Genomic DNA, 140,689 nt, shown 5'->3' with positions numbered 1-140,689 from the left:
TAAGTCTGCCTAGCTCCCTTGTCGCTGGAGTATCGTCAGAATTGGCCCTCTCTCACCCCTGCCTCTGTAAAAATCCTTTGCCAAGTGTGTGATTCTTCCTGAAGATCATTCTTTCCGCATGACCAAATGCCGTAATGCATAACCAGTCCAGATCGTTTCTTTCTGCCTAAATCCATGCTTGGGACACAGCGCTCAGGGTCACTCAGAAATGATTTCCCCTAATGAACAGGCAACTGATGGTTCCTGGAAGTTTCACCAGCCAATCAGGGATCATCAGTTATCCCGGGCTGTTCTTCCCCCACTACTTCTCTGGTTTCTGAATAAGTGCTTTTCCTGAAGTCCAATGACCTTAGAAGGAAAGAGTTCAAATAAAATGCAGCCCCTAGCACGCATCTCTGTCTTTGCAGCGGATCAATAAGGCCTCTGAAATGAGGCAAAGCTCTGGGCAGCGTGAGCTCCCACTCCATGGTCACAGCGTCTCAGACCTCTCAACCCCTGAGCACCTGTGAGAAAATCAGCCCAAGAGGTGTTAAAAGGGCTCACCCATCCAGCAGCATTTCCTGAGCTAGGCCTCAACATAACTGCAGCAAGGTCTGGATGTTCTGCTCCCCTTTTACAAGATGCAATAGGTAATGAACTGGAATTCCCCCAACTGTGCATCACGGAGCCTGCCCTCCCTCCAGAGGGTTGTGTCCACATGAGCCAAATGGGTAATTAACCAGAGCATTTAATACATGCAGCCTGTGTGGTTAATTCAAACCAAAACCCCATGTTTTTCACATACATGTAAATTGTTTTTCAAGAAGGCAAACTCTCACCTAATCTCTTCACTGTCAAAAAGTTTGCTCCCAGATGCAAAACATTTCATAATAAAGGTAGCCCTGGGAATTCCCTGGCAGTCCAGTGTTAGGGATCCGTGCTTCCACTGCAGGGGGCACGGGTTCAATCCCTGGTGGAGGAACTAAGATCCTGCATGCCTCACAGCGTTTCCAAAAAAAAAAAGGTAGCCCTATTTCATGCAGACCCGCTATAAACCATAGGTTGGGGCAAGTTGAGGTTCATCAGATTTTTTTAAGTAATTAGCTGCTTTAAAAAGAAAGGTCAGAATTTGCAAACCCAAGCATTTGCAGGCATAATTTTTAAAGTTTTGATCTACACCCTGTCCCTAGTCTTTTGCATTCAGTAAAAAAACAACTATTTTGCTTCTGTTGGGTCCTTGAAGGACACATATGGAAGATATAGAAACTTACCTTTTAAAAGTAGCTGTACCAAGTTGCCCAAGACCAACAGAAACTTAATTCCAAGCTTTAAAAAAACAAAATCGTGTCATTTAAGCTGAACGTCTTTATTGGATACAGAAACAATCTCAAAAATAAGTTAATGTAAATTTCATATTTTCTTGAACCCTGAAGGTTTTTTTGTCAATTTTATTATTTTTAAAATGCCTTTTAAATTAATTCAGCAATATTCTTAAACCGTGGAAAATCAAAAAATATCAGTTGAGGGTTTGTTCTGTGCAAATCAGTCTGTAACAGCTTGCTGGTTATACATTCTCAAGGGCTCTCTGCCTCCAGAGCACTGGTTTTTTAAGCCCTAAGCCCATCTCTTCTCTGCACATTGATGGGTAGGAGCTGCTTCTGCAAAGGGGTCTTGAGCATCACCCTAACATTCTAGAGCAGCGGTCCCCAACCTTTTTGGCACCAGGGTCCGTTTTCATGGAAGACAATTTTTCCAAGGACGGGGGCGGGGTGGGGGGGAAGGTTTCGGGATGATTCAAGCGCATTACATTTATCGTGCACTTTATTTCTATCGTTATTACATCAGCTCCACCTCAGATCATCAGGCATTAGATCCCCGGGGGCTGGGGACCCCTGTTTTAGAGAATAAGCACAAAGCACAGTAGTGATTCTCAAACTCCCCTGGGTGTCTGCTAAAAATGCAGATTTCTGGGCCCCATTCCAGAGATCAGTTTTGTCGGTCTGGATTGGTGCCTGGGAACCTGAATTATTAACCAGCCCCACTCCTCCCCCGCAGTGGTTCCGCTGCTGGAGGTCCACAGCTTTGCAGTTTTAAGGTGACAGACCAGACCACAGAGAGAAATTCTCTCTGGTCCCTTCCTGACACCCCATCCCTTGAGCCTTTGAAGAGGACATCTCTTCTCTGGGGTCCCCACTGAAATGGCAATATCAAGATCTCCCTGTCAGTTCCCCTAAAATTAAGTCTCAGACGACCGCGTGGCCCAGCAGCTATTCTGCCAAGTCATTCATGTGATGTGCTGGCCCACAGGGAGAGGGCAAGGCTCTTCTCCCTCTCGCTCTCCCGCTATCTGCGAGGATCTCTCAGGGCTGAGGCCCAGGGTCATATCCCTCGCAGCTGCTGATCCATCCCTCTCCAAAAGATGCAGCAGCTCCACCTGCGGTTACGTCTAAACGGGGGTTCCTGCTCACCGGGTACACCTTCTTCATTACCTCTGCAACCCTCATCGAAAGCGACAGTGTGTAACATTGAGTCGTCTCCATAGCAACCGACAGGGTGTCACACCGCCATGGGATTACGACTCCACGGCGTGGGGATTCCAGAGAAGGGGTTGGGGGCGGCGCCCCCCTGCGCCCCAGACCCACACCCAAACTGCAGGGAAGGACCCCCTCGTCCTTCCCGCCTCGGTCCCCGGCCCCCAGCCCGACCTCTCCCGTTCAGCCGGCACAGTAAGGAGGAGAGGGGGGATGGGTTCTACGGGAGCCCCCCCAACCTTACGGGGGAGGATGGTGGCGGGCCCGGCGCCCCCGGTACACTCTAGTCGCGGAGCTCAAGCCGGAGCCCGAGCCCGCGCGGGGCGGGCTGCGCAAGGCCGGGAGCCGGGGCGGGAGCGGGCGGGCCCAGCGAGGGGCGTAAGTCCCACCTTCGGGGGCGGTGCCTGGCGCTGGGGAGTGTCAGGAAGAGGAAGAGCGCGGCCAGAGGCGGCGCGGGCGCGCGACTAGCAGGGTCCGGGGGCGAGCGCCGCGCGGGCCACCATGGCCACGGACGAGCTGGCCAACAAGCTGAGCCGGCGGCTGCAGATGGAGGGCGAGGGCGGCGTCGAGGCCCCGGAGCAGCCCGGGCTGAACGGGGCGGCGGCAGCGGCGGGGGCACCCGACGAGGCGGCCGAGGCGCTGGGCAGCGCGGACGAAGAGCTGAGCGCCAAGCTGCTGCGGCGCGCCGACCTCAACCAGGGCATCGGCGAGCCCCAGTCGCCCAGCCGCCGCATCTTCAACCCCTACACCGAGTTCAAGGAGTTCTCCAGGAAGCAGATCAAGGACATGGAGAAGATGTTCAAGCAGTGAGTGCCCGCCCGATACGGTTCCCCACCCACCCCGAGAGCCGGCCTCGGCTCCCGAGCCCCCGAACCCTGGACCCCGCGCCGTCCCGGGACCCATGCGGCCAGCCGAGCTCCCCGATCCCTGACACACCAGGGGCGGAGACCCCTGGCCCCTTCCAGATAATCACGAGGCTTCGGGACCTCCTCCCTACCACGCATATGGGTCTGGGGACCCGCGGCCCCTGGCACGCGACCCCTCCTCACCGTGACGCTGCCCCCGACACACCGCACGCGCGCACGCGGAGTGGGGGACCCCGCGGCTCCTTCTAGATAAGCACAGGGGTCTGGAGGGTCCGGTTCTCTGGCCTTGTTAGTGATGCTTCTCCACACGCGCGCACACCGAGATTGAGGACCCCGTGGCCCCCTCTCCCCCTCCTCAGCTACTTGAATTCCCAACCACCCCCCCCCCCACCAAACGCGGGTCTAAAACACACACCCCACCCTCCAGCGCCTCAACAAAGGTGACCATTCCTTTTACTGGGGTCCTTTCATTTACTCTGCTTATCTCAGATCCCTCTCAACGTGGGTTCTGGGCCGAGACCCCTCCCCCGCGTCCCCTCCACTTATTCAGCATCTGCCAGCAAACTGTGTCAAAGACCCTTCGGCCCCTCCCACCTCTGCCCTCATCCACTCCGTTAGCCAGGACCCCAGCCCTTGACCCTCAGGTGATCTCCCCAGGGAGGGACCGCTTCCTCCCTGCCCCTGACTCGGCAGGTATGTACACACACACACACCCGCAGCCACGTCCCTGCAGGGCCGAGTCCCCGCCTCCCTCCGCAGACCGTCCCTCCCTCCTCTTACCCTCGTCACCCCGCGACACCCAGCAGCTTTGCAGTCACTGCCCCCTGTTTTCTGTCAGAAAGGCCCCATCTCTCCTTGCCTCCCTTCCTCCACCGCGTGCCCCCTTCCCTCCCCACACAGGGTCCCTGACACCCCACACCTTCCCATCTGACTTGGCTGGTAGCTCTCACCTCTACCTTTACTCCATCCTTAAATTCCATACCCCATGCCCTCAGCAGGTTGGGCAGGTCCTTCCAGGCCTCTGGGCTTCCCCCTCCCCCAACAAAAAAAACTTTAAATCTCTGTGAAATGACTAGAGAGAAAGGCTTCCAGGTCCCCTTCCGGTCCATCACTGCATTCACCCAGTTGGGATTGAGATGGTCAGCCACGCTGCCCCACCCCGAGCAGTGAGGGGGGCCTGGGGCGGGGGTGAAGGTACTCAGCCCCCCTCCCTTTGGTATTCTTCCCTGCCCACCTCCTGTTGACCATCGCCCCTGCCCCTGGCTGGAGGGGAAAACAGCCCAGGGGTGTGATCTGGAGTAGATCTGGAAGTGGATCCAAAAGGTAGAACCGTCCTGAGGCCAAGTCTCAGGTGAGGGAGTCAGGAGGTCTGGCAGCCCAAGGTCGAGAGGAAGGGGCGCTGACCCCACCTTGGCTGGGGCAGTGTGCTCGGACTGTAAGCAGGAAGCCCGGGGTGGCGGGGGGAGGGTTTTGCAACCCCCCAGCTTGAGAAAGGCTCTTTCCCACTCCTTACTGCTTGCTGTGGCCCTGCTTCTGCATTTGGCCCCAATGCAGAAGAGGTTTTTGGTTCTCAGACCTGGATGGCTGGGAGCCCCATGTTTTTCCGAGGGTCAGCCTGGGGTGGAACTGAGTCCTTAACCCCACTCCAGGCCTCTGCATGGAGACCCCTGGGCCTTGAGGAGCCTGCTTCTTTGGCTCCAGGGTCTTGTCTGGGAGTTCTTCTCAAGTTTCTTCCTGATAAAAGACTGGCCCTATCAGGAGAGCAGGAGTTCCAGGATCGCAGCCTCAATAGAAGGCAGTCAGAACTTCCTTATAGACTCTGCCCCGCCCCCCGCCCCCCCCCCCCCCCCCCCCCCCCCCCCCGCCGCCCATGAAGTACGAGGGAGATTATTCAAATGCAGCCACCATCAGTGCCGCAGGACTAAGGAGCTTCTCCGTTCCTCCCAGCAGCCCCATGACATAGAACTGTCGTCACCAACCATGCCGCAGTTGGACAGTCTGGGCACAGAGCGGTTAGGTAACTTGCCAAGAATACACAGCTCAAAAAATGATGGAGTCATAATCTAAACCCAGGTCTGTGACTCCAAAACCCATGTTCTTCCCTCCTGGGTTTCCCGTCACAGACGTCTGCCTCCACGCGGGGAAACACACCCCTCCAACACCCGCTTCCGTGTGCATGGCTGAGTTTCTCCCACGTGGACCCACCACCAGAGTCATTCTCTTAGGCTTCATCCCCTCTACGCCCGCCAAAAACAAGAAGGAGCTGTTTGGAGAACCCAGACACGCTGAATGAGCAGGGACCTGGGAGGCTGCAGCTTGGGTGGAAGGGGCGCGTGACTAGGGGAATGGTCGTGAAGCTGCATTTGCAGCGCGAGCTCACTTTTTACAGAGGCTGTTTGGCTGTTAGTTTGACGAGGGGTACTTTGTTGAAAATTGAGGGGAGCTGAACCCCTGGAAGCCCCCTCTTGGCACCACTACTGCCTGATGAGGTATTGGCAGGGGTGAGGGGGGCAGGAAGGGGTCAGGGAGATTCTAGGGAAGGAAGTACCACCCGCCGGGGGCCCTGGCGTGGATGGAAGGCTGCAGATTTTGTATTCAAGGAAACAAGGCTTCACTGTGCCAGCCGAGCCCAGCCCAGCCGAGTCCCGCCTGTGAACAGTCAACAGACGGGCTCTCATGGAAGACAAAACTCGCGTTCTGCTTCTGCTGTCCAAGAGGTGCTGCAGCCTCCTGGGTCCAAGCAGGGCCCAAGGATCACAGCCAAGGCTCTGCTGGGACACTTCCACCCTGATCTGCAGCTCCCATGGCAGAGGGGAGGGGAGCCTGGCCCCCCTGGGAAGCCATCCCCCAGAGCAGAGTGCAGGAGATGGGAGAGGGCAGAGGGAGCTGGGAGCTGGACTTGTCTTGGAGGCCAGGAGCTAGGAAGTGGGGCTTTGTCCTGGCTCTGCCACTCAGTTACCTAGTCTGCCTGCCCCCTCTGGGCCTCAGTCTTCCCATCTGTGAAAGGAGCATGATGTATCTGATGATTCCCAAAGGTGATTCACCAATGACTTCCTTAGTTCTGAGTCGTCCGGAACCCTCCCGGATGGCAGAACTGCCTTCCAGGGTCTTCCAGTTCATCCATTCAGTGATCATCAGCAGATACTTCCTAAGGATGGAGATGGAGGGAGATGAGAGGGGGCAGAGGGAAGGTAGACGGGCTTTCCGTCATCGCTGACCTCACACTGCTGGTAGTTTCCATCTGGGAGAGACCTCCGGGGTTGTCATCAATGCTTCTCCCCCATTTTACAGAAGAGGAAACTGAGGCCCAGGAAGGTGTAGTGACATTCCTGGGGAGGTTTTCAGTGGCTGAACCAGAGCATCCTTATCTATACAGTGGGAAACGTGGTCCCTGCTTCTCGAGGTGGGGTGGGGGGAGGTGATGCACGCAGAGCTCTGGCAAGGTGCCAGGCACCTGGAGGCACCTGGACTCTCAATCCTTCCTCCTCTTGCAGCCTCAGGCTGCACCCCTCACCTCTAATCCGACCCTCTGCCCTCCTCTGTCTGCCCATCCATCCTGGGCTGCTCTGGAACCCTCTAGGCAAGGGGCAGCCACCTCTGGCCTGGCAACAGCCTGCGTGGGGCTCTGCGGGGTGATGTAAGCCGAGACCTGCCAGAGAGGAAGGCAGCCATGTAATTCTGAACCCGCCGTGGAATCCGAGGAAGATGTCCTAGTTCCCTGCCCTGCCCAGCCTCGTCCCCAGCCACTTCATCTCATGACCCCTTGCGTCAGAGAAGAGGGGGGCTTTCCTCTCTCCTTCCCACCTTGCCCTCCCCTCCTCTCCACCTGCTACGCCTCCCTGGTGTCGCCCTAGGCTCCTGCAGCTCACAGCAGCACCACCCCCTCGTCCTTCCTGGAGGGCTGTCTGGTGCAGTGGTTAAGGGCAGGGCCTTTGGAGTCAGCCGCCCTGGGTTGGAATCCCAGCCTTGGGCCCTGGGGCAAGGCACGTAAACCCTTCTGAGCCCCGATTCCTCACCCTGGAACAGGGAGAATAACAGAACCCACCTCACAAGGTTGTTACGAAGTGCCCGGCACAAAATAAGTACTTTCCAGGTTCCTGTCGCCACCATCCCCAGCCCTGGTGGTGGCGCCTAGCACGGAGATTCCTCCACAGAAGCCACTGGCTGACTCTACCTACCCCCATGGAGCTGCCCGGCCTGCCAGACTGGCAAGAACCCTCTTGCTTTGGGCCGGAGTGACGGGGACCCAGCATGAGAACCCTCTTTCCCTCCTGCTGAACCGACACTTTCATTGACGGCTACATATGGCTTTGATAAATAACAAAAATGGGAAACCGAATTCATTATCACTTAACTACGTGGAAGGCAGGTGGCAGAAAAAAGGGCAGCGCAGACAGCAGCCCTGGGATGACACAAAACTAGGACTCCAGCGCCCGTCTGCCACCGCCCGGACGGGGTGCTCTGCTTCTCAGCGCCTGTTTCCCCTGGGGCTAAAGAACCTGCCTGGTAAAGTCCTGAGGATTAAGTTTTAAAAAGTCCTGGGGAATTCCCTGGAGGTCCAGTGGTTAGGACACCGCCCTTTCACTGCCAAGGGCCCACGTTCAATCCCCGGTCGGGGAACCGACACGCCTGACCGTGCGGCCAAAAAAAAAAAAGTCCTGAGCCTTTGTGAAGAGCCCACCATTGTGTCTGGTCTGTGGGCTATTAAAAACATAGACGATGATTTTGAAAAGCTTCAAGTCCATTCCTTTGATCATATTTTATTAAGTTTCTGTGTGCAAGGTCCAGAGAATTAAGGGAAAAATAGAGTTCCTGCCCTCAAGAAGCTTAAAGTCTCACGGAGAGCAGTGGCATAGAGGGGTGGGTCTTTGGGGGGATAGAGAGGATGGGCCCACCGGGCTGGAAACGGCAGGTTCCATTTCTTTATTTCTATGACGAGGACTGAAGTTCTCCTGAGGGATGCCATGCTGCCGGCCCTCCACAGCCAGCCCCCTGCCGCCACACCCTCTCCTTGTTAAATGGAGCCGCCAGGCCCAATTGAGCCTGGTGTGTTATTTCAGGAACTGAACTTCATCCTCACACCAGCCCAGGGAGGTGGGTGCTGTCATTATCCCCACTTGCCAGATGAGGAAAGCAAGGCTCAAGGTTATAATAAGTGGCAGGGCCAGGATTAGAACCAGGTCTGCCTACTGGGAGCTCCCGAGGCCAAGTGAGGGCTGCGTTTATGGGAAAGGAGGAGTCCCAGAGCCTAGGCGGGGGGTGAGGCGGTGAGGGGGGAGGTCCTCTGGGGGTTCAGAGGTTGGGTCCTTCCCCCTGCAGCAGCCAGGAGCTTGCCTTTCTGGGGAGAAGCCCCACACCCCTGGGGAGGGAGGATTTCCTGGCCTCAGGCCTGTCCTCTGCTCTCCTACTTCCCTTCTGATTCTGAGTCACCTCTCCTTTCCGTCCCCCCAGGGACTTTCGGTTCCCTTTTGGTTTGCACCTTCCTGCCTTCTCTCCTCTGTGCCTCTGGGTTCAGGGCCTGGTTTCGGCTGTAGGAGACCCAGCCCTGCTGCCTAGGGCCCTTTCTGCAGGGCCAGCCCAGCCAGGAGCAGAGTCGCCCTGTGGCCTCAGCAGGGGCAGTCCCCACATCCTCCATCAGCCGAGTTCCCTCTGACTGCCCAGCAGCCTGCTCCTCGGCAGACTTCTGCTTTTCAAGGTCTCTAGAGAAGCGAGGGTTCCGGGCCAGAAAGGTGCAGCCTGACGGAGCCGGGCCCAGGGACGCCTGAGCTGTGTGCAGACAGAGGGCCGCTGTGGCATCTCCATTGCAGGCACTTTGCCTCTTGTTTAATCCTGTCTCGGCATCCTGGAAGATGATCATCACCCCTTTCATAGATAAGAAGACCGGGTCTCAGAGAGGGTTCCATGACTTGAGGAGTGGAGACAGGATTTGAACGAGGGTCCTTCTGACTCCCACGTCCCTTTCTCCCATGGGACCCGAAGAGAGCAGCGTCAGTGTCCGCCAGGAGCTTGTTAGAAAGCTCAGAGGCTCAGGCTCCACCCCAGGCCTACTGGGTCAGAATCTGCTTCCCCCCCCCCCACCCCAGTACGCGGGCCTCTCACTGTTGTGGCCTCTCCCGTTGCGGAGCACAGGCTCCGGACGCGCAGGCTCAGCGGCCATGGCTCACGGGCCCAGCCACTCCGCGGCATGTGGGATCCTCCCGGACCGAGGCAAGAACCCGTGTCCCCTGCATCAGCAGGTGGGCTCTCAACCACTGCGCCACCAGGGAAGCCCAGAATCTGCATTTTAACAAGGCTCACCGGGTGTGCGCATTAAGGTTTAAGAAGCACTGGGCCACCATAGCTGTCTCCCTGCCACGTTACTTAGTCTGGGCAGTGAGGGGAAAACAAGAGGAAAGATTAAGTTAAATAGTAAACACTGGGTTATATTAGACATTCAGTAAATGTTCTTTGCAATCACTTTTATAATAATTATTATTATTAGGGGCAGGCAGGGAAGGAGGCGGCACAGGGGAGAGCCCGGGGGTGGGGGAGACCCACTGCTGAAACTACATGTGGAGGGAGCTGCCCTCCCAGGGTGGGCTCAGCATTAGGTGCTCGAACTTGAGGTTAGGACGCCCCCAAGTCCTGACAGCGTCCAGCAATTGCCATCAGCCTTGGGGGCCCCCACTTGATCCTTGGACTTATCGGAAAGCCGTGGAGGAGGCGTGAGCACCCCCCAGCCACACACTCACCCGTATGCACTCACACACCCTCTCCTTGGCTGACACAGGGCAACAGATCAAGTGTCAGAGTCTGCAGATAGGACTGGAGGAAGTGGTGAGAGGCTGGGCTTTCCCCCCATGAGTCAGGCAGTCTGGGGGTGGGAGAGTGCAGGAACGGATGGGCACTGCCGGCCGTCATCACCGAGCCTGTGGGCGTCCACCTGCACGGGGAGGCGGGCCAAGCCAACCTGCCTGTAACAGCTAGCAAGGCCAAAATGTCCCTGTTGTCCAGAACTTTCCTGCCCCAAGCAACCTGCCTTCCCATTTTGCAGGTCAAAGAGTAGAGGCCTAGGAGCCTCTGGGGCCTCCCCAGATAGGATGGAGGAAGACCGGGTCTGTGAATGCTGAGAACAAAGCCAGGTGGGCCTGGGGGCTCAGCGGTCCATAAACACCACTCTCTCCAGCTGTCTGTCCTCCTTGGGACCCCCATGGGCAGAGGGGCCATGAGCAAAGGCCTGGGATGGGAACTAGAAGGGAGAGAATTGGGGTCCCCTATGCTCCCAGATCAGCTGTTCCCACCCTCCCCTTGTGCAGCAGCTGTGATGACTCCTCACTCTGCTCTCAGACTGTACAGCACAGCTGGTGGGTGGGGAGGGTCGTGCGTGAGGAGAAAGTTTCTAATAGTTCCAGAGCCACAATGTGCTGCTTTAGGTAAGCAGTGAGCTTCCCGTCCTTAGAGGCATTCAAGATGCCAAGCAGGAAAACTGCACTGTGTATCTGACCCTCATGAATGGCTAAATGAAGTGGCCTCCAGTATCCTTCCCAGCCTGAGTTTCTTTGGTGCAGGGTCTGTAGGCATCAAGACGCAGCATAGTAGTTAAAAGCACATGTTTTTCATCAGGTCAGGGTTCTGATCCCAGGTGTGCCCTCGTCAGCTATGGTCTTGGCCCAGTCACTTTCTCCCTGAGCCTCAGTCTCCTCGTCTGTAGTATGGGGATATTTATGCCTGCTTCATGGGGTTCCTGTGAGGATCTGATACGAAACACTTGGCACAGTGCCTGGCACATAGTAAGTGCCCAGCCAAGAGCAGCCACTAATGATAATATTGTTATGAAATGAGGGCAAGCCCTGCACGCTGTAGGAGCCGGCCACTGCTCTCACCCCCGTATCTCCGGGTTATCAGAACCGGGGGAGGAGGAGCCATCAGCCGGATGGGACCTGCAGCCCAAAGGGGCAAAGTCTGCCTGGGTGGTGGCCGCTGCTCCACGTGCAAGGGCGGATGGGAGGGGATTTCGTCACCAGCATCCGGGGCGGCAGCTGCTGAGCCCTCCCCGTCGAGAGCTATTCAGGGGGAGGCTCAGAGGGGTGGTGGTTAGGCATGTGGGCACAGCACCAGGTGCAGCCGCCTCCCTCCAGTGCTGGAGAAAAGTGCTCAGCTCCCAGCCCAGGAGCTTTGTTGTCAGTCCTGCCAGATGGAACTGGCCCTCCCAGGCAGGGCCCAAGCCTCTCCTCTCAGCCCAGTCTCCCCCAGCCCTGCAGGCTTGAGAATCTGGGGCCCTCCATGGGACCGCCTTCCCAAGAAGAAAGCAGGCAGGCAGGGAGGAAAGCTTACAACTTTGGGAATCTTGCTTTTCTCCAGCTGTGTGACCCTGGGCTGCTTGCTACCCACTCTGGGCCCCAAGTTCCCTACATGACATGAAGGGGGTAGACCAGGCATCCCGGCGGATCTTGGGTACGGGCTCTTTTCCTGGATCCTCTGAGCCACCTGCAGCCTCAGCTGCGGCTCAGGGAGCGGGCTGAGGGAAGAGAGGTTCTCCCCAGTCAGGGATAGATGCCTGTTTCCAAGCATCTTAGAACACCATTCTCTCCTGGGTTGCCAGTCGTCCTCCTGCTGGTGGCACAGAGGCAGTCTCCCCCTTTGTCACTTCCCTCCCTGTCAGAGGAAGAACAAGAGAGTAATCCAGGACCGAGGCTTCTCTCTCTCTCTGCCCAGCGAGAGAGCAAAAGATTCTGTCCGGCTGTCTCTTCACCTCCCCAAGTGGCGGGGTCCTTGAATCAGGCCTAATGGGGGTGGGGGAGGGAAGTAGTGGGACCTTCAGAGAAGATGCTGGAGGGACCTCTGGGTCATCGTGTCCACCCGCTGCCTCCAGGCCAGTCTACAACAAGCATTTCCTCCCCGCCATGCACCATCAGGACTGGTGCCTGAGGGAGAAATTGTATTTTTTACCATTATTATTCTCACTATCAACACCATTTTTATATTATATGTGCAAAGTACTTAACTAGTATCTGGCACATAAAAAGTTCTCAACAGCCCCTATTCTAAAGAAATTGCAGGGTTTAAGGACATACTAGGTACTAGGCATTTTACATCCACAATCTCCTTTATCTCAAATCCTAGAGGTAGATGTTACCGATAATAATAATTTAGCAGTAGTAGTACTGTAGTTAGCGTGTAATGATTAAGTACTTATTGTGGGCCAGCCTCTGTGCTAAGAATCTGGGTGGATCATCTCTTAACTCTTGCCGCAAGCCTGGGATGGGTCTGATCTCCATGATGTCAATGGTTCATAGGGTCATGTGACTTGAGCAGCGTCACCAGGTGGCAGAGCTGGGGTTAGTCTCAGCAGAGCTGCTGTGAGCACAAACCTCCAGGGTTTACCCAGGAACCTGGCTGATCCAATGACCCAGAGCCCACCCACGTCACAGCCCAGGGCACATGGTAGATGTCCACTCCCCCGGGGGCCTTGTGGGAACAACCCCCTCCAGTGTGGCCAGCCCCTGCATTGTCCCCCTGGGGGCAGGAGCCCGGAAGCAGTCATTGATTGATGCTTGATTGACACAGGCAGCGGTTCACGCCGCGGTTTGAGCTGCAGCCCAGCCAGGCCTGGGAGCTGCCAGAGACCGAGATCCAGAGCCCAAGTTTCTGTCCAAGTTTGGACACTTTATCTGCACTTCCTCTGAAACTGAGCCACCCCTGGCTGCAGGAGTAACCCTTGAGCAGTAAATAAAGCTGAGGTTCAAGGGAGGCAGGTGGGGCGGTAGAGAGAGTAGAGTGTGGGCATCACAGGGAGGGGCGTCTGAACCCTTGGCCAGTGCCCAAACCTCTCCAGCCCCTGTCCCCTAATCAGTCACATGGGGACATAACTCTGACCCCCCAGGATTGCTGAGCGCAGAGAAAAATGCCTGGCACATAGTAGGAGCTTCATAAAAGTAACAAAGTCTCGTGATAGCGCTGGTAGCTGCAGTTTCTGGAGCCAGCGCTGTGTGAAGTGCTTGTCACGTGTGAACGTACCCAGTCCTCGCAGTGACCTTACGGAAGAGTCACCATCATACCGGGGGTTCTCTGCCTTGTCTCCTGGAGCCCAAGCAGTCTGCTCCAGCCCTGACATGTCATCACTGGAGCCCGAGTTCAGAAAGAGGCGGGGGCTTTGTCTTCCACAGGGACGCTGAGGAGGGGCATCCACGTGACTTGCCCCGGGAAAGACTGACTCCCTCACCTGGCCACGCTCCAGGGCTGCTCCAGTACCGGTCACTAAGGCTCATGCAGCAGCCACCCAGCCCCTTACCACTGGCAAACAGGCTCCAAGGCTGGAAGGGGGGTGGGGCTCCACCGTGTCCCCCACAGGGCCCCTCCAGCTCTAAGCGGAGCCTGGACCACGGGATCGTTGGCCTCCCTGACCCTCCCGAGTCCCACAACCCTCCACCACATCCTCTCGCATCTGCTTCCGCCTCGGCTGTGGCCACTGCTCTCACCCCGGACCCTTTCACCCCGTGGTGGGGAAAAAGGCCTCAGGACCCCGTGTTCCCTGCAGGGTTCCCAGAGACCTATCTTCCGGTGCTGCATCACTTCCAACCACTGACTCACTTGCTCGTGAACTATTTTTACCCCTTGCACAAATGCTCTGCTCAGCGCTCCAGGCAGATGTCTCTGTCCTGCTGGCAACCCCAGGACATGAGTGGTAGGGGGTGGGGGGGTGGGGCCCAGCAAATGTGCAGGTTTATGAGCCCTACTGACGTGGGGTAGAAGCCCAGCCCCTTCCTTCACTGCTGTGTGACCTTGGGCAGGCCACTTAACCTCTCTGAGCTTCCATTATAAAAGAAGGTTATTATGAAGATTAAGTAAAATAAAGTATGGAAATTTCCCAGCACAAAGATAGATTTCAAAAAGTGGTTGCTGTCAGATGTCCACAGTCATGTGAAGCTTATGTGTAATTAGAGATGGGTGAAGGGAATTGGGAAGCCCTGTAGAGGCCACAGGAATGAGATGTGTGTTTGTGTAGGAACTCCAAGTCTCCAGGAAGTTTCTGGAACTCAGCCCCTGTATGTCATATTGCTGTCACCAGCGCTGCCACCCAGCCATCTTGAGGCCTCGGGGACCGCACAAGCTTCTTTAGGCTCAGAAGGCCCATGTGGCCAGCGCTGAGATGACTCTCCCCAGCCCACCAGGAGACAGTCAGGGCGGCTGCTTGGCTCGCCTGATAAGAGGCCTGGCTGGGCGGTGGGAGCAGCACCCACTTCTGCCATGCTGTGTGCTCCCAGCACAAGCAGCACCTCCCCAGCCAGGGCACGGGCCTGGAGCCCAGCTCTGACCCAAGCTCTTACCACAAGAAAGCCAGTCGAGCGAGACGTTTAGACTCTGCCCCTCACCCTGTCCCTCTCTCTGCCAGGCTGTTGGTGGTAGAAAACAGAGACCTGAAATGTGCAGGACAGAGGCACGGTCATCACGTAATCACTGTTCCAGGTCTTTCCAGCCACCCAGCTGGATCCCTGCCGCTCACTGCAGGCACCCTGCACAACTTGTTCCCAGAACACACCCCAGGCCACCTTCCAGAAAACTAGCAGTGGCCCCTCCCTCCTGTGACCTCTGGCCCTACCCTGAGACATGTGGTACCTTCTGCTTCCTCCTGCGTGGGAACAGGGAGAGGAGGACAGATGGAGCCAAGATGTCCCTCGAGTGCCTGTGGAGGTACCTGGAGATGCTCAGTGAGTTCTAACTTCAGGGCCTCCCGTCACAATCCTCACCCCCATGGTATTGTAAATTCTCCCTCCCTGCTTGTTCACATCTCATTCAGTAGAGAGGGGCTGTGGTTTCCACTGCCTTGTGTAGCAGGTAAATTTGGCCAAAAGTTAGCACTGTTCAACATGTAGGAGGCTGCCAGGTCACATAGTGAGCTCCCCATCATCAGAGGTAACCAAGCAGTAGCTGGGCCTCGAATCGGGAGTCCACCTGGGCCGAGGTCCTCTCCAGCTGTGATAAGATGACGTGTTGGTGGGAGGTACCTTTTGAGCCCCCAGGCTCCTTGTACTCTGGCTTATGGTATGAGGTGGCAGGATGTCCTTAGGCCTCTCTCTTTGCGCTCACAGGTACGATGCCGGCCGGGATGGCTTCATCGACCTGATGGAGCTAAAGCTCATGATGGAGAAACTTGGAGCCCCCCAGACCCACCTGGGCCTGAAAAACATGATCAAGGAGGTGGATGAGGACTTCGACAGCAAGCTCAGCTTCCGAGAGGTGAGCCCCACTCCCCGTGGGGGGCAACACCGGGGAGTGGGGAGAAACTAACCCCTCTTTGTCATTGAGCGACTTTGTCCGTGAACGGCCACTGTCGAGTGGCTGATGGTTGGCTGAGTGAGGTGTCAGCGGATCCTAGAGCAGGTACCTGGGGAGATTCTGAGATGCCTAAGTGAGACAGAGGCACGTGCGTTCCTTCACGCAGTGAGCACTGCTGGAGTGACTTCTGTATACCTGACCCCGTGTGGGCTGTGGCAGTACAGAGAAAGGCCCTGTGCTCCGGGGGTCCTGGCGTGTAGAGGGGGAGATGCTCAGAGAGGAAATAACAGGATGCTGTGCTTCAGGAGAAGAGGGGACAGATGGGGGAGGGACATGCATTGCGGGTCCGAGAGGAGCCGGGCGCTGAGCTGGGTGACCTCACACTCCGAATCTCACTCAGGCCTCACTCTGAGACAGGAGCCACGAACGAGCCTGTTTGCTGGAGGAGGAAGCAGAGGCTCAAGGCCAGAGAGCAAGGGCCCTGGTCCCCGGGCAACATAGGGTTAAAGGCCAGAGGCGGCCTCTGGAGAGTCAAGGCTCAGGCCGGGCCTGGGAACTGGCAGGAAGCACAGAAGAGGCAGGGCGAGAGGAGGGGGAGGGGGGCGCCTGGGGGAGCCGAGTCCAGGGAGGAAGGTGCTGCGAGCAGCACACGATGATGGTTTGGAGTCCGGACCCAGGTTCAAATCCTGCCTCCATCGCTTTCTGGTGCTGAGATCAGGGCAGGTTTTTTCTTGCCCCTGAGCCTTCCTCGCTCTGTAAAATGGGCAGAGCCATGTACCTTTAGGACTCAGTAAATGGAAGTTAGAGCGGATTGGTTTGGGGAACAGGGGAAACAAAGGTAAGTGGTAGGTTGAGGCTTTTAACGGGAGCTGAGCATGGGCAGAGCAGCCTGCAGTAGCCCCAGTCCTGGGTGGGGGGGGCAGGAGACAGGTCACCTAGCCTCCCATCGTACAGATGGGCAAACCAAGGCCCAGAGAGGGAGGGACGCGACAGCCTGTGCAGGACACAGAGCATGGAGGACGGAGAGCTCGGACCTCCAGCTCCCAGGCCTGTGAGTACCTCCTTTCTGGGGAGGCCTGCAGCTGGCCCCGGGTGTGGGCAGGCTCTGGCCCCTTTCCCTCTCTCCCTGACAGCATCAGTGTTCTGTTCTCCCTGCTGCAGTTCCTCCTGATTTTCCGCAAGGCAGCGGCTGGGGAGCTGCAGGAAGACAGCGGGCTGCACGTGCTGGCCCGCCTCTCCGAGATCGATGTATCCACCGAGGGCGTCAAGGGGGCCAAGAGCTTCTTTGAGGCTAAGGTAAGGAATATGGGAGGAGGTGTGGAACCCAGGCTGGGGTTGCCCTGACCCCCACGTGAGGACAGGTGTGGCCGGGGTACTCCGGGGCCCTGAGTTAGCTCAAGGGTCAGCACGTCCCCTTCCTGTCCCTGCTGAGACTGCAGACAGGAGGTGGGGAGCTGACGCCCCTCCTGGGTCGGTCAGGGCCCACGGCGCTCCTGGCTTCTGTCCCCTCCCGTCCAGCCTGTGATCCTTTCCAGCTTCTCTTTCTCTCCCTGCCCCAGAGGTGGGTGAGGGAGGGGTGTGTACTCTTGAAGAGGTGACAGGGGCCCCTTTGAGCTGCCCCAGCCCTGTACCCGGAGCCACTACCCGCAAAGGACTGGACCTTAAAGAGTGGGCCCGGGAGACAGGAAGCAGGCCCAGAAACACAGCACTGGCTCCCGGGGCCTCTGGAAGACACTAGCCCCGCCAGCCCCAGCCGGGAGGGAGTATGATGGGCCCCAGAGGCCACCGCCGTGCACAGTACCCTCCCCTTTCAGCACACGCTCAGATGCAGGGGACAAGTATGGTTCCAGGATCCTGCCCTCCCCGGGCCCCGGGGCCCCTGCCTGTTCTTGTTTCTCCCCCTCCCCATGTTAGCTAAGAACATTCCTTCTGAAGGCCTCCTCCCACCTCCCTCTGGGCTTCTAGGGTTGATGGGATGTTTCCGGGTTCATCAGTGGGACCAGGTGTGCCTCTGGGCTTCCCAGGACAGGGGACAGGGTAAGAATAGCAGCTTGGGAAGCTCACATTTCTAGGACCCGTGCTCTGCAGCAGCTACTGAATATGTCTTCTCTCTTTCAATCCTCCCAACGTATCCATGAGGTCGGAGTTACTGAGCGCCAGGCTGTAAGTGGAAGCAGTGAGGCTCAGAGAGGTGACTGAAGTACCTGGCCCAGGACCAGGCTAGTGGGAGGCAGAGCTGTGTGTGCATAGGGGAGGGGGACAGCGGAACCAGAAGAGACCCCGGAGAGAGCCCCTCCGGCCCTGAGCCACTTCCCCCCCGACCCCACCCCAGGTCCAGGCCATGAACGTGTCCAGCCGCTTCGAGGAGGAGATCAAGGCAGAGCAGGAGGAGAGGAAGAAGCAGGCGGAGGAGATGAAGCAGCGGAAGGCCGCCTTCAAGGAGCTGCAGTCCACCTTCAAGTAGCGAGGCTGCGCCGCACCGCCTGGCCCCGGCCCCGGCGCCCAGTTCCGCGGGCGAGGGTGGCGAGGGCCGGCAGACCGCAGGCCAAGCCTGATCCTCGGCTCTGTCTGAAGGGACCATGCTAAAAAGCTACACGTGTCTGTGAACAAGCCGGCTGAGGGGTCTCCCAGAGCGGCCCGGCCCCTCCCCGCTCCCTTCCGCTGTCCCTGAGGCCCTGACACCAGCCGCCTCCCGGCCTGGCCCAGCCCTCCCTGGCCAGTCCTGCACCTCTCGCCTCCTGGCCGCCCACTGCCTGCTGCAGCCGCTCCTGCTTCTGGCTCTAGGGCGCTCCCTGCCGGTGGGCTGCCTGCACACACACTCCTCCCTGTGCCTCTCCCTTTCCACCTCCTCCTCTACCCCCGCAGAGACCACCTGCCCTTAACCCACAGGCTGCACTGCCCCTGGGGCCCTGAGCGCCCCCCCCTTGACTGGGGGAGCGACAGGTGGCAAGAATCGTGGCCGGCCCCATAGAGCTGATGGGTGGCACCCGGGCTCCCCATCACCAGCACCTGTTCCTCTGGCCCTGCCTCCTCTCTCTGCTGGAATCAAGGGGGGGCTTCTATCTTGGCGAAGGGACCCAGGCCCCTGGCACCCCATGCTGGCAAGGAGACCCCAGCTCTCTGGGGCCCAGCCAGGCAGGGTGAGGGGGCAGCTGTGCCAATCTACCTCAAGGGCCCACACTCTGCCGGCCATGCCACGGATTGTGGGCAGGGAAGGCTCTGAGGGCAGAAACACCAGTCCCTGGTCCCCTCCACCCCCCCGCTTTCCCTGGCCCTGAACAGCCTGAGGGTCTCTGGAGAGAAGAGGGTGGGGAGGAGGGATTGGCCCCTTCATAGGGAAGGAAACCAGCACGTCTCCATTCTCCAGGAGGCGTCCAAGAAGTGCTTTAAGTGGTTTGCACGGACCAGGTTGTGGGGAGCAGGGGGCCTGGCTCGGCTCTTTCACGCCATCCTTCCCCAAGTGACGTTCACCGCCTTGTCACCAGCAACGGGACATGTCCTGTCACACCCACTCCCTGAGGGAGCATGGGGACCCCAGCCCTCCCCGTGCCCATCCCCAGATGGGCCGTGGCCAAGCCTGTGCCACCGGCCCGGCCCTACGCGGCTCCCGATGTGCTCGCTCACGTGTGTGCGTGTCTGTGTGTACGTGCGTCTGTGTCCATTGCTATGTCGTGAAGCTGTGCCGGTCCTCCAGTCCAAACAAACGCATGGCCACCGAGGCCACAGTTATGCAACTTCCAGTGTGTGTTGTGACAGCGTCACTGCTTTTTAAACTCGGTAACTCTTTATTTTAGTAAAATGCCCCAAGAGTCCACAAAACTCCTGTTGGACTTGCAGAGTTGGACTTGCAGAGGTTTTATTTTTTTGGCCTTAGAATCTGCAGGAATTAGGAGGTACTGACCCCAGTGCAGCAGCCTTGGCCCTGGATTGCGTTTGCCTTAGCGGATATGTTTATACAGATGAATATAAAAAGGTCTTTTTCTTTTGGCCTATTGCTTTTTTTTTTCTCTCTTCCCTTCTCACCAAAAAAGAAAAAGGAAAAAAAAAAAAAAAGGCTACTTCTTCATTCGGTGGTACGATTATTTTTTTTAACTAAAATAAGATAAAATTCTATATTCTTATGTGTGTGTGGTTCTTGTTGGGGTGGGAGAGGGGAGGGGCTGGGAAAGGAGCGGACAGGATGAGGTCACCTGGGTGCTGGGGCAGCACTGGCTCAGGTGGCTCCCATGTCATTTCAGAAGCAGGGAGAAGAGGGACTCTTCCTAATGGGAGGTTGAGTTTGATGCTCACCTGCTGTCACCAGGGGCTAGTCTAAGCTCTTTATACGTAACAGCTCATTTCATCTGCACAGCCAGCCCAGGAGGGGGCTGGGGGTGCTGTGTTATTCCCAGATAAGAACAGAGACACTCAGAAAGTCTCCCAGAGGCACACAGGCAAGCGGGGCAGCTCCAGGCTGCTCGGTCCACAGCTTGTGCCCCTACCCATCCAGCCGCCCTGCCTGGCAAGTTCATTCAGAGGAGGACATGCACCAGGGGTGGCACCGAGGCCACGGGGATTCTGGATTGAGGCACCCTAGAGCCCCCCAAGACTCTCTGCCACACTCAGAGATGCACCCCAAGCCTCCCCCGCAGACGGGTGGTTGGATGAAAGGCAAAGAGCCAGGTGGTCCCTGTGTAGCTTTGGACAGATCAGGCTCCCGCTGGGTCTTAGTCACCCCACCTGTTCAATGAGAGGGTCTCAAAGTCTTCCCAACCATTCGGTTTCCAGGTAGCGTGTCCCCCGTCTGTCAAGTGCAACCTGAGTTGGGGGTGCAGGAGTTTGAGATTAGGCTGGGCATCGCTGCCCCCGGGTGGACATGGGTGGTATGACAGCAGCCAGGATGCCCTCCACCTCTGGCTTCCTTAGTCCCTGCTTGGAGAAGGCTGCGTCCTTGAAGTGTATTTCCTGAGAAAGGCCACTCCCACATGCCACCTGTGGCCTGAGATGCCACTATCATTAACACCACATGTTGGGTTAAGCGTCGCCCTTCAATTGCCTTCCCAAGGGCAGAGCATCAGAACCCCTGACATGCTAGCAAAAGGGTCTCAGAACTGAGGGACAGAGGATACTGACAGGGAAGGGCTAAAATTCAAGCCCCAGAGCCCCCGCCCAGCTGGCCCGGCGGTGGATGTGGGCCTCCAGCCCTCAGAATGTGAGGAACACAGGCCAGCGGTCCCACGCCAGGCCCTCCACCATCAGATCCAGCTGAGAGGGGCCCCAGCCTCGGCCCGCACAAGACCTCCCACTCCCAGCCCAGGCAGAGGGCACGGGAGGAATAAGGAGGCCTGGAGTGATTCAGGGACCAGGAATGGGAAGGGGAGCCGGCTCCTCAAACCCTGCCCATGTCCCGTGCTCTCAGTAAGCCCCCCACCAAGTCCCGGTCCCCATCACCAAACCCCAAACCCCTCACTCAGCCCCCAAACCCTCTCTCAACACCCAGTACTTTCATCTGACTTTGAGGAGAAACACTGCCAGCCCCCAGGCCTGCCTCCTTAGTGGGTCCCACCCAAGATGTAACATTTGCCCCCCGAAAGTCCTGTCCCAGCAACTAAAAATTATGGGCCCCGGTCAGTGGCACCTGCCCTGTTTCTCAGGCTCTCACCAACAGCCTCCCCGCTTGACTCCCAACCTTGGCATTGCTTCTCCTGGCATTCCCTTCCCCTGAGCCCAGCCTCTGCCAAGTCACCCATGGTTATTTTTCCAGCACAGTCTGGCCCTGAATGGCTGGGGGACATTAAGTGCCCAGATCCTGGGAGGCCCTGCTCCAGGCCCTGGAATACATGAGCTTCAGCGGGATAAGGATGGGGGTGTCTGGCATCGTCACAGTCTCAAGTCCTCATGTTCGTTTTGGACATGGAATCTGCAGAGAAGCCACCCTTTCCCACCTGCCCCCTATTAAGCTCCCACCCAGAACTCACGTCTTCTCGTTTGGGGCTCCCAGCTCTTGGCCCAGAACACTCCAATGAACACTTATCACCCAGCGAGGCAGGGAGGTCCAGCAGTGCTGAACAGGGTCTTATCCTCTCTGTGGCCCCAGCCCTAGCACAGCGCCTACGCACCGGAGCTGCTCAGCGAGTCTGGGAAGAATGAAGGAATGAAGGGCTTCTGTGTACCTGGTAAGTCAGTGCCTCACAGTCTGGGCAGGTAAGAGTCACAGCTTTAAGTTAACCCAAAACCAAGCCCCCTGCCCTCCAATTACAGCAATCCACTCCCCCAGGGCGCCCTTCTGCAGTTATTCCCAAGTCCCCCTGGGGCTGCTTCTTCAATCTTGGTGGCCAGAAAATCAGGTCAGCCAGCCGAGTGTCACCCCCATAACTTTAGGCATTTGGAGCCCCTGGAGGGATGGCGTCCTCTGGCCGATGGCTCCCTGCACCAGGGCCAGGTCAGGAGGGGCTGGCACTAGCCGTGCGCACGCCCAGAGGCAGCTCCCACCTCTGCCCCAGTTGCTCCCAGTGACAGCACAGTTTTCTCCCTGGCTGCCCTAAAGGCATCTCCAGGGTCCAGAACAGGCACTCATCGTGATCCAAAGAACATTCCCCAATGTCTCTCTCAGCCATTCAGTTGTGCAGAACCTGACATGCGGAGGGGCCACAGCCAGGGCCAAATCGTCCATCAGTACGGTGGGCGCAGTGCCTGGAGCCCACAATAACTTTAAGGCCCACAGAAATGTTTTAGTTTCTCTTAAAATTGGCAGGAAAAAAATGAATAGAATCCGAACTGGATTATACTAGTCTTTATACCCACGCAGTCATAAAACATAAAATTCTTAATATTTTTTGGTGGAGGAAGGGGCCCACAAAGGCAAAAGGGCCTGGTGACAGTCCAGATTCAAGCTCTCTCATGAGAACCAGACGACCAACAACAATAATAATAACAGCCAACATTTACATAGTGCTTGCCCTATGCCAGGCACTCCTCACAATAACCCTATGAGGCTGGTACCACTTTTTAATCTCCATTCTATAGATGAGGATGTGGAAGCACAGAGAGGTTGAGTCACTAACGCAAGGTCACACAGCTAGGAAGTACTGGCTCTAGGTTTTCCGTCCTTTGGGAATATGGTCCAACACTAGGCAAAGCACTCAACATCCCATCTTCAGCCTCTGAAACAGACTAAGGTGACGTCAGTTTTCTCCAAGCACAATTGCTGATGCTGTCTTACATAAAGGACCTCAACTGGTAAACGTCTCAAAACAATGAAGTTCCCCTAAAGCTGATGCTGTCTGCACCTTCCAGAGCAGCCAGCAACCTCCCTCTCCAAAAAGGTCAGTTTCTCTGTGAACATTCCAAAAGAAAAAAAATGAACGACTTTTCATCTGGTACCTTACTACCTATGTGCCTGTGCACTTGTGGCTATTTCTATATCAGAGTACATTTTGAATGTGTGGCTCGGGGCTCTGAGAATGACTGTGTTTATAACAGACTGCTTTCTATGTAGGACACTGGTGTGTGTGTGTCTGTCTGTCTGCCTGTCCCTGTATGCTTGTATATCCATGGGCTTGTACACGTGACTGAGATGGGCGCCTAGACCTTGCTGTCTCTCTGTGTGTGTAAATCAGCAAACTCCCATCCACAGGAGCCCAGCTAATCATTTTCCCAAGTTGTTCAAGAGAAACTGAGGCCGCAGAAGTTGCCCAAGGTCCAGGGTCCAGCAAGTCACTGACTGTGACAGAAACCAGGAGTCTTGTCTCCTGCCCCCAGAACCCTGGCAACCCCCAATACCTCCTAGCTCAGCCTGTCTCTCTTTACGATGTCAGTCCCCAGCCCAGGGTGACCCTTTGCAGAGTTTGGTGACCAACAGCTCTGGGTCTGAGGTGTGGTGGGCAGTAGTCACTGACCAGCCTCTAGAAGGCAACAGAATGTTCTCGCAGCGAGTCTGAGATCCCCCAGACACCCCAGTTCTGAGGCCTGAGGCCATCACCCCTACACACACTCCCTCACACTCCCTCTCTGCTGTTGCTTTTTCAGTCAAAACTTTATTGATTTTTAATATGACCGAAGTAACACACACTTGTTTTTAAAAAGGATTTAAGCTGTAAAAACGTGTGAGTTAAGAGTCCTCCTCTACCCCCAGCTCACCACCACGACTGGCAGGGTGTGTAGCGTTCTGCATTTCTTTATTAGGAAATAATTCCTAATGGGACCAGTGGGCCCAGCTCAGAAAACAACTTCCTAGGAGCACGAGAATGAGTCAAAAGAGGACAAAGGGGAGAAGTCGGGCCTCAGGACAAGTAGGTTAAACCAGATGCTCCGAGAGCCAGGCTGAGCCCAAACTGCTGGGGCTCTGGCTGGAACTTCTGGGCACACATCACAAGTCCAGATCTGCACTCGACCTTGACATCCAAGTCATGGAATTTTAGGACTGAAAGGAGCCTGAGAGTCCATCTGGTCCCACCTGCCCATTTTAGAGACGGGGAGACTGAAGACCTTGCTGGGAGACACCTGAGCTGGCTCCAGGTAGGAGCTTAGCCCACGCCTCGGCCTCCATCCAAAGCCTGGGGAGGAGGTGCTGGAGAGCAGGGGGTACCCCAAGACCAGACAGTATTCGTTGAATAAGGGAGAAAGAAAAGGACAGGAAGCAACCAAAGAGCTATAAAGACAGAGAAGGAAGCGGTGCGTCACGGGAGTTTGCGGCCCCAGACTGACGTTAGAAGCGCTGACTTCAAATCTTGGGTCTGTTGTTGCCCAGCTGTGTGACCACGGATTGCCCCCGACCCTCTGAGTCTCAGCTTCGTGAAGTTTAATGAGCGAACAAGAGTGTCTACCGCGTGGTGTTGGAAGAATTAAGTGACTGCAAGAGGTATTGGGCACGGCACCCGGCACAATAAATGACAACTAAGAAAAATGAGTCAGGCCAAGCAGCGTGGCAGGGCCCCCCAAACCTGTAAACGTCAGATTTGCTCTGTCTCAGGATATTTGGGAAACTCCTGCCTCCACGCCAGCTCCATCTCCTGCGCAAATTAAACAGTAACCAGCCAAGGTCAGGGAAAGGGCCTTGACAGAACAGGTTCCTCCCAAGGGGTGGCTCAGCCTTGACGAGGTGGGCCCACCCTCCTCCTGCCTATAAGTGGGGACCTGGTCGCTGCGACGGCCACTCGATCCCGGGCACTCACGACATGCTGGGCGTCAGCGTCTTCACAGTGCTCCTGGCCTACGGTAAGCTGTGGCTTGGGGACCAGCGGCAGCCAGCGGGCTGTGAGCTTGGGCTGGCCTCCTGGGGACAAGGCTGGGGTCAGGGACCCTCTGCTCTCCAGGGCTTCAGGAAAGGAGCTTTGGGGTCCCACGTGGGTTCAGCTACTACTGACCAGCTGTGTGTCGGATGAGCCACTTGCCTGCTTGGCGACTCTGCTTCCATATCTGCAAAATAGGATTCATGTTCCTCACCCCAGGGTGAGGATGAGCCATGAGGTATGGAAAGCACCAGGGACGCAGAAGGCGCCTCATCCCGGGTGACCCCGGGGGGCCTCAGGGCCTACCTTTCCCAGCATCAGCATCTCTCATTTGGGGATTCTTTGCTCCCCCCGCCATGCTGGTGACCTCCCAGATTGGGAATCCAGGAACTTGGCTCGAATGTCCCTCTCTCTTGGCGGGACCTGGACAAGCCACTTCCCCTCTCTAAAGCTCACTGGCTCTTCTGGCAAGTGAGAGCACTTGATTAAGAGTCCTCCAGCTAATAACAACAGTGATGATAACAATAGCTGCTCCTGTGTACCCCATGTTTGCTCTGTGTCGAGCACTGTGCTAAGCCCTTGACGATCAGGAGCCAATTTGATCCTACAACAACCTTGAGAGGCGGGGTCTGTTAATATGCCCATTTTACAGATGAGGACCCCGAGGCTCAGTGATGCTCCATATCTTGGTATCTAAGATCACATGGCTGGTTAGTGGTAGAGCCAGAATTTGAGTCTGGGTCTTCCTCACTGCACAGCACTCGCTCTTGACTGTGCCACACAGCTCCCCAGCTATGACAGTCTGGAATTCTGTAGATTCAGTGCTCACACACCCACACTGTGCTGTGGCCTGAAAAGGGACAGCAGGGTAAGGTTGAAGGACACAGGTGTACCTGGGCACTCACACACAAGCCAGCCACTTTGGGTTTCCTTCAATGATTCGACATTCACTCTATACCAGGTCTTTTGCTCAATTCTTTACCTGCGTCATCTAATTTTTCTTAGTTGTCATTTATTTATGTCATGTTTTTTAAATTCTCAGGACGAACTTACCAGGTTAGCGCTAGTCTTCCCGTTTCACAGAAAGGGAAGTTGAGGCCCAGCAAACTCGATGGCTTCCCCAAAGCCATGCAGGAAAAGTCAAACCCATGTCTGCCCAGCCCCCAAATGTGCGCTCTTTCCACCTGCCCCTTCCCCAAAGCGATGCCAGCCTGGCTCACCTGTGCTCTTCCTCTCCTGTATCCCCAGCCTCCAGCTGCGGGGTCCCCATCTTCCGGCCCAACCTATCAGCCCGGGTGGTGGGCGGAGACAACGCCGTTCCCCACAGCTGGCCCTGGCAGGTAAGCGCACTGCAGCAGGTGGGGAAGGCGAGGTGGAGGTGGGTGGGGAGCAGGTCCCTGGGGGCTGACACGTGGTCCTTCCCCATCCTCCCCCAGATCTCCCTCCAGTACCTCAAGAATGGCGTGTGGAGGCACACCTGCGGTGGCACCTTGATCACCCCCAGTCACGTCCTCACAGCTGCCCACTGCATCAGGTGAACCGGATGCTGCCCAGACACCCCACCCTCGCCCGGGGACAGGAGCCTGATAAGCTGCTTTTCTTGAGCACACACTCCAGACACTGGGCTGAATAAGCTACTCCCATCCAGTAACTCAGTTGTTAATTTATTCATTCCACAAGTATTTACTGTGCGCCTACTATACGCCAGGGAACACGGCAGTGAGGACACAGTCTGTGCTCTCAGGGAGCTTATATTCTAGTGGAAGACAGAGTGACAGACCATTCAACAAGTAAATATATAACAAAGCAAGTGGCAATGAAGAAAAATAAAGCAGAAAGAGAATAAAAAGTATGAGGAGTTCTATTTTAAATGACGTGGCCGGGGGAAGATCTCTCTTGAAAGGAGTTGTTTGAGCAAAGACCTGAAGGAAATAAGGGAAGACGTCATTGGTCTGGGGGTAAGGTGTTCCAGGTGGAGGGAACAGCTGATGCAAAGGCCCGGAGGAGGGAGCCCACTTGGTAGGTTTGAGAAATAAAGTGGAAGCCGGTGTGGCGGGGCATTTTGTGTGAGAGGAGAGGAAGAGGCGGTTAGAGAGGAATGCAGGAGAGAGAATGCAGGCCAGCAGCATGTGGACTAGCTCATCTTCACAGCAGCCCTGGCAGGTGAGTTCCAAGATTATCTCCACCTTCCAGGTGAGAGAACTGAAGCCGAGCCTACCCACCTAGCAGTCAAAGTGGACTTGACTCCAAGACCAGGGTCCTTACCCCGTGCCCTGGGAAGGGTCAATGGGATGAACACTCCCTTCCCCCGAACAAGTCCCACGGTGGCCCCAAAGCTGGGTCACTAAAGACCCAACGTGCCCCTCTACCCCACCGGCCAGTGGGGACAGGAGGCCACCCTGACCCGGTCCCCTTGCTCTGTCCAGCAATACCCTGACTTACCGCGTGGCCCTGGGGAAGAACAACCTGGAGGTGGAGAATGAGGAAGGCTCCGTGGTCATGGGCGTGGACACCATCTTTGTCCACGAGAAGTGGAGCTCCTTCCTAATTCGGTGAGTGCCCAGCTGGCCATCCCACAGCCCCCTAGGAGCAGCTCAGAAGAAGGAGGCGTCCCTGAGATGCGGCCGGAGCCTGTCCCTGGACCCCATCCTTAGCCTGAACAGCCAACAGATGATGACTTTACGCAAAATGGCAAAATGCTAAGTGGAGGTGGACACCCCTCCAATACCCATCACTGGCCAAGGGTCTCTGGAAAGTACACAGGGAATAAGGATCCTGAGGCTCCCCCAGTATAATACCTGAAGTCTCTCAGCCCGAGGAGGAGCCAGCACTCACCCTTACTGATGCATGCTCGCATTGTAATAAGCAGCTTACATGCCATCTCTTATTTAATCCTCACAACAGCCCTAGACAAGGAACCGAGGATCAGAGAGGTTAAGGAATGTGTCCCAGGTCACACAGCCCAGTACATGGCAGAACTAGAAATCAAACCAGGCTCTCTCTAGGGTTGTCCATTTTCATTCTGGCGACACGAAAACATTAAAAATTGCATCCGCAAGTGTTTTTATCGTTATAATTTCCAATTTGCTTAGCTGAATTTCAGTTGATACATAACCTTGCAGTGGTTCAGAAGGCTTCTGCTCTTGTCTCCCCTCTGTTAAGCCTTTCATGATGTGAAGACACAAGGTGGCGCGGGGTGGGGGGGAAGGGGAAGAAGCTACACCTACAGGAGGGGGTGATGGGGTTAGAAGGCAGATCATTGGTCCTCCGGCATCTCTGTCTGCCAGTAAGAAGCTGGAGGTCCAGCATATTTATGGAGGACCCCTGCTCACCCTTGGCCCGACTCCCAACTCACAGCCTGGGCCTCTTAGCATTGGCTTGGGGGAGCAGGCCCTCCTGCCATTCACCACCTCCACTTTGGATTCCAGCAATGACATTGCCCTTATCAAACTGGCGGAGCCCGTGGAACTGAGTGACACCATCCAGCCAGCCTGCCTGCCAGAGGAGGGTTCCTTGCTGCCTCAGGACTACCCCTGCTACGTCACTGGCTGGGGCCGTCTCTGGAGTGAGTATAGCCCCTGGCCAAACACGAGTGTCTTATTGGAGGAAGCAGCTCCCGTGATAAGCACACCACCCACATTTGCCCACCACTTTCCTTTTTGCCTTAACATCTTCACATCTTTTTTAATTTTGTAATAATGGTTAATATTTATTAAGCATATACCATGCGGCAGACACTCTAACAAGTGCATATAAAGGGTGTTATAAGGATTAAATGGACTAGAATTTGTCAAGGGCTTAGAACAGGGCTAGGCACATACTAAGTGTCATGTCAGTGACTAGTAAATAAATGAAACTAACCATCTTGGGGCGGGGATTAGATCTTATGACCTTATGTTATACCACACGCCCAAGTAAATTCCAGCTGAATTAAAAGGTTAAATGCAAATAAATGAAACTACAGAATACTTAGATGAAAATGCAGATCCTCTACAATTTGGAAAGTTTGGGGGTGAGAAAGACCTTTCAGTGTGTGACACCAAATGCAGAGAACTACAGGGAAACCATTGGCAATTAAAACCCCAGAACCCAAATTAAAGATAACTCAGTGGTTATTTCTTAAGGGTTTTCTATGGGTTGGTTCTGCCTTCCCTGCCCTTAGAGGGGTCTCTAACCCAAACAGTTCAGGACCATTGGCTCAGAGTCTCGCCTCTCAATTAAGGGCCTGTGTGTGGGTCCCTCAAAGTCTCTCCAGAACTCGCCCGGTCATGGCCCAGCCCCATCCAGCCCTCTGTTCCCTGAAGGCCTGGGCCTGGGCTGGCGCTGAGGCTGCCTGGGCTGACCGCCCGGTCACCACCCATTCTCTCTCCAGCCAACGGCCCCATCGCTGACGAGCTGCAGCAGGGCCTGCAGCCCGTGGTGGATCACGCCACATGCTCCCAGAAAGACTGGTGGGGCAACAATGTGAAGAACACCATGGTCTGCGCCGGGGGTGATGGTGTCATCTCAGCCTGCAACGTAAGTGTCGAGGCGCTGCCCCACGTCCCTACTGCACGTGGCCAGATGGAAGGGGGCAGTGAGGAGGGCAAAGGAGTGAGAAGTGGGGAGACGCCACCCCCTCTCCCTGGGGGGAGACTGAGCCCTGGCTGGGCCTAAGAGGCTCAGGAGAAACTTGCCACTGTCCCCCTTCCCCTCCCCCACCAGCACTGTGGCCAGAGCATGAAAGTTGAATGTGAGTCTGAGTCCGAGTCCCAGCCCCCCACTTCATAGCTGTGTAACCTTGGGCAGGCTGTTTGATTTATCTGAACCTCAGTTTTCCCATGCATAAAATGGAGCGGTAGTAAGCACAGGGCTGCTATGAGGACTAAGTGAGTCTAACACAGGTAGAAGAGACTTCGGTGAAGTCCGGGCACACGTTCCTTCATACCATCAGCTCCGTTGGTCCAGGGAGACAGAAGACTCAGGGAGTCTGACACAGAACGAAGAAACATCTAGGACAATCGGGGACTGTCCCGTTTTCAAACACATGAGCCTCTCCCCACTTGCATTTTCTTCCCTTTTCTCGGGTCTCCTACACGGCTCCCAGCATGCTCATCCCTCTGGGCAGCTCAGAGTCTTAGGTGCGGTGACCTGAACAGCTAGGGAAACCAAGGCACAGAGAGGGTTCTCAACACCTCAAGATCACACAGCAAAGCAAGACCTAGTCTGACACCCCAGGGCCCCCCAGAATAAGGCCAAGTTACCCACAAACCACATTTTCTCTGCCTCCCTCACTATGGACACGCTGAGGCCAAAACAGGGGCTAGCCATATGCCCCGCCCTGACCTTCCTGCTTCCCGAGCCTCCCTCTGACGCCCGCCCCGTCTGGCACAGGGGGACTCGGGCGGCCCACTGAACTGCCAGGCCAAGGACGGCTCTTGGGAGGTGCGGGGCATCGTCAGCTTCGGCTCCGGGCTGAGCTGCAACACCCTCAAGAAGCCCACGGTCTTCACCCGCGTGTCCGCCTACAACAACTGGATCGACGAGGTGGGTGCGCCTCCCCTGCCCCCTCCTCTCCACCCGCCCCTCACCCTCCCTCGCCCTTCCTTCACTGACTCCCCTACTCACTCTTTCACTCACTCCACTTACTCACTCACTCCTTCCAGAAGTTTTGATCTCGTGCTTATTGCAGGCAGCCTTGAGTCAGGGGCAGTGAAGCAAACGGCCATTCACTTCCCCACCCTTTCATCCATCAGCAAATACTTCTGTCCCAAGCCCAGGCTCCCCACCAGTGCCCCCAAATGTGAAGCGTGGCCCCAGCACAGGAGAGGGGGCAGCATGGATGGCCGTCTATATTTTGAGGGTGCGGGGACAGAGAGTCACCCTGGGCTGGGGGCTTCCACCCTGGGAGCAGGAGGTATCCTGAGCTCACCTGCACAGTGGTCGGAAGTGCCCGAGAGGGCCAGACCCCTCGGGCAGAGGCAAGCCTGTCTTGTCAAGGCCCGGGGCTGCCGGCCATGTTCCTACCCTCCCGGCAGAGCCTCACACCCGGCAGAGTCCCTCACTCTGTTCTCTGCTTCTCCAGAAACTACAGCTGTGATTCATCCCTGGGAGCCAAGGCCGCAAATCCCGGCAACCACAATAAACCTCCTTTCCCCTCAAGCGACCTGTGTCTTGATTTGCGCGTCCCCTGCGGGTTCCCGGGCTCTCTAGGGGCTGCCCGTTTCCATACCAGGGGTGCAATGAGAGATCCCCCTCAGCCAGCCTGGTTAGGCCTTGGAAGGAGCTGCTGGGGATGCTGGTGGAGGGGGCACCCCCAGGAAGCCACCTGGTGCCTGAGGGAATATGAGTTAAGGACACACCAGACACCTGCCCCATCCCCGCACATCTCATAAGCCGTGAACCACCGGGCCCTGATCAGACCGCAATGGCTTCCACACATAGTCACAGCAGGTCAGAGGTGGGAAAGCTTGCACTGCACTAGACAGGCAGGGCAGCTCAGGCCCAGAGAAGGAAAGAGCTGGGCCAGATCACAGGAGCAGACGTCCAGTCATGCACAGGCAAGAGGCTCAGGGCAGGGCCCTCTGGTCCTGAGGCCGACTAGAGGGCAAGGGGTCCAGAAAAGAGAGGGACTCAGTGTCCAGTGAGGTACATCCAAGCGGGACCCCCGACCCCTGACCATAGGGTCTCTGGTCCAGGGCGCTCCTGGGGATGTGCTGCTCTATGGAGGGAGGTATCCCCAACCCGGCCGCTGAAGTCCTCCTAGGAAAGCCATCAACTATGGCTGCCTCTGGTTGGTCCATGAGTTGTCCAGTTTCCCCATCAGACTTTGGTTCCTGGAGATGGGGACCGTGGCCTCCCACGATGTCCAGCTCATTCTCAAAAAATACTTTATTTTCTCAACCAGCAATGGGACCTACAAGGAGCCCAGCACCAGCTCAGCCGTAGGAATCTAGGGATGGTCCAGACAAGATTCCTGCTCTGCAGGAGACAGACCCATAAACAGATCACTGAGTTCCCTGGTGTAAGTGTGAAGGTAGGAATACAGTCCAGGAGCATGGCGAAGGGACACTTAAACCAGTGAGAGTAGGCAGGAAGAGTCCAGGACGGCTTCCTAGAGGTGGTGATGCCCAGTGGAATGTATTCTTTACATTTGAGCAGAAGGTACCAAAATACAGAAGATGCTGCTGGTTGCTTGACCCAAACTTCATTCCCAGCCTCCTCCTTTTGTAGTTGTCTCTATACTGGAGGCTAAAAATGCTAACTTCTTGCTGTCCCCAGGTCCCTTGCAGTTATAATATCAAAGTGATAGCTAACACTTACTGAACACTTACTCTGTGCCAGGCACCGTTCTACAGGTTTTACGTGTATTACCTCACTTAATCTCCAAAACAGTCCTAAGACGTAGGTTATTAACATCATCCCCATTTCACAAATGAGAAAACTGAGGCTAGAGATGGTTAGTGACTTCCCAAGGTGATTTACCTGGGAGGTGGTGGAGCTGGGATCCAGACTTTGTTAATCTGGCCCCAGAGCCCATGCTCTTGACCACCATGCTCTACTGCCCTGTGATGAATATGGATATGATGCCTGGAACTAAGGCAGCCTTCTTGTGGCGAAGAGAATTACAGAGACACGAGCTCAGACATCATCGAGCTGCAGATCTGATGCCAGCAACCGTTCTCTGAATGTCTAATTATGTAAAAACTAAATAAACCTGCATTTGTTTTAACCACTGTAGTCCAGTTTTCAGTTACTTGCAGCTCAGCACAGTCCTAAGTGATACCCTGGGGGATAACATAAGGGGTCACTTTCCTGACTGAGGGAAGGCCATAAGCAAAGTCATGGTAACTGCTTGGAAGAATCTCCAAGCAGAAGGTATTGCTAGAGCATAAGGCACAGGGCAGGGATTGGGTGACCAGTGGTCCTGGCACTGAGTAGTTTTCTAGGAAGTGGTACTTTCAGTGCTGTCCCAGGCAAACTGGGATGGTCAGTCACCCTAACGGGGAGGGGCAAGAGATGTGGCTAGAGAGTGAGAAAGGCCCTTCCTGGAAGGACTTGTAGCCATGGTAGAGGGTTGTTGGGACTTTATTCTGAGGGCAATAGGGAGCCGTAGAGTGGTTTTAGACAGAGAAGTGATCTCTGTGGTCAGATGTACACCCTAAAGCATTCATCTGACAGCTATATGGAGGGTGATTTGGAGCAGGCCAGAATGGAGGCAGGGAGGCCAGTGAGGAGGCTGCTGCAATGTTCTAGGCCAGAATTAATGGGGCCCCAACCATCAAGCTGCAGATGGAAAGGAGAGATAGGTCAGTAATTCAGTAATGATTCTGTAATTAGTTAAGAGGCATATGTATAGTGTTGGACAGCAGCATCCCCCCCAGGGCCAAATCTATATAAATTTTGGGAACGTGATTGGATGATCAAAGCTACTTTTTATTAGCTAATAAACGGTAAAACATAAGCCACAGTTCTCTCTGTTCAACAAGAGTGTAAAATTCTCAGATTCAGGGACAAGACCCACTGTTACCATACAAGGGTCAATGCCTATCTGTGGTAGACAAAATACTAGCCCTCCAAAGACGTCCATGCCATAGATCCCAGAACATATGAATGCATTACCTTACGTGGCAAAAGGGATTTTGCAGGTGTGATTAATTGAAGGACCCTGGGATGGGGTGATTAGCCTGGATTATCCAGACGGGCTCAGTGGAATCACAAGAGTCCTTTTTTTTTTTTTTACATCTTTATTGGAGTATAATTTCTTTACAATGGTGTGTTGGTTTCTGCTTTATAACAAAGTGAATCAGTTATACATATACATATGTTCCCGTATCTCTTCCCTCTTGCGTCTCCCGCCCTCCCACCCTCCCTATCCCACCCCTCCAGGCAGTCACAAAGCACCGAGCTGATCTCCCTGTGCTATGCGGCTGCTTCCCACTAGCTATCTACCTTACGTTTGGTAGTGTATACATGTCCATGCCTCTCTCTCGCTTTGTCACAGCTCACCCTTCCCCCTCCCCGTATCCTCAAGTCCGTTCTCTAGTAGGTCTGTGTCTTTATTCCCATCTTACCCCTAGGTTCTTCATGACATTTTTTTTCTTAAATTCCATATATATGTGTTAGCATACAATATTTGTCTTTCTCTTTCTGACTTACTTCACTCTGTATGAGAGACTCTAGGTCTATCCACCTCATTACAAATAGCTCAATTTCGTTTCTTTTTATGGCTGAGTAATTAGATCACTCCCTAACACCATACACAAAAATAAGCTCAAAGTGGATTAAAGACCTAAATGTAAGGCCAGAAACTGTCAAACTCTTAGAGGAAACATAGGCAGGACACTCTATGACATAAATCACAGCAAGATCCTTTTTGACCCACCTCCTAGAGAAATGGAAATAAAAACAAAAATAAACAAATGGGACCTAATGAAACTGCAAAGCTTTTGCACAACAAAGGAAACCATAAACAAGACCAAAAGACAACCCTCAGAATGGGAGAAAATATTTGCAAATGAAGCAACTGACAAAGGATTAATCTCCAAAATTTATAAGCAGCTCATACAGCTCAATAACAGAAAAACAAATAACCCAATCCAAAAATGGGCAGAAAACCTAAATAGACATTTCTCCAAAGAAGATATACAGACTGCCAACAAACACATGAAAGAATGCTCAACATCATTAATCATTAGAGAAATGCAAATCAAAACTACAATGAGATATCATCTCACACCAGTCAGAATGGCCATCATCAAAAAATCCACAAACAATAAATGCTGGAGAGGGTGTGGAGAAAAGGGAACACTCTTGCACTGCTGGTGGGAGTGTGAATTGGTACAGCCACTATGGAGAACAGTATGGAGGTTCCTTAAAAAACTACAAATAGAACTACGACATGACCCAGCAATCCCACTACTGGGCATATACCCTGAGAAAACCATAATTCAAAAAGAGTCATGTACCAAAATGTTCATTGCAGCTCTATTTACAATAGCCAGGAGGTGGAAGCAACCTAAGTGTCCATCATCAGATGAATGGATAAAGAAGATGTGGCACATATATACAATGGAATATTACTCAGCCATAAAAAGAAACAAGAGTCCTTTTAAGAGGGATTAGTCACAAGGAGATATGAGGACAGAAGCAGGGGGTCAGAGTCAGAGGGAGATCTGAAGATGCGATGCTGCTGACTTTGTAGATGGAGGGAGGGGCCACAAGCCAGGGAATGCAGGCAGCCTCTAGACGCTGGAAAAGGCAAGGGAAGGGATTCTCCCCTAGAGTCTCCAGAAGAAACCAGCCCTGCTTTAGCCCAGTGACACCGATTGTGGACTTGTGACCTCCAGAGCTGTAAAAACGTACACTTTTATGTTTTCAGCACCTTATTTGTGGTAATTTGTTAAAGCAGCATAGGAGTTAAATACACCATCACTCCTCCCTTCCAGCAAATCTAAAGTACTAGGTGGGGAGTGTAAGAGGGTGGCAAAGGAAGGGTCAGGAAGGACTCCCTGGGATCTGGCTGGGATGAGAGCAAGGATCTGTAGACTTTGTCCAAGAGGTCACAAACCAGTGGTTGGGAGCCAGGGAGAGTGGGCACTTAGGCAGTGACCCTCCACCTCCACCTTCTGCCTTGGCAGGAGTTCCCCTGGCCTGGGGGCATGAGAGCCCTCATGCCAGTGACCCACTAGAGTGCCATTGTGTGTCTAATGCAGGCACCGTGGCTAGTGTGTACTGAGCACTTGGTAATCTGTGTGCCAGGTACCATCCAAGGGCTTTATATACTCAATCTCATTTAATAATCCTGGCAACCCCGATTATCATCCCCCTTTGTAGATGAGGAACCTGAGACTCAGAGGGGTTTAAGAACTCACCCAAGGGGCTTCCCTGGTGGCGCAGTGGTTGAGAGTCCACCTGCCAATGCAGGGGACACAGGTTCGTGCCCCGGTCTGGGAAGATCCCACATGCCGCGGAGCAGCTGGGCCCGTGAGCCATGGCTGCTGAGCCTGTGCGTCTGGAGCCTGTGCTCTGCAACAGGAGAGGCCACAACAGTGAGAGGCCCATGTACCGCAAAAAAAAAAAAAAAAAAAAAAACACCCAATAACAATTTGATACCTATCTCTGAGTTCTTTTACAGGAAATAAGGCCCCCACCCAGGTGAAGGACAGTAACTTCAGGCTGAGCCCAAGCACGTGGTCAGAGCCAGAAGGCTCATGACGGAGATTCCTGGAACAGCACCCTGTCACCTGACCACCAACCAATCAGAGGAAGGTTACACACCTTGGAGCCCTCTCGGCAAATTTTGCCTATAAAAACTCTTCCCGAAAACCTTTGGAGAGTTCAGGCTTTTTGAGCATGAGCTGCCCATTCTCCTTGCTTGGCCCTGCAATAAACCATTCTCTGTTCAAAAACCAAACCAAACAAAACAAAAAGAAACCCTCACCCAAGATTGCACAGCTAGTAATGGGGCACCAGGACTTAAACCCAGGTAGTCTGACTCCAGAGCCTGTGTGACTAACAACCATGTTATTCTGCCATTAATCCCGAAATCTCAAGGCCCCCCTCACACACTGATTCCTCTAGTGGCCCTGCCAGGAAAGGGTGGAGGCTGTACATGTGCTGACAAGCTTGAGCGAAGCTGGCAATGAGCCCACGTAGACAGAAACCTAAGAGGAGAATTGTTGCTCAAAGACGTTCACAAAGGCTTTTACCCACTGTATCAGCTACTTCCAGCATAATTAATAATGTTGAGCAAAAACCAACCACAGATGCTCAGTGGAATCCAATGACAAGTATTTATTGCTCACACGCCTGGGGTCAGTTGGGGTCAGTTAGGTGGCCCTGCTGATTTTGGCTGGAATCACTCATATGTCTAGGGGTCAAGCCTGGGTCTGGCTGGGACAGCTCAGCTCCACAGGGCTCTCATCCTCCTCCCAGGAGGCCACCGCAAAGTTATATAACAAAAGGCATGGATACAGGGAGGGGTGAAGGATCAGAGCCATCCTGGCAATCTCCCACACACACACACACACACACACACACCCCGTTATCTTGGACACAAATTAATAGCATAAACTATGGCAGGGCAGAAGGGAAGGCGATCACTATGCTGGAGCTCTGAACTCTGCCACTGATAGGCAATGACAGCAGCTGAGTCACTTAACCTCTCAGAGACTCAGTTTTCTCATCTGTAAAATGGGCACCTCCCCTCCATCCCTCCCTCCTTCCCTTTGGGAGCCAACAAAATAACAGGGGCTTGTGATCGGAGGCATCATTACTGCTACTGACCTCACACCTGGACCCTTATTAGGAGATCCTCCCTCTCCCTTTTATTCCTAAGGAGAGGGAGCTTCATTCCCAGCAGCCCGTGGGGGTCAGTCCTCTGAAGCTCACTCTCATCAGGTGGGGGGCACCTATCTGCAAAGCTTCACAAGATGATGGGCTGGGGAGCAGGTAATGACAGAGAATAAACATAGAGCACCTTCCCAAAGCACTGATTTCCTATGAAGATTGTGTGGGAAGAAAAAAATGCACATTAAAATAAACCCAGCTGTGCTATGAAATAAGCTGCAAAATTCAGATCAAGCTTTCAAGATGAAGAATGAGACTCCGGAGACATTTTGCTCTTGTGGTGACTGCTACATGCTAGACCCCACATCGTTAATCTACTGAAAACCGGAGCCTGCAAACCAAATCTATTTTGTAAATAAAGCTTTATTGGAAAACAGCTATGCCTATCGGGCTACTTTTGCACTGTGACAGCAAGGTTGAGTAGTTGCAACAGAGACCGTATGGCCGGCAATTCTAAACTATTTATTATCTGGTCCTTTACAGAAACAATTTGCCAACCCCTGATCTCCTAGGATTCTTTGATGGCAAAGTTGGAAGAATTCTGTGCTATTCTGATAGCTGAGGCCTACAGGTCGAAGGCTTGAAGAGGGAACATTTTATTGAACATTTATGATTCTCAGTGTTTTAAGTGAATAAACCGTTGCTTAATTCTAACAACAATCCTAAGAGATAGATGGGATTGTTACTGTTGCATTTGGTAGGTGAAGAAATTGAGTTAAAGAGATGAAACTTGTTCTAGCCCAGGTCGCCTCAAATGTTAACGTGCAGAAGAATCACCTAGGTATCTTGTTAAACTGCAGATGCTGAATCAGTAGGCCTGGGTGGGAGAGTCTGCATTTCTTTTATACTTATATATACACACACATATATATATTTGACTGCCCCGGGTCTTAGTTGCAGCATACGGGATCTTCGTTGTGGCATGCGGGCTCTTAGTTGTGGCATGTGGGATCTAGTTCCCTGACCAGGGATGGAACCCCGGCCCCCTGCACTGGGAGCGCAGAGTCTTAACAACTGGACCACGGGGAAGTCCTGAGTCTGCATTTCTTTTTTTTTTTTTTTAAGATTTTTTTTGATGTGGACCATTTTTAAAGTCTTTATTGAATTTGTTACAATACTGCTTCTGTTTTATGTTTTTTGGTCGCAAGTTATGTGGGATCTTAGCTCCCCAACCAGGGATCAAACCCACAGCCCCTGCATTGGAAGGCGAAGTCTTAGCCACTGGACCTCCAGGGAAGTCCCCCCGAGTCTCCATTTCTAACCAGATCCTAAACTAGGCTGGTCCAGACCACTCTGTGAGTAGCGACGAACCAGACCAGAGTCCCTACCAGGAGGCACAGGGGTGCAAACCCAAGCCTCTAACCACAGAGCATATGGCGTCTCAGAGGAACCCTTATGAATGAGTCATACGCCCCGTGAGAAATTCGCATCTGCATCTCCCCGGCCCCGCTGAGACCTCAAAGACCCAGCCGAGGCTAGAACTTTACAGATTGCCTTGTTGTCCCACAACAGATCAACGGGGGACTGAGCCCCAGAGGGGGAAGTGGGCTGTAAACCCCACTCTCTCTCCCAGCCTCCGTTCCCCCTCCAGAAGCCTCCATGGTTATTTGGTGCTGTCCCTCCCCCGCACCTCCATCAGGAGCCTGGAGCCCAGATCTAGAGGTGGGACTTGTGCTCCACGCCTGGCCAATCCACCCTAGCAGCCCCTCCTCCACCACAACAATTGGTTCAGGGATGGGCACGCGACCTGAGGCGGATCCAATCAGAGAGAGTTGCAGGACTTCTGCGGGAACTACCAGGAAGCTCTCACTCATTCCCTGATGTGTTTGAGGATGAGGGATGCGAGGCTAGAACAGCAAAATGGGGGAAAGAGGAAGAGGGGATGGTTTTGCTCTCCAGGGTACCTTCGGCAATGTGTAGGGACATTTCTGGTTGTCACAACTTAAGGGAGGAGGGCAGGGACTACTGGCATCTAGTGGGCGGGGACCAGGATTGCTGCTAAGTACCCTACAATGCACAGGAGGGCTCTCATCGCAAAGAACCATCACCCAAAGGTCAACAGTGCCATGGTTGAGAAACCCTGGGTCAGGGATTCTGTAGCCCTCGTGCCCCCATAGGACCACCTGGAGCTCCTACAGGCCAGTTAATGGAGCCTGAGAGTGGACGCTCACAGTGGAAAGCAGAGCCAGAAGACGGAGAGGAGCCGAGTCCTAGGGACATCACCAGAGCCCTGGATCCAGCTGTGCCTGAAGTGAGCCCTGCTCCTGGACTTTTCCATCTTGTGTCCCAATGAATGACTCTTTGGCTTAAGCCTGTTTGATGACGTTTTCTGTCACTTTCAAACCCTCCCAGCAATATGGTGAAATAGGCCAGGCATATGTTCCTCTCACTGTTTTCATTCATGGGCAGCCCCAGGCCAGAGGACCTGTGTGATCACACAGCAAGCCCATGGCATGCACAAAACTGGTATTTGTCCAGTGACCTCATACAGGGAAAATCTTATAGTAAAACAAACGCAGATACGTGACACAGAATGGCATGGTCACATTAATTCAAGATAAAATAGGAAACTTCAGAAATAGTTTGTTGTTGTAGTGACTGCTACAGATTGTAAACAAGAGCCCACACTGTTAAAGGAGTTAGGGAATGCAGTTGGGACTAGAGCCCAGATATTCTGACGTCTAATGCAACGGGATTCTGTACCCCAGCCTCCTTCACCTTCCTCACGATCCCGGGGAGATTACAAAATTTTCTCACACCCATTTTCTCACCCATACAATGATCCTGCAATCAGGCCTGGATTGTTATTTAAGAAACTCGGGCGCAGGAGAGAAGTGACTTGTCCCTCCAAGCTATAATGCTCAGATCTGACTCAGTGAGGGCTTGAACTCAGATCTTAACAGATGGAGTCCACTTTCTGCTCTGCTTTTCTAGCTGGGCAAAAGGTAGAATCTGTGGTCACAGAGCAGGACTGTCTCACCAGAGCCTGGCCTGCCTGGCACCGTGCTCAGACCACAAGCAATAAGAGTGAAGGTTTAAGGCAGAACGAGAACATCCATCAGGAAGCCTCGCTCATTTTCTCCACCCGTCTCCCCGCCCCCCCACCCCCGCCAAAAACAAGGGGCTTATTGCAGTGCTAGGAGGACATTCGGAAGGCCACCTTCAGCAGCATCAAGTAAAAGGGCTTGGAAATCAGACCAACCTATGTTGGAATCCCCATTCTGCCGCTTAGAAGCTGTGTGTTCTTGGGCAAGTCACTTTACCTCTCTGAACCTCAGCTTCCTCCCTTGAAATATGAGACCCTTGTGCAAGGTTTTGTAATGCTTAGATTAGGTAAGACATCTGAGTGCATCTGATGTATATGTTTGGTGAGTGTCAGCCTCCCTTTCTAAGAAGTTCCTTCTCTGACCCCACTTGGCAGATGAAGTTACTGGAGAAGTACAAACTGTTGTCGTCTTAGGAGCAGATGATAGATACAGCCCTCCTCGGCCAGCACTCCCTCCTCACTGTTGCTGGGACTGCCAAACCCTACCTGTGTGGGTCTGTTTTGTGCTTCTCCTAGGTAAGCACGTTCATGTTTTTCAAATCCTCACCACATTGTTGCAAAACAGACTGGGCACACGTTTCTCTGCCTGGTTCACAGAAGGGAAGGCCCCAGGCCTAGAGACTTCCATGGCTTGTCCAGGGTCACACAGCAAGCCACAGCATGGCCTAGAACAGGCTTCCTCAACCTCAGCACCACTGACGTTCAGGGTGGGATAATTCCTTGTTATGACGGGCTGCCGGGGGCCTTATAGGATGTTTAACATCATCTCTAGACTCTCCCCACTACATACCAGTAATACCCCATCCCCAGCCAAAAATGTCTCTGGACATTGCCAAATGTCCCCTTGGTAGGCAATACCAGCTCCATTGAGAACCACTGGCCTAGAATGCTGTTTGCTCAGCACACCAACCTAATCTTTTCTATGAAAACACAACTCCAAGGACCAACAACAATATTTTTCTTCTTCCCCTAACACATAACATAATCTCTTAAAAGCAGATAGAACTCATATTTCAATATCCACCTTTGGCATTTTTTCAAAGTAGTGCCAGGGTGACAGGTGGGGGAAATGGAAAAAAATATTTGGACACAGGCCATTTTTCCATTGGGCTTGGAGAAAATCCCCATCTTGCATTCCTAGTGTATCTCTGGCCGATAAGTTCACTCATAAAACCAGGGCCTTAGCCAGGGCCACACATGTCGGACTCCTACAGACACACCGTGATCAGAGCCCTACTGCTGCCTACATTGGTGGCTGGAGGTAAGTCCTGTCACCCAGAGGCACATTTTCAGTCTCCTGGTGGGACTGGGGATGGGACCTCCCTGTACCCACTGGACTCAGTCCTGTGGTTATAAGAAAGCTGGAGGGAAGTTCCAAATAAGTGGAGCAAAGGGCAGGACTCTGCAACGTGTGGAGATCCTTCCAGAACAGGGATTCTCTATTTGGGATTTGGGAATTCAGCGAGTGTAGGTTACATCGTTTGGGTCATTGCTTCCTGGGCTCACGACCCTTTCTCTTTTTACAGCTCTCAGCTGTGGGCTCCCCACTTACCTGCCCAACCTGCCCAGGGTGGTTGGAGGTGAAGATGTGAGAGCCAACAGCTGTCCCTGGCAGGGGAGTCCCCCCACCCCTCCACTTCTGCCCCCCCGCCCTTACCTACCTCACATCACCCCTTTGCCCTCCACCACGGGGTCTACTGCGCTGGCAAAGATGAGGATTGGTGGGGACTCAGAGAGCAGGATGGGAAAATTCGCCAATGAAAAATACATTTCTGTGCCCTTGGTCAACCTTGGGGGTGGAGGGAGAGGTGCCTTCTCCAGCGTTGATAAAGACCTGCCCTACCCACAACCCATACACACAAATTCACAAATACAGTCTTGCTCTGTTAACCAATCAGATGCTTGCTTACACATGTACTGTTATCCTATGAACAATTCATCACCCCCTATGCAAATATTCCTTGCTTTAAGGAACCAACTAGTACAAATTAATTATTTTTTATTTTTTTTCTTTTTGGCTGCGTTGGGTCTCATTGCTGTGCACGGGCTTCTCCTTGCGGTGGCAGAGCACGGGCTCCAGGCTCGTGGGCTCAGTAGTTGCAGCGCACAGGCTCGGTAGTTGTGGCTCGCGGGCTCTAGAGCGCAGGCTCAGTAGTTGTGGTGCACGGGCTTGGCTGCTCCACGGCATGTGGGATCTTCCTGGACCAGGGCTCGAACCCGTGTCCCCTGCATTGGCAGGCGGATTCTTAACCACTGCGCCACCAGGGAAGTCCCGCAAATTAATTCTTAACTACAGACAAGTAGATGTTACCAATGAAAGTAAATGCTTCCTTACCTTAAAATAATCCTAGTGATATGGAGACTAAAAATTCTGGTTGGGGCACGGGCACAAATTACCAGGACCTGTTAGTGGTAGGACTCCCGAAGAAAATACATGAGGCTGACATTGACATAAATAAATATTGTAAAATCTCTCTAATCTGACGTGATTGGGACTAAGTAATTGAAAGCTTGGTTATAGCGAAATTATTAGAAACCACACATACATTTTTTAAACATTTTATTTTAATTTAAACCTTGTACATATATATTTGTTCACCAGTCTGTCTTGCGTAAACCACCCCCCACAACACATCATCTATAATTCCATTTCCTTAGAGTAGAGCAATGACTGTGAGACATTCAAGAAGCCATCGGAATGAGCTCTTCCAGATTTTTATGACCTATTTTCTCAATTTTTCCGTTTTCTCTTCGATGCCTAATTTCACAGCAATTTTTCAAAAGTCAGGGTTATCTGGTCTCTTCCAAGCATTTAACTTAGTTTCCATATAAATCACAGCTCACTTTTTGAACTCACGTTTCATCGGTTACATGTTTAATCAATTTACATAATTACAATACAAGCACAACTGGCATACACGGGTTTGGGAACAAAAAGGTTGAATTGGGGTGAGTGCTAGTGGTGAGCGTTCAGGGTGCCCCACACAGCCATCAGTATGTTTCACGGAGGGAATGGCAACATCCGTTCATCTTCCCCTCAATTAATAGATGGTGACCGATAGTTCGCAATTTATACACTTGGCTCTGTGTATGTTGCCAATTCTTTTGGCACTTCTCTCACACTCACATAATATATTTTTTCTGGAAAGTTGGAAGAGTGATCCTATACCTCCCCCTTAAGCAGAGGTCACCCTTGTGCTGAGAACCAATCAATGCTGCCTACCAAAATATTTCCTCATCCTCTGGACCCGCTGACACTGCTGGTACAAAAGCATCCTTGCCTTGGGAACTGACTAATGTTGGTCTTGGAAGTGTCTCTCTACACTTCCTGCTTCTGCTTCCCTGGGAGATTTTTTTATTGGGGTTGGTGGGCAGGTCAAGCAGGGTGGGGACCAGGGTGAGGCAAGCAAGGCACTCACTTTGGGTGCAAAATCTAAGGAGGCATCACAAAACTCAGTAACCAAAATGAATATTTAAATGCAATATTTTTAAAAAATCAAACTTTTTCATAACAAACAAAATATCAAAATTTTAAACAGATATAATTTGCTCTGAGTTGCCTGAGAGGTCTCTTTTGTTCCACACTCACCCTAAGATTATGATCCTAGATCATAACCCACCAGACACTCGAAAATAAAGTGCTATGTGATTCAAAATTAAAGTAGGATGTATAAAGTTTCCAGACAGATCGTGGAGCCAGACGATCCCTGCTCTACCACATAGTAGCTGTATGAGTGGAGCAACTCAATTTACCTTTCCCGGTGGGTAATATTAAAAATGTACAACAGCCCTTATGGCGTGGACCACATTATACAAATTTCTATTGGTTGCCTTAGTTTACTCATCTGTAAAATGGGAATAATAATAGTGCCTCATGGGATTGCTGTGATTATGATGTAAGCTGATTCACACTCTGAGCTCAAAACAGTGTCTAGTATATAGTAAGTGTTCAAATTATTAGACATTTAAAGTGTTAGCTGTTGTAATTGTTAATCATCCCAAGAGCCCCTGACAGGCATTATGGCATTATGATCCCCATTTTCTAGACAAGGTAACTGGGGCTCAGAAAAGTTTCATAATTGCCCAAAGTCACCCCGTTAGCCTGGCGGAAACTGGAGATTCAAATCTGGTTCAACCTTTGCTCTTTAGCTACCCACAAATTATATGGCCACACTTAGCTACCCACAAATTATGTTTCCATATTATTTCAAATTTTCACATCTGTAGGATGGTTTCAGCCTATTTTCAGATTTTGGGGGTGGGGACATCCTTTAAGGTGTCTTTTTTAATTTTGTCTAATTTTAAGCATTGTTTAAAAAGCCAGTTCATCTAAGGCCCCTTAAATGTCAAGCGAACAAGAAAATGCCACGTGGATAATCAGAAATGAGGATGTTTGGAGAAAAGCAGGCATCATTCCTGCTTTTCCTCCACGGGAACCCTGGTCAGAGCACACAATGCTCTGCTGTCACCTCCCTCCTCTCTGCTTGGCCTTGGCAAGGACTTGAAAGGAAGGGGAAGGAGATGGGACAGCTTTGGCAGAGAACCAAACAGTGCCAAGTGCAACCGCCTTAAAGTTCCAACCCACACCTATTAAACTATCAAATCTAAATAGAAACACGTTTTTGTTTAAAAAAAAAATGAGGGACTACCCTGGTGGCGCAGGGGCAAAGAATCCACCTGCCAATGCAGGGGACACGGGTTCGATCCCTGGTCCGGGAAGATCCCATATGTCGCAGAGCAGCTAAGCGTACGCACCACAACTACTGAGCCCACATGCTGCAACTACTGAAGCCTGCGTGCCTAGATCCCATGGTCCGCAACAAGAGAAGCCACCGCAATGAGAAGCCCATGCAACGCAATGAAGAGTAGCCCCCACTTGCCGAAACTAGAGAAAGACCAGGCGCAGCAACTAAGACCCTATGCAGCCAAAAATAAATAAAATAAAATACATTTTTAAAAAATACAAAAATATTTTTTAAAAGTTGAGGAGCTGTAGGGTAAGGTACACTTATGTATGTTCATATTCCTATCGGTGGGTTTAGTCTTGAGGGAAAAACTAGAGCAACAGGTGACAAGTTCTGCAGGAAAGACCAGACCCTTGCCTGGTGAGTCTACTTTCATTCATTCACTCACTCATCCATCCATTCATTTATTCATTCATTCATTTGCTGATTCACTCACTTGTTCAATTTATTAAGGACCCACCATGAGACATGTACTGTTCTAGGCACCTGGAATACAGCAGTGGGAAAAAAAATTCACAGAGCTTATATTAAAGTGGGAGAGTGAGACAATAAACAATTGAATGGGTAAATTCATAATGTCAGGTGATGATAGTTACTGTGATGAAGAATAAAGCAGGACCAGAGGAAAAGGGATGTGTGTGTTCATATGTGTGCATACGTGTGTAAGGATGTACGTGTGCACATGAGCGTGCATACTCTGTTTTAGGTAAGTCACAGAAGGCCTCACAGAGAAGAAAACCTTGAGCACAGACCCGTAGGAAGTGAAGGAGAACGCTATGCTAATACATAAGAGAAGAATAGTCCAGGCAGAAGGAAAAGCAAGTGCAAAGGCCCTGAGGCAGAAGTGGGCTTGGTGCATTTCCAGAACCTCGTGGAGGACAGTGTGGCTGGAGCAGAAGGGAGTGGGAGCCTATAAGGTCAGGGAGGTCATGTGGAGACTTGTAGAGCCTTGTTCAGTTTGGGGTTTCACACTGTGTAATAGGGGGAGCCACTGGCTGTTCGAGCAGAGAAGAGATATAATCATGCTTACATTTTAAAAGGATCATTCTGGCTGCTGTGTTGAGAAATGGGGTGAGGGAGGGGCCAGGGTGAGAGCAGGGAGAATACATAGGAAGCTACAATAATAATCCAGGTGAGAGTTAAATAAAGATGGTTGGGACCAGCAGTTGAGGTGGTAAGAGGGATGCGTTCTGTCTACATATTCTGGAAGTAGAGCTGGCAGGATTTGCTGGTAGATTAGAATGAGGCATATGAGAGAAAGAGAAGCAGCAAATTCACTGCCTAGTGTTTTGGCCTGAGCAGCAGGTACAGTGGGGTTGCCATTTACCAAGATGGGAAAACACAGACTTGGGGCGGGGGGGGAAATCAAAATTTTGGTTTACACATATTAAATTGGAGGAATATGTCCTAAAGAAATAGCTCCCAAGAAGGGAAAAAAACCCAACAAGTCAGGTTGCCCAAAGATGTTCAAAACAATCACTTTTTATTTATTTTATTTTTGGCTGCGTTGGGTCTTCTTTGCTGCGTGCAGGCTTTCTCTAGTTGCGGCAAGCGGGGGGCTACTCTCCCTTGAGGTGCGCGGGCTTCTCATTGTCGTGGCTTCCCTTGTTGCGGAGCTCGGGCTCTAGGCGCGCGGGCTTCAGTAGTTGTGGCACGTGGGCTCAGTAGTTGTGGCTCGCGGACTCTAGAGCGCAGGCTCAGTAGTTGTGGCGCACAGGCTTCGTTGCTCCGCAGCATGTGGGATCTTCCCGGACCAGGGCTCGAACCCGTGCCCCCTGCATTGGCAGGTGGATTCTTAACCACTGTGCCACCAGGGAAGCCCAACAATTACTTTTTAATACTGTCTTTATTTAAATTTTTGACATTTTGTTCATCAGAGATTTTTTTGTGCTAATTTTCTAAAGATTATTAAAAATGTTATTTATCCTGATTACCGAGTTTCTTGGTGCCCCCTTAGATTTTGCACCTGAGGGGAGTGCCTTGCTCACCTGACCCTGGCCCCGCTCTCAGGGCTGGGAAGCTGCAGAGCAGAGGCGCCTGGTCCTTTCAGTGACCAGAGCACCTGCACTTCTTCCCAGGTCTCCCTGCAGTACAGCTCTAAAGGCCAGTGGCGCCACACCTGCGGAGGGTCTCTGACAGGCCAAAACTGGGTCCTGACAGCTGCCCACTACATCAGGTGAGTGCTCTTCCCCAGTCTCCCAGCCCACTCACCCCACTGGCCAATGCTCATCCCTCAGAGTTGGAGCCCAGATGGCCTGAGCCACCCTGTGTGAAGGAGCCTTGCACATAACCACTTCCTCAGCCGAAAACAAGTTCTCATCAATGTATAGTTCCGTCTGTTGGTCAGTTGATGGGCCCATACGCGACATGGGTTAAGTATCTCTTGCGGGGCGCTGAGGGGGACTATGGAGAGGGAGGAGGCCCATTTCCTGTCCTCTTGGGGGAACTAGATGTGGCCTCAGGATCTGGAACTGAGTTCCCTTGAGCAACTTGAACTACTACTCCAAGCCTCAATACCATCACCTGCTAAAAATCAGGCAACAGAATTTAGTGTGGATTAAATGTGATGATGCATTAAAGGGGCTGGCTCTTAGTAAGTGCTCAATAAAAGTGAACTGGCACCATTATAAAGGCCCACAAGGGACAGGAAGGGCTCTGTGACATTCGTTGTTCAGCTGTCCTTTTCCCTCCCTACAGCCTCTGCTTATCTCACACCGGTTGGTGCTCACTGGAGTTTCCGCTGGGCCAATGTGATGCTTTCATAGCCAGGAGAGGTCCCTTCTCCTCACCTGATTTACAAATTCTAGGAGGCAGGCGGGGGGAAATAATAGAGGCCTGGGCATCAGGAGTCCTGGTTCTAGCTCTGAATTGTCACTAACGAGCTGCAAAACTCTGGACCATTTCTCCTCCCTGAGCCTCAGGTTCCCCACCTAAAAATGGAAGGTGAGGGGTTAAATTAAAAGATGCCCTTGAGGATAAATGACTTCTGTTATCTCTGTATCCATCTCACTTCCCCGATAGTAACACAGAGTTTATATTATTATAATTTTTATTTTATATCATAGTTTACAGTTGGTATAATATAGTTGCAATTACTGTTTGGTTATAGTTATTATAACTAACCGATTGCCCAGAGGGAAGAAAAATTCCCAGCGCCAACTAGTAGCTCTTGGGGCAGGCACTGACTTGGGCCCATCCCAGCACTGGCCAGAGCCAGGCCTCCAGACAGTGCATTGATTGGGGTGTCCCTGCCCATAGGGGCCCAGAGAGAGGAAAGGACAGCCCAGAGCTTACCTTCCCCGCTTGGCCCCCTCTCCCAGTTCCTCCAGGACCTACAGCGTGCTGCTGGGCCAGCACTGCCTCGCCACCCATGAGCCCGGCTCGCTGGCCGTCAAGGTCTCCAAGCTTGTGGTGCAAGAGGACTGGAACTCCAACCAGCTCTCCAAAGGGTGTGTTCTGTCTGGGTGCGCTTGGGGGGTGGGTTGGCAGGGGTGCAGAGCGGGGATAGGGCGTCTCCCAGAAGGCAGTGGGTGCAACCCTGCCCCATCCTTTGCTCCTTCTGTAGGGAGTGGGGAGGAGCTCTCGGCCCCAAAGATGCCTGGGCTGGGCTGTGACTAGGGGAGGGAGAGGCATAGACTGTCAGAGTGACCTGGATCTCCTGCCAGTTAAGCCTGCAGCTCCCCTGTCCACCGCAGGCACTCACTGACCGTGTATTTATTCTGTGCCAAGTCCTGGGGACACAGGGATAGGTCTGCAGGTCCCACTATAAGTGGAGTCTATGAGTGGAGTAGGACACAGTCCCTCTGCTGTCCCCTACTCTGTGTCCCCTCCCAACACGCCTTTGACATTTTTCAAAGATTCCCTGATACTCTGCTGGGACAGCCTGGGGTAACACACACAGGAAGCTGGCAAGGGGTACAGAGCTCTGCAAAGCCCCCCAGTGATTGTTCCCCGACCTGCAAGGAGATGGCAACTCCGCTTCCCCCAACTCCTCGTAGACAAGCACATACCATCCTATGTTCACCCGCCATGTCCCACATGCCGTGCTGGGTGCTGGACGCACAGAGATGCACAGGTCACCACGCCAGCTCTCAAGGAGCCCACGGCCAGAAGTGTGGCTGGGAGGCAGTGAGGGGTGGTGGTTAGGGGTCGAGCTTCTGGAGCCTGGAGGCTTAGATACGAATACTGACCGCGTGGCCCAGCACGAGTTCCTTAGCCTTTCTGTGCCTCAGTTTCCTCTTTGGTAAAATAAGGACAGTAATAGTGTCTACCTCTAGGGTTGTTGCGAGGATTAAATGAGATAATGTATGTAAAGCGCTTAGAAAAAGTCCTGGCACATGATAGAAGCCATATGTGTGGGCTATTAGCAGTAATAGTACAATAATGGTGCAGTAAAGAGGTGTAAGTGCTGGGATCTATGTCTGAGCCATCAAAGTAGAGGGGAGTGGTCCCAGGAAGTGGAAAAAAGGAGGGAGAGGAAGAAGAGGCAGGGAAGGTTCTCTGCCCGTCAGAAAACTGGCGGAATCAACCCCTTCCTCCCGCCCGGCCCACTCTCAAGGTGCATTAGAGATGAATTCACATCTAATTCCCCTTCTAGCCAGAAGTTTGCAAGGGCTGGGCCATGCCTGATTCACCCCTGAATCTCCACCCCCTACCCCAGGGAGCGGGCACATGTAGGGGCAGGGAATAGTTGCTGGAACATCAAACTTCTTTCATCATCACTAATCCTGAGATCCAGGTGGTATTAAACAAAATTCAGAGCCATGGGTTCACTCACGCCTTCATTCCACAGGTATCTGTTGAGCACCTACTATATGCCAGGCCCTGTTCTAGGCACCAGGAAACAACAGTGAGTGAAATACACAAGGCCCCCAGTCCTGCGGGGTTTAGGGGGCTGCCTAAACTCGAGCATCTCATTGCAGCTCAGGGAACTCCCCCTTTCTGATCACACAAGCAAGCATAGGCACTCCAGTGACCAGCAGAGACTGTGCCCAGCCAGCCTGGTCTTCCACAAGGACAGGCAGGAGTGGTGGGGGTCGCCAACCCTCCAGAACCTCACAGTCTAGGCCCCCTTCCCAGTGAGCTCTCTTCCACCCCCAGGAGTTAGCTTGCACAATCACGCCAACGAACACTTAGTGCTTTCCTTGTGCCAGGCACTGTGCTAGGTGTTTCCTGAGCGTTATCATATTTATTCCTCACAACAGCCCCAGGCGGGAGGTACTGTTATTATCCCCAACTCACCGATGAGGAAACCACGACCTAGGAAGTGAAGGAACTTGCCTGAAGATACAGATCCAGAAAGTAGCATTAAATCAGGTGTGATGTGCCCAGCAGAGGCCTGATCTGAGCACATCTTCAAAACACTTTCATCATCATTGTCGTCATGATTGTCCCCACTTTCTGGGGACAGAAAGTTGTCTTCCCTTTTCCTACTTCCCCATCACCTTCCCGAAACCCAGAGGTATCCATCATCCTCTCCCAATCCCCAAGAGCAGATCTGCAGTTCCAGAAGGGCCTTTAGAAAGAAGAGCCCCAGCCATCTCTTCAAATCTGCATAATTTATCCACATGCAAGGGCTCTTCTGCAGCCCAAGATGCCACTCTTGAATGGCTGCCCAGAAAGTTCACTCTGCCATATCGTCCAGAAGACTCTGCATCACAGCCCTGGGGAGAGCGGGAGGATGCCCTGTGGCCATAACACCCTGTGATTCTTCATCTGGGCAGCCTGCTGTGGTCCAGCACCGATGATGGTGCACAAAGGATGCGGGGTGCCCGTGAGTCATGAGTCAGTCTCTGCCCCCAAAGGGACTTGTCAACTAGATGAAATACACACAGACAAGACGCTGGAAAACCGTAAAATGACACAGAATGGGTCCAGGGAAGCCTTAAGAGATGGGGAGGAGATGGGTGGGCAGAGAGTGGAGAAGGGCCTTTTCACATACACGTGGACTCTCTATGTGGCCTGGGCTTCTTCACAGCATAGAGGTTAGGACCAAAGAACAGGAATCCTGAAGGACCAGACAGAAGCTGCATTTTCTCATGCCCTAGTCTCAGAAGTCACATGGTGTCACTTCCTCTATATCACAGTCCCCCACCCCCCAACCAGAGGGAAGAAACCCAGTCCCCTCCTCTCAAAGGACAGAGTGTCAACATCACATTGCAACAAGCACCGATGGGAAGGGAGATCTCATTGCAGCCATCGTGGAAAATGTAATCTGCCAATCACTAAAGGTTTCCTAGACAAGGACGTGAGACTAATGGATAAATCTGGCAGCAGAACTCAAGGTGGAAGGGTGAGTAAAGAGTAAAGGTAAAAAGGCCTTTCAGCCTGAACATCTACTGTTTTCTAAACCAAACATAGGAAGCATATGGCTGGGACAGACATTACCAAGCAGTTATGGATTTATTTCCTTGCTGACCCTGGACAGAGCCTCAGAATCCTTGTCAACACAGCCTGCCAGGCAGCCACAAACTAATCCATCAGAGTAGACATTGCAAGACAAACCTATTTGCCCTCCCTGTTCTGTATAGTCCCCTGAAAGGCCTCAGGGGAATTTAGGGCTCCAAGCTCCACCAGGGACAAAATGCAATCCTGGGGTTTAACCACAGCTGCTCCCCAATCCCTCATAGCCCCAACAGAAGGAAGATTCACCAGCAGGCTGGCCGAGGAGGGGGTTCGATGGTCCCCGCTGGGGCTAAAATCAGAAATATAATTGGGGCAGGACCAGTCAACCCTCTCTTTATGCTCTGCCTCTTGACAAACCCAGGAACGACATTGCCCTGCTCAAACTGGCCAACCCCATCGCCCTGACTGACAAGATCCAGCTTAGCTGCCTACCGCCCGCCCACTGGCGCCATTCTACCCAACAACTACATCTGCTATGTCACGGGCTGGGGAAGGCTGCAGAGTAAGTGGGTGCTGGGAACCCCAAGGATCCCAAGGGAGGGAAGGGAGGCAATGTCACCCCTGTCCAGTCAGGGGCTCTCTCCCCACTCATCATCCAGGGAGTCTGGAAAAAATGGCTGCTGCCTTGGAGAAGCAGGATAGCGTAGATGGATAATCAAGTGGGGTTTATTCCAGGAATGCAAGGATTCTTCAATATACGCAAATCAATCAACGTGATACACCATATTAACAAATTGAAGGAGAAAAACCATATGATCATCTCAATAGATGCAGAGAAAGCTTTCGACAAAATTCAATACCCATTTATGATAAAAACCCTCCAGAAAGTAGGCATAGAGGGAACTTTCCTCAACATAGTAAAGGCCATATATGACAAACCCACAGCCAACATCGTCCTCAATGGTGAAAAACTGAAGCATTTCCACTAAGATCAGGAACAAGACAAGGTTGCCCACTCTCACCACTCTTATTCAATATAGTTTTGGAAGTTTTAGCCACAGCAATCAGAGAAGAAAAGGAAATAAAAGGAATCCAAATCGGAAAAGAAGAAGTAAAGCTGTCACTGTTTGCAGATGACATGATACTATACATAGAGAATCCTAAAGATGCTACCAGAAAACTACTAGAGCTAATCGATGAATTTGGTAAAGTAGCAGGATACAAAATTAATGCACAGAAATCTCTGGCATTCCTATACACTAAGGATGAAAAATCTGAAAGTGAAATCAAGAAAACACTCCCATTTACCATTGCAACAAAAAGAATAAAATATCTAGGAATAAACCTACCTAAGGAGACAAAAGACCTGTATGCAGAAAATTATAAGACACTGATGAAAGAAATTAAAGATGATACAAATAGATGGAGAGATATACCATGTTCTTGGATTGGAAGAATCAACATGGTGGAAATGACTCTACTACCCAAAGCAATCTACAGATTCAATGCAATCCCTATCAAACTACCACTGGCATTTTTCACAGAACTAGAACAAAAAATTTCACAATTTGTATGGAAACACAAAAGATCCCGAATAGCCAAAGCAATCTTGAGAACGAAAAACGGAGCTGGAGGAATCAGGCTTCCTGACTTCAGACTATACTACAAAGCTACAGTAATCAAGACAGTATGGTACTGGCACAAAAACAGAAATATAGATCAATAGAACACAATAGAAATCCCAGAGATAAACCCTCGCACATATGGTCACCTTATCTTTGATAAAGGAGGCAGGAATGTACAGTGGAGAAAGGACAGCCTCTTCAATAAGTGGTGCTGGGAAAACTGGACAGGTACATGTAAAAGTATGAGATTAGAACACTCCCTTACACCACACACATAAATAAGCTCAAAATGGATTAAAGACCTAAATGTAAGGCCAGAAACTATCAAACTCTTAGAGGAAAACAGGCAGAACACTCTATGACATAAATCACAGCAAGATCCTTTTTGACCCACCTCCTAGAGAAATGGAAATAAAAACAAAAATAAACAAATGGGACCTAATAAAACTTCAAAGATTTTGCACAGCAAAGGAAACCATAAACAAGACCAAAAGACAACCCTCAGAATGGGAGAAAATATTGGCAAATGAAGCAACTGACAAAGGATTAATCTCCAAAATTTATAAGCAGCTCATGCAGCTCAATAACAAAAAAACAAACAAGCCAATCCAAAAATGGGCAGAAGACCTAAATAGATATTTCTTCAAAGAAGATATACAGATTGCCAACAAACACATGAAAGAATGCTCAACATCATTAATCATTAAATAAATGCAAATCAAAACTACAATGAGATATCATCTCATACAGGTCAGAATGGCCATCATCAAAAAATCCAGAAACAATAAATGCTGGAGAGGGTGTGGAGAAAAGGGAACACTCTTGCACTGCTGGTGGGAATGTGAATTGGTACAGCCACTATGGAGAACAGTATGGAGGTTCCTTAAAAAATTACAAATAGAGCTACCATATGACCCAGCAATCCCACTACTGGGCATATACCCTGAGGAAACCATAATTCAAAAAGAGTCATGTACCAAAATGTTCATTGCAGCACTATTTACAATAGACAGGAGATGGAAGCAACCTAAGTGTCCATCATCGGATGAATGGATAAAGAAAATGTGGCACATACATACAATGCAATATTACTCAGACATAAAAAGAAACGAAATTGAGTTATTTGTAGTGAGGTGGATGGACCTACAGTCTGTCATACAGAGTGAAGTAAGTCAGAAAGAGAAAGAAAAATACCGTATGCTAACACATATATATGGAATCTAAGAAAAACAAAAAGGGTCATGAAGAACCTAGGGGTAAGATGGCAATAAAGACACAGACCTACTAGAGAATGGACTTGAGGACACGGGGAGGGGGAAGGGTAAGCTGGGACAAAGTGAAAGAGTGGCATGGACATATATACACTACCAAACGTAAGGTAGATAGCTAGTGGGAAGCAGCCGCATAGCACAGGGAGATCAGCTCGGTGCTCTGTGATCACCTAGAGGGGGTGGGATAGGGAGGGTGGGAGGGAGGGAGACACAAGAGGGAAGAGATAATGGGAACATATGTATATGTATAACTGATTCACTTTGTTATAAAGCAGAAACTAACACACCATTTTAAAGCAATTATACTCCAGTAAAGATGTAAAAAAAAAAAAAAAAAGAATTCAGACTGCCTGGGTTCAAATCCAGCTCCTCCACTTACTTGCTATGTGACCTTTGGCACGTTACTTAATTAGCTTTTCCACACTGAAGTTTCCTCATCTGTAAAATGGGGATAATAACAGCACCTGTATCACAGAGTTGTCAATAATCCATGGGAAGCACTTAGCCCAGCGCCTGGCACATAGTAGGTGTTGTGTGTTAATTGTTGTCACTGTCACTATGATGGAATGAGGGTTACATTGACTACATGACTTCTGGCACAGAAGTCCCTTTTCTTTTTCTCCCCCTTTTTTGGCCATGCCGCATGGCATGTGGGATGTGGGATCTTACTTCCCCAGCCAGGGATCGAACCCATGCCCCCTGCAGTGGAAGTGCAAAGTCCTAACCACTGGACCGCCAGGGAAGTCCCCAGAAGTCCCTTTTTATGGCCGAAAGCCAGAGTCCAAAATAGCATTCACTCTGTGACCTCAGGATTCCAGAGCTCCACAAAGGTCCCTGGGGCCCTCATCAGACTCTCTGCTCCCCATCTCAAAACTCATCTGTCCCACGTGCCTCCTGACCTTGCTGCTCAGACCCTGGCTACATGTGGGTCTCCTTTTGACATAAGCCCTAAGGGTCAGAAATCCAATGACAGCAGGCCACCAAGAAGGAACAGAGGACCTGCCCTCCCCTTGTAAAATCACCAGAGGTTGGAAAAGTCTAGGAAGGCTCATGCAGATAAGTGGTTACTTTTTTTTCATAATGACATAAATCTATAAGTGACACGTTTTTTACAGAGGTACATCAACACACATACACTCAAATTAGTATCACCCTCTTGCCTGGCTTATCTGCAAAAACATGGATACATGGAAACTCAGCAGAAGTAAGAAGTGGGAAGTGTATCTCATGCTTACTGAGACACAAGCACAACCACTGGTTCGTTTATCAGAAAACACCCAGGCAGAAAGTATTTCACTGGAGGCAGCAAGAGCCAGGGAAGGGTCCAAATGCTTGGCTTTATCCCCAGCTCTGTTGGTCACTAGCTGTGTAAACTTAGCTTCAGTTTTCTCATCTGTAAAATGGAAATACGGTTGGCAAAGGTTAAAAGAGATGACAAAAGAGATGTGAAAATGCTTAGACACTTGCAAAATATAATACAGGTTAGACTAGATTTAATTAGGATGGTCTTGGGAAAGCTGCTTAATTTCTCTTGGCTTCAATGTCCCATCTGTCCCAATGTCCAAAATAGGAATAAATACTTACTGTGAGGATTAGTTTAGTATTTTGAACGGCCTAATAAAATGCAAGTGAAGAATATTATTAGTCTTTGACATGAGTAGCAGTGACGATAGTAATGAAAGTGATGGTGGCAGTGTCGTTGGGAGCCATTAGGAAAGCTTTACTTTCAATGCATTCAAATATTTTTCCCAAGCTGGGTCTCCAGATGCCAGCAGGCTCACCGTCATATTTAAGGTAAGTGGTAGAAACCATGGAGCCAGCACAACAAAATGGAGAGTTTGTTATAAGGGTTTAAGAGACTCAGCCATGGCCAGAGACAGCCAAGCTTCAGGAACAGGAGAGAATCAGGGGCTGAAAGACTATGAGAACCTCAGGAAACCCTCTCTCAGAATTTCTTTTCTTCGTGGATCTACTTCATCCTTCTCTCCCTAGAAGAAAATGGCAGCCACTACCAACAGCTCCCAGATTTATATCCTCTCTGGCTGGGATTTCTTAGTCCCACCCCCAAATTCTCAGGAGAAGGAGCTCATTGGCTTAGCTGGGGTCAGATGTTCACCCCTGAACCAATCAGCTGTGGCCAGAACACTACCCAATCAACTGTGAGGATACAGTATGGGCAAACATGGCTGCTCTCATGGCAACCCTATGGATGGAGGGAAGTAAGAGGGACCATAAAGAAAGAGGCTGGGCATCCACTACTCGCTTTTTCTCAGGAGTCCCTTTGTCCCTGTAACACCTTCTCTCTTGTCTCACGCAGCCAGCGGAGCTCTTCCTGACATCCTGCAGCAGGGCGAGTTGCTGGCTGTGGACTCTGCCGCATGCTCCCAACCTGGTTGGTGGGGCAGGACTGTGAAGACCAATATGATCTGTGCTGGGGGTGATGGTGTGATCTCCAGCTGCAGTGTGAGTGCAGGAAGTCAGGTGACCCCACACACACACTGACAAAATGAGGCTGAGGATGGGGAGAGTCTCTCAGGGTCCTGGACTCCATCCTCCCAGCTGCTAGCAAAGCACTGGGAAACAGCTTCACACATTTGAACCCTGACCTTTGTCCTTGCAGTCTCCAGAAAAGATATTTTGAGATTCTCCTTGTAGTAGTGTCCACCCTCTCACTGCTGGGAAGTCCTTCCTTGGGTCTCATTGAGGTCTCTCACGACTGTCATCTCTCTTATTCTTTCCTCTGTGTAGTAAGGGAGCCAAGGGGACATATTTGCTGGGTTAGGACCTTTCTAAGGTGATTTCAAGTTTATCTGTTGAATTAGTCCCATTCATGACCCAACGTATCCCTTCATGGTAGCTGCCACAGAGCCTTTCTGATACAGTGTCTTAACCAAAAGGACTTGCTATGTGGTGGACTTTGAAGCAGAGTGGGGACAGAGCGGGAAGGAGCTTCATGTGTCCTTCAGATCACACTGGGCCCCTACACTCTCTGCCCAGGCAGACGGGCCCCCGGGACACTCCGTCAATGGGAGGAAGTGGCCGGTGGTGATTGAGCACGTGGCATTCTAACTCTGGCTCACGTCCCAGCTCCTCCACCTTACTGCTTGCACAGCCTGTCTGAGGGCTTCTGTCTTCCTCTTTGATGAAATGGGGATGCTGCAACACTTAGCTCATAGGTTTTGGTAAAGATTAAACGAGATAAGGCCTATAAAGTGCCAGCACCATTCCAGGCACACACACAGCTCCTGTCGGTATTATGGTGCCGTCTTGAGCTGTGACCGCAAGGCCTGGCCTCCGAGAATACGGCAACCCACCGCAGAACAATATAAATGCACTGCCAACATGTAAAACACGGGGCTCTGAAGGGTGGCCCCTTCCCCTCCCCTCCCATCGCCCCACCCAAGCTCAAAGGCCCCTCCTGACAGAACACCGGCCTTCCCCAGGGGGACTCCGGCGGACCACTGAACTGCCAGGCGGCTAACGGCCAGGGGCAAGTGCACGGCGTGGTCAGCTTCGGGTCCTCCCTTGGTTGCAACGACTACCACAAGCCAGCCCTCCGTCTTCACACGGGTCTCCAGCTACGTTGACCAGATCAATTCGGTAAGAACCGGACCAGCCCTGTGCCCCCCAGGCCCTGCCCTGGCCCTGGCCCCATGAGGGCCATGCCCACCTGAGTTCTGAGGACCCCCTCCCTCCTCTTGAGAGCTAGGAGGCTGCAGACCTGGGCAACCCCTGCAGGATCCCCCATAAGCCCCAACATTTCTGTGTGAGTTGAGTGAAAAGGCACATAGAGGGTGGTCTTGTCCAAAGAGGTTGAAAATAAAGGTTACTCCTCCAGCATTAATAGCAGGTTCCCTAGGATTCATGGGGTATTTTGGTTTTGCTTATCTACATGTAGGCCCAGACCCCACTGCCCAATGCTATATTTATCTGCAAAGCCCAAAACCTGGTCTTTTGAGATCCTCACAGCCTTAATTATTGGAAATTAGTCATTCTAAAGGGTCCCCCAGCTGTTCTGTAGGGTGACCAATCATCTCAGTTTGCGCTGGACTGGGAAGTTGCCTGGGATGCAGGACTTTCTGTTTCAGACCAAGGCAGTCCAGGTAAATGGGGCTGAGCTGATCCCACTATGACTGTGAATGTGTCCCCAGAGAGCTTTAGCCTGTGAGCTCAAAACCAGTGCCTCACAAACTTCCACACCAGCTCAATTCCTATTTTTAAAAAACAGTGAATAGGGCTTCCCCAGTGGCGCAGTGGTTGAGAGTTGGCCTGCCGATGCAGGGGACGCAGGTTCATGCCCCGGTCCGGGAAGATCCCACATGCCGCGGAGCGGCTGGGTCCATGAGCCATGGCCGCTGAGCCTGCGCGTCCGGAGCCTGTGCTCCGCAATGGAAGAGGCCACAACAGTGAGAGGCCCGTGTACCAAAAAAAAAAAAAAAAAAAACAGTGAATAAACATTCATTTATAATGAAAACCAGAAAAAAATTTTATTTAAAAAAAACCCAAAAACTGGCACCAATCTTGGGAGCAGCCATGGATACAGGGACAGTTGTCACAGAAGGGCAGGCCTTGGTGGGGGGGACCTGGGGGAGGGCGGAGGAGGCATCGTGCCTGGTAATGGATGCTGGAGGGGAAAAGCAGGGCACCATACCGATCGGGGGCACTTTTTTACCCACCTCCCAGCAGTGCCACCCCCTGGGTTTGCTCTTCTGTAAAATGAGACTTGAACTAGACCAGGACTCATCCACTTTTTTAGGAGGCAGAACAAGTCGGGGTTGTGGTGTTTGTGACAGAGCCCCCAAAGAAGGGAAAGCTGGCATCTGGTTTCATTATTTCAAGTTGAATTTACAGAGAGCTGTTTAATTAAATCAAACCGACACTCCATTATAAACTCAAATATGATGTCACAGCCGTGAGCTTGCAGTCCCAGGACGAAAACAACACTGTCAAATGGGCACTGTCAAAATAAGCAGGTGGCTGCCTCCGGGTTTTCCCATTAATACTTGAGGGCTCCTTGTTCATTTGTCTGTCTGCTGGCATTTCTCTACCAACAAGTGGTTACAGGCACCAGAAGTGCCAGGAAAGTTTGTTGGAGAAAGGTAAAATCAAGAAGAGAGTGGCCATTAACTTACCAGGTTCTCTCTGTCCATTGGGGGAAAGCTCTGGTCCCCTTTTGCCAGAGGAAAACCTGAGTCCAGCTTTGGAGGTGCACCAGCATTTCAAAAGAGCCTGAGACGGATTAGATGGGAGGATGCTTAGGGCCTTTTCCCAGCCAAAGCCGAGGGTCCTTTCCAGCCCCAGCTGCCGCGTGAGTCACCACGCGGCTGGCCCTGGCAGCACCTTGGGGACCCCGAGCAGGGCCAGGAGCAATTGTCCTATCTTTTGGTCCCAGCATCAGCTGTTCCCAGCCACAGACACAAGCACAACAGAGCAGGACTCAGCCGAAAGCCTGGGCAGATGTCAGAGGGGATCAATGGGGAAAGCAAGCCTTTCGAGGCAGCCGGGCAGAGGCCCTAGGCTCCCGGGACAGCAGCCAGGGCAGGCTCATGTGCCTGTGACAGGTTCCAGGAGCATTAGAGCCAAGCTGCCAGCTGTCCTCTGGTAGAGGCCGCCCCGGCAACTGCAGAGGGGCCAGTGAAGCCTTGCAGTGGTCCCAGCCCAGGGGCACACCGTGTGTAGCTTGGAGTTCCAAACCCAGACAAGTGACGAGCCAAGGTCAGGGGCTGGGAAGCGATAGGAGACAGGTGGCCAAGGGCATTCATCCTTTCAACAGATGTTCACTGAATGACAGCAACACATGAATCTTCAGCATTCACCAGCTTTATTTTTATTTTTATTTTAGAAGGTAATACATACTCTTGGTAAAAATATTAAAAGCATATCAAGTGTATTAAAAGTATATCAAGTAAAAAAGTAGACATCCCCCTTGTATGACATCTGCAGTTCTACCCCCCAGAGATAATCATAGCCAGTGGCTTGGTGTGTGGTCTTCTGGATTTATTTCGGTGCATCTATAAAATATCTATATACGTACATATAAACATACTGTCTTCTAACCAAAAATAGGATTTGACTCTCCATTACTGTTCTGCAGCTTAGTCGTTTCACTTAACACCATATCATACTTTACATGTGAGCCCATATATCTATGTCATTCTTTTGAACAGCTAAATAAAATTCCAGAGTATGAATATAATGAATGAAGCTTTCCTCTGTTTCCTATTTTCCACTCTCACATGGCTGCAGTGAACATCCTTGGACGTATATCCTTGCACACTGATGAGAGCATCTATGCTACACAGATCCAGCAGCGTCACTGGATCACGGAGTCGGCACGTTAGGATGTTTAGTAGATGCCAAACCGCCTCTGAAAACGGGTTACAGCCCCACTCCCAGCACGGGATGGTGCCTTGACAACAGCAGGGATTGTTAACAATTTAGGGGCTCTCAAACCTTTTGAGAAACAAACGAGATCTACAAACATGCCCGTCCATACGTTCGGCGTATAATTTTTTAAGAGTTCCCAGGCCCCCCGCCCTGAAGTCCAAACTGCACTCCAGGCTAAGACTCCTTTTTACAGGAAGCCCCAACAGGTCAGTGTAAAGCTGTGAGGACATCTTTTCTCTGGAGCATCATTAGAGCCCCTAGGGAGAGCTGCTTCAACGCGGGCCGCCTGATTCACACGGGCAGCGCGGAGCCGGGAGGGAGAAAGCCGGGAACCTGCAAGCAAGGCTCTGCTCTGCTGGGTTAACCGGATTATTTTCTTGTGTGTGTCCTGCAGGTGATTGAAAATAACTAACCACCAGAAGTCCCCGGGACTGTTTCGGACTTGGAAAGGTCACAAGAGGAAAATAATAATAAAATGACAACTACATGAATCACATCTTGGTGAGAGTCTTATTAGCAAATCGTCCTCATATCTAGGGCCCTGAAAGCAAGAAACAGGCTGGGGTCGAGGCAGCTTAAAGGCCTTGGCGGTGGGGGTAAGGGTGCGGGTCCTGCAGCCAGGAAGGCACCTGGAGGGATGGGCTAGACTCAAGAAGACCTGGGCCTGGCCAGGTCTCTCCACTGGTTAATTGTGTTCCCTGGACAGGTGACTTAACCTCCCCGAACACACGGCTCCCACCCCAGTCACCTTCCTGTGATGGGGTAGGGGGGAAAGTCAAAAGAAATAAGAGCTGGGGAAATGTTTCCCAAAACTCCGAAGTCGCCTTTATATAAGGAAGAATAAAGAGTTAGAGCAAAATGTTGGGGGGGGGGGCAATAGGTGAAAGAAAGTCCACATTCACCTAAGGTTTTGTTTTGTTTTGTTTTTAAGAACACTGCAGTATAGACAAAACTTGATAATTTTTAAAACTTCATTTAGGATTCACAGATTCTAACTCTTCAGACTCTAGCAGCCCAAACTGCTGATCTAAGAGATGCTGGTCTGTTTGTCACCAAAATGTCCTGTAGCTCAGTGGTTCTCCAGCGGGGGCCCACCAGGGAGATTTGGCAACGTCTGAAGACAGTTTTCGTTGTCACGACTCGGGGAAGGGGTGCTGCTCGCACCTAGTGGGGAGAGGCCAGGGATGCTGCTAAACAGCCCACAGTGCACAGGAGGGCCCCACAACTAAGGACTCTCTGGCCCCAAATGTCAGCTGTGCTGAGGTTGAGAAGCCCTGATGTGGAGAAAACACAGGGGTCACAGGCCACAGCCACTAGGCAGGAACGGACCACTGGCGAAGAGCCCCGTGGTGTCCACGGCGTTCTGCTCTCCTTCCTCCATCGCCGGTCATTTGGCTCCAGTTTGAAAGCTGCTAGGAGCCTGTCTGCAGCCCAGCGGGGGAAAGAGCAGACCTCTACAGGCTACAGAATCCTTCAATGGGTGTCAGCCACAGTTGTAGGAAAGTCCAGGCCTCAGCCGCCACCAGGGCTGGAGCAGGAAGGTTTGGGGGTGAAAGGTAAGGCAGGGTGAGAGGCCCCAGCCTCATTACGTTTTAAAGAAAAGTTTTTTCCGGAGGAAATTAAAACAGCCAGGAATCTGTTTGTAAACTCCTTTCACTGAAACAGCATTAGCAACCTGTGAAAACACGACCACAGGGAGGCCTGTGAGTTCTCTTGACTGAAGTAAGAATTCCAAAGAAGGGCTGGGGGAGCGTCCACCAAGTCAGAATTTTATTTTATTTATTTTTATTTATTTATTTGGCTGTGCAGGTCTTAATTGCGGAATGCGGGATCTAGGTCCCTGAACAGTGATCGAACCCGGGCCCACTGCATTGGGAGCACGGAGTCTTAACCATTGGACCACCAGGGAAGTCCCCACCGAGTCAGAACTTTATAAACAACTCTAGGGACCTCCCTGGTGGCGCAGTGGTTAAGAATCCACCTGCCAATGCAGGGGACATGAGTTCGATCCCTCGTCCAGGAAGATCCCACATGCCGCGGAGCAACTAAGCCCGTGTACCATAGCTACTGAGCCTGTGCTCTAGAGCCCATGCGCCACAACTACTGAGCCCACGTGCCACAACTACTGAAGCCCACGCACCTAGAGCCCATGCTCTGCGACAAGAGAAGCCACCGCAATGAGAAGCCCACGCACCGCAACGAAGAGTAGCCCCCACTCGCCGCAACTAGAGAAAGCCGGGCGCGGCAACAAAGACCCAATGCAGCCATAAGTTAATTAATTAATTAATTTAAAAAAAAAAACTCTAGCTGCAGCCTCCTTGAGTGTGTGTGTGTGTGTGTGTGTGCACACGCGCACGCTGGGCGGGGGGATAGGGGAGGGGTTAGAGAACAAGCATCTCAACTATAAGTTTAGAAAACTCAAAATTCAGAATTTCAAAGCTCAGAAATTCACAAAGTTCAAATCAGACTGAAAGGTTTGCATGAAGGAAAGTTGAGAGAAGAGACTGGGCCCACGAGCCGAGTGCACTGCTTAGCCCTGATGGGCCCCCAGCTGCCTCTGAGACCCGCTCATCCGTGGCCATGGCTCATGGCGCCCCCAGAGTCGAGCTGCGTGGTGGCCCTGCACCTGCTTTTCTTCTCTCCTCTGCTCAGCAAAGCTCAGAGCCCGGGGCGGGGGGGGGGGGGAGCCTCCCCAGGAGGAGGTCCCAGCCCTTATAGCTCCTTCTCACGGCACAAAATACCTGAGCAGAGCAGGAGGGGCCCATGCGTGCTCTGAGACGCTTGGAGAAAGTAACTGCTCTGAGTGGGGCCCTATCCGGCTGTCCTTCCCTGTTGTCACTGCGGCCTTCCAGAAGGGGAGACACTAAAAGGATTCATGATTCTCGAGGGTCAAGAGTAGAAGGCCGTGCAGTGGGGAAACGGTGTAGGCCCCGCGACCTGCCTTCAGGGCCACGCCCAGGCACTGGGCCATCCCACCCTGGCACTGAGGACTGGCTCCATCAGTGGGCGGACAGAGGTGTCAGCCTGGGACCTCAGAGGCTGGGGAAAGCAGTCTTTTGCATGATGGGCAAATGTCACTGCAGGCAGTAATTTCTCGCATTAGAAGGAGCAAAAGCATCAACTCTCAGGGCAAGCCCGGTGCAGAAGAAACCTCTGGCTTGGGCTTGGGGCCCTGCTCAGCCCCACCACCTGCCCTGGGGAGGATACACTGGCCCTCCCACCAGCCTCACCCTGAGCAAGAGTGTCTGAAGGTCCTCGCAGTGAGCCCACTGCTCAAAAATGCTGTCCAGGGTCTCGATGTACCAGGAGCCACTCTTGGTATCCCTCCAGGAGACAAAACCTGCCGAAGGAGAAAGGCTGAACTTCATTGGGAAGCTGCCCCTCCCCACGTATGCAGACAGGCCCACCTCCACACTTTGACTGATGTACACAGCCAGCAGCAGCCCACATCTCTGTGCTCTGTCCCATCGTGATCTTATTTCATCCTCACCACTACCCTGTGACTTTGGTCACGGTTCCCATTTTCCTGACAAGGCAACCAAGGCTCGGAGAAGTCAAGTGACTCTCCCGAGGGATAAGAAAGGAAAGAAACTAACACTTGTCACACCTGCTATGTGCCAGGCACTGTGCTCAGTGGGGGAGCAGCCACCTTGTTAAAATCACCATGACGATCCCTAAGGTACAATGGATATACCCATTTTAAAGATGAGAAGACTGAGGCAGGGCCAGGACGAGGGTGAAGCGCGTGAGGCACACCAACGCAAGAATGCATGCCTCCTCACATTTTGCATTCTAGGCACCCTGACTGCCTCGCCCTAAGCTGAGGCTCAGAGAGGTGAAGTAACTTACTCAGGGTCATGAGAGGCAGAACGAAGTCTCACACGCAGGTCTTTTCTTCACAACACAGCTGCTTCTAGGGCAGATGGGGGGACCTGCTGGCTGGAAGGACAAGCTCTCACACGATCCACTCACCTGGGAAGGTGGAGTAGGACACCAAGATGTCGCTAGGTGTGGGCAAACTAGACACGGCATCCGGCTGGTCGACGGTGACTGGGCCTTCCTGGAACGGGGTAGCATCTGGCTCAGGGTCGCTGTCAGGGGTCCTGTCTTCAGGGGAAGTGGAGGCCACCTCAAACCCCTGGTCTTTCTGCTCTGCAGGAAACAGAAACAGACAACACTTGCCAGTGAAAACACCCAGACCAGAGCTCCCACCAGCCTGAGAGGTGCCACCAGCCTGAGAGGCCTGGTTTCCTCTCGAGCCAGGGGCCTAGTGCTGGACAAACATGGGCAGGAAATCAAAACAGGAGCTTTACTTTTACTATAACAAGAGTTTTCCACATTCATTAAGTCAAGCTGGGGTGAGGGCAAGAATGCAGAAATGTTTAAAATAGCTATAAAAATAAGTTACAAGGTATACACCCAAAAGAATGGGAACCAGGTGCTCAAGCAAGAACTTGTGCAGCAACGTTCATTACATTATTCACAACAGGCAAAAGCTAGAAACCACCCACGTGTCCAGGGACAGGTGAATGGATAAACAAAATGTCGTATAAACATCCAATGGAATATTGTTCAGGCTTAGAAAGGAATGAAGTACTGATACAGAAAACAATGTGGATGGGCCTTGAAAACATGCTAAGTGAAAGAAGCCAGACACCAAAGGCCACAGAATATGATCCCATTTATATGGAATGTCCAGAAGAGGCGAATCCAGAGAGGAGAAAGCTGATTGGTTGCCAGGGGCTGGGAATGGAGTGACTGCTAACGGGTAAGGAGTTTCTTTTGGGGAAAGATGAAATGTTCTAGAATTAGATGGTGATGATGGTCACACACATTGTGAATGTACTTAACGTCACCGAATTGTACCATTTAAAATAGTTTAAAATGCTAAATTTTATGTCATTAAAAAGTCACACTGGGGGCTTCCCTGCTGGCGCAGTGGTTGAGAGTCCGCCTGCCGACGCAGGGGACACGGGTTCGTGCCCCGGTCCGGGAAGATCCCACATGCCGCGGAGCGGTTGGACCCGTGAGCCATGGCCGCTGAGCCTGCGCGTCCGGAGCCTGTGCTCTGCGATGGGAGAGGCCACAACAGTGAGAGGCCCTACCGCAAAAAAAAAAAAAAAAAAAGTCACACTGGGACTTCCCTAGTGGTGCAGTGGTTGGGAATCCGCCTGCCAATGCAGGGGACATGGGTTCAATCCCTGGTCCGGGAAGATCCCACATGCTGTGGAGCAACTGAGCCCATGCGCCACAACTACTGAGCCCACGGGTCACAACTACTGAAGCCCACGCGCCTAGAGCCCGTGCTCTGCAACAAGAGAAGCCACACAATGAGAAGACCGCGCACCGCAACGAAGAGTAGCCCCCGCTTGCCGCAACTAGAGAAAGCCCACGCGCAGCAACAGAGACCCAACGCAGCCATAAATAGATTAATTAAAACAGCATATAGATTAAAAAAAAAAGTCACGTTATACAGCCTTATAAAGGAAGGAAATTCTGACACATTACAACATGGATAAACCCCGAGGACATTATGCTGAGTGAAATAAGCCGGTCACAGAAAGACAAATACTGCATGATTCTGCTTACATGAGGTGCCTCGAGTAACCCAATTCATAGAAACAGAAAACAGAATACTGGTTACTAGGGGCTGGAGGAACGGGGAATGGGGATTAGTGCTTAATGGGTACAGAGTTTCAGTTTAGCAAAATGAAAAGAGTTTTGGACATGGACGGTGGTGATGGCTGCACACCAGCGGGAATGTGCTTAATACCCCTCCAGAGCTATACACCTAAGACTGCTTCCCATGGTAAATGTGACGTGCATTTTATCACAACGTGTTTAAATTAGAAGAAATTACCCCCCAAAAGGTCACAGAACAGTATATAACGTATGACCTGTCTGGCATAGATATGATGGATAAATGGACAGGAGAGAAAGAGAAAAGTCTGGAAGGAAACACCAATTGTTAACAGTGGCTCTTCTGAAGAACAAGAATGGGAGTAGGGATGGGCCCAGGACTTTGACTTTTCACCTTTATACAACTCTGAGGACTTTGATTTTGTTTGTTTTTTAATGAGCATGAACTTTTTTTTTTTAAATAAATTTATTTATTTATTTTTTGGCTGCATTGGGTCTTCGTTGCTGCGCACGGGCTTTCTCTAGTTGCAGTGAGCGGGTGCTACTCTTTTTTTTTTTTTTTTTTTTTTTTTTTTTTTGCGGTACACGGGCCTCTCACTGTTGTGGCCTCTCCCGCTGCAGAGCACAGGCTCCGGATGCGCAGGCTCAGCGGCCATGGCTCACGGGCCCAGTCGCTCCACAGCATGTGGGATCCTCCCGGACCGGGGCACAAACCCGTGTCCCCTGCATCAGCAGGCGGACTCTCAACCACTGCGCCACCAGGGAAGCCCCAGTGGGGGCTACTCTTCATTGCGCTGCACAGGCTTCTCATTGCGGTGGCTTCTCTTGTTGCACAGCACAGGCTCTAGGCGCGCGGGCTTCAGTAGTTGTGGCACATGGGCTCAGTAGTTGTGGCTTGCAGGCTGTAGAGCGCAGGCTCAGTAGTTGTGGTACACGGGCTTAGTTGCTACGTGGCATGTGGGGTCTTCCCAGACCAGGGCTCGAACCCGTGTCCCCTGCACTGGCAGGCGGATTCTTAACCACTGCACCACCAGGGAAGCCCAGCATGAACTACTTTTGATCTCATGAGTTTACCGACCAATTATTATGCACTTTGATCATTTTGTCCTTGTTGATTTTTTTGTAACCATATTTGTGGCTTCTTCCCCAAACACACATTAAATCTCAACATTATGATTCAAAACAAAACAAAGCCTGGCCATGTTGGCAGCAGCCAAAGACAACCATGACTAATGGTTTGCTGCACCTCCTTCCAATCTTTTGTGTTTTGTTTTTACCTGCTTATTTGCAGGTTCAACTAATCATGCTTTATTCCCTTAACAGGGCATCATGAGGATTTTCCTCAGGTTACGATAAAGGCTTCTTTAAAATCATGGTTTATGACACAGATGGCAGAGACACATACCCACGGACTACCCCTGGGGTACAGAGCACCAACATGGGCACCGAAGAAGACAGAAAATAAGAAGATGGGGGAATTCCCTGGTGGACCAGTGGTTAGGACTCCGCACCTCCACTGGCGAGGGCCCAGGTTCAATCCCTGGTTAGGGAATTAAGATCTTGCAAGCCAAGCAGTGCAGCTAAAAAAAAGAAGAAGAAGATGGGATCCTGTCTGGGGAGCTAAACACCCAAACTGAAAAAACTCTGCCCTCAATTTACATTGAGACTTGGATTTTTTTTCTTTAATTTAAAAAAAGGACTTCCCTGGCATTCCAGTGGTTAAGACTCCGTGCTCCCAATGCAGAGAACACGGGTTCGATCCCTGGCTGGGGAACTAAGATCCTGCATGCTGTGCAGAACGGCCAAATAGATAAAATTTTTTAAAAACAAAAGATATAAAACTGATCTCTTTTATTTTTTGGTAGGTATACAGTTGAGGCAACTGTCCACTATCTTACAGTGTCCCCTATTAAGACAACCCAGGGGAGAAAAACTGTCATTCTTGGCAATTCTGTCTTACGAATACCAAATAAGGTGGATCTTATGAGCAATTCTACCTCACCCTATCGTGCCTCAGAGGCTGGAAAGCACAAAGCCGATCTGCAGGCCACCTCTAGCAAGCACGCAGAACCTCACGAGACGCACTTCTAGATGCCAAACTTACTCCTCTTCTTTCCTTGCATTTCTATTTCCTCCTTATTTTCTTTTTCTCTGTATTTTGTTCTGCTACATCACTTGTACTTCCTTAAGTTACCTCAAACCCTTTTATGGAAACCAAAGAAGGCATTAAGTCACAGGTAATGGGATCCATGGAGATGTTTACACCCCTGATTCAGTAATTTCCTAAGGAAATAATTCAAGTGAAGCCAAAAGCCCTCAATACAAAGACATTGGTGGTCATGTGAGCCAAAAATTGGATACCACCGAAATGGCCAACACTAGGGATTGGTTTAGTAAGTGAGTGCGTATCACTACAATGCAAGATTATAAGCCATTTGAACGGTGACAGTGGAGACTGTGGAGACGTGGGGTGATGCTTCAGGGATAAGGTTCAATGAGAAACGCAGACCACGCCCCTCGGCCAAGATCCAGAGGTAAAAGGCAAAATGAGGCTGCCATGTCGGGCTCGTAGGATTCTGGATGTTTCTTTCTTTAAGTTGCCATATTTTCTGTCTTTTCTGTTTTAAAACCCAAACTGCCCCAGAGCAGTGGCAGGCCTGGAAAACAGAGGGTTAGGAGTCAGGGCAGGACTCGGGCCACACACAGCGCAGCCACAGAGTCACTGGGGCGGTGACGCTGCAGGACATGTCCTGGGATGAGTTCCTCCAAAGCAGAGCTCACTGCAGAGTACAAAGTGTTACTTCAGAAAGGAAGCAGCTGAAAAGAGCTTCAGCAAAGACAGGCAGAGGGCCGAGGGGCCCGGGGTTCCGCAGGGGAGGGTTTCTGGAGCAGGCAGTTGTGACCCAGGCTCCCATGTGAGAAGGGAGAGCAATCCTGGTGGGAGAAACAGCACCTGTCGGGCAGGTCTCTGGGCAGGAGAGCTGGAGGGTTTGTGTGGCTAGATCCACGGTGGGTAATAGCAAGGAGGGAGGGAGGTCACAGTTCACCCAGGGAAGCTGGGGTCCCATCCACAGGGGACAGAGACAGGACAAAGATGCTTCTGGAAACCCCATAATAATAACCCCAACATTTACTGATCGGACTTCCCTGGCGGTCCAGCAGTTAAGACTCCGTGCTTCCACTGCAGGGGGCACAGGTTCGATCCCTGATCGAGGAACTAAGATCCCATTTGCCGTGCAGTGTGGCCAATAAATAAATAAATAAATAAAACCTTTAAAATAAAAAATCTATTGACCTCTCACCCCATACAACTAAAGCTCAGAAAACTCGGTAATTTGTCTGTGGTCTCACACCTAAGGCGCAGGGGACCAGGCCTCTGCGCCTCTCAACCTGCTGCTTCCCAAGCCTGCCAAGGGGGCCTCTTAGATCTGTGAGAGCTGGACGCTGGCATAGCTGCCTCAGGTCACTGCTTCCGGTTGTTTGCTTGGTCGAGATTCTCGAATCTGTCCTAGGGGAAGTCGGACGGGGGAGGGGACCTGAGAGGGGAATCTGGGGCTGCCGCTGGGTCTGCCCGGGGAAGCAGGGTGCCGTGGGGGAGGGAGCGCTTCAGTGGGGGATGCCGTAGGAAGGGCCTAAGGAGACGGGTGGGGGCTGCCTGTGAAAATGGGACGATGGGATCTGAGAGGGGAGGATCGGGGTCAGAGGAAGAAGGGGTCAGACAGGGGATGCTGGCCGTGTCTCCATCCACGTGTCATCCTCCTACAAATCTGCTGGGAAGGCCTCGCCTATGGGTTATGCATTTAAGCCATTGCTTTCTTCTTAAGCAGGCTTATTGATTCAAAACTCCCTACGAGGAAGAATAACACCCCATAAGAATTCACAGTGGGAAGAGGAGCCGTTCCCTCAGCACATAAAATCCACAACCACTGTCGTACATTATTCTTCCTTTCCAGCTTCTCAGCATGATCTCTAAAGTTCTGGAGGGGTCACCCCAAAATTTAGGCCACTCAGCTCTGGCTGAGTTCATCATGCTAACACTGAAGTTTCACACCAGAGTTACTGACTTTGAGGTACGCTCTTCCGTGTTGGTGCCCGCACTACCTCTTAACGAAGGGGCGGATGACATTTAGAAGATTTTTTAATTGATTTAAATTGTAACAACAGTGAATCTTAAAATAGCAACACAAGAGTCACCAAAATCCAGGGCAGACATTCAGAGACCTGTAAACAACACGACACCAGTCACCAGACACCAAACAACTGTCACTGACATTTGGGTATTTCTGTCCTCAGCTGATGGTGGCGCCACCATGTGGCAACAGCGTTAAACACAAGATCCCGCAGCAGGGAGCTAAGCAGAGACTGCCGCTCCGAAAGTGGCACCTTAATCACTGCGTTCCAGCTTTGGAATCCTGCTGTTGTCAGTGAATTGTTTGGTTTTATTTTTAATGGCAGGAGTCCACATTACTTCAAACCATATTTTTGTATGGTTCTATTTCAAATTCAAACAATTAGAATGCACATAAGATGCAAGCATACTGTGGGCTTTGTGCCAGGCTGGGGACCCAGCTGCAGGGCGGATGTGATTGGCTCTGCCCTCAGAGAGCTGACCAGGGGACGAGGCCATCTGAACGCAAGGAGAAAGTGCTAAGACAAGGAAAGAACGGGGGCTGCAGGAGCACAACAGCCGGCGTGAACCCTGACTTTCTGCAAGGAAGGAGGTGTTCAGGGAAGGCTTCCTGGAAGCGGTGACAATAAGCTGTAACCAGAAGGATGGATGATTAAGAGGTGGCCAGGAGACAAGGCAGAGGAATGGCACATAGAAAGCCTGAGGAGTAAGCCAGACCCTGGTGTCCTGGGAAGGCTGTGCCCTGGGGTGGGCACAGCATGCCAGGTGGGGGAGGCAAAGAGGTCGGGCCCAGATCAAGGGCCCAGCGGCCCTGCTAAGGAGTCCAAAGAGTAACACCACAAAGATCCTCCTTCGCTGCTGAGAATGGACAGTGGGGTGGGCCCTGGCCCAGAAGACCGGCTATCTTCCCCAGAAAGCTGGCACCCCGGCTCACCCTTCAGTCTGTTCTTCCTTTGATTCACAAGAGAAAGAGGGACCACACACTTCTGAGTAAGCACATCACTTGACCACACATCCTGGATCATAAGAAGAAAGACAAGTTACAAAGGATTTCAACCCAAGAACAGCAGCCTCTCCATCTACCTGTCATCATCACTCTGAGATAACTGCACTGGTGACAGGGGTGGGGCTCTTATGTGACCCTGAGTCCTCTGGGGTCAGCAGGAGGAGGGAGGCCATGTTTCCAGTTAGGAAAATGAACCAGGCAATGTGTTAAGTGTGTTAAGAGACACACTAGGGCTTCCCTGGTGGTGCAGTGGTTAAGAATCCGCCTGCCAATGCAGGGGATACAGGTTCGTGCCCTGGTCCAGGAAGATCCCACATGCCGCGGAGCAACTAAAGCCCGTGCACCCCAACTACTGTGCCTGAGCTCTAGAGCCCGCGAGCCACAACTACTGAGCCCGTGTTCCACGACTACTGAAGCCCGCGTGCCTAGAGCCCGTGCTCCACAACAAGAGAAGCCACAGCAATGAGAAGCCTCCGCACCGCAATGAAGAGCAACTCCCTCTCGCCGCAACTAGAGAAAGCCCACACACAGCGACAAAGACCCAACGCAGCCAAAAATAAATAAACAAATAAATAAATAATAAATTTATTTTTAAAAAAAGGAGCCACACTGATTAGTATGTGAGAGATAGTAACACTAAGAGCCAGGCTCTGTTGCTATCCCTATTTGCCAAGACTTCTAGAGATTAACTGGCCCGTGGCTGTGCAGGGAGTAGCTAACGCAGGATTTAACCCAGTGTTCTCCATCACTCGTGGCCAAGTTATAGGCCTGGGTCATGATAGTGACTTAACACAGTTCCCGTCAAATTATAAGTTCCAGGGGACAGAGACCCCACCTCTGCATCTCTACAGCCTGGTGTATACAGCCGGTGGTCAATAAACTTACTGGATGAATCATATGACCAGAGCCTGCCCTCCTAGACAATCTCTCCCATGACTCCCCCGCCAATGTGGAATAGTATGGGACAAATCACCGTGTGCAGAAGAATATGCCTCAGGTGCCCACGTTACAGGTCACTGGTGTGCACACTTGGCATGCAAGCTGACAGCTCTATGGTATAACAATGCCCGCTTCTCTGGCAGATCAGGCCAAGGGACAAGGAAGTGATATGCCTTTCAGACATCCCTGCCCCTGGAGATGCCATCATGTCCCATAATCCAGGACACATAATGTTGTTCTCTCTTCCCTCTTGTTTTATTTTATAAGAAAACCTGGTAACGTTGAAGTAGGGCTCAGGTTTAAAATCAGGACATATAGCAAAACTACAAACAATCTAAATAATCCTTAAAAATTACTGAATCCCCAGAACCTAAGCCTTTGGGAATTCCAGTAGTTAATTCAGCAATGGCCTCCCTTTCTCTGCGAAAGGGGGAAGGGAGCCTGGTTGATAGAGGTCAGGGGAATGATGATAAGGAAAATGAAAGAGGTTTTCTCTCTCCTCTGCATTGTTTGTTTTTGCCAAGTCTCTGGGGTTGAAGTGGCCACAGCTGAATGATCCCCTGATGCTATGGCACTGTGAGACGGAAGACGCAAACCTCTAAAGGCTGGACAGAGCTGAAGCTACTCCAGCTAGATGGAGATGCCACATTCGGAGAGCAGTGACCATGTTTGGGACGCCCCCGGCTGCCTGGATCAACCCCTGGGACATCGAGGGAGCGATGGAGAAGGAAGTAGGCGGTGGCTGCTTCCCCACTAGACGCACAGGGGCAGGGAGGCTGAGGACCGGCCTACCTCCACCACAGGCCTGGATGAAGAAGAGCTTGGGCTTCCCTCCCAAGCTGGGGCAGCCAGTTCCATTGAAGATGTTCACAATTCTCTCGACAGACACGGGATATCCATCCATGCCATAAACAGCGCCCGGGAACTGGAGGTGGCTAGCCTAGAAAACCATGAATCCTGGTGACAAACCCAAGAAGTCAGGGTAGGAATCCAACAGCCTGTTCAGAGGCTTTGTGGGGGCCAAGCATTTAGAAGGTCCCACCCAGGGGCACAAGGCTGAGTTACAGCAGGTCGGTTCCGGGCAGCCCCTTGTCCACCTCTACTGCAGGGGTCTGAAACTCACATGCCTATAAGCACCAGATAGCCTAACTCGAGGACACTGGGCAGCTACCTCCAGATCGGCTGCTCTCAAAGTGTGGTCCCTGAAGCAGCAGCATCAACATCACCTGGGAACTGGTTAAGACATACAAATTCCTGGGTCCCACCCAGACTTCCTAAATCAGAATCCCTTGTAGTGGGACCAGCAGTCTGGTCCTTCAGGCACCTCTCTTGCAATGAAACGTTGAGAACTGCTATTCTAGACGAATTCATCTCAAACTTTATGTGCACAGGGATCTCGTTAAGGTGCAGGCTCTGAATGAGGGTCCGCATTCTCGAGAGCTGCCAGGTGATGCCCAGGCTGCCGGTCTAGGAACCACACTGTGAATGAAAGAACCAAACGGGCAGCCCCTGCCTGCCAAAGGCCAGAGCTTTGCTCCATGACGATGCTGGCCTGATAAGGTCAGACCTTTGGGGCTTTTCAAGAGAAGCCGGAAATCCTGATATTAGTGCTAAAGCTGCGAGTTTTGAAAACACTGTGCAACCCATAGGGGTTGTTACCTCTGTTCTGTCCAACCCCTCAACTCAAAAGATGGGGAAACTGAGGCCCAGGAAGGGGGAGGGGCGTGGCCACAATGACCCAGCACATTAGTGGCCAAGCCCAGAGTGGGTCCCAGTGTCCCGACTCCCAGCCAGCAGCAAACGGCCCGGAACAAAACCAAGCAGGACCGAGGCAGGAACTGGGAGCTCTTATGAGCTGACATGAGCAGAGCAATGTCCAGCTCTGAACAAAATCCAGCTTGTCTTTTCCTGCCTCTCCCAGACAGCTTCTCCAAGGGACACCGTGCCACCCAGGAGGAGCATCAACCCCTCAGAGGGCAAATGGCTCCCGAGAAAACAACAAGAGGTGGACAGGGCCCCGCGGCTCTTCCTACAGGGCCAGGGTGTCTTGGACACAGGAAAGGACGGGGCTCTGCACAGCCTCTCAGGGCAGGCTTCCCAGGCACCTGCCCAAGGAGGTGAGGTCGCCTACCTGACAGCCATGAGAGAGGATGACCACCACGCAGCAGTCCAGAGCACTGTGGTCCCGCCGCGCCAGCTCCACCAAAGCCTGGACCATTTGCTACAAGAGAGGGCTGAAGGTGAGCCAGACCGCTGACGGATCAGGTCCTTGTCCCGGGCCTGCCCCCTGCTCCCAGGGCCAATAGTGAAGTAATGACAGTCACAGCAATCACAATAGCCACCATCCTTGGGGAAGGGATGCTGGGCTAGGCACTCTTTATTTACTCCTACAATGACCCTAGGAGGTGAGCATGGTTCTCGCTGTCTAGACAAAGAAGCTAAGGCTTGGGAGTCACACAGGGAGTGGGAGAGCCAGTCCTCAACCCGGGTCTCTGAGTCTGAAGCTTGCACTGGTAACCACTGAACCATACTGCCTCTCACAGTCCTACAGACCGAAGGGCTCATCTTGGGGAGTCATTTGTTTCCAGGGTCCCTCGCAGGACACTACCCCACCCGCCCCCCGTCTCTCTCTGTGCACAGGGACCATACCTTGGCAGTCAGGTTACACTTCACCTCCACCACGAAATGCAGCAAGTGGAAGCGTTGCTGCATCCTCTCACAGTCAATACTGGAGCCCGTGCGGGTCCTGAGCCCCGACTCGTGGCAGAAGTTCACATTGTTGATAATGAGGCAGTGTCCACAGGGGTCTGCGTTCAGGACGTATGCCTGCCCAAGCACGGGGACCAGCGTAAACCGGGGTCTCGTTGCACTCCTCGGGAGAGAAGGCGACCCCCTGGGTTTCACTCATGGGGTAGACAGTTTAGAGAGACGGGACAGAGCATGCAGTCTGCCTCCCTCTGAAGGAGGGGTCTGGGATCTACACCCAGCATTCCAGACTGCGAAGCAGACTAGGGTGCGCACTAGCTGTGTGACAGATGAACAGCTAAACGTGGGACCAAAGATTAGCTCCCATCGCAGTATTCAGGGATAGGAGCTGCTAGCTTAGAAATCCAACTCCCCTAGACATTCACCCCAAAAGGACCTAGAGGTCGCCCAGTCCAGGGGAGCACCTGAGAATCGTGTGGTCAGATCTGCCAGCAGACTCTCACCCGGGCCACCCTCGGAGAGTCTGAGGCCACTTCCTCCAGAGGTTCAACGTTTCCCTAGTAATTCTCTCTCACAGCAGCCTGTTCTTTTTGCTTATGGTACTTAACAGTATTTATACTTATATATTTCTTTGTGTGACTAGCCTCTGCTAGGCTGGTGGCTCCATGAGGGCTAGAAACTTGAGTGGTCTGTTCCCAGGTGTCCTAGCACGAAGCCCAGGGCTGACACACAGGAGTCACACGATAAATGCTGTGACTAAGACAGAGACTGACTTGGTCTGGGGAGGCTGCTGCAGCCGATTCTGATGCCCACCCCTCGTCAGATCTAAACTTCACAGACGAGGAAAGAGCAGAGTTAGACTATCTGCCGCAGGAAGAGCTGCACCAGGGCCAGGGTGCTGTAGAAGGCCTGGGACTGGGACCCTCTCTCCAGCTGGGTTGAGTTCCCTGGGCTCCTGACACAGCTGCAGGAAGGATCTGGGAAGTGGAGAGCCGAAGAACCCAAAGCCAACACAACTGGCCCCGAATCACATGAAGACTCACCAAGTCGGCATTTCCCTTGGCTCTGTCCTGAGCACCTGGAGAGAGAGAAAGAAGGAAAATGTGAATGTCGGGGTCCAACAGGGGAAGGGCAAGGGACACTGTGAGGACAGCTCCCACAGAAGCACAGAGAAGCAGGAACTCAGGAACCCTCAGGAACTGCTGGTGAGAGCCAAGTGGCACAGCCACCTTGGGGAACTGCTTAGAAGTTTCCAATAAAGTTAAACACACACCTACTCTCTGACCAGCAACTCCACTCCCAGGTATATATATACCCAAGAGAAATGAGCACAATGGGCACAAAAAGACTTGCCCGTGAATGATCACCGAAGACTTATTCATAATCCCCAAACCAGAAACAACCCAAACGTCCATCAACAAGTTGATGGGGGGACTTCCCTGGTGGTCCAGTGGGTAAGACTCCATACTACCAATGCAGGGGGCCCGGGTTCAATCCCTGTTCGGGGAAGTAGATACTGCATGCATGCCACAACTAAGAAGTCCACGTGCCGCAACTAAGAAGCCTGTGTGCCACAACTAAAGATCCTGCATGCCGCAACGAAGATCCTGTGTGCCACAACTAAGACCCGGCACAGCCAAAATTAATTAATTAATTAATTTAAAATGCTAAGTAAGTACTAGGGATGTAATGTACAACATGATAAAGATGATTAATGCTGCTGTACGTCACAAATAAAAGTTGTTAAAAGACTAAAAAATAAAAAAAACAAATTGATGGGTAAGCAAACTGATACAGCCATACAAAGGGATACACAGAGCCTAAAAGGAATGAGTTACATGCCAACACCACGGATAACCGCAAAAACCCAGGCCAAGGAAAAAAAAGCCAGCAGAGTATATATGGTGGGATTCCATTTATGTGAAATTCTAGAACAGAAAGACATAAGGAAGCTCCAGGTCTGCTCCCTCTCTGTGGAATCCATGGAGCCCAGCACACAGTAGGTCCTCAGGAAATAGTTGAAGAATGAATAAATAAGTAAAGATGGTCATTTTTCCTTCAGTATCAAAAGAGTTTTCATTTCAACTAGCAAGAAGTCAACTGGCCACCAGCCTACAAGGTTACAGGACTTTTTCTTTTTTAAACAAATAGAACACATTGACCATCTCCAAGTCACACTGGAGACTATTCTCATGATCCAACTATGGTGCCATTCATTGCTCAGAGTGGGCCTGGACCTTGTTGGGAACTATTCTTTTGCCAGTTTAAAAGTCATGCCAGGGGCTTCCCTGGTGGCACAGTTGTTGAGAGTCCGCCTGCCGATGCAGGGGACACGGGTTCGTGCCCCGGTCCAGAAAGGTCCCACATGCCGCGGAGCGGCTGGGCCCGTGAGCCATGGCCACTGAGCCTGCGCGTCCGGAGCCTGTGCTCCGCAACGGGAGAGGCCACAACAGTGAGAGGCCCGCGTACCACAAAAAAAAATAATAATAAAAAAATAAAAGTCATGCCAGAAATGCATTTACATTCCATCTTTTAAATTGGAAATGGTTTTACCTAGCCTGAAGACTCCTATTAGGCCACAGACTTAAATCTTTAACAACTGCTCATTTCCAAAATTCCACTATACCCCAAAAATATACCATTATCTACAACTGAAAAATGTATTCATTTCCTGAATTAGCAGTAATGATCCCTAAAGTGAGAGAGTAACATCATCAAAATGGCAGAATAAGAGTTTTCTACCGCCTTCCTCCTCCCAAAGAACACCAATTTTCACAATCACCCACAGACAAGAGTGCCTTTGTGGAAGTCCAGGAGTCCAGCAGAGAAGTTCCAGTACACGATTGGTGCAAAAATCCAACTATATAGGACACATTGAAGAGTAAAGACTGGAGGAGGTTACGCCTTCTTCAAATGCAAAGACAGTGACATAAGACTTTGAAGAACATGAAGAATCAAGGAAACAAGATTCCACCAAAAGAATACAATAGTTTTCCACAGTAACTGACCCCAAAGAAATGGAAATCTATGATTTGCCCAATAAAGAATTCAAAATTGTTTTAAGGAAGCTCAGTGAGCTATAAGAAAAGACAGAAAGGCAATTCAACAAAATCAAGAAACCTATACACAAACAAAATGAGGAGTTTAACAGAGAGATGAAAATCTTAAACACATACACACACAAAAACTGTGGCTCAGAAAAATACAATGAATGAAATGAACTATGCAATAGAAAGCATCAACATCAGACGTGACCAAGCAGAAGAAAGAATCTGTATAGAAGACAAGTCATTTGAAATTACCCATTCAGAAGAAAACATAGGGAAAAAAATGAAATAGAACGAAGTAAGCCTATGTATGTAAAGCCTGTAGGATATCATTCAAAGAAACAATCTATGCATTATTGGAGTCTCAGAAGAAGAGAGGGACAAAGGGACAGAAAGCTTATTTAAAGAAATAATGGCTTAGAACTTCCCAAATATGGGGAGGGATTTGGAAATCCAAGTTCAAGAAGCTCACAGATCCCCAAACAATTTCAACCCAAAAAGATCTTCTCCAAGACACATTACAATAAAACTGTCTAAAATCAAAGACAGAGAGAGAATTTTAAAAGCAACAAAAGAAAAAAATTCCTCACATACGAGGGAACCACCTTACAGCTATCAGCAGACTTCTCAGCAGAAACCTTGCTGGCAAGAAGAGAATGGGATGATATATGCAATGTGCTCAAAGAAAAAAATTGCCTGCCAAGAATACTTTACCCAGCCAAGCTGTCCTTCAGGAATGGAAAGACTTTTCCAGGCAAACAAAAGCTGAGGGAGTTCATCACTGCTAGACCTGCCTTACAAGAAATGCAGAAAGAAAGTCTTCAGGCTGAAATGAAAGATGCTAATTAGTAATGTGGAAACACATGAAAATATAGAACACACTGGTACCTAGTCAAAATCAGATACTCTAATACTGTGGTGGTGGAGTGTTAATCACTTAACTCTAGTATAAAGGTTAAAGGACAAAAATATTATATATAACTATTGCTATAATAATTTGTTAATGGATACACAATATAAAAGATATAAATTGTGACATCAAAAACATAAAATTGGGATCAACAGATTCAATGCAACCCCTATCAAAATCCCAACAACATTTTTCACAGAAATAGAAAATAATCCTAAAATTTATATGGAACCACAAAAGACCCCAAACAGCTAAAGCAATCTTGAGAAAAAAGAGCAAACCTGGAGGTATCACATTCCCTGATTTAAAATTATACTACAAAGCTATAGTAATCAAAACAGCATGGTATTGACAGAAAAACACACAGATCAATGGACCAGAACTGAGAGCCAAGAAATAAACCCACATATATATGGACAATTAATTTATGACAAAGGAGCAAAGAACATACAATTGAGAAAGGAGAGTCTCCTCAATAAATAGTGTTGGGAAAACTGGATATTCACATGCAAAAGAATAAAATTGGACCCCTACCTTACACCATTCACAAAAATCACTCAAAATGGATTAAAGACTTAAATGTGAGACCTGAAACCATAAAACTCCTTGAAGAAAACACAAGACCTTAACACTAGTCTTGGCAACGATTTTTTGGGATATGACACCAAATTACAAGCAACAAAAGCAAAAATCAACAAGCGGAACTACATCAAACTACAAAGCTTCTACACAGCAGAAGAAAAAATCAACAAAATGAAAAGGCAACCTACAAAAGGGGAGAAAATATTTGCAAACTGTATATCTGATAAGGATCGATATCCAAAATATATTAAAAACTCATATAACTCAATAGCAAAAAACCCAAATAATCCAGTTAAAAAATAGGCAGAGGAACTGAACAGACATTTTTCCAAAGAAGACATACAAATGGCCAACAGGTATGTGAAAGTTGCTCAACATCACTAATCAGAGAAATGCAAATCAAAACCACAGTGAGATATACCTCATAGCTGTTAGAATGGCTATTTAAAAAGACAAGAGATAACAAATGTTGGCAAGGATGTGGAGAAAAGGGACCCCTTGTGCACTGTTAGTGGAAATGTATATTGGTACAGCCACTATGGAAAACAGTATGGAGGTTCCTCAGAAAATCAAAAATAGTAATACTATATGATCCAGCAATTCCACTCCTGGGTATATATCCAAAATAAATGAAACCAGGATCTCGAAGAGCTATCTGCACCCTCATGTTCACTGCAGCATTATTCACAATAGGCAAGACATGGAAACAACCCAAGTGTCCCCAGAAGGATGAATGGATAAAAAATGTGGTATATATACAATGGAATATTATTAGGCCACAAAAAAGAAGGAAATTCTGCCTCTTGCGATAACATGGATGGACCCTGAGGGCATTATGCTAAATGAAATAAGTCAAACAGAGAAAGACAAATACTATATGATCTCGCTTACATGTGGAATCTAAAAGAGCCAAACTCATAGAAACAGAGAGTAGAATAGTGGTGGCTAGCTGGGGAAGTGGGGAAATGTTGGCCAAAGGGTACCAACTTCCAATTTTAAGATGGATACATTCTGAGGATCTAATGTAGAGCATAGTGACTATATTTAACAGTACTGTATTACACAGTTGGAAGTTGCTAAGCAAGTAAATCTCAAATGCTCTCATGACACATACACAAAAAGTGTTAATTATGTGAGTTGATGGATGCGTTAACTAGCCTTATTGTGGTAATCGTTCCATAGTATATCCATGTATCAAATCATCACCTTAAGCTTACACAATGTTATACGTCAATTATACCTAAATAAAGCTTGAAATTTTTTTTTTACTTTTTACTTAAAAAAAGGGGGGGGGGGTTTCCCTGGCAGTTCAGTGGTTAAGACTCCATGCTTCCACTGCAGGGGGCAGGGGTTCGATCCCTGGTCGGGGAACTAAGATCCTGCGTGCTGCATGGCGCGGCCAAAAAAAAAAGTAAAAATTACAAAAATTAAAAAAAAAAATAGAAATAAATAAAAAATTTTCAAAGGTACACAAAGCAAAATGGTTGCTCTTGAGAGGTCCATAGGCTACAGGGACATGTAGAAGGAGTAAACGGACAAAGGTACCAAAATAAAGAGGTAGGGAAGGCTCGAGGCAGCAGTCACAGCACTAACAAAGGCAGGGAGGGGTACAAGAGCACGGCACGCTTGCGGACCCTCACGGAGGACGACATGGTCAGATGTACCGTGCGTGAAAGCCGTTTTTCCCAAAATGACAGCTCCCGTGGGGACAAGAAGCACATATGGACAAGTGTGTGTGCAAAAGAATCAGTCATAGCCTGAGCATTACTGGGCATATGCCCATGTCTCCAGCACAAGGAGGAGGGGGAAGCACATCCCCTCTGCTGCCCAAGGGAAGGAGGGGTAGATGTCCTAGCGCTGGCCCTTGCCAACTCAGAAATCACAGAAGGAAGCCAACCAGCCTGAGTGCTCGCCTGAGGCAAGGCCCCACGTGAAGTCTTTTCCAAGAATGGCTTCACTGACTCCTCGGAGCAGGCCTTGCAGCTGCGAAGGACTGTCATTTATCCCCAGCTGCCAGAGGGGAACTGGAGACTCAGAGAGCTTGACTGTTAATAGAAGGTGAACACACTCACCAGCTCCACGGTGAAGGGGCCAGGAGACCAGGTAGGGCTAAAAAGCCAACTTTCAAGAAAGTTTTAGCCCAGGTAAGCAGGCCACCATGATGGCCAATTTATGTTTATGTGTCAGCCTGACTGGACTACAGGATGCCCAGATATTTGCTTAAACATTATTTCTGCGTATGTCTGGGAGGATGTTTCTGGATGAGATGAGCATTTCAATCTCCAGAATGAGTAAACAGATCACCCTCCCCACGGTGGGTGGCACCGTCCAATCCGTTGAGGGCCTGAATGGAACAAAAAGGTGGAGGAAGGGAGAATTCACTCACTCTCTGCCTGACTTTGAGCTGGTCATGGGTCTTCCGCCCCCAGACTGGAATGTACAGCAACAGCTCTCTGGTTCTCCGGCTTCTGGACTTGGACCACAAATATACCGTGGGCTTTCCTGGGTCTCTAGGAGAGCAGACTGTGGACCTTTCAGCCTCCACAATCACGTGAGCCAACTCCTTATAATAAATCTCTTTATACATCCCTATATCTATATTCTGTTTCTCTGGAGAACGCTGACTCATGCCGCCACCAACAGCTCTCCCAGCCCGCCCCCTGCAAGCGGTCCTGGCTGAGACAAGCAGTGACAAGGCATCATGTCCAAAACTAAGAAAGTTAATTCCATTCTGAAGGAAAAGGCATTTCCCACCGAACATCAAAAGACAAAGCCACCCACTCTGGTAAGTCCCCCAAAGCACTGTATTCAATTTCTTTGAGGCACTAACCACAGTGGTGATTAAAGACCCAGCTATGCAGGCATGGATTGAATGTCTGACCCTCCCATGTGAAGGCATGGACTCTGCAGCTTTGTTTAATGCTGCGTCCCCAACACCAGGTTGATGCCTGGGTCTCAGCAAGTACTCAGTAAATATCTGAGTGAACTAATGAGTAAATGGCACAAAAACAGGAACAAGAAAGAGAATGAGAGAATTAGTTCTTTATGAGGCAGTAGATGGAGTGGATCTGGACTTTGGAGCCAGAGTCCCTGGGTTCAAATCCCTACTCTACCACTTACCAGCTGCGTGACATTGGACAAGTTATTCAGTCTCGGGGCTGCTACAGTTCCCATCTGTATTACTGGATAAGAGGAGCAACTACCAACCTCATAGGGCTGCGGTGATGCCTCAGTTCATTAGTACATGTGAGGTACATAAAACCCGACACATTTGACAACTTAATAAAAGTGAGCTTAGCTATGATTATTATTAACACTCATACTCCAGAGCAGTATGTATATACAACCCCAGCACTCTTGACATTTTAAGCCAGATTATTCTTTGTTATGCGGCTGTCCTGTGCATTGTAGGATGTTTAGCAGCAACGCTGGCCTCTACCCACTAGAGGCCAACAGCACTCACCCACCCTCAGTCGTAACGACAAAGTATGTCTCTAGACATTGCCAAATGTCTCTTGTGGGGAGGGGAGATTGCCCCTCCCCCTTGAGAAACCTTGACCTAGAGCACACTTTCCCATATTAACTTATTAAAGGCTCTGAGAAGTCCAGCTGATGGCCCTAATCCTACTCATCCACTGGTATGACTACAGAACTCTTCCTTTGTGGGTCACCATGAAACCTACCTTGGGAAACATTCCTGTGCAGTACTTAGGAGCCTCCAGCCCAGCTCCTAAAAGGGACATCCTTCAGCAGATCATGGGTGGATGGGGCAGTCGCTCTATTAAGCCAGGAGACCAAGGCCCAAGTCCTAGCTCTGACCTTGAACTTGCTTTGTGACTGAGTTGTTCTCAGAGCCCAGCTTCCTCCCCTGTAAATGGGATATGATAACAGAGGAGCTTGCCCTGTCTACCACAGGGTTGTTCTGATGACCTGAAAAGCACTGTGTATCAATATATACATTTTAAAGTGATCTTATTATTGTTATTATCATTTACCCTTCAGATTTAAGCTTCCACTGGGAAAAAATATTCACAACAAACAGGAAATAAAATAACTCACACAAGACCAGGAAGCTTTAAGTCAAGACTGTTGGCCCTAAATGACTCACACTGACATTTCCCCGAACAAGATAGCAACAGTTGGACTTGGTATTTTCCCTCCCTCCCTAATGGTAGAATAATTCCAGGACTGGTCTTCTTCCCCAGACCCTCAGTATGTATGTTTGTTTCTCTGCGTTAACGAGTCATCCAAAATCATGCAGTTATCCAGCACAGAAAACAGACACCACTTTTTGCCCATCACATAGGAAAAAATGTTAATACTCATTGTTGGCAAGCGTGTGGGAAAATGGTCTCCTTCACTTATGGTTGGTGTGATTATAAAATGGCATGTTTTTGAAGTCCAAGTTGGCAGCATCTATCAGATGGGAACATGTACACTTTAACCCAGTAATTCCATTTCTAGAAATGTATCCCCAGTCGGAGATAGATGAACATGCAAGGCCACTGCAGAAACAACACAAATGTCCATTAACAGAAGTTGGATAAATGAAATACAGTGCAAAGTACATGTGAGACCATACAGCAGAGCAGACAGTGGGGAAGCCTGGACTGCAGTCCTATTTCCACATCTCACTAACTACGTGATTTGGGGCAAGTCATTTCTCAATCTGTCACTCACTTTGCTCAACAGTAAACTGGGGAGTTCCCTGGCAGTCCAGTGCTAGGGCTCTGCACTTTCACTGCCGTGGCCTGGGTTCAATCCCTGGTGGGGGAACTAAGATCCTGCAAGCCGAGCAACACGGCCAAAAAACATAAACAAAACAAACAAACAAACAAAAAAACAGTAAATTGGGAAAACTGTAGCACCTACCTTACAAGAGAGTTGGTAAGATTAAATTAAATCATTTATTGAGGGGACTTCCCTGGTGGCGCAGTGGTTAAGAATCCGCCTGCCAATGCAGGGGACACGAGATCAAGCCCTGGTCCAGAAAGATCCCACATGCTGCAGAGCAGCTAAGTCCGGGCGCCACAACTACTCAGTCTGCGCTCTAGAGCCCGCGAACCACAACTACTGAGCCCACGTGCCACAACTACTGAAGCCCGCAAGCCTAGAGCCCGTGCTCCCCAACACGGGGACACATCACAATGAGAAGCCCGAGCACTGCAATGAAGAGTAGTCCCCGCCCGCCGCAACTAGAGAAAGCCCACGTGCAGCAACGAAGACCCAACGCAGCCAAAAATAAATAAATAAATAAATATAATAAATCATTTATTGAGCACTCCAGACAGTGCCTTGCAAAAAGTAAGCACTCAGTAAGGTTAACCATTACTACTATTATTATTATTAGCATCCATGCAATGGCCCACTAGGCATCCATGAAAAAGGATGTGCTGGATCTCCATGTGCTGCCATGGAAACGAAGCCCTAACAAAAAACCACATGTCCATCAACAAGAGATGGTTAAATAAATTGTGGATGATTCAGAATAAGAACTACCTTGTAATGAAAAAGAACTAACTACTGATATGCACAACCACATGAATGAATTTCACAAACATAATGATGGCAAGAGAATCCAGACTCAAAGTTTACATAGGATTTCATTTATATTGAAGTTCAAGGACAAGCAAAAGGGATCTATGACAACGGAGCTCAGAATAGTGATTCCCTTGAATGGGGTAAGAGTGGGAATAGACTGGAAAGAGGTACAAGAGAGTGTGATAGGACATCAGAATGTTCTATGTCTGTTTTTTGTTTTGTTTTGTTTAAATTCCTTAAGTAGAAAATGCAATTTTTTTAATTTAACTTTATTTTTTTAATACAGCAGGTTCTTATTAGTTACCTATTTTACACATATTAGTGTATATATGTCAACCTCCATCTCCCAATTCATCTCACCACCACAACCCCCCACCACCCCCATAGAATGTTCTGTGTCTTCATGATCTGGGGTTTGGTTATCTGTGTGTACCCATAGGTAAAAATCACCCAGCTGCACTCTTTGGATTTCTGCATTTTACCGGATGCAGCTTTGTGACCCTGGGTGATGACTTAACTTCCCTGAGCCTCAGTTTCCCGTGCCTTGCAGGGCTGTTGTGAGGGAGGGAGGTAAGGGTATGTACGGTGCCTGCTTGGGGCAGACACTTAACAGGCAGCTGCCTCCCTCCTGCCCCCAGGCCTGGGTTAGTCCACACCACCCACCTGGAACCAAAGGCAAAATCCTAAACAATAGCTTGATCTGGAAATACTGATCAAAACCTCCAACATCCAAAACAGACTTCAACACTTGCTTTTCAGAGCAGGGGCTCTCCTGAAGACCTACCAGAACAGTCCACCCATCCCCTACGAGTACTCAGAAAGACAACACCAAAATTAAATTAAACCTCGCCCTACCCAGCTGTACCACTGGTCACTCCTCAATGACCGCTCAGCACACCCACCCACCACCCACTCTTGGTACTCACGGATTTCACTGAATCCTCCAGAACCAATGTCCACTGGCCTGGGGGCCTCTGGTCTGAGAACCTCGGGGCTGAGCTTGGCTGGCCAGAGCTCCTCAGGCCCCAGCACCACCGGAGCGAGTTTTCCTTGGCTCGGCCTCGACGGATCCTGCTCCGCCCCTCTCAGCTCCTTTGGCTTGAGGCTCACTGGTCCAAGCACCACAGGCTTGAGGTTCAGGGGTCTGATGGCCTCTGGATCCTGCTTTGCTGCTTGTCTGCTGGTTCTCAGGAACGAAGCCAGAGTCTCCTGGCCTGTGTCCTCTAAGCAGGAGATGAACAAAGGAAGGGCCTGACTCCCTCGGGTCTCTAGATCTGTGATCAGCTGCCTGGCCTGATCTCGCCGAGACCCAGAGCCTGCCCGCTGTTTGGAAAGAAAGACATGGCACTATTATCCACGTGCCTTCCTGTGACTCTCACCCTGTCCCCCCATTCCCCATCTACCTAAGTCTAAACAATCAGGCACCTCCGCAAACATTGAGCCTGCAGTTGCACTGAGCGTGTGCCACCTGCCAGTCTTTATCTCTTCAATCAGTATGTTGGAGGTGTTTGCGGTGTGCCCAGCACCGTGCCAAGTGCTGAAAATGCAGCAGCAAAGCGTCACAGTCTTCAGGGACCAAACGTCTAGCGGGGGATGTGAACAGACACATCAACGACACAGCAAAGAGAGAAGTGACAGAAGGGAAAGCACATGGGGCTGGAAGGGTACAGGGGCACTCAACTCAGCCTTGGGGCGTCAGGGAAGCCTCCAGGAGGGGCTATCTTAGCTGAGACCCCAGGGAACATTAGGAAGTGAGTAGTGAATTCAGAGAAATGAGAGACATAAGGGGGGAGACAAAGTGAGAGAGGAGACTTTTGCACTGTTGTGTCAAGAAAGCTGTGGAAGCCACTGAAGAGTTTTAAGAAGGGAGTAACGGAGACTTCCCTGATAGGCCAGTGGCTAAGGCTCTGCGCTCCCAATGAAGGGGGCCCAGGTTCGATCTCTGGTCAGGGAACTAGATCCCGCATGCCGCAACTAGGAGTTCGCATGCCGCAATTAAAAGTTCCCGCAAGCTGCAACGAAGATCCCGAGTGATGAAACTAAGACCCGGCGCAGCCAAATAAATAAACAAATAAAAAGAAGGGAGTGACAGTGTCAGATGCCTTTTAAAAAATCATCTTGGGACTTCCCTGGTGGCACAGTGGTTAAGAATCCACCTGCCCATGCAGGGGACACGGGTTCAATCCCTGGTCCGGGAAGATCCCACATGCCGCGGAGCAACTAAGCCCAAGTGCCACAACTACTGAGCCTGCGCTCTAGAGCCCACGAGCAACAACTACTGAGCCCGCGTGCCACAACTACTGAAGCCCGCATGCATAGAGCCCGTGCTCCGCAACGAGAGAAGCCACCACAATGAGAAACCCGTGCACTGCAATGAAGAGTAGTCCCCACTCGCCGCAACTAGAGAAAGCCCGTGCACAGCAACAAAGACCTGTCACAGACAAAAATAAATAAATAAATTTATTTAAAAATTAAAAATAAATAAATAATAAAAATTTAAAAATCATCCTGGGGGTAGGGTGGACAATGGCAGGGAGTGGGCCATAGCCAAGTCAGGTGGTGGCAGAGACTTTGCAGCTGGAATGGAGAAAAGCGAGAGGACATACCAGAGAAATAAGGAGCGGAAATTGACAAGACTTGGGCATTGATCGGGTGGACTGTGAAGTTGCAGGAATGGTCCAGGTTGACAGGTGTCAGGATGGTGGTACCAGACAACGAGACGGCGATCAGGTTATCTGCTGGTTGTCCTTTGAGGCCCAGCTCTGGGCAAGCTCCACAGGGATAAGACATCACCCTGTCCTCAAATATCCTACAGCACCGTGGTCCAAGAGAACTTTCCAGGATAATGGAAATGTTATCTGTGCTGTCCAATATGGCAGCCATCAGCCACACGTGGCTACTGAGAACTTGGGTCATATGAGTGAGGAGCTGCATTTTTTGTTCAGTTTTAATTACTTCATATTTACATTGAAATAGCCACATGTGGTTAATGGCTCCTATATTGAATAGCACAGACCTATACTATCATTGAGAAGGTAATTCTCATTAGCAAAATTAGCTGCATGCTTACTTCTCTGCAAGTAAATCATGGTGTTTTGGTTTCTCTCAACATTTACTGAACACTCACAGACACTGTGTTAAATGCATCATTTCATTTAGTCCTCCTCAACAAACTTAAGGGGTTAAATTACAATTATCCCCACCTTATGGGTGAGAGAAACTGAGTCTAAGAAAGGTGCTGCAACTTGCTAATATGTAACAAAGCCAGATGACAGCCCAGATCCATGTGGCTCCGCCATACTAGGGGTGGCAAAATGGTGGCCCATTGTTCATAAGACATTCTTTAAAAATTCCAAATTTGTTGCTAACATTTTTTTTATATTGGAGTATAGTTGATTAACAATATTGTGTTAGTTTCAGGTATACAGCAAGGTGATTCTGCTATACACATACAAGTATCTATTCTTTTTCAAATTCTTTTCCCCTTTAGGTTATTACAGAATATTGAGAAGAGCTCCCTGTGCTATTTTTGCTAACATTTAAAATCAGGGAACTCGACATCGAAGTCAAGATTTCCAGCTTCTCGGGAATTCCCTGGTGGTCCAGTGGTTAAGACTGCGCTTTCATTGCCAAGGGCCTGGGTTTGATCCCTGATCAGGGAACTAAGATTCCACAAGCCACACAGCGTAGCCAAAAAAAAAAAAAACCCTAACCTGGCAACACTGGGCCAACATTCTGGTATAACCATACTCATCTGGAGCTGGGGGGCAGGGCAGAGGCTGCCCGCTCTAGTGCCCACCCATTGGGCCTCCAATGACATTCGAGTTTATGACTCCTGTGAATGTACCTGATGGCAAGGGTATGGCCTCAAATCACTTCCACTCCTCAGTACACAGCAGATGCTCATAAGACTTCTTGTAATATTATTATTCATTGGCAATTTTCCATATGATATTTATCCTATTAAAGACTTCCTCACTGGATCAGGCCAAGTTCCTGGATGATGCAGAAACTGGCCTGCAAGCAGCCCACAGGGCACTGTGCAAGGGCCTCTAGGAAGCCACACATTCCCACTGTATCTTGTGGTAAAAAAAATACCTCCTGTGGGCTTCCCTGGTGGCGCAGTGGTTGAGAGTCCGCCTGCCGATGCAGGGGACACGGGTTCGTGCCCCGGCCCGGGAAGATCCCACATGCCGCAGAGCGGCTGGGCCCGTGAGCCATGGCCGCTGAGCCTGCGCGTCCGGAACCTGTGCTCCGCAACGGGAGAGGCCACAACAGTGAGAGACCCGCGTGCCGCAAAAAAAAAAAAAACCTCCTGTTCCCTCCTGACCTCACAGGCCTGTGGGGAGAGTCAAATAAGCCAAAGACATGACAGTGCTTTTAAAGAGAACCTCAAATGTTTGACTTTATTATTCTCTTCATTACCTGCAGTAGGCCCCTCATCTCCAAACCCCTTACAAAACATAATCGTAACTCATGAGGGGCTGGCCAAGGAGGACAGGGCACAGCCAGCTACCATATGATGTGCCCTCACTCTGTGCCTGAAACTTTACTGTTTCACACCCGTTATCTCTTTTAGCCCTCAGGACAGTACTGCTGTTGTCCCCACTTCACAGCCCAGGACACTGCAGATCGAAGAGGATACAGTGTCAGGCAGTCTGACCGCCCAAATGGGTTTCCTGAACCTCCACGTTAGAAGAGGAAAAAACAGTACACCGCTGCAGCAGCTAACGGTGTACTCTGATGGAATCGCTTTAGCAAACCCTCGAAAAGGCGTTTGGGGTTGTTTGGTTCCTCTGGGCAATTTAGTGGGCTCGACGCCCTCCGGGAAAACGGGGTTCCCTGACAATGGTTCCCCAAATGGAGCAGGTACTGCATGGCACAGACGCGAGAAGAGAGGGCGGGAGCTCGGCCATTAAGTCACGGTGTGGCTTCAGCAACCCTCTCCGCGCGGCCTCGCTGTCCCCATCTGTGACCTGAAGTGTGCGCGGCGCGGGAAGCTGGGGGCGCCGGCTGGGGGGGTGGTGGGCCGCACCTGGATGTCCTCGATCATGTCGGGGGTGAAGAGCTCGCGATTCAGCAGAGCGTCCCAGAGCGCGGCCACCTGCAGCTCGCCGACCAGCCGCAACCGGGACTGCCGCAGGAGCCGCCGGTCAGCCTCGTCCATGTCGGACAGACGGCAGAGGCCCCGGCCGCCTCTGAGCGCTTCCGGGTTTCGGCCGCCGAGCCCCGCCCTCTCCTCAGGACCTGCCCCGGGACCTGCCACCGCGTTCCGCCCCGCCCCCATCTCCCCACGCCCCTGGGTCCCGCCCCCAGGCACCGCCCTCGAAACCCACCCCAGCGTTACTGCACCGCCCTCCGGCCCCGCCACCTCACTACCTCTAGCCCCTCGGCTCCGGCCCCGCGCCCTGCCACGCCCGCAGGGTGCGACCCGCCCCCAGGGCACACCCGCGCAGCTCCGTCAAGGGCCTCTGCGGGAATTCATTACCACTTCGCTTTCGCAGACTCGGAGTGGGTTACTCTTCTAGTAAGAGACTGTCATGCCTGGAGCGATGGTCTGTCCCGCCCCATTCGACCCTCTCCTGGGCATGATTCCCCTCTAGCCCCCTGCCCTGCCCCCAATGAAACCATAAGTCTCCGCCCCGTGCCCAGATATCCTGGTTTACTTTGCCAAACTTGTCTCATGCAACCAAGTCCACCTTATAGGTCTCCCATTCCCCTCTTCCCTCCCTCCCACCCTAGCACCTCCCACAAAGAAAAAAACCGGCAGAAATCATGTCCTCTGATCCGTTTGTACGGCTCATTTCCTCATTTCAAAAATTGCTCCTATGTCAACTATATTTCAATTAAAAAAACATTGTGCTAGCCACTTTACATTGTATTACCTCATTTCTCCCTGACTACAATCCTACCAGGGTGATAGTCTTTTCCTCCATTTCCCAGATGTGGACGCTGGGGCTGTAGGAAGTGAAGTCACTGTTCAAGATCACAGAGGTAGTAAGTGGCAGAGGCGGGTGGGATTTAAACCCGAGCCCAGCTCAAGGTCCACACACAACCGGGAATCCACTTTAGAATGTATTCTCTTGAGCAGTGAAACCTCAGCCCCATTCATCCATTTATTCCCGAATATTTGTTGAGATCCTATCTGTGCCAAGGTCTGTAGAGGCACCAAGAATATAGAGACGAACAAAACAGACTTTAAAAGGCCTGCTTTTATTTATTTATTTTGGGCTGTGTCAGGTCTTCGTTGCTGCGCGCGGGCTTTCTCTAGTTGCAGCAAGCAGGGGCTACTCTTTGCTGAAGTGCGCAGGCTTCTCATTTTGGTGGATTCTCTTGTTGCGGAGCACAGGCTCTAGGCGTGCGGGCTCTAGGGCTCATGGGCTTCAGCAGTTGTAGCGCGTGGGCTCAGTAGTTGTGGCTCATGGGCTCTAGCGCGCAGGCTCGGTAGTTGTGGCGCATGGACTTAGTTCTTCCGCGTCGTGTGGGATCTTCCCACGCCAGGGATCAAACCTGTGTCCCCTGCATTGGCAGGTGGAGTCTTAACCACTGCGCCACCAGGGAAGTCCAAAAAGCCCCGCTTTTAGGTGCTTACATTCCAGTGGGAGGAGACAGATTATAAACAATGTAAATAAATAAAAGATACAGTATGTTAGATAGTGATAAATGCAAAGGAGATAAAGACTAAATAAGCAGGGCAGGAGGACATGAAATCTCTTTCTTTACATCCCCAAGGAACCTATGTCATTGGCTCAATGAAAGTTTACCTCACTCACTTGTGCCCCTCCTCCACCGCCCCCACCAGCATCACCATACACATATCCCTTTCCCGTGCTTAGGACCTGGTACATTCTAGAGTGGAGATCGCTTTTGGTTATATAGGATTAGGAGTCCTGGATTCTAAGCCTTGGGCAAGTCCCTGCCCGTCTCTGGGTCTCAATCTCCCCCATCAGGATACGGTGGAGTTGGACTAGAAACGATCCCTAAGGTCCCTTCCAACTCTGACGCTCTAGGATTCTATGAATAGGGTTAAAGAGAATATAGGGACCAGCGACTGCTTCCCCACCCCAGCAACTGTTGTTAGACAAGGGCCATCTCCTGGTAGAAGTGGAAACTCCTCCCTGGGAAGGGGAGGTGTTTTGGCATCCCATCATGCATCGCGACTTCGCCTTGCTAGGAAGGACGTTTTAGCCTCTTTGGTCGCCACCATCCTTTTGGATCCAGCCGGAGCGCGAGCCTCGTTCCTATGACAACCGCGCCAGGTCCACGCGCAGACGGCGGGTGGCAAGGGTCAAAACAGATTTTCAAAGTTGAAGCCCTAGAACTGTTCAGTCCGCGCCTTTGGTGCGCCGGGCCTTTAAGTGCCACGTGACTGCCCTCCGGCTCGTCCCTCCTCTTTCCCCTCCCCAGGCCCCGGCGAGCGCTGGTGTGGACCGGAGGCTCTCGGCCCCGCGGAGTAAGTGGAGCACGGACGTTGCAGCCGGTTAGGACGGTGCCCTTTCCAGGTAACTACTTCCCGGCGTGACGCGCGGAGCCGCAGACGCGGCGGGGCCGGGCGGGCTCAGGGATCTCCCGTCAGTTCCTCCTCGTTCCCGGTCCCCGCTGGGCCCGGGGGGAACCCGGAGCCGATAGGGCCTGGCCCAGGGTTCTCGGGGGCGGCGAGGGATGCGGCTGTCTCCTGGAGGGTTGCGACCTCCGGGGGGAGCTCGAGGCGGGGCTCAGAGCTAACCATGTCTTTGGGACCGGCTGCCTGGTCCGGGGTATACTGCCCGAGGGCGATAGCCTACCTGTTGGGCAGGTTGTTTCCTGCCTTGAGGCCGGCACCGTCGAGCTGTCAGCAAAAGAACACAGCCCCCCGGCACTTGGGCCCTCTAAGTGGAGGCGACTGACACAGTTGAATAAGGCACTGGTTGCACTGCATGGTACAAAAAATAATGGCAGTAAATACCGCTTATTGGCTGCTGACCCTGTGCTCAGTAAATCCTTTACATACGTTTAACTCCCATTTTGATCCTTTCAAGGTGGTATTATTTACCCCCATTTTATGAAGGAGGACATGAGGCTTAGCAAGTGTTAAGTAATTTGTCCAAGGTCATAAAGTGGTAGAGGACAGACCCCAATGTTAGTCTGATTCCAGAGTCCATGTGCTTAATTAGTAGCTACATCACCTTCTCAGTTTTTAGCGTGCTGTATGTGTTTTGTGAGAGAATAGGTTATAGATTGCCTTTACAGAAAAGAAACGGGTTTGTTTTAGGATTTTATTCAGCATGCTTGCAGTCCTAAACAGTGGCCATCAGATTAGTCAATTTCTTGAGGATTTAGACTCCCACTTGTCAAAATCCACAATGTTACAGCTTTGCCTCCCTTAAGTAAGGTGTCATATTAGATACTTGATCCTTAAAATTTTAGTGATTTGTGAGAAACCAAGATATGGCCCTTGAAAAATCATTGTGTGATATCACAAAGATCATACTCCTGGAGTGTAAATGTCCCTGCAGTACAGCACTACCTTGTTCATTTACCATCCGGGATTATTTCCAAAATCCACAGTGAATTCAGTCACTACACTCACCAGAGCTGGAGCTTTAACATTTGAAGACCATGCCTGGTCTACGATCTTTGCCATTAATCCCCCTTCACGTGGCAAACTAAAATTTTTCTCACCACTTTTTTTTCATCTGAGATCTCCATTTGTAATGACAGTATTGCTAGTGATTAAAGAACAGCTTCTTATTTTCTTGTTTGAATGGGCATGGTGAGAAAGAATAGAATTGGGGCACACAAAGTTGTAACTGCAGTTTTTTTTTTTAGAGTATTTCACTTTCATTCTTATACTTATTTAACTCCCAAGAGCATCACAACTATCTCATTTTGTAGTTTTGCACATGGTAAATCTTAAGATTTCATGAATTTGTTTAGCATGTGCTCAGTGAGGTATTCTCTAACTACGTATTTTAAGTTTAAACTATTATTGTCAGAATAAGTGAAATAGTGTATTTGAGATGTAGTTGCCTTGATTTCCCTGTGTATGTTTTCCCACGTTTGCTTATTATTTCTTCTTCTCATTCGTTTTCAGTCATTTCTGAAGCTTTTCTGATACAAGGATTTTGGAGAGTTGCTATTCTTATTGCTCATCTCTTCATCTATAATAGTTCTTATTTGTGATATTCAAAAACAGTAGCAAGATTGTTCATTTAAGAAGATGTGGTCAAACAGCTTGGCACTTTTCCTGCAAAGTATCTTTTGTTTTGTTTTTCATCTGTATATCTTATACCTTTACCTAGAAAGCAAGACTCTCCAGATTTCTACCACTAAAACTTACTGCCTCTTCAATCATTTCAGCTCTGGAAAGGAAGAGAAATGGAAGTGAAAAAGTTGAGCATTTCCTGGCAGTTCTTGATAGTTCTGGTTCTGATCCTGCAAATTCTGTCTGCGTTGGATTTTGACCCATACAGAGTCCTAGGGGTCAGCCGAACAGCCAGTCAGGCTGATATTAAAAAGGCTTATAAGAAGCTCGCCCGGGAATGGTAGGTGAAACAAAGAAATAGCAGTTTAAAATAAGCTAAGCAGTTTTAGCAGGAGAATGAAGCCTAAATTATGGTTAGCTTTTATTTGTCTCTGTTTCTGTGTTCATTAAATATATAATATATATTTGTCTAACGTATTTTATGTGGAAGGACTTGTATTCGTGTGATTCTAGAATTTTTAGTGATGAGATCCAAAGCCTCTGTTAACTATGAAACCCCCTGTTAGGAATTCTTTGGCTTAAAGAATTGCCTTGATACTGTTCACTTATTTAATGTTAAAGTAAGTAGGAGGAAACTTTAATAAATATATTTTTAATATATATTATAAATTTTATATATATATATATATATATATATATATATATATATATATAGTCAAGAGTGGGTAAGCTGCCCTTCCCGTGATTCATAAAGTAACTCTTTTTTTTTTTTTTTTTTGCGATACGCCTGTTACTGTTGTGGCCTCTCCCATTGCGGAGCACAGGCTCCGGACGCGCAGGCTCAGCAGCCATGGCTCACGGGCCCAGCCGCTCCGCGGCATGTGGGATCTTCCCGGACCGGCGCACGAACCCGTGTCCCCTGCGTTGGCAGGCGGACTCTCAACCACTGCGCCACCAGGGAAGCCCCGTAAAGTAGCTCTTTATGAGTGCCATTGCTAAACGGAACACTATCCAGTCCTATTGCCTAGGTTATTAATTTTTAAGCTTTCAAAAAAATTTTATAGTAAGAACTTTTTGCCCTCAATTTAGTAAGAATACTCAGGAACTGAGTACATTACTTTAAAAAATTATCACATAGAAAACTCTTAATTTTACCTGTAGACATTGGGGAATAAGCAAGTGTTTGTGATTTAGCAGGCTAGCAATAAATTTAAACCTTATTTTGGACAAACATCAGTTTCTTCCACCGACGCCTTGGACATGACACAGTAGAAGCGGTAGATTATATAGCTGGAGGGGAGCAGCAGGAGGAGGAAGGGATGGTGAGGACACAGGTGGCTAAAGCTGGGTGGACCAACCAGAAGTAAGGAGAGGAAGTCTGGGATGGGAGCCATCATCAAGTACCTACTGCGTGCTAGGCTCCAGGTTCTACGCTGTTTATCTCATTTAAACCTTATAATTACCCTTTGAGGGCGGATATTGCTGTGCCTGTTTTTCCGGGGAGGAACTAGGCTCACGGTTGGTAAGTCTGTATTACCTGTGGGTTCCATAGGTTGACCTTCCTCACCAGCAGGTAGTTTATTGCTGTTTTCTTTTTTTTTTTTTTTTTTTGCGGTACGCGGGCCTCTCACTGTTGTGGCCTCTCCCGTTGCGGAGCACAGGCTCCGGACGCACAGGCTCAGCGGCCATGGCTCACGGGCCCGCCCACTCCGTGGCATGTGAGATCTTCCCGGACCGGGGCACGAACCCATGTCCCCTGCATCGGCAGGCGGACTCTCAACCACTGAGCCACCAGGGAAGCCCTGCTCTTTTCTTTTTTAATCACTTACCCATCTGGGCAGAAGCGAGAGTAAGTGGGTTAGTGTCTGGGTGGGTAGGAAGTTATGCAGGAGCAAAGCTGCCACGTGCAGATGACACTGCAGGCTGTGCATGACTCTGCCTGACACCATTTTTCTTCAGTGAGAGATGCGTCTGAGTATTCAGTTGGTTGCAATAAAGGTGAAAGATAGTTTAAAATATACTTTTGAATGTTTTGAATATGTAACTATCTTAGACCATATATTCATATCATGAGGAACCCAGAATTGGATACTAAAAACACAATCTCTGATTATGCATGGCCTCTTTCCAGGGACTCTACAGCAAAGTTGCTTTTTTTCCTACATCATTTCAGACGCTTGCCTCTTTGTATTTAAAGCAAAATACATAAATCTGCAATTCATAAGGTAACAACATTCTTTTAGACACAGTGTGGCCTTTGAATTAATTCACAAGGTAGCAATATTCTTTTGGACAGGATATGGCCTTTGACACAATTTGAAAGCAGAAATGATAGCTTGGTTATGTGGGATCTATTAAAATGTACAGCTGTGACTTTTCTATCTTCCAGAGCTAAAAAAGGTGTTATGATATTAATTAAATAAATCATATGCTTCTCCTCCTTAATTAGAGTCTCTCTAGGCATAATATGTCACCATAGAAAGTCTAAAATTTGATCCAATGAAAGTCTAAAATTTGACTTCACCTTTGTATTTGTATTTTCACTGTACTATTATTTTCTGCTGTTTTGGCTATGGCAGCATTTTATCAATGAAACAGTTTGTTTCATTTCATAATGGTTTCACATACAGTTGGCCCTTGAACAACATGGGTTTGAACTGTGCAGTTCCGTTGAGCCCCATGTTGTTCAAGGGTCAGCTGTACACTGAAAATAGCAGTTTCCCAGTTTGTCTTTTCAGAATGAGCTGTCACAGTGGGGAATGGTTCATTATTGAATTGGATTTGTAACCTTCCTCTGCTGTTTCACCACTTAATAGTATTTCTTACATTGCTCAAGAGCTTTCCCTTTGCTTGGTGAAACCTCTGGTGGGTTTTTTTTTTTTTTTTTGAGAGTTTTATTTGGCAAGAGTTTTTAGGACTTCAAGCCCGAGAGGCAGCATCTCAAGTAATCCTGAGAGAACTGCTCCGAGGAGGCGATGGGGGGAGCTAGGATATATAGAGGTTTTGCAACAAAGGGCAGGTAGTCCAGAAACCATATTAAATTACTTTTTATCTCAAAAAAACTGTTTCTCTCCCAATAATTAAGTTTTATTATCGGTACTTTTCTTTTGTCATCTACACTGGCAGAATAACTCCTCCCACCCCAAGAAAAAGGCATCATAAAATTTGATTTGAAGCAAATGAGTATAATGTAGTCATTCACCCCAACAGTAATTGATTGGTCTGATACTTTCCTATATTACTTTTTCTACCTTTGTTTTTTTTCCGTTAAAGATAGCGTTAGACAGCCAGTAGATACCAAGTACAGTATTTTCTTCACTTTGAAATTTAAAGGGTGTGTATAATATTGTAGTCTGTGAAATGTTTCATGTACACTGAAAATAGCATTAGATGGTACTTTCCTAGAGCTGAATTTATCCTTTTCTAAATGTTTTCAACTTTGTGGTATCTTCCTGTAATAAGGAAAATATTCCTTATAAGCTAAAACCGTCTTATGGTATCCTCCTTGTTCTTGGGCCTTGGTTTCCTCTGTTTCAGGATCTGTGGTTTTAACCCAGGTCTCAATAGTCTGTCTTTGGTTCAGTCTCCTTAAAAGCTCCTTCCTACCCTTCCCTTCTTCCCCTACAGAATTCTGTATGTTAAATCTTCATTTGTGCAATTGCATAATTTTTATCTTCTCAACCTTTGGCCTAAGTTTGAACATTGAAAGCATTTTTTTTCCAGTCATCCAGAAACATACTTTGGAACCACCATCCTGTTTCCTTAAGTCATTATTTTCATTGACATCTAGCTGAGATTTTTTCCCTACTAATATTCGTAACAGGCTTAAATATTTAAGGGAGGAATGATGTCTAAATTCAACAGCCAATAATTTGAAGGTTTTTTATTTTTAGAGAAGTCAGAATATTGGTGTAATTCATTCAAACGTGTTCCTGCTAGAATAAGTTGGTCAAGTTGTAAATTTTTTTTATTCCGATGTACTCGGTGCTGTTTTTAGTAGTCATTTGCTTCCCAGTGGATTGTTTCTTTCCAGAACCTTTGCTAGAGGAAATGTACTAGAAGTTAGCAGGAGTGATTACAAAAAAATAAGCTCTGTAATAGAATCTCTTAATAAAATGAACATTGAAAAATCAGTTGGTATAAAACACTGATTTAGATCTTAAGCGGTTCTAAGGAAATAAAACCCAGCCCCTACTTTCCAAAACTTTAGAATCCCCAAAGCTGAAATTGGTACCAATACAAGAAGATTACAGAATAATATATGGCAGCAAGATGGATACAGTTAATTGCCAACTGTGTATAATAGCAAATATTAGTTCCAGTATTAGTTGAAATCACTTTGTACAAACTAGATTTTTCTCACATTTTAAAACATGTGGCCTTGTAATTATTATCCATTTGTAAGTAGGCAATCAGGCAGGTGGGATAACCAAGGGAATAGTGAAAACTAAAATGTTCTAATTTGAACATCAGCAGCAAGATACCATTTGGAACATGGTTGTTACTAAACAAATTCATGGAATATCCTAAAAACTGTTCGCTTTGTCTACCTGAGTTGTCAGAAGAAATACCTACATTGATACCATTCTAACATTGGGATGAAATGCTGCCATCCTGGGAAAAGAAGTTGGTTCTTACGGATAAGTGACTTGACCCTTGAGCTCCAGCAGTGTTTGGGAGCAGTGTAAAGACAGATACACATCCCACCCTTCCTCAGTGAGAGCCTGGAGCGCTATCTGGTGCTTTGAACATGTGCCCAGCTGAAGCGCTTCGGGAAGAAATTGCCTGTTCACAGTTTATTTACTGTAGTCACGTGAAGCAACTTATTGCTTCTCCCATTTTGAAGAAACTGTCCTAACAGAATGCCCTTCCCTTTGCCTCTGTGTGTACGAAGATGTCAATTGACCATGTAGAGAACAGTAAATCCGTCCTCACTGCCTGCCCCTTTGTGTTTCAGGCATCCTGACAAAAACAAAGATCCTGGAGCAGAAGACAAGTTCATTCAGATTAGCAAAGCTTACGAGGTATCGTGGCAAACTTTGTGATGTATCTTTTAGCTCTTATAAAATATATCTTAGGTGATCAGTTTGGTAAAGTCCTCTCGGAGAGGGCATGTTCCCCATGCCCTTGACCCCGTTTCTAGGTGATGATAGAGACAACATATTTGGCCACATCCAATATGTTGAAACTAGTACCTGAACACTCAGCTCTTAGGAAAACTGGCCTATTTTAAAGGCTTTAAATGGAATTTTAGAGTCACCCTGAACGTATGTCTCTACTTCCTTATGTTACATGCTCACTTTGGCAGCACATATACTAGAAACTTACATTAAAGAATCACAGAACAATTTGCCTATATTTATTAAAGTGAATTAAGGTTACAAATACATTTAAACACAACGTTTTTAACAGTTTTCCAACGTATCAGGTTAAGTAAGTTGGTCTGGAATATGCAAGAAAGATAAGCCCATGGCTTCCTGATTTGTGTAGGGTAATGTTCTTCCACAGACAGTGCTTGGCTTATAGAATGATGCTTCATCCTAAAACAGGTTCTTGAATTTTAGACGTCAAAGTGACTTCTAAGTAAGACAGAGTCAGCTAACATACAGTCACAGAATTCAATCCTGTGGCTACTTTTTGGTGTTCTCAGCTTTCCATACCTTCGTTTGAATGACTCCAACCTAGATGGTATGACTGAGTCAACGTTCTCGAGGTTGAGCCCTAGCGATCAAAGTTATATTAAGTTTTCTTTGCTTTATTGACGTGTTTAGTAGTGTGATAGCTGAGAATCTTTAAAGCCAAGATGATCATGAGTAGCTGCACAACTGAAGTATTTTGTTTCTGAAATACTTAATTTTTCTATTAAGAGAAGCGTTTCATGGTATATTGAGTGATTGTGTTTAAAACATCTAATTGTGTTGTATCTTTACATTTATTTCTTTCCTATGTCTTCCAAGCTGCTTACAGGAAAGTCCTTTAGATGATCTCTTTTTTTTTTCTTCGTTTCCCGGATTTCTTATTTTTTTTTCCCCTTTCTTTATAGATTCTTTCCAATGAAGAAAAGAGATCACATTATGACCACTATGGAGATGCCGGGGAGAACCAGGGCCACCAGAAGCCGCAGCGAGAGTATCGCTTCCGCCATTTCCATGAGAATTTTTATTTTGATGAACCATTTTTTCACTTCCCTTTTAATTCTGAACGGCGAGACTCAATTGATGAAAAGTATTTATTGCACTTTTCACATTATGTGAACGAAGTGGTTCCAGATAGCTTCAAGAAACCCTACCTCATTAAGATCACCTCAGATTGGTGCTTTAGCTGTATCCATATTGAGCCTGTTTGGAAGGAAGTAGTGCAAGAACTGGAAGGGTTGGGTAAGATCATTTTATTCCTTGGAAGATGTTGGTATAGGAGAAGGTGACTTTTACATCTCTTGAATTTTATGGGATATTTGGGAGAAGGAACAGTTACTGTGACTTCTCTTCACAAATTCATGGTGACTGGTGTTTTCCTGGGGACACATTTTCAGAGAGGGGAAATGTGTAAGCCACTTTCATCAAGTTAGCGTTACTAACTGGAAGCTTTATCTATATAGTCTGCTAACATCTAGTTGAGGGCCTAATATAGAGGAAAAACTTAAAAATTATTGGTTGAACAAAGCAGCCCTCGAGCACCAGTTTTAATGCTGGTAGGATCTGCAGGTTATCCTTATGGTGTTTGTGATTTCACTCTGTGTATTAATTTGCTAGGGCAGCCATAACAAAATACCACAGACAGGGAGGCTTAAACAGCAGAAATTTATCTTCTCATAGTTCTCAAGGTTAGAAGTCCAAGATCAAGGTGTTGACAGGTTTGGTTTCTTGTGAAGCTTCTCTCCTTGGCTTGCAGATGGCCACCTTCTCCCTGTGTGTTCACATGGTCTTCTCTATGCATGTGTCTGGCTCTGGTGTATCACACTCTTTCTGTGACCCCAACAACCCCATTTTAACTTAATTACCTCTTTAAAGGCCCTATCTCCAAATATAATCACACTCTGAAGTACTGGGGATTGGAGCTTCAACCTATGCCTTTGGGGGGCATACAATTCAGCCTATAACCCATAGTATGCTAATGGTTATAGGTTACCACTCTCAATCACAGATTAGCCTTTCCTTTGTTCATAGGCACCACTTAGCGCCAGGAAAATTTTACTGATCCAGGAAGGATATTTATTTTAATAACTCCTAAAAGTTGGAATTACTGAATTAAATGTGTGTGCGTGTATATGTATGTGTTTTATAGGCATTAGCAGACCTATTGAGTAACTAAAAAGGGACAAACTCAACCATAGGGGCTGAGGGGCCTGGATTTCTCTGGAGAGCGTGCACCCCTGAAAGCCATCAGTTCATTTATTCTAAAGCAGAAATTTCAACCTGTTGTCCAGAGGCACTCAGGTACTCAGATTTGCCAGAATGCTTTCCTAAGATGTAATCAAGTTCTTGGAAGACAAGGGAGTAAGTTTAGCAGATTGTCTCACGTGTGGCGGGCGGTCAGCAGATGCTTTCTGTGGCGTCTGATGAACGAATGAGAGGCCGAGGTCAGGCGGAAGCCACCGGGTTCATCACACAGCACAGCTGCACTTTGTGCCATGCCAGGTGGTGTGCTGAAAATCATTTAACCTCTTCAGTCTAGGAGCTGACATTAAAACCCCATAGCAGGGCTTCCCTGGTGGCGCAGTGGTTGAGAGTCCGCCTGCCGATGCAGGGGACACAGGTTCGTGCCCCGGTCCGGGAAGATCCCACATGCTACGGAGCGGCTGGGCCCGTGAGCCATGGCCGCTGAGCCTGCGCGTCCGGAGCCTGTGCTCCGCAACGGGAGAGGCCACAACGGTGAGAGGCCCACATACCGCCAAAAAAAAAAAAAAACCCATAGCAGAACGTAAACATTGACCCAGTGCATAATTTAGAACGGTAATGCATTTACACCAAGGTCAGATCAGAGCCAACAGGCAAACATACATGACGTGAGGCAACATAGCACAGTGGTCAGCTGTTATGAACACATGCCTTGGAGTCAGACCAGTTTTCAGATCTCAGCTGTATCATTTACTACTTTGTGTCCTTGGACAAATTACTTAGCCTAAGTTTCTTCAGCTCTAAAATGGGGTTATGATGTCAAACCAACAGGATTGTTATGAATATTAAATGAGAAAAAAATGTGTTTTAAGTGCCTGGTATATATGAAGTACTTAATAAATGAACCTTAGAGAACTTCTGGTTAACGGGGTTTTCTGGTTTACCAAACTAAAATTTTTGAAAGCACCTATTTTGTAAATTCCTCTTAAAAATCTTTCTCAAATGTTAGTTTTCTTCATCTCATAGACTGTCAAGCACTGACCTTTGCCTTATTTTTAGCTAAAGATGATTAGATGATTAGAAGCTGGCTGGACAGGAAATGGAGGAGTAACATTCAGGCAAGAGGGAACAGTGCAGGCAGGGCAACAAAGAGCATCCTCAGAAGAGCCAGCAGCAAGGTGTGACTTGAGTGCAGGTGAGAGTGGAGGAAGCAGGAAGAGCATGCTGGGAGCCAGGTGGTAAGGATCCTTGAAGTCCAGGCTAAGGAAGCTGGACTTTATTGTATAGTACGTAGTAAAGCCAAGAGTGATCTAATCAGGTCTGTGCTTTAGAAAGCTAACTGTTCAAGCTGCGTGAAGGACAAATTAAAGAAGGTGAGAATAGAGGCAGGGAGGTTACCAGTCCTGGCAAGACAGCAACCATTGGCCTGAGCTTGGGCAGTAGGAGCAGAGAGGGGCCAAGTGTCGGATATTTCAGGGGTAGGATCACGAAGGGACCTGGCACCTGAGGACCATTTAAATGTGAGAAATGAGGAAAAGGGAGGGAGTCAAGGTTGACTCTGCATTCTGACTTGAGCAACTGGATGGGCAGGAAATACAGAGAAGAGTTGAATTGGGGAGAAGTGATTCTAAATAATGACTCTGGTTTGGACATACCAAGTGCAATGACATGACAATAATAACATAAGCATAATAATAATAGCATATTTATTGACAGGTTACCGTATGCCAAGCACTAATGTGAGTATCAACTCAAACAACTCCTTGAGGCAGCTGCTGTTGTCACCCCGCTTTTATAGAGACTTGGCTCATATTGGTACCTTGTCCAAGGTCCCGCAGTTGGTATTCGGCAGAGCTGGGATTCAAACCCAGGGAGTCTGGCTCTGTAATCCACGTGGAGAACACGATGCCCTGCTGCCTTTCGGGGTCCTTAAATCTGTGATGATTGAAGGTCTTGCCATCCTTTGGGGTTGCTGTGCTGTATAATCCTAATAAGTCAGGACTCAAAATGACAAGGATGGAAGAAGATGGATTTAGATCCATAGAAGCAATGTTTATAGGAATTTAGTCTGTTCCCCCACCTCACCCCCCAAGTCTCCTCGAAAGCAGGTTTTGACTAAATGTATTAAATTAGTTTGGTTTTCCTCTTTGGAACATTCGGATTTGTTGAAGATTCCTGACAGTCAGGTTCCACTTGGAATGTTAGATGACAATGAGATGAGATATCCATGTATCCATGTATCCATGGCCAGTGTCCATGGCCGCTCCCTGTCCGAGCAAGGCAGCATTATCCTTTAAGAGAGTTACTGCAGAAAATGTTTCTATTCTGCGTTGACAGAAAGAGCGGACAATCTTAAAGATTAGCTGGGTGGTCTGGGGAAGCCTGGACATTATCTCAGAATAACATAAAATGCTGAATTGCAGTAAATGAAGGAAATGGAACAGTTCCACCCAGAGGAGAAATGTAGCTATTTAGATGGAATCTACGGTCATGCAGTTTGGTAATAACTAGTGTGCAAAAGCATCCAGCATTTATAGACAACCAGGCAGTGGAGGAGGGTCCAGAAGTAGTCAGCACTGCCCCTGACCTTGAGGAGCTTACTGTTAATCGAAGAGAAAATAGGTACCTGGAAAATTCACACCAACCTCACATTCGCAAGTACAGAATAATATAGTACTACAGGAATAAGTAGAAGATGGTAAGGAATTCACTGCATGTTCTTATTTAAAACTTTTTTCTTGGGAGTTCCCTGGCAGTCCAGTGGTTAGGACTCAGTGCTTTCACTCCCATGGCCTGGGTTCAATCTCTGGTCCGGGAACTGAGATCCCGCAAACTGCATGGCATGGCCAAAAAAAAAGAAGAACTTTTTTCTTAATGGACCAAGTACCATATTAAACACTAAAGTAAATATTATAACTTTTTTTTTTAGCATTTTACTTATTTTTCATTGTCTTAAATGCTTTGTATGGATTGTCTTTATCCCCAAAGTAACCCAACGAGGGAGAGACTATTATTATCCCTATTTTACAGTTGAGGAAACTGAGGCCCAGGAAGGTTAAGGAACAACTGAGGTCACACTGTTGATAAGCAGCAGTGTTGGGATATGGACCCAGAAGTCTAACTCCAGAGTTCAGTCTTAACCACTGTGCTGCACTGCTCAGAAATAAGTAAAACCTGGTCCTCGCACCCAGGAAACTCAACCAAGAGACACACCTGAATCATCACAGTGCCCTCAGTGCTCGCTGGGAGCTGCAGACAGTTACCAGGGCGTCAAGGAGGTTGCGTGTCTTGAAATCAGATATCATTTTAGAGAAACCCAATTTGGATGATCATGTAGTGTTTATCCACCATGACTTCTTATTTTAAAAGAAAGAATAATTCCTCTCTTTCAAGGAATTATTCCTAAAAATAGCTAAGTGTATAACAACTTCATACTGTGTAGGAAAACGGTCTGCCTAGATACTAGTTATTTTTTTTTCCTCCTGAAGCTCTGTGTTCTTGATTTTGTGTTGTTTCACATCATTTTGCACCTTAGTAGTTTGTTTATTAACAGATTTGTATTTAGCCAGATTTGACAGTGCCATGTTCTTTGAGTTGGCTCTGTACCATCCCTTAAGGCATATGGAAAAGTTGAAAGAAAGATGAATATGTGTATGCGACAGAGGGGAAAATGAAAGAATTTCCCTAAAAGACGTGATACACGTTTAGGATTGCATAATGAAAGCAAATATAATTTGACACCTCAAAAGAGAGATCTTTAGTACTTTACAGAAAGAACAACCTCTTACAAACTCAAAAAGAGGAGAAGGTATTTGTATTTTTAATTCCCCGGGATCTGCAAATTAGCCCGAAACATTGATCCGTAGAAAAATCAAATGTTTCTGAAAACGGTAACACACTTTGCCTTTCTTTTAAATTTGCTACTCAAGTTCGTGTGGATTCTGGTGTGTCCTTGTTATCCAGCCAGGTTATGCTGAATCAGGATAAGCATAGGAGAACTGTACTTGCTGAACTCGCTTTATGAACCTGGAACTTTGGAGTGTAGAGAGTTTCAAGGCAGAGGAGGAGACGATAGAAATTGTGTTGTCCACTGTAACTCAGAGACCCTAAGTCACCACCAGTCATAGTGGTCATCTCCCAGCCTGAGTCTTAGGGAGAAAACAGTGCTGTCGACTTTTCTGACTCTTCCTTCCCAGCTTGGATGGAGGGAGAGGAAGGGATTAGTTAGGTCTGGACTTTAAGGAATTTCGGTATTCTTATTATAATCTTAAGTATCTTTTCAAGAGGAAGAATACCACAAATTTAAACACCAAATATGTATCATTCTTTATGCTATTCTAATTCGTGTGATAGTCAGTCTATAGGAAAGAAGTAACATTCCTTCAGAGTTTAGAAATCGGTATAATATTAAGAATCGAAGTCCTTTGTAGAGATGATCCAAGGAATAGCCTTTTATAGACTGAGAAATGCTTATGTTTGATGAAGGTGATGTAGGTAATTCCAAGGACTCAATGGTAATTTTAAGTAAAATAAATGAAACCAATCACTTGTATTCTGTTTTAACTAGAAAAAAGCTATATTGATGGGAGCATAGGAAAGGTGGGGGGAGGATGACATAAAGAGTGAGAGTGTAACATTGTTTATCCCACTCCACACAAGGAAGGGAGAGAGACTCATGGAGGTTAAAATTCCACTCACATAAGAGACAAGTCTCTAGATCAGACTTCACACGGTCTGGATGAAATAATACTTAATAATAAGAGTTGTAATTAATTAGGCACCCACTATATTCCAGGCTCTGGGCTAGGCTCATTTTTATATTATGTCATTTAGTCCTCACAACAATTTATCTCCATTTTACAAATAAGGAAGCTGAGGTTAAATGACTTGCCTAAGGTTGCACAGCTAATGGGTAGCAGAGCTGGAATTTGAATCTGGATCTGACTTTGAATACTTTATTCATTTACTTGTTTTTAAAAAACTGAGTGCCAGGAACTATTCTAGATATTAAGGATACAGCAGTAAACAAAATAGCCCCAAACCCCTACATTCATAGAGCTTCTATATTCTAGTGAAGAGAGACAAACAAACAAAATATACAGCCCGCCAGATGGTGGTAGAGTGTGATAAAAAAGACCAGGTGCTAGGGAATGCCGGGGTGAGAGGCTTCAGTTTTAAATCAGGCAGATGAGGAAGGGCTCCCTGAGCAGGTGGCCCATAGGGGGCGAGAGAACGAGCTTCCGGAATATCAGGGAAGAGTGGGGGGGAACAGCAAGCGCAAAAGATCTCTTCAGTTTCCTTTGCTCTCCCAAGACTCCTGCATCCCTTGTCCTGATTCTGGGCCCACCAGCCACCATTCTAATTACTGATTCTAGTCCCAAAGTCTGGTAGACGGCACCGCTGAATGATGCAGTTACTGGGAAGGCATATTCCCCAGGATCAGTTAAATACGGTGGCTTCTGGCCTATGTAGTCATTGATGGTGGGTCCGTCTCTAAGAAATTGATCCCTCCAGCGTTCAGAGCCGAGGGTGGAAGAGGGTACTGGCTTTGCAGTCGGCTGGGCCTGGGTTCAAATCTTGGTCCTACTGCACACTAACTGGGATGCCGGCTAGGTTGGCTCAGCCTCTCCAAGCACCAGCTTCCTCATCCATGAAGATGACAATACTTAACCACTCGGGGTTTGTGGGTGTGAAAAGTGATAACGGATATAAAGCTGTAGGCATGCTGCCTGTCTTAGAAAGGGCTCAAGACACGTTGATTCCCCCCTTGGACCTTTGCTGTGTGGCCACTTGACCTTGCTAGGTGACGTCTCTTCTCGCTTTACATGAGACTGGGTCTCTCAGGTATGTGCCTGCTATGTTCTCATTCTTTCTCCTGCTCACACAATCTTAGGTGCACTTTCATTTACTGACATTGTTCAGTGGTTATTTTTAATACCTCTAGTGTGATAGAATAGTGTACTAGACTTGACTCTAGAACATCAAGTTGGGATTCTTTTTCTGCAATTTTATCACCTCTGCAAACTGGGATAAGTCAGTTCACCTCTCCGAGTCTCTTTATCTGTAAAATGAGGGGAATGGACTATGTGATGTCTGAGGTGCCTCCTTTCCTGCCCTTGAGATACTCACAGTCAGGTGGCCAGCAGATAGATTTGTTTAGCCTACTCAGCAATTTTAAAGTATTAAGTTTGCAGTCGGGAATTTTTCAATTAAGTTATCACACAAGTACACAAAGATGTGTGTACAGAGATGTACAAGGATGTCTATCGAAACATGCCTTATAATAGTGAAAGCCAGAAGCCATTTCAATGTGCAACAATAAAGAATGGGTTAAATAGATTGATGGTCCAGTTTCAGTGATGAGCTCCTACTGTGTGCCAAGCTCTGTTCTGGTGCTTGGAGTACATCAGAGAACTAAACAAAGACCCCTGCCTTCAAACGGCTTACATTCTAACAGGGGAAGACAGACAATAAAAAAATCCACAGAATGAGGAACTTGGGCGGTGTGTTAGAAGATGGTAAGTGCTATGGAAAAGGGAAAGTGAGGGACTTGAAGGGGATCCTGAGTGTGGGGAGGGCAGTTTTAAATACAGGAGTCGGGTCGTCCTCATTGAGAAGGACCTGTGGTTGGTGAAGGAGCCAGCTACACAGATGTCAGGAGGTGCACCAGCCAGCACCGAGGCCCAAAGGCAGGAAGGAACGTGCCAGTGTGTTTAAAGAACAGGGATGCTGGGGGCTAGAGCAAGTGAGCCTGAGGAATGGGAGAGGAAGGGGGCCAGGGGCCAAATCCCAGAGGTCTTGTCGGCCTTTGTGAAGATTGCGGTTTTATTCTGAGTTGAAAGGGGAGGCTTTGCCAGATTTGGGCAGAGGAGCGACATGGTCCGTTATTTATGTTTTAGAAGGAACAGTCTGGCTACCGTGTTGAGGACAGACAGTAGGGGGACAAGGAGAAACACGACACCATTGAGGAGGTTATTGCAGCAACTCAGGGGAGAGAGATGAAGATGCATAAGAGACGGGGTACAATGGAAGTGGAGAAAAACAGTCGGATTCCTGCTGTATTTTGAAGACAGGACCAACAGGACTTGCTGATGGATCGGGTGGAGGGTGTGAGAGACGAGAGGGGTCAAAGATCACCCTTAAGACTTTCGTCCTGAGTAACGGGAAGGAGGGAGCCGCCGTCAATGGAAATGGTGAAAGCCAGGGTAGAACAGGTTTGAGGAGGAGATCAGGAGTTTGTTTTTGAAAACTTTATACTTAGAGGTCTGTTAGACACCCAAGAGAAAAAGCATATTTACTGTCTATTAACATTTACTGTATCTCCAATGTTTAGCAGAGGAGCTAGCCCTCCAAATACAGTGGTTGAATGAAAGACAAGAAAAGTTATTCAAATACTAAGTGAAATAAGTGTCAGATGATCCCGTTTTATTTTATTTATACCTGTGTGTATACATACACACACACACATATTTGCGTAAGAAAAGGCACAGATAGATACCAAAATGTTAACAATAGTTATGTGGGATATGACCAAGTAATTTTAACCTAATCTCTTTCTCTTTCTGAGAATCTGTACAAAATCTCTATAAAATAGTTTATGTAAAAGGGAGACATGCTCTGAAAGGTGAGAAGATTATGATTCCAGCCCATCGTTAGATTCTAGGTTTTTTCAACCATTGCGGAGTTGATGAACCCTTGAATTGCTTACAGGTGGTGTTCTTTATGAATAGGAACACTGTGGACAGATTGTTCTTTTCTTTTGAAGTATTTCTTCATGATCTACTCCCAAAATTAGAAACCATGGACTGAAAGATAGAAAGATTTGTGGCCCTTCTTAAACATTGCTAGATGGCTATGCAGAAAAACTGAACCAATTTAGCATTCCAGCAGTGATAGAATGCTAGACAGTCTATCAGGAAAGATATCCCCTCCTACTAAGTCGGGATTTCATTTTCACACCAGAAAATTACTTAGCAGCATTTCTTCACCTGCCATGAGGGCATAAAAAGTCTTCATGGAGGTCTTCCATATTTTTCAGGTGTAGGAATCGGCGTGGTCCACGCTGGCTACGAGAGACGCCTGGCCCATCACCTGGGAGCACACAGCACACCGGCTATCCTAGGAATCATAAATGGGAAAATCTCCTTCTTCCATAATGCAGTTGTCCGTGAGAACCTGCGACAGTTTGTAGAGAGTCTTCTTCCAGGGAACTTGGTGGAGAAAGTAAGTACCTGGCTGAGAAGTAGTTTAAGAGGCTCCTGGGACTGCTGGCTGCCCTGAACTCTACCTGTGGTCATCCTCAGACCTGAGTTTCATTTGGGGCAGGACAAGACACATATTAATTAATTAATTAATTACTCTAACTAAATCATTTAAATGAAGTCTGCCAGAGACTGAAAATTGAAACAGATGAAGTAGAGAGACTGAAAGAATCATCCTTGTCAAAACCGCTGGGAAGACTTACGCTGTCATAGGAATCTGAGCCTAAAATGAGAGTGCCTCTTCTTTTCTCAACAAAAAATTAGATCACAACATAGGATGAAGGAGGTCTTTCCAACTCATGCATGTGTTCGTTTAAAGATACTTTTCTTATGAGAGTATTCAAATTAAGTTATATTTGGTTATATATTTAACGATCATATCTATTGAAAACACCAGATTCCATGAAATCAGATATTATTTTTGGAAGTTTCAAAACATATAGTGATGCAACAGTGTGAATAAACTTCACAAACAAAAGATTGAGCTAGAGAAACCAGGCACAGAAATTCCCACAAACTATAAACTATGATTTTTATATTTAAGAAGCATTTTTCCCTCAGTATCTGAGGTTAGAGATCACAGGAACTAGAAGAAGATTCTTATGTTGCTTTAAATGAAAATGATTCATTCTTTTAATAATACCAAGGAGAGTGAACATACAGATACTTCCATCCTATTTCTACACAGCCTGTCCCACCAGGATCATTACCCACAGAAGAAATATTTGTTGGAGTTACCTTGAAATTGTCAGAGAGCATTGTAGCCTCCTAAAATGATGATAGGTTGTCCTGACAGGTCCTCAAACCTTTTTAAAATGCCTGCTGTATGTCAGACATTATGATAAGTGCTGAGGACACTTTCCAAGGAGCTCACAGTCCTAGTAGGTGATTGTTTCCATCCTATATGTAGAGTGCCCATCCTAGAGATTTGAGAAAGGCTTCCTGGCAGAAATGACCCCTGTACTGAGTTTGCCAGGTGAGGAGAGAGAAGAAGGGAATGAGTTCCAGGCATACAGAGGTAGCCTGCTTTGTATGAAGTAGTCATTAGTGAGTGGGAGAAGACAGGATTAAAGGGGTTAATGGGAATCTCACTGTGAGGGTCTCCTTTAAGGAACTTGGACTTGGCCTGCAGGTGATGGAGCCATTGAAAGGGGCTGAGCAGTGGGGTGAAATGATGAGATTGCAGCTTTATATAGATCATTCTGGAAGCAAAGTGGAAAGATAAACTTTTTTGAACTACTATGAACATTTTCTAGATAGAAATTTAATTTATTCAAGTTTTTAATTTGTTTTCTTGGGATTATTTTAAGGCATAAACAGGGAAACACAAAAGTAGCAATTCAGATGGCAGTGAATGAGCTTATGTAATGTATAGGTGGGGTGGGCCCACTTATTTTTATTCAAGCCGTTTTAAAAGAACAGTTGTTGCATTATCTTCTAATAGATTAACAAGTGCAGTCTATAATTGAGCAAGAACCAACTTTGAAAGCTCATTTTTTTTATAGTATGGTCAGTACTTGTTTCAGAAAAGATTATGATTTCAGTCTGTAAGGGTTGGATCACATGAAAATATGAAATCAATATCTCTGTTCTTTTAATGAATTTTAGTCACATAAAGGCAAAAAATTAGTTGTCTGCATTTTTTATTTTTTACAAAACAATCTTTTGCACATATTTGATTTTGTTTAATTATCTCCTGACTGGATTATAATGCAGTTGTTAAGAATTAAATGTTGAAACTAACATCCTTTATTCAATTTAAGGTTACAAGTAAAAATTATGTCAGATTCCTCTCTGGCTGGCAGCAAGAGAATAAACCGCATGTCCTTCTGTTTGACCAAATGCCCGTTGTACCACTGCTCTACAAGGTACTTTAGGTGCTGGGTAATGTTTTCTCTTATTTTGGTGATTTTCTTTTCTGTGAGTAATAGCTCATCCCAAGAGAAATGCTTGAAGACCAGAAATTTGCTTTAACCACCATACATTGAGGACCTACTGATGCTATTACTGTGCTAGTACTTTCCACACACATAATAGCATTTAATCTTCAGAAGAACCCAGTGATACAGATTATTATCCCTACTTTTACTGAAGCTTAGAGTGGTTGTGTAACCTGCCCAAGGTCTCCCATGTTGAATATCGATTCCCTTGTAGCCTGTCTGATTCCGAACCTGCCCTCTGAATATATACTATACTTCTGTCTAGCACACCTCTGGTTATCACTGTGACATGAGATGGGAGAGGAAAGTGCTAAACCGTTGGCATGGTCACTGCCATCTTACCTAATTAGGGTACAGTTAACTCCTCAAACCTCCCACCCAGTACAGATCTCAGTAAGATGAATATCTTGCTCTGTCTGAAAAAAAGAATTAGTTGTTGTTTAGCTTTGTTGGTACAGTTTTTGTTCATGGAGCACCATAGCATTCCTACCAGGGAACGAGGGTGTAGCAGCCTGAGTGGGGCTGTATAAGCTAGCGTTCATCTGCACCCACTGATGAGAACAAGTCACACTTAATGTAGATGCTGTGCTATCAATTTCATTTCTTCCTCTCTGTTATGCCCTAACAGCTGACTGCTTTCGCGTATAAAGATTATTTGTCATTTGGATACGTGTACGTCGGTTTGAGAGGGGCGGAAGAGATGACGAGGCAATACAACGTCAACGTCTATACCCCCACCATCCTGATCTTTAAAGAACACATACACAAGCCTGCAGATGTTATCCAGGTATGTGAGTGTCACCTTGTTTCAAGATGGCCCTCCCATTTTATCTCAAGATGTCATATAAATAAACAGCAAAATCGAGCACAGCAGGAGAGGAGAAGAAACTAGTTTTAATCTCTTCCTTTAGGGACTTCCCTGACGGTCCAGTGGTTAAGACTCCGCACTTCCACTGCAGGGGTGCGGATTTGATCCCTGGTCAGGAACTAAGATCCCACATGCCTCGCTGCACAGCCAAAAAATTAATTAATTAATTAATTAACTAAATAACATCACTGGAAAAAAAGAAAAAAACCCATAAACTAAGTTAAAGAACATACGCTGAATATTTATCTGATCTTAAGATAGGGAAGGGCTAAAAACATTGGGGAAAATCTTGTTGGAAAATCTTAATAACTTGATTATAAGTTTTAAATTTTTATATAAATGCTTAAGAATTTTTGATTAAACAATAAGGGAAGTAATTACAACCAATATAAAAGGGATCATTATCTTTAATTTCTAATGAGCTTCTTCTAATCAAGGAAATCAACCCAAAACTTCTTGAGAATGACCACTTAATGAGTACAGAGTTTTAGGGTGATGAAAATGTTTTGGAACTAGATAGAGATGAGGGCTGCACAACACTGAATGTACTAAGTGCCACTGAATTGTACACTAAAATGGTTAATTTCATGTTATGTGAATTTTACCTCAATTTTTAAAAAAATTTTTAAAACTTCCCCCCAAAATGAAGTGAACAAAATCCTGAGAAGAGATTCAAGTGACTAATAAACACCTTTAAAAAAATAAATCTCACTAATAATCAGAGAAAAGCAAAATAAACATTTTCTTCTCTCATCAAATTGTTAAAGATTTTTGAAGGAAAAATCCTCAGTAGAGTTGAGACTACAGAGAAACAGGGACTTGTCTTTCTTGCCTTGCTGGAAGAAGCCTCAAAAGTTTTCCGAAAAGCGATTGGGTGATGAAACATCAACTGCCTAGCAGAAGAGCACTCCTGAGTACCTGCTGTGTGCCAAACACCGCTTTCTGTGCTGAGGGTGCAGCCCTGGACAAGACTGACAGAATTCCCCGTCCTGTGTTCTAGTGGGGACGACAGACAATCAGCATAACATACTCTGTCGTGGTATTTATATAGTGATACGTGCCACGGAGAAAAATAAAACAGGGAAGAGGGTATTATGGGAGAGGGTTCACATTTTTAAGGTGGAGCAGCCAGGAAGGGCCTCATTAAGGTGACACGAGGAAAGACCTGAGGGAGGTGAGATTACCTTTTAGGGCTCTATCCTAAAGGAATAGGAACGCGGGCAAAGAAGTACATACAGAGATGTTAAGTATCATTCATAATACCAAAAATGAGGTGGAAATATAAACATCCAACGGCAGGATAATTATTGGTACATCCCAGAGACTATTATATAGCCATTTAAAATGGCAACTCGAGAATACTTAATGATGGGTATAATTTTCCTAACATGATGTTACAGAGAAAGCAGGATGCAGAATTGTATATGCAGTTTATTCACTGACCTCAATTTTGTAAAGTGAGTGCATGTGTGCATGTGTACACACAGGAAAAAACTAGAAATAAATACATCAAAACATTAATGGTTATCTTTTGATGGCGGAATTAGGTATTATTTCAATATTTAGGTTTTCAAAAATCCCTATAATGGACATGTATTTTTTAATATTTTTAATGTTATTTTTTTTTAAATGGTCAAGAACCCTTTGATACTTTCTCTTATAGGAGGCTAGAACGAGAAGAAGGAGAAATTCTCTAAAATCCTTTATTCAGTACATTCACTGCCTGCCTGCTGAACACTAAATACAGAACAGCTCCGACATCCAGTTTAGTCTTCGTCCTCCTTTGACTCACAGTCAGGAGAGGAAAAAGACCGTCCACTGTAGTAGGTGTCTCACTAAGATGGAGGGTTCCTCCGGGTGCCCTGTGGATGTAGAAGGGGTCCTGAGACTATGGGACTAGGGTGTTGTGTGTGACAGAACCAGATGGGGAAAGTGGATAGTAAGGAAGGGAGAGCAGGTTTAAGAAGAAGGTAATGAGTTCAGTTGTGGACATAAGAATTAGAACTGCCTTCAGGAAACCCAAGGGGAGATGCCCATCAGGCAGGGCTGTAGATCCAAGGAAGGGCGGAGGGGCTGGAATAGAGATTTGTGAATCGTCAGTGACTGGTTAGAGGGTGAAATCTTTAGTGTGGGGAGATCTCGCAGGCATCGTATGTAAAGTAAGGAGAGAAGGCAGCCAAGGACAAAACTCTGGACAATCACCAGCAAATAAAAAGAGGGGAGGGCTTCCCTGATGGCGCAGGGGTTGGGAGTCCGCCTGCCGATGCAGGGGGCACGGCTTCGTGCCCCAGTCCGGGAAGATCCCACATGCCACGGGGCGGCTGGGCCCGTGAGCCATGGCCGCTGAGCCTGCGCGTCCGGAGCCTGTGCTCCGTAGCGGGAGAGGCTGCAACAGTGAGAGGCCTGCGGACCGCAAAAAAAAAAAAAAAAAAAAAAAAAAGAAGGGATGCCTGATGGCGACTAAGAAGGAGCCAAGAGAGGGTCAGGAAGCAGACAAAAATGCCAGTTGTGGAAGAGAGGAAAGGTCATCTCAATCCAAGATTAATCTGTAAGATTTCCTAAATGGCTTTTTAGTGATAGCTTGTACTCTTGGGAATTGTTATTTATTTATTCCCTGGGGAAAATCGTTAATCAGATACATTAACAAAATTGCTGGTACAATGGATGCTTTACCAGTTTGCTCTTTATGAATGTAAAACTGCATTCTTAACATAAACTGAGTCCTCCCAATGGCAAGGGGCTTAGCAAACACTAGTAGCACTAGTGGTTTCTCTTAGCTCTAGTTAACTTGTTTTCATCTGCTGTACAGTGGCTATGGCCACATGATAATGGGTTTATTCATTCTGTTGATGGACATTTCGGGGCTTTAGGACCAGTGATGCAGTTTTAAAAATGTGGTTCACAGACCCCTGGGGGCGGGGGGCGGGGGTCCAAAAGACCCTTTAAGAGAGTCTGTGAGATCAAAGCTGTCTTCACAGGAACCACTAAGACATAATTTGTCTTTTCTCTGTGTTGACGCTTGCACCAATGGTGCAAAAGTAATGGTGGGTAAACTTTCCAGTGCATAACCACCGAGTGCACACACCAAGGCCCGGGCACCAGGCTGCCGGTGGCCGTGTGTTCTTCACGCCTAAGCACTCACCGTAACAACACAGAGGGTCAACTCCCATTTCACTGAATAGCCTTGATGAAGCAGTAAGAAGTATGAATTTTATTAATAGGTAAATTGACACTCAAGTCCACGTCTTTCTGGTATCTTTAATGTTCTCTGTGACAAAATAGGAAGTGTGCAGAAAGCTCTGCTGCAGGCCAAGTTGGGAGGGTGTCCTGGGGACAAATGTCTGTGTGGTTGCCTAACTCAGGAGTTTTGAACTGGCAACTTTTCTTTTTTTTTTTTTTTTTTTTTGATGGAACATCATTTTTTACTTGAAAGAATAATTGACGGACAACTATGGTTACTCAGAGTTAGGGCAGACATTTTCTTTAAAATGAATGAAGTGAGCCTGGCACTTTAAGGGAAACAACTCACAGCATCTGTTGCTGACGATAGAATCCAGGCTTCCAAGGAAATTTTAATTTTGAAAAATTTGTATCAGCCATCGTGACCTTGATAGCTTCTCAAACTTGCTTACGAGATTGGTTCATCGATGTGATGCATTTTTTCATATGAATAAGAAAATTTGTCAGCATCTGGGAGATCAGTGAACCAGTATTTTTCGAATGACCATGCATGAGCAAAAGATCCATTCTAAGTGCACAGCGATCAGTGAATTTTACCTTCTTTATTTTTGATCAGTGAATTTTAATTTAACAGAGTACTAAAAGTTCATGGATGGGAATTCCCCCGCGGTCCAGTGGTTAGGACTCTGTGCTTCCACTGCAGGGGCACAGGTTCGATCCCTGGTTGGGGAACTAAGATCCCCCATGCAGTGCAGCCAAAAAAAAACAAAAAAAGTTCATTGAATCCACATAGCAACTAACTTTTAAGAAACTACCATTTGTCCAGTTTCAGTGTAGTGGCAAAGAAGGATATCCACAGTTATCTGAAAAGCTATTAAAATAAACCTCCCTTTTCTAACCATATATCTGTGTGAGGCTGGGTTTTCAACCAAAACAATATGTGACCCCCGATTGTATATAGAAGCAGATATGAGAATCCACCTATCTCTCCTATGAAACCAGACATTAAAAAGATTTGTAAAAATGTAAAGCAGTGTTAATCTTCTCACTAAACATTTTTTGGTTTTGGAAATTATTTTTTTTAATGTTTAAAAAAAGTTATTTATGTTAACATATATGGCTTTATTTTTTTTAATGATTAAATATATATATATATCTTTAACTTTACTAGCTAATGTGTTTTCCTAAGTACATTTCCACCAATCACGTGTGAGTGTTCCATTGCTCCATATCCTTGCCAACACTAGACCAATTTAATTTTTCTGATATGAATGGTGTTGATTTTTATCAGATACTTTTTACACATCCATTATGATTATCCAGAGTTTTCTTCTTTCATGTTCTGTAATGTGCTAAATCATATTAATCATTTTCTAGTGTTAAACCTAACTTGCATTCATGAGATAAATCCAACAGGATCATTATTTATATTTTGCTTTCAGTATATTGCTGTATTCAGTTTGCTAACATTTTGTTTAGGACTTTCACATTTATGTTCAGAAATGAGATTGACTTCTAACTTCTCTTTCTCAAGATGCCCATGTGAGGATTTGAATCATGAAACGAGATGGGTGTGTTCTCCCTTTTTCTCTTCTCAGGAAGACTTTGTATAAGATTAGATTGTCCTCCTTGAAAATTGGGTCAAAACCACCTACGTAAAGCCATCTCAGCCTGAGTTTGTGTTCAAGGAGAGATTTTTGACTACTGACTCATCTTCTTTAATGGTTATAGAACTAGTTAACTCTTCTCTTTTTCAGATGTTGTTTTATTTTTCTAGAAATTTTTCTGTTTCATCTAAATTTTCAAATTTAAATGTATATGTGTATATATATATATATGTATGTATACGTATATATTTTTAGTTTCTACAACATAGGGAGTGATTCCACCTCGTCATCCTTTTTTTTTTTAATATTTATTTTTTTGGTTGCTCCAGGTCTTAGTTGCAGCAGGCTCCTTAGTTGCAGCTCCAGAGCTCCTTAGTTGTGGCTCCCCAGCTTCTTAGTTGCAGCACTCAGGCTCCTTAGTTGTGGCATGTGAACTCTTAGTTTCGGCACGCATGTGGGATCTAGTTCCCTGACTAGGGATCGAACCCTCATTGGGAGCATGGAGTCTTATCCACTGTGCCAGCAAGCAGGTCCCTTTTTTTCTTTTTTTAATATTTATTTATTTGGCTGCGCCCGGTCTTAGTTGCGGCACTTGGGATCTTCGTTGCCACGTGCAGGATCTTCCTTGTGGCATGCAGGATCTTTAGTAGCGGCATGCAAGCTCTTAGTTGTGGCATGTGGGATCTAGTTCCCTGACCAGGGATCAAACTGGGTCCCCCTGCATTGGGAGCGCAGAGCCTTAGCCACTGGACCACCAGAGAAGTCCCTCGTCATCCTTGATAATGGTTATTTGTGCCTTCTCTCTTATTTTCATGATTGGTTTTACCAGAGGTTTGTCAATTTTATTAGCTCTTCCAAAGAACCAATTTTGTTTTTGTTAATTCTTCTTCTTATATATTTATTTTGTTTTATTGATTTCTATATTCATCTTTACTATTTCCTTTTCTCTACGGTTTGTTTTTGTTTGTTTGTTTGTTTTTGCGGTACGCTGGCCTCCCACTGCCGTGGCCCCTCCCGTTGCGGAGCACAGGCTCCGGATGCGCAGCCTCAGCGGCCATGGCTCACGGGCCCAGCCGCTCCGCAGCATGTGGGATCTTCCCGGACCGGGGCACGAACCCACATCCCCTGCACCGGCAGGTGGACTCTCAACCACTGCGCCACCAGGGAAGCCCACTATGGTTGTATTTTTGCTGTAACTTCTTGATATGGATGTCTAGTTCATTCATTTCTTTTCTATTATATTCATTTTAACATTACTCTCCAAGTACTACTGATACTTTATCTGAGTCCCAAAGTTTTGATAAATAGTATTTTCATTAATCACTTCAAATTCAAAATATTTTCTTATATCTGATATGCTTTCTTCTTAGGTCAATAAGTTATTCAGAGTTTCTTAATTTCTAAACAAAAAGGGATTTTCTGGTTTCTATCTTATATTGATTTCTTGTTTAATTGTGGTCAGAGAAGCTACTATATATAAAATTTCAGTCCTTTGAAATATATGAAAGTCAGTAATAACAAAGTGGTCATATTACAGTTTTGTTGTCCGCCTTTTATACTCAGTAACATTGTTACTTTGGAGTTTTGTGGGGGGTTTTGTTTCTTTCTTTTTGTTTTTTTGGCCACATGCAGCAAGGCATGCGGGACCTTGGTTCCCCAGGGATTGAACCCGTGCCCCCTGCAGTGGAAGCACAGAGTCTTAACCATCAGACTGCCAGGAAGTCCCAGGGAGTTTATTTTCAATTGTTCAGTTTCCTATAAATCTTGAAGTAAATTTGCCTAAAAATTCCAAATTATTGACTTTTTAAATCTGCTACCGTACAACAGTATATAAAAGTTGTCCAGTGAAAAGAGCACTTGATTTTTCCTTTGACCTGAGATAGCTACGTCATTGCTCTCAGCCCTGCTTTTTTTTTTCTTTTCTTTTCTTTTTTTTTGTCTGCGTTGGATCTTTGTTGCCGCCTGCAGGCTTTCTGTAGTTGTGCCGAGAGGGGCCTATTCTTCGTTGCGGTGCGCGGACTTCTCATTGCAGTGGCTTCTCTTGTTGCAGAGCATGGGCTCTAAGCACGTGGGCTTCAGTAGTTGTGGCATGCAGGCTCAGTAGTTGTGGCTCATGGGCTCTAGAGTGCATGCTCAGTAGTTGTGACGCACGGGCTTAGTTGCTCTGCGGCATGTGGGATCTTCCCAGACCAGAGCTAGAACCTGGTCCCCTGCATTGGCAGACGGATTCTTAACCACTGCGCCACCAGGGAAGTCCCAGCCCTGCGTTTTTTAAAAAGATCACCACATGTTTATCTGCTCAAATGAGTCTGACGTAAGTGGTTTTATTACTTTAGCCAGGATCAGGCACTTGTTTTTTTTGGTTTTTTATTTTTTGGCCGCGCTGCACGGCATGCGGGATCTCAGTTCCCTGACCAGAGATCGAACCTGTGCCCCCCACATTGGGAACACGGAGTCTTAACCAGTGGACCGCCAGGGAATTCCCTCAGCTACATGTTTATTAAGCTGTAAGTAAAGCCCATTTTCAGTGAGAAAACTGAATCGGAATCCACTGTCTCTTGGTTTTTCTCCAGGCCCGAGGTATGAAGAAACAGGTCATTGATGACTTTATCACCCAAAACAAGTATCTGTTGGCAGCCAGGCTCACCAGCCAGAAGTTGTTCCATGAACTCTGCCCCGTGAAACGGTCTCACCGACAGAGGAAGTAAGGACTGAAGGCTTTGCCCCTGCTCATCAGTGCAGCAGAGGGGCATGTTGCATTTTACTACAAGGCAGTTAAACATCGACCCTGAGACAATCAGAATTTATTCTTCATGTAACAGATATTGATGAACAACTATGACAGCGAGGGGTATAACAGTCCAGGGCACCTTAGGACCAAATTATCGGGTGTGCCAGAGAAGATCCCCCTAAGAGGTAACACTTTAGCTGAGCCCTGAAGGATGAGGAGATTTTGCCGGGTGTCAAGGAGAGCCTGGGTCACTGTAGAGCAGCATGGAGTAGGAGAGAGTTACTGTTCCTACCAGAGTATTCCACACAGGGTGAGCCTCTGGGGGTCTTGGAGAGGAGCCAGGTTAATGACTGAACAGTAGAGAAGTGAGAGTACTGAGGAAATGGTAAAATAATTAAATGGGAATAGTAAGGCTGAGGCATACTTATTCATACAGAGTGACTACAGTCTGGAAATACAAGGAAAATACTTATTATACCTCTTTCAGATTAATGCATCAGTGCCTTTAAATTTAGGGCTGTTTCATCTGTGAAAGCTGTCTGGATATGAGTGAAAGCGGTCTGGATATGAAAGGGAAACATTTTGATCACGTTATGTGAAAATACAACTAAAATATTGTTTAAAATAGGAAAACTTCCCTGTGTTTCCAGGCTTTTCAGTTTCCTTTATAGACTAAGAGAAGAAAGACTTTAATTAACCGTAAGGCAGGTGATCCTGGGCTTTAAGGATTGGTATTTATACCGCCTTCAGAAAGTATCCCCGGTCCACGCACTCCTCCCTTTGTTAGCACCGCCACCCTCGCCAGGTCACTGTCACCTCTCGTCGAGGCCACCGTGTTAGCCTCCTAACCTCCTCTGCCTCCGCTCCACTCTCCCACCCTCAGCCAGTTCATGTCAGCCAGCGATCCTCCTAGCACTGTGAATTGGCTCGAGTGCCCCAGTCTCAGGGTCTTTGCACTTGCGCTGCTCTCTGCCTGGAGTGCTCAGACCCCACTTCCCCTCATGGCATCTCCTTCACACCTCTGCGCAGCCAGCCTGATGGATCGTGACTCCCAGCCCACCCTTGACTCTCTCCCCTTCACTTCTTTTTTTTTTCATGACCCTTGTCACTACTTGTCACGATCTGTCCATCTATCTATTTGTTATCTGCCTTCCACACTGGAATATCAGCTCCATGAGGGCAAGAGCGTTGTCTGTCTTACCTGGCATCTATTGAGTGCTCAGTAGTATTTGAGAGAATGAATGCATGAATGAATGATTAGATGAACTTTCCCTTGGCACCACTACAAAGGAAGCCCTTCAGAATGAGGCCCAGTGGCCCTGGCCTCAGATAGGCTCAACCAGCCCTGCCTGCGGTGGGAGAACTAGAACAGGTGCCTTCTGCAAGGCCCTTCTGCATCAAGGGTTCAGTGACCATTGCCTTCAAAGGCATCTCTAAATGTCGTGAAGTTTGGTTTGGGGAGAGCATCACCAGTCTAGAAAGAAGCGGGTCCTTAATGCCTTGGACATTTTCTCTCATTAGAGGCTCCCCCATGAAGCTTTCATTCCTAAAACATGCTCGTTCACTTTGTAAATGAGCGTCTCCTCTCTTTCACCTTCACGTGCCATTCAGGTTCTAGCCGTGGCCTCAGGGATTAAAGTCTTGTCTTTTGTTGACCTGCAGGTACTGTGTGGTTCTACTGACCGCGGAAGCTACCAAGCTGAGTAAACCCTTCGAGGCTTTCCTGTCCTTTGCTCTGGCAAACACGCAGGACACAGTGAGGTTCGTGCACGTCTACAGCAATCGGCAGCAGGAGTTTGCCAACACCTTACTGCCAGACAGCGACGCCTTTCAAGGAAAATCAGCGGTGAGTCGTGGATGCTGTCCTGGTCTCGAGCTCTTCACAAGCACGTGACGCTTAGTTCTGTGTCCTCCTTCCTCAGGAGTTTTCAGTATAGATTCCAGGAAGTCCAGGAATCTCTGAAGCCTGTTTGTTCCGTTTTGTTTTGCCTTATGTTTTCCGAGCGCTTGGAAGCCATTTGACTTTTTTTTTTTTAATTAAAGTATAGTTGATTTACAATGTTGTGTTAATTTCCGCTGTACAGCAGATTGATTCAGTTATATATACATTCTTTTTTATATTCTCTTCCATTACGGTTTATCACAGGATATTGAGTATAGTTCGCTGTGCTGTCCAAAGCCTGTTTTGAAAGCACTCCTAAACTATGCTGATTTCACCTCCTAGATTTTCAGCCTTGGACCTTCGCAGAAAGCATCTTCCCTCTGGGTAAAGATTAAAGAGCATCAGCCCCTTTCACCAGCCTTTCCCCTTGGCAGGTCTAGTCTTACAGTACCTAGTTTGTAGAATCTTCCTTAGGCTACCAGTAATAGGCTTTCCAAATGTCTCCCTTCTGTGCTTCTGCCTCTTTTACTTCATCCTAATTGATTTCACCTTCCTTTCCCCTCCTTCATCATCACTCTCTGCAGAAGCATGAAATTCTTCTGTCTTTTTCATCATCTTGGTAATTATGGGAAAAAAATCTCTCGAAAAAACAAAGGTTTCCTTCTTTATGACATTAAGTCAGAAGTTATAGAACAAAGTCTATTGAGAAGAAGGACCTTTAACTTTAGCAAAAGCTCTGGAAAGTCACCACAAAACTAATTTCTTTTGTTAGAAAAATGTCAGTCTCTTGCAGATATTGTACACTCATCCATACCTGTGTTTGAGCTTCGCTAGACCCGTTTTTTCCATCCTCCCTGGAAAAAACCCAAGCAACAGTAACTTCGCATTCTTTTGAGAATTCTCATGGTTTTTGCTCTCTTTTTCTCCCAGGTGTCTATCTTAGAAAGGCGCAACACAGCAGGGAGGGTGGTATATAAAACCCTGGAGGATCCCTGGACCGGGAGTGAGAGCGATAAATTCATCCTTTTGGGTTATCTTGACCAACTGCGGAAAGACCCAGCTCTTCTGTCCTCGGAAGCTGTGCTCCCCGACTTGACCGATGAACTTGCCCCTGTAAGCACATAGCCAGGAGGACGGGCACCAGGCAGGGCTCCTGAGCCCCCAGAGCAACAGTGCCATGTTGGAGGCAGGGGTCTTCTCCCTCCAGGGCTCAGGGGTCCGGGCCTGACCGTCACCCATTTTCTCCCTCAACAGATTTTTCTCCTTCGTTGGCTCTATTCTGCTTCTGACTACATCTCAGACTCTTGGGACGGCATATTTCACAGCAACTGGTAGGAGTATTGCCAAGTTTGAATTTCTTTCTCTCTGTTAACTACCAGGACCGCTGTTTTTTTTTGAGAAGAGTCCACTCTTCTTTGATTTCAGTGTGGACTCCATAGGCAGGTGGAAGAGTGTTTACATATTTTCAACAACTGTTCCCCTTTTTCTTTCTTTCAGTGACTTCCCTTTTTTTATATTTGCTGATTGACCCTTTCCCACTGGTGGGGAAAGAAAGGATCACCCCTGGCTGCCCCTCCAGCTAGCAGAGCCTGGGACCATCCTCTTCATCAGAGCACCTCTGGTGTCCAGCACAGGGCCTGACACACATGGAGTCCAGTGAATAGATGCACAAATGAATCAGTGAATTAATTGGAGAAGGGAGGGCTATACCATTCCCACCCCAATGAGACCATGAGCTCCTGAGGACAGACCATGTCCCACTCATGTTCGTGCTTCCTGGCCCCCAACCCAGCTCCTGAAAAACAGCAGGCCTTTGATGGGTGTTTGTGGGTGAATAAAATTTCAGAACACCTAGTGGAGATCTTGAGAAGTCAACTTTGCCTCCCTTCTCCTCCCCTCTGGGCCACATCTGAATTATTCTGGCCAGAAAAAAAAAATAAATCAATCAAAATAAAGGAAATAATTCCACAGACCTTTTTAGTCACCTGATACTACCCTTGACATTAGAATGTTCCTCCATGTTTACAACTTAAATCGTTTGTTACCCATCTCATTGTTTCCTTCTGCAGAATTTAGTCACCAAGACTGAGACACAAAAACTTTTTGAATAAGTGATCTGTGCATTAGAACAGTGAGGGAAAAACCTCTGCTTTCACCACCACCACCTCCCAAAAAAACCTCTGTTTGTATGAGATTAGAAAGTGTCAGACTTCCCTGGCGGTCCAGTGGTTAAGACTCTGCACTCCCAATGCAGGGGTTACGGGTTCGATCCCTGATTGGGTAACTAAGATCCCACAAGCTGCACGGCGCAGCCAAAAAAAAAAAAAAGGTGTTTGTTGATGTGAAAGCTTTTCGGTTTGGGGCTGTTTAGGGTTTTTCTCTTAAGCCAGAGAGGAGAAACCTAAAACCATTCATTGGCATGTCACAGCAGCCCACATAGAGCTGACCAGAGCTTGTGAACTTCATTGTAGGCGGGAAATGATGCCCCTTCTGTCCCTGGTCTTCTCTGCTCTCTTCATCCTCTTCGGCACCGTCATCATCCAGGCTTTCAGGTAAGAGCCTCCGTGTCTGCTCAGTGCCGTGTCTGAAGGGTGAGCCCCGGACCGTACAAACCTTCTGGAAAAGTCCTTTCTCTTACTTCAGTGACTCAAATGAGGAGCGAGAGTCAAGCCCTCCAGACAAAGAGGAAGCCCACGAGAAGACCGGGAGGACAGAGCCAAGCTTCACCAAGGAGCCCAGCAGGTCGCCCTAACCAAACACCAGCACCTCGCCCTCAGCAGCAGCCCCGCGCGCCGCGGGGTCTGATAAGCAGCGTCCAAGGGGCTAGTACAGCTCAGAGCCCTGGCTCCCCCCCTTGTGAGAGATGTGGATTTAGGCAAGAGTCGCAGCTGACGAGCACTGACTGAGACTGCCTAGGCGTTCAGACGCAGGACTAGTTATCTTCTCCTCAGTACCCTGAGTTTCTCAATCCCAGATTTAATCATGAAGGCGGGAAGCAAGCAAAGAAGCGTGTCAGGGAGATGCTAGATGAGCCAGAAGCAGAGAACGGTGCACACCATAACTGTGTTGACGGCCTTCATCCTGTCCTAAAGCCGCTTCTGCACCAGCTGCACGGCGGCCCCGGCAAGGCTCCTTACGGTCCCGGGATAACCAGACGGGGGTCAGTCCCGCCCTGCCCATGCGCCAGGCTCGAGACTAGTAAATAACATATCTAGTCTGGTTAGAACGTATCATTTTCTTCCACTTGTTCCTTTTAAAACTCGTGGCATTCCCTTATCCTACAAGATCTTAATTCCTCAGTTTTTCTCCACAGCAAGATTCCTAAAAAAGGCTTTGTGGAGGTGACCGAGCTCACAGATGTAACGTACACCAGTAACTTGGTACGCCTGAGGCCAGGCCACATGAACGTGGTCCTCATCCTGTCAAATTCCACCAAGACCAGCCTGCTGCAGAAGTTCGCTTTGGAGGTCTACACGTTCACTGGGTGAGCTCCTGGGTGCATGTGAGAGAGGGCAGGGGCTGTGGAAGCAGGAGGGGGGGAGCCTGCACCCTTGGGTAAGGAGGGAGCTGCGGGGGCTTTCTCCGTGCAGCATGATGCTGGCTGTGACCTTTCCAACCCAGACCTCTAAGCCATCGTGTGGGGACCTTTTTTCCCCTTGACTGTTGGTTCTGAACAGAAGAGCTTGAACTCAGTCTTCCCTGAGCCCTTTCAGGAAACTCTCTTCTCCAGCTCTTGTGCCTTTTCCTGAAGCCAGACACCGAGAGTGATGTGAGTGACGCCCAGCAAGGGGCAGGAAATGGATGAGGGGCTCTTGCCGCCATTGCAGAAGCCCTCCGGGTCCCGCAGAAATCCTTCGTTTCTTCTGTATTCAGGCCCCACCCAGCACAAAGCCTTTTCCTATTATTTAAAATCTGACTGAGGTCCTTGTGTTCCCTGCGACTAAATGTGTCGGGAAACACCCTAAATCCTCCTTCTGTCCTTCCTACAGGAGCAGCTGCCTGCACTTTTCCTTCCTGAGTCTAGATAAACACAGAGAATGGCTGGAATACTTACTAGAATTTGCTCAAGATGTGGCCCCGATCCCAAACCAATACGACAAGCATTTCATGGAACGCGACTACACGGGCTATGTACTGGCTCTGAATGGCCACAAGAAATACTTCTGCCTCTTCAAGCCCCAAAAAACAGTCGAAGAGGAGGAAGCCATGGGGTCGTGCAGTGACCTTGACTCTTCCCTCCATCTGGGTGAATCTCGAGGGAAATCTTCTGGCCTTGGATCCAGGCCCATCAAAGGAAAATTGAGCAAGTTGTCCTTATGGATGGAACGGCTGCTGGAAGGCTCCTTACAGAGGTTTTATATCCCGTCATGGCCTGAACTAGACTGAGAATTTCTAAAAGAGGCTCGAACTCTTCAGACTTTTTAACAGGCCCCTGTGAACAGGTGTTTTCAGGACTCAAACTATCACAATGGGCAGAGTATAGATTTTAGATTATTCTTCCAGAACAGTGGCTAGAAGAATCTTTCCTTTGTCCTGTTCTAACCTAGGAGTGAAAAACACCAAACGCTGAATTCCCCAGATCTGAATACTTTCCTTTAGGTCTTTTTTCCTCATTTGAATGCCACACTATTTAAAATAGACTGCTCATTACCTCTTCCTTTGTCGCCCCGCCCCGTGCTCGCCCCCCACCTCCCCTGTCCTGTCTCTGTGCTGTGGGACAAGCACAGGGCTGGACCCTGCAGCAGAGCCTGGGGGGACCTCGCGAGCCTGGTGTGCCAGTCGGGCCATCTGTCCCCTGCCCCGCCTCGGCCGTGCTTCTGCCGCGGTGCATGCTGTAACGGTGGGACAAGCCACCGCAGCTTCTGGGCCCTGTGTCTCAAAAGAGGCCTAGTTCCAAGCGATCTTACATTAGTGGTTTTTTTGGTAGTAAATGGCTAAAAGTATATTTGGGGGGTATCCTCCTACAACAGCTTGTCAGCCACGGTTTTAAAAGGTTAGGACTGCGTGGGGGTTTCTGCACGTATGTTTGGTTTTCTTCCCGAGACTAGAGAAGGGAGGGCTGGGCAGTGCCTGAGCGATGCCTTCTTGAGCATCCCATCGGCCCCCTCCCAAACACTAAGAGTAGCCGGGGAGGGATCCGCGTGGCAAGAAGTACTGTAATGACCTTGAGCCATTTACCTGTATGTTTTCAGATGCCTTTCTGCCTCTGTCAGTTTTAGGGTGTGGATATTAGGAGCCATAACTTGTAATCTTGCTCTCTGAACGTAGAGGTAAGCTGCTATAAGCCAGTAGATGTTAAACTGACGACACGTCATTCCTGCCGTGAGTCAGGCTCAAGGAACCTCTTCCCTACAGTGATGTCTCTTTAGTAAACTATCAGACATATCTTTGTATCAAGGAACTTAAAATTTCTCAGCAATTGTATTTTGAATACTGTTACCCCAAAAGTGCTGTATCTTCAAGTCCTCTTTGGTGACAAGTGAGCCAAGACACGTTCTAGGCTTCCGTTTTGCTCACTTTGAGCTTCTGGCCTATATTTTGATGTCTCATCTTAATTGTTTTCACTCTTAAGTTACAACTGCTTCACCAGTAACAGGGTCAGACCTGTCATCAGCACCCCAGCTCGCTGAGCTCCAGTGAACGATGGACCCCAGGCGGGGCGCTACCAGCCAGTTAAGAGAGCTTACCTTTTCTTTTTAGAGCACACCACCAGTGGAGTTTGGACAACCTCAAAGAGTTCAAATGTCAAAACAAGTTGCCTTTTTGTAAAGTGAAGGGTCAAAATCAGTGATGGGACAAAATAGGTTAATATTGTCTTTAATCGTAATTGCTTTAAACTAAGCCATTTGGATTGAGCTGCAGTGGCAAGTAACAAATTATTTGAGCCCAGAAATCCCTAGTTTTCATGGAATCTATAGCTTTATTTTAAAAAATAAATCACTGCCAGGCTTTATTTTTCCACATGATCCTCTAAAAGTGGGTGTTTATTCTTATTGCCATGTCTCATGGCATCTGGCCCAGGTAGAACTGATCAAGGAATTCATTTTTGGCTCTGTGATGCACCAAGTCCTCAAAATTATTTTCTGCATCTCTTGTGGCCAGGTTGCTTATACGAGTAGTGTTTTGGTTCAGTGGTAGGTTTTTATTTTTTTAATTTCTGGTACTAATGGGATTCCTGACCTTAATTTCTGAAAACCAAAAACACCCCAGATTCGTTCACTTTAAAAAATTGTGGGCTTCCCTGGTGGTGCAGTGGTTGAGAGTCCGCCTGCCGATGCAGGGGACGCGGGTTCGTGCCCCGGTCCGGGAAGATCCCACATGCCGCGGAGCGGCTGGGCCCGTGAGCCATAGCCGCTGAGCCTGCGCGTCTGGAGCCTGTGCTCCGCAACGGGAGAGGCCACAGCAGTGAGAGGCCCGCGTACCGCAAAAAAAAAAAAAAAATTGTATCATTAAAATAAAAAGCACCTTCAGACAGCTGCACCTTTCATTTGTATAAAGAAAGGAAAGTGATAATAGTGAAAACGTTCCTAGGAAATATTTCAATCCAAAAAACGTCATCTACAGATCCGTTTGGGGGCTGGTAGCTATCTATGCCCCCCAAGAGGAAACGGGGAAGCTTTTAAACTGACCTTTACCCTTGACCACCCAAGCCTTTCCTCCTGAATGTCATTTCCATGAATTTGTTTACTTTTGTGTCAAATGTATGAGCCACTGTCCTGGTCAGCCAGTGCTACCATTTATCTTACATATGTAATCCCACAGACCCAATTTTGGCTCTAAGTTAACTTCCTAGTCTTCGAGTGTCTTGAAACTGACAACGTGGATGTTTTCAGAGGTAGGTTTTTCTGATTGATACAGACTCTGCATCATGTTTAGCAGATGAGGACAACAACTGGCCTAAAACAAGCCTTTGTAGATATACGCACCCATTTTTTAAAAAATTTTTTATCAGCCCAGGTGTCGGTGGCACAATCTGTCTACCACCGAGTTCATCACCTCCAGCTAGGCAACATGTCAGCGAGCAGGCCTGCCCTAACTCCCACTGGGCACCACAGGCTTGCTGTCATCGCTTATTGACCATGAAAACTTGGTTGTGGTTTCAAATAATAGGTTGATTCCCTCCTTATTCAGTACGTAAATGTTTTCCTGCTATAAAAAGAAGTGGGATCTGAATGTGTTTTAAGTGATTTGCATTGTTTGGGGAAAGGGATTAGGAGCAAACACTCAAACATTTTTTTCTAAGTAAAATTCTTGAAAAGCTGATGCAAAACATTCTTTACAGCTGAAACGTTGGTCATGTCCAAATACCTGACATTGTCCCTTGAAACAAACGCAGCGTGTCTGCTGCCGAATCTGTTCAGTTTGTCAAGGAGGATGATGATGCTTTCGAGACAGACCTGAAAAGAAGGTGAATATTTTGCACTTTTGATACTCTTAGGAACAAATAACTTATTTGGCAAATGGTGTCTTTTTTATGTTGTTTTTGTTTTGTATTGTGAACAGGCACTGAAGCTGATGTTATTTTGTTTTAAGAATATTACAGACTGGAAACAGAAATAAACTATTTTAATGTGTGATGATTATGGGTAGCTCTTATGTCACGAGATGATGATTTGACCATGGACACATTATCAACAAAACTGAATTCGCATGTAACTCAACACATGCTTAAGGTCATCACGCCTCCACTGCAGATTTGGGGAATTGCTGTCATAGAGGGTGGGTCAGCTTGAAGAGAAGATAATGCAAAACAGGCTCAGAGGGAGCGGGGTTAAGGCAAGGCCACTAAGAGCCAGCTGATGTCACCTGGTTTTGAAGACATTCCTGCATCTTCCTGGGCTTTTGAGTGGGAAGTTTCTTTATTAGGATCTGCCTGTTATTTTTTCTTTCAAACTTTTTCTATGTTCACGATGGTCCTAAAACCAAGATGCTCCTCAGCGTAGGGGCTGTATTTTAAAGGAAGATACTATAGAAATATGGAATGTTTTTCTACAGTATTATTTCCTAGGGTTTTTTCATTTCATTCCTCCAGATTATAGATAAACTAAATTCTCCATCCCTTTCCCCTTTATCCTCCATCACCATTCATCAAAGGAAAAAATTAAAAAAGCACAAGTGCATTTTTTTTTAAGTTAATTCAAACACCTTAGGAATATTAGCTGTTTGGATTAGAGTTCTACCGTAAGACCCGATTGTAGAGCCACTAATGACACTTTTAGCAGAACGTTTTATTGGCATAAACTCTTTAGTACTCAGATTGCTTGCACATAAGTTTTGGAGAATTTGTCATCCAGGTAAGCTCTTGTTTTATCTTGAACATCGTAGCACAACATTCAGGCGACTGTCACTTTGGGGAGAACACACAGCATCTCAAACAGCAGGTTAGCCGCCACGAGGGCTGTGTTTCCTACAAAGCAGTGAAAAACCCAAGCGTGAACACCACACAGACCGCCTCCTGAGGCCGAGCCCCTCGGGCTCCTCAGCCTTTGTCCCTTTGTGCTTCCTTTCCCAGAGTCCTGCCTTGTGCGCTCCTCTGCGGTTCCCCACCGCCCCACCCCACCGCCCCGTGGACATGCTTTCCCCGGCGTTCTCTCTATCAAGCATCATTCAGAAAAGGTATTTTAAAATTCAGAAGGCTCTCTGTTTACTCTGAGAACAGATTTCCCCCAAAGGAAAACCTATCATATTGGTGTGTATCGTATTTACTATCTATCCTCTAAGGCTAACGGGCCTAACCCTGTAAGTTTTTCTAGATTAAAATTATTGGGATGGCATTGGCTTTGAATCTCTCTCCTAAACCAGCTAACTCCCCCACTTTATAAATATTAATAAATACCATTTATGCCTTGAGAATTCACTTTTCAATGAAATATCCAAGGCAGATGGCACTGGGCAGCCCTATCGCTGAACTGCACGCTGGTTTCTCTCTCTTCTGCTGACGGGTGGGCCAGCTATCAATCCTTAGCCACCTCCCAGGGGTTTTGTTAGGGTTCATTAGCTCACATCTGTATGGTGTACAGTAATAGGTTTATTTTCTTCACTGTAGGACATACTCAGCCGGTTCCCGAGTTACATAAAGGGACCCATCCATCTACTTATTAACTAGATTAATACAATTTAAACTAGCCGCTGGGACTTCCCTGGTGGCGCAGTGGTTAAGAATCCGCCTGCCAGCTTCCCTGGTGGTGCAGTGGTTGGGAGTCCGCCTGCCGATGCAGGGGACACGAGTTCGTGCCCCGGTCCGGGAGGATCCCACATGCCGCGGAGCGGCTGAGCCCGTGAGCCATGGCCGCTGAGCCTGCGCGTCCGGAGCCTGTGCTCCGCAACGGGAGAGGCTGCGACAGTGAGAGGCCCGCATACCGCAAAAAAAAAAAAAAAAGAATCCGCCTGCCAAGGCAGGAGACACGGGTTCAAGCCCTGGTCCGGGAAGATCCCACATGCCGCGGAGCAACTAAGCCCGTTCGCCACAACTACTGAGCCTGCGCTCTAGAGCCCGTGAGCCACAACTACTGAGCCCATGTGCTGCAACTACTGAAGCCCACGCGCCTAGAGCCAGTGCTCCGCAACAAGAGAAGCCACTGCAGTGAGAAGCCCACGCACCGCAACGAAGAGTAGCCCCCGCTTGCCGCAACCAGAGAAAGCCCGCATGCAACGAAGACCCAACGCAGCCAAAAATAAAAAATATGATAAATAAATAAACTAGCCACTGCCTACAGATCACATTTGTCTCCCTTACTCACCAGAAGGATCGTACGGCGGTGAAACCTCCACAAGATCACAACCCACCACGTTCAGTCCTTGACAACCCCGGATGATCTCCAGAGCCTGTCCAAGATGAAGCTTGAGTTGTCCAGAGAGGTAATCATTGACAACAGAAGCAACCAGTAGAGGCCTCCATGGATTTCTCCCAACACGGTCCTGCCCTTCGACTTGGAACTGTCGCTTTCCCTCAATAAACATTCATTGACCACCAGGCACCCTGGTGGGATCACAGAGACAAACCAATCGCTTCAATGCCAGCATGAAGGGCTTCAGGAATAGTCTGAGCACGTGTCGCAGCCTGAAGAGGCTGGGGAAGGCTCCTCCAAGGTGGAAACACTTAGCTCAAGGAACTGACCAAGCAGAGGAGTAGGGAGAGGGCAGCCCAGGGAGAGGGAAAGACACATGCAAAGGCGCCAAGACGGAAGAAGTACTAGTAGTCAGACGTGGCCGGAGATAGGATGAGTGAGGGGCGTGGCAGGAAGAGCATCACTTTGCTTCCGTTCTGCAGGTGAAAAGCAGGAAGGATGCGAAGCCGAGGAATGAGGAGTGTGTTCTAGAAAACTGACGGGAACTGGGAAAGGCTTTAGAGAGGCTGTTATGGCCATCCTCCTTTCTGAGAGGATAGAAGATAGTTGATTAGTTCAAGCAGTCTTCATTCATTTACTCCAGTATCTGTGAGTACCTCCTACTTATATGTCAGACACTCTCCTCGGCTCGGAGAGTAGTGAACAGAACAAAGGTCCACCCCTGGAGCTTTCCTTCTAGGTAGAGCCACCCTCCAGTTCTGCCTCCCTGTGCTATGCTCAGCATACCATGGGAGCTTTCTTTGGGGGTTTCTAAAACTCTTGAACTACCCTAGGAGGTGTTAATCCCACTGTGCATACCTTTAAAATTTAACCCCAAAAAGGTAAGTTTGGTGTCTGAACAGGGGGCACTACAGTATTGTCCCCATGAACAGGTGGACCAGAGGCAGAAAGACCAAATAACGGACTCTTATATCCCAGATAGGAAATGAGGGCCCTTGCCAAAATCAGTCACTCATCAATAAGGGAGAATCCAAACCTGTGATCTGCCCTGAGCACAATAAAGGCCCAGGTGCCCTGATTTTAACAGCCCATCCTGATGTCTAGAGACTCAGTTCAGGTCCCAGGAAAGTGGGGAGCTAAGTGTCCTCACCCACAGGAAGTGTCACTGGTGGAGCCTCCTTACCTGACTAGGGGTGAGACCAGCAATTTCGGGTGTCCCTGTCCCTGGGGCATAGGCGGGGTCCAAGCCGTCGATATCAAAGCTTATATAAATGGGTCTGACTCCCATCTGCTGCCTCACTTTTCCCATCAGAGGAACCAGCGACTTCATCCAGCAGTCTTCAGCCAGGACCACCCGGAAGCCCTGAGAAAGAATTGAAGAGCAGAAAGTTGACACTTGGGCCTGGCAGCATTTACTGGGCATTTCCTATAGGCCTACCCCGTGCTCAGCTTATGTGCACCTCAAAGTTGACCCCCAATATCCACGAGGAGGGAACTATCATCCCCATATCAGACCCATCGCCTTGGGTCTGGACCTCCTCCACTCTTTTCTAAGCCAGCAGCATCCAAGGGCCTGGTTTGTTTCTGCTTGTCCCCCTCCCCAGCGATAAGAGGCCTCCTTTGCCTTGTGAACTATCATCCCCGCTCCTATCTGCTCCACATGACGCAAACTCACCCTTCTGTCCCCACTTTGAGCTTGATTAGCAAAGTCCCTTTGAATCCATAGCCTCCACTGAGTGGGCAATGGAGAGGAAGGCACTTTGGGGCCGGGGACAGAGGGAGGGGCTTTCGGCCTGTCACCTGGCTCCGGCTGTATCTGTAGGTATCCAAGGTCATGGAAGAGCCCCGGATGCCGATCTGTACCACGCGCTTACAGTCCAGGAGTCCCTCGTCCACACAACGGCGGAAGGGCGTCCCGTGATAGAGCTTCTCACCCAGGGCCTTGTCCGCCACGTCCATGTGTGCATCCACGTGCACCAGCCCCATAGGCCCATGCCTGATGACAACAGGGCGGCTCAGAAGCCAGGCCTCCCGGTGGGGCCTGAACACCACCACCCTCCAGGCCGCCAAAACTTGATGACGATTCATAGCCGTGGAGGGGGGACCTGGCATCAGTTACCAGCCTTGCAACTGGTTTCTGTCTTCAAACCACTTCGCTTCTCAGAAGGACAATAAGCTCAGAGAAGTCACGCAGAAGATAGTCACGTGCTTCAGCTGACACTCCCTACCTATCACCCAGAATTTTCTTCACTTACAGATGGAGAGGGCTGGGAGGATGAAAGTAAAGGGTAGCGGCTCAGGTGAGCTCGTCTGAAGGCTCAACTAATCAGCACCACCCTTCCTCCAACTGCGGTAACCAAGAAGCAGCTTCTACTCAGCTCTCTCTCTATAATCCCCATCAACCCTGCCAGCCGCCCCAAAAAAACAGACAATCCAAATCAGTGCCAGGCAAACAGAGCTTCCAGAAAAGCCTTGTACCCACCCACCCACCTCCAACCAGAATGCCACCCACATAGCTTTCCTCTATATGAATTCTGGAGCTCACCACCTTGGCCCATCTGTCTATTTCTCAGACTAACTAACCAAAATTAGTCAATCCCTGCTAGATTTTCACTACTGGAAAAATCCATCTTCTCATCCTCTGGGAAAGGGGCCCTTTCAGGAAAAAACAGGGCCTCTCCTCAGCAAGCAACACCATTGTGCCTGTCAGTATTTGTATTTGGCCTCTGAAGCAAAACAGAAACTGAAGTTAACTGGGGTTGTGTATTTCACTAGGGGCTCATCTTCCAAAAACAGAGGCAAATGCTGAGCCTGCATACCAGGGCAGATCTAGGGCAAGGGCGGGTGGCCAGGGTGTTAATAATAAATTGTCTTGGCTGCCATCTGGTGACTGACAGACACACCTGGAGCTTGACCTTAATTTTGATCCATAGAAGCAACTCAGTGGGGAATTTCCTATCATCCCCAATAACCTGAGGCAGCAGAGGTCACCTGACGCCATCTAGCAGAAAGCAACTCATTCCCCAGCTCCGGCCTTTGGGACTTACTTTTCTGCCATCGCTTGCAATATAGGATAGGTGATTGTGTGATCTCCACCTTCAAGGAGACAAAAAAGAAGAAAACATCTGGAACGTGGATAAGATTCGAAGACCATGTATCACCTAGAACGATCTTTAATCTGCCCAATTCTGCCACCCTTTCGATTAGACTGGAAGAACTATAACCCCAGCTAAAATATGATCTTGTTCAGTGGTGGAGAAATGGCCACTAAATGTTTGACATTATATTGTCATTTAAAAGAGGAAATTAAATTAAGGCTTATAGGGAAAATGCTCTGTCCAGTTGAACTTCCTGCAGTGACACGCATGTTCTGTATCTGCACTGGCCAACATGGTGGTCACTAGCCATTGGCTATTGAAATGTGGCTCACGCAACTGAAGAATTGCATTTTTTATTTTATTTAATTGTAATTCATTTAAATAGCCACATGTGGCTAGGGGCTACCATAATGGACAGCACAGGCCTAGAAAAGTATTACCATTGATAATTATTAATAACAACAACAGCTATATTTATGGAAGCTTAAAACATGCCAGTCACAAAGTTGGGCACTTTATATGCACTTTTGTTATATGCCCCTGACACAATATAAGAAGGTAGGTGGTGGTATTTTTATTCCCATATTACAGATAAGGAAATGAAGCCTCAAGAGCTAGTGAGAGGGCTTCCCTGGTGGCGCAGTGGTTGAGAGTCCGCCTGCCGATGCGGGGGACGCGGGTTCGTGCCCCGATCCGGGAGGATCCCGCGTGCCGCGGAGCAGCTGGGCCCGTGAGCCGTGGCCGCTGAGCCTGTGCGTCCGGAGCCTGTGCTCCGCAACGGGAGAGGCCACAGCAGCGAGAGGCCCGCGTACCGAAAAAAAAAAAAAAAAAAAAAAAAAGCTAGTGAGAGGTGGAGCTGAGATTTCAAACCACGTCAGCCAGAAACCCCACTCCTTACCACTATGCTCTGCAGGCTGGGCCCTCTCATTTGGCAAAAATAAATTTGGATATTTAGAAAAAGGTACTATTTTGACTATTGCTGAACAGGAAGAGAAAGAACTGCTACAGTGAGAGTGGGGCAGGGTGGGGGAGGGTAAGAGGAAAGCTGCTCTATAGATTGACATAGACCCTGACGAGAGGAAAAGACCCCCTTGCAGTTCTCTCAAATAAAGTCATTGAAACAACGTCCTTGAATACTTAAGAAATCACAACTAAGCCCCTGCTGGCAGCCTCCTCGGGCCTGGCATCAAGGGCTGGGACAAGGTGAGGTGGATAGAGGCACTTGCCGGATGCAAAATTGAAGGGACACCAAAAAAAAAAAAAAAAAACTCAGTGATTGGGGAATTCCCTGGCGGTCCAGCGATTAGGACTCTGCGCTTACACTGCAGGGGACCTGGGTCCCATCCCTGGCCAGGGGACGAACGAAGATCCTGCAAGCTGTGTGGCCAAAACAAACAAACAAAAAAACTAAGTAATCAAGATAAATATTATTTTAATGTAATATTTTAAAAAATCAAAATCAATGCAAAAAAAAAAAGGATCCATGATAGGAACTTCCCTGGTGGTGCAGTGGTTAAGAATCCGCCTGCCAATGCAGGGGACACAGGTTCGAGCCCTGGTCTGGGAAGATCCCACATGCCACAGAGCAACTAGGCCCGAGAGCCACAACTACTGAAGCCCGTGTGCCTCAGAGGCCGCATGCTGCAACTACTGAGCCCGTGTGCCTAGAGCCTGTGCTCCACAACAAGAGAAGCCACCGCAATGAGAAGCCCACGCTACTTTTTTTTATTTATTTATTTTTCTTTTTTATAAATTTATTTTATTTTATTTTTGGCTGCGTTGGGTAGTCCCAGGGAACTGCGCCACCAGGGAAGTCCCTTTTTTTTATTTTTATTTTTGGCTGCGTTGGGTCTTCATTGCTATGCACGGGCTTTCTCTAGCTGCGGTGAGCGGGGGCTACTCTTCCTTGCAGCGCGCAGGCTTCTCACTGCAGTGGCTTCTCTTGTTGCAGAGCATGGGCTCTAGGCACGCGGGCTCAGTAGTTGTGGCACATGGGCTTAGTTGCTCCACAGCATGTGGGATCTTCCCGGACCAGGGCTTGAACCCACGTCCCCTGCATTGGCAGGCGGATTCTTAACCACTGCGCTACCAGGGAAGTCCCCCATGATAAACTCTAAATAAAGAAAGGATCAGCAACTGTGCTGTTCTGAGCCATACTGGAACCTGAGGCAAAAAGAAAGGGAAATCAGTAATATGTATTGCTGACTTTTTGGCACCCCTTAAATTTTGCACCAAGGTGAGTGCCTCACTGGCTTCACCCTGGTCCATCCCTGTCAGTCACGTTAGTCCAAAAATGTAAATATCCTCTCCCCAGGGGTTAAAATAAATGAACTAAAAATGTTCCCTTTCCTACTGTCTCCATATTGCCAGTGGCTCCCCCTGGAGAAGTAACCGTACTCCAGCTCATGATAAATAGACCCTGAGCTCAGAGAACTACCCTCTCCCTTGCAGATGACATTACCCAAGGTCAGAGGAATACAGCCAGCTGCTACAATCTTCTGATAGGCCTCTCGAATTAGGCGGCAGCTGTCCTGAAGGTTGTAAAGATTGACATTCACATCGCCTAGGTCTGCAACCATGAGGGACTGGAAGGGGAGGGCTCCTGTGCTAGGGTTGGCTGTCCGAAGCAGCACTGATTCTTCACGGATCCTTCGGGGTCCAAATCTGGAGGAGAAAGAATCAGCCTGTGAGCCATCCCTAAAGGTTTAGAGGCTCTGCCTAGGCCAGGGCTTCCCAGGCTCTGCGCTGGGGCTGGCTGAATCTTTGCTGCAGAGGGTAGGGGTCATCCTATACATTGCAGGACGTTTAGCAGCAACCCTGGTCTTTCCCCACTAGATGCCAGTAGCAGCCCTTCCCCCACGTTGTGATAACCAAAAATGCCTCCAGACTCTGCCAAATGCCCCCTGGGGGGACAATGTCCCACACACGTTGAGGACCACTGATCTAGCCTATATAGTGTAGAGATTAAAGGTACAGACGTAGAAGCCCACCAATCACCAATTTACTAAATGGCATTAGATGATTTCTTAATCTCCCTGAGCCTCAATTTCCTAAACTGTTGCTGCGGAATCGTAAATAGCTGATGTTCAATAATTAGAAAAATCGATTTTACTTCCTCTAACTTGATCTTAGGAAAACTGCCTTATTTTGGGGCCTTCCCTGGCGGTTTAGTGGTTAAGACTCCGCATCTCCACTGCAGGGGGCATGCGGTGATCCCTGGTGGGGGAACTAAGATCCCCGCAGGCTGCGCGACCAAAGAAAGAAGAAAAAATTGCCTTATTTGGAGCAAATTCTTGAGTCACGTGACATCTAGAGGTTTGGGGAAGGGCAACCAGCTTCTGTTCTCAAACTTAATGTCCCCTGCTTCTGTAAACTGGGGTACCCACAGCCACCATCCAGCTAGGCCAGGGAACGGGGCAGGGAGAAGGCTTAGTCCTTAAACCCCCTTTCTTTACCAATGGATGACACGGCTGAGCCCTCAGGGTTGCTTGAGGGAAACCAGCTGTCTCTCAAAGGATTGGGGGCACTTTGGAGCCAGGCACTGGCTTCCAACTCGACCCTGGGTGAGGGAAAGCGCCTCTCCATGAGTTTTGTGTGCGCAGTGGCCGCCAGGCTATCCCAACACGTGTCCCCGAGTCCTTCGGGGCTTACCTCGCCCCGGGCCGGTTGGAGGTCCCAATGTCCAGCGGCACCCCGATGAAGGCGGCATCCAGCCCCTCGGGGGAGGCCTGCACGGGCAGCCGCATCATGGAGCAGATGCCCACCGACCGAGCCACGAACTCGGAGCTGGGAGGTTGGTTCCGGGGGGCGTCGGAGGCCTGGCGGCTCTGGCTGCTGCCGGGATCGCAGAGCCCCGCCGCAGGACGCACGCGACCCCCGAGAACCAGCCCCCGCATGCCCCCGCCGCCCCCCGGGCCCCGGGCGCAGCCGGACGCCAGCAGCCGCAGCATCCCGCCCGCCCCGCTGGTCCCCGCAGCGGCCGGGGCGAGTGTGCCAGCGCCCGAGACGCCCCGGGCTCAAAGGGCAGGGGCGCCTGGAGATCACGGGCGGGGGAGGGGCCCAGGGATCGGGCCGCTCTCTCCCTGCACACCTTCCTGGACTTCGGCCTCTAGTTCCTTTCGTAACTAGAGCCAGGCCCGGGACTCCCTACCGACGTCCACCGCACTGGCCCAGGTGGGTCCCTCCGCACCGAAATCAGGCCCTTGGCAGCTCCTTCTCCCAGAGTAACACCTAATGCAACTTCCCTGGCGTCCAGTGGTTAAGACTTTAGGCTTCCACTGCAGGGGACACGTGTTCGATCCCTGGTTGGGGAACTGAGATCCCACAAAAACCTGAAAGAGTTGAAGAGGAAAGACCTTTCTCTAAGCGAGAGAAATTGGAGCACTTTTTAAAAAATAATGTACCAAGAAATATCTGGGCGGGAGTCTCAGGAAGCAGAGTCTTTCTAAACTAACCTTTTTTAAAAAGGACTTAGAAGCGAGCCCACATGTGCAGTCCTCTTTATCCCTGGGCAGGGGGGGGAAGAAGTGATCTGTAATGCAGTTATGGGAGCCATTTTGTGGTATTATATATTTTTTAATCTCTAGAACTTGAGATTGAATGGGAAAGGCCCGAGTTTGCATTAAATTTGTCCCTTTATATAAAATCACACATGAACTCACACCACCCTGCAGGGTGAGGCAAAGTCTCCTAAAGATCAATAACAGGTACTCAGTGTGGCCACAGGCTGCCGAGCAGGTCCCTGCCATTTTCTGGAGCAAATGCAAGAATCTCTTGGTTATTCCCTTCACACCTTTTTAGTTTTTAATTAATTTTTATTGGAGTCTAGTTAATGTACAACGTTGTGTTCGTTTCAGGTGTACAGCAAAGTGAATCAGTTATACCTATACATCTATCCACTCTTTTTTATCTTCTTTTCCCATATAGATCATTACAGACGAGTGAGTAGAGTTTTCTGTGTTATACGGTAGGTCCTTACTAGTTTAACACCCTTATGCCCAGATTCTACCACTACTTCTTTCATATGGTTTGTCCTGAATGTATCATTTTCTTACTGTCTTTTTTTCCTTTCATTCTTCTCACAGGTATTTGCGTGCCTATTATGTGCCAGGCACTATGTGACAGCAGCTCCAACCTTCCTCTTCATCATTCGCTGCTGCCGAACACGCCCTTCCTTTCAATTTTCCGCAGGTGGCTTCTTTGACCAGCTGTGCCCCTGCTCTCCGATGGCCCCTTCTCTGATGGCAGTCTCTTCCAATAGCAAGGTAACCATTTTCACCTAGAGGCAGATAACTCACAACCCATATCCCAGCCCTGGGCTCCAGTCACCCATTTGCTAACTCCCTACCTGGATGTTTTGTTTGTTTTTGCGGTACGCGGGCCTCTCACCGCCGAGGCCCCTCCCGTTGCGGAGCACAGGCTCCGGATGCGCAGGCCCAGCGGCCATGGCCCACGGGCCCAGCCGCTCCGTGGCATGTGGGATCCTCCCGGACCGGGACATGAACCTGTGTCCCCTGCGTCGGCAGGCGGACTCTCAACCACTGCGCCACCAGGGAAGCCCTACCTGGATGTTTTGACAACACCTCAGGTGGGCTACAAGTTCAGCCAGCAACTTCCCACGTCCCTCTCTTTGATCCTGCCCCTCTCCCCCACCATCCTTTGGTAAGTCGTGATGGTTTCCCATGTGAAAGCTCTCCACGGCTACTCTGGTTCAAGCCTTCCCAC

The 140,689-nt window shown here is 48.7% G+C and overlaps 6 protein-coding genes across 14 annotated transcripts; 4 read left to right on the top strand and 2 right to left on the bottom strand.

Moving 5' to 3' along the window:
• Positions 1–2,918: 2,918 nt before the first annotated feature.
• On the top strand, positions 2,919–19,752 carry EFHD2 (EF-hand domain family member D2). The gene is made up of 4 exons (XM_033842925.2): positions 2,919–3,316; positions 15,445–15,592; positions 16,793–16,927; positions 17,964–19,752. Exons 1-4 carry the CDS (start codon positions 3,012–3,014, stop codon positions 18,093–18,095), a joined length of 720 nt encoding a protein of 239 aa, XP_033698816.1. The 5' UTR covers positions 2,919–3,011; the 3' UTR covers positions 18,096–19,752.
• Positions 19,753–23,767: 4,015 nt separating this feature from the next.
• CTRC (chymotrypsin C) lies at positions 23,768–30,980 on the top strand. The gene is made up of 8 exons (XM_004313310.2): positions 23,768–24,826; positions 26,089–26,180; positions 26,277–26,374; positions 27,267–27,392; positions 28,269–28,405; positions 29,213–29,358; positions 30,214–30,366; positions 30,905–30,980. The coding sequence occupies exons 1-8, from the start codon at positions 24,787–24,789 to the stop codon at positions 30,917–30,919; spliced, it is 807 nt and encodes a 268-aa protein (XP_004313358.1). The 5' UTR covers positions 23,768–24,786; the 3' UTR covers positions 30,920–30,980.
• A 10,433-nt stretch (positions 30,981–41,413) lies between these two features.
• LOC101331433 (chymotrypsin-like elastase family member 2A) lies at positions 41,414–57,952 on the top strand. Its single transcript, XM_033839548.1, is given in 10 exon segments — positions 41,414–41,477; positions 41,743–41,804; positions 47,040–47,137; positions 48,282–48,410; positions 51,728–51,809; positions 51,811–51,872; positions 56,524–56,665; positions 57,646–57,753; positions 57,755–57,802; positions 57,941–57,952. Coding segments are annotated over 10 exon segments (807 nt in total).
• Positions 57,953–60,006: 2,054 nt separating this feature from the next.
• On the bottom strand, positions 60,007–90,332 carry CASP9 (caspase 9). Of its 5 annotated transcripts, XM_073795703.1 has the most exons (10): positions 90,125–90,184; positions 89,188–89,336; positions 86,016–86,412; positions 76,053–76,087; positions 74,953–75,129; positions 74,435–74,524; positions 73,096–73,243; positions 64,562–64,741; positions 63,820–63,929; positions 60,007–62,264 (listed from the first exon to the last, which is right to left on the bottom strand). In XM_073795703.1, the coding sequence occupies exons 2-10, from the start codon at positions 89,308–89,310 to the stop codon at positions 62,175–62,177; spliced, it is 1,350 nt and encodes a 449-aa protein (XP_073651804.1). In that variant the 5' UTR covers positions 89,311–89,336; positions 90,125–90,184; the 3' UTR covers positions 60,007–62,174. The 5 variants fall into 5 exon arrangements, with proteins under 5 accessions (XP_073651804.1, XP_033698804.1, XP_033698812.1 ...); XM_033842913.2 differs by lacking the exon at positions 89,188–89,336 and having other exon boundaries at positions 90,125–90,328; XM_033842921.2 differs by lacking the exons at positions 73,096–73,243; positions 89,188–89,336 and having other exon boundaries at positions 90,125–90,329.
• Positions 90,333–92,281: 1,949 nt separating this feature from the next.
• On the top strand, positions 92,282–129,656 carry DNAJC16 (DnaJ heat shock protein family (Hsp40) member C16). 3 transcript variants are annotated; one of them, XR_004522780.2, is made up of 16 exons: positions 92,282–92,591; positions 94,429–94,613; positions 99,231–99,297; positions 100,317–100,650; positions 109,649–109,833; positions 111,635–111,739; positions 112,440–112,598; positions 120,040–120,170; positions 121,860–122,043; positions 123,010–123,192; positions 123,334–123,410; positions 124,551–124,631; positions 124,723–124,821; positions 125,393–125,563; positions 126,069–126,521; positions 129,362–129,656. XR_004522780.2 is itself a non-coding variant. In XM_004313307.4 (15 exons), exons 2-15 carry the CDS (start codon positions 94,447–94,449, stop codon positions 126,463–126,465), a joined length of 2,340 nt encoding a protein of 779 aa, XP_004313355.1. In that variant the 5' UTR covers positions 92,283–92,591; positions 94,429–94,446; the 3' UTR covers positions 126,466–129,656. The 3 variants fall into 3 exon arrangements, 2 of the variants coding, with proteins under 2 accessions (XP_004313355.1, XP_019774509.1); XM_004313307.4 differs by having other exon boundaries at positions 92,283–92,591; positions 126,069–129,656; XM_019918950.3 differs by lacking the exon at positions 124,723–124,821 and having other exon boundaries at positions 92,283–92,591; positions 126,069–129,656.
• On the bottom strand, positions 128,920–140,139 carry AGMAT (agmatinase (putative)). Of its 3 annotated transcripts, none has more exons than XM_004313308.4 (8): positions 140,020–140,139; positions 138,617–139,296; positions 137,427–137,629; positions 134,915–134,963; positions 133,668–133,863; positions 133,051–133,230; positions 131,820–131,904; positions 128,920–130,486 (listed from the first exon to the last, which is right to left on the bottom strand). In XM_004313308.4, the coding sequence occupies exons 2-8, from the start codon at positions 138,913–138,915 to the stop codon at positions 130,413–130,415; spliced, it is 1,086 nt and encodes a 361-aa protein (XP_004313356.3). In that variant the 5' UTR covers positions 138,916–139,296; positions 140,020–140,139; the 3' UTR covers positions 128,920–130,412. The 3 variants fall into 3 exon arrangements, 2 of the variants coding, with proteins under 2 accessions (XP_004313356.3, XP_073651800.1); XR_012327911.1 differs by having other exon boundaries at positions 130,423–130,486; positions 131,820–132,058; XM_073795699.1 differs by lacking the exon at positions 128,920–130,486 and having other exon boundaries at positions 130,650–132,058.
• Positions 140,140–140,689: the final 550 nt, after the last annotated feature.

Source organism: Tursiops truncatus, chromosome 1 (assembly GCF_011762595.2).
Source record: "Tursiops truncatus isolate mTurTru1 chromosome 1, mTurTru1.mat.Y, whole genome shotgun sequence".
In the NCBI taxonomy this organism is placed as follows: Eukaryota; Metazoa; Chordata; class Mammalia; order Artiodactyla; family Delphinidae; genus Tursiops; species Tursiops truncatus.
This window is presented reverse-complemented; position numbering and strand designations above follow the sequence as displayed.

What these genes read in the sequence shown, in the direction of transcription:
- EFHD2 (XM_033842925.2), top strand. Translation starts at nt 3,012, where the DNA reads ATGGCCACGGACGAGCTGGCCAACAAGCTGAGCCGGCGGCTGCAGATG. An exon ending in ATGGAGAAGATGTTCAAGCA is followed by an intron (nt 3,317 to 15,444) that starts GTGAGTGCCCGC and finishes TTGCGCTCACAG; the next exon opens with GTACGATGCCGGCCGGGATG. An exon ending in GCAAGCTCAGCTTCCGAGAG is followed by an intron (nt 15,593 to 16,792) that starts GTGAGCCCCACT and finishes TCCCTGCTGCAG; the next exon opens with TTCCTCCTGATTTTCCGCAA.
- CTRC (XM_004313310.2), top strand. Translation starts at nt 24,787, where the DNA reads ATGCTGGGCGTCAGCGTCTTCACAGTGCTCCTGGCCTACG. An exon ending in CACAGTGCTCCTGGCCTACG is followed by an intron (nt 24,827 to 26,088) that starts GTAAGCTGTGGC and finishes CTGTATCCCCAG; the next exon opens with CCTCCAGCTGCGGGGTCCCC. An exon ending in GTGTCATCTCAGCCTGCAAC is followed by an intron (nt 29,359 to 30,213) that starts GTAAGTGTCGAG and finishes CGTCTGGCACAG; the next exon opens with GGGGACTCGGGCGGCCCACT.
- CASP9 (XM_033842913.2), bottom strand. Translation starts at nt 90,256, where the DNA reads ATGGACGAGGCTGACCGGCGGCTCCTGCGGCAGTCCCGGTTGCGGCTG. An exon ending in TGGAGGATTCAGTGAAATCC is followed by an intron (nt 76,088 to 86,015) that starts GTGAGTACCAAG and finishes CTCTCTCTCCAG; the next exon opens with GTGCTCAGGACAGAGCCAAG. An exon ending in TCCTCTCTCATGGCTGTCAG is followed by an intron (nt 73,244 to 74,434) that starts GTAGGCGACCTC and finishes ATGGTTTTCTAG; the next exon opens with GCTAGCCACCTCCAGTTCCC.
- DNAJC16 (XM_004313307.4), top strand. Translation starts at nt 94,447, where the DNA reads ATGGAAGTGAAAAAGTTGAGCATTTCCTGGCAGTTCTTGATAGTTCTG. An exon ending in TGACCGATGAACTTGCCCCT is followed by an intron (nt 123,193 to 123,333) that starts GTAAGCACATAG and finishes CTCCCTCAACAG; the next exon opens with ATTTTTCTCCTTCGTTGGCT. An exon ending in GTCATCATCCAGGCTTTCAG is followed by an intron (nt 124,632 to 124,722) that starts GTAAGAGCCTCC and finishes CTCTTACTTCAG; the next exon opens with TGACTCAAATGAGGAGCGAG.
- AGMAT (XM_004313308.4), bottom strand. Translation starts at nt 138,915, where the DNA reads ATGCTGCGGCTGCTGGCGTCCGGCTGCGCCCGGGGCCCGGGGGGCGGC. An exon ending in TCCAACCGGCCCGGGGCGAG is followed by an intron (nt 137,630 to 138,616) that starts GTAAGCCCCGAA and finishes TTTCTCCTCCAG; the next exon opens with ATTTGGACCCCGAAGGATCC. An exon ending in ACAGATACAGCCGGAGCCAG is followed by an intron (nt 133,231 to 133,667) that starts GTGACAGGCCGA and finishes ATTCTTTCTCAG; the next exon opens with GGCTTCCGGGTGGTCCTGGC.